The sequence below is a fragment of the Salarias fasciatus genome, chromosome 10 (assembly GCF_902148845.1).
Source record: "Salarias fasciatus chromosome 10, fSalaFa1.1, whole genome shotgun sequence".
Classification (NCBI taxonomy): domain Eukaryota; kingdom Metazoa; phylum Chordata; class Actinopteri; order Blenniiformes; family Blenniidae; genus Salarias; species Salarias fasciatus.
The window spans coordinates 4725364-4854399 of NC_043754.1; the positions used below are offsets into that span (position 1 = coordinate 4725364).

General features: G+C 41.3%; 4 protein-coding genes and 1 long non-coding RNA gene across 5 annotated transcripts; 2 read left to right on the forward strand and 3 right to left on the reverse strand.

Moving 5' to 3' along the window:
• Window positions 1-30279: 30279 nt before the first annotated feature.
• On the reverse strand, window positions 30280-32542 carry LOC115395660 (galactosylgalactosylxylosylprotein 3-beta-glucuronosyltransferase 1-like). Its single transcript, XM_030101289.1, has 3 exons — window positions 32111-32542; window positions 30795-31091; window positions 30280-30354 (listed from the first exon to the last, which is right to left on the reverse strand). The coding sequence occupies exons 1-3, from the start codon at window positions 32540-32542 to the stop codon at window positions 30280-30282; spliced, it is 804 nt and encodes a 267-aa protein (XP_029957149.1).
• Window positions 32543-44293: 11751 nt separating this feature from the next.
• Window positions 44294-45385, forward strand: LOC115395661 (alpha-(1,3)-fucosyltransferase 4-like). Its single transcript, XM_030101290.1, has one exon. The coding sequence runs from the start codon at window positions 44294-44296 to the stop codon at window positions 45383-45385; it is 1092 nt and encodes a 363-aa protein (XP_029957150.1).
• Window positions 45386-57021: 11636 nt separating this feature from the next.
• LOC115395662 (galactosylgalactosylxylosylprotein 3-beta-glucuronosyltransferase 1-like) lies at window positions 57022-59283 on the reverse strand. The gene is made up of 3 exons (XM_030101291.1): window positions 58852-59283; window positions 57537-57833; window positions 57022-57096 (listed from the first exon to the last, which is right to left on the reverse strand). The coding sequence occupies exons 1-3, from the start codon at window positions 59281-59283 to the stop codon at window positions 57022-57024; spliced, it is 804 nt and encodes a 267-aa protein (XP_029957151.1).
• Window positions 59284-62526: 3243 nt separating this feature from the next.
• LOC115395663 (protein ALP1-like) lies at window positions 62527-100870 on the forward strand. Its single transcript, XM_030101292.1, has 5 exons — window positions 62527-62668; window positions 76877-77103; window positions 77754-77780; window positions 99269-99426; window positions 99973-100870. The coding sequence occupies exons 1-5, from the start codon at window positions 62527-62529 to the stop codon at window positions 100868-100870; spliced, it is 1452 nt and encodes a 483-aa protein (XP_029957152.1).
• Window positions 100871-101390: 520 nt separating this feature from the next.
• Window positions 101391-102871, reverse strand: LOC115395954 (uncharacterized). The gene is made up of 3 exons (XR_003932336.1): window positions 102538-102871; window positions 102194-102319; window positions 101391-101722 (listed from the first exon to the last, which is right to left on the reverse strand). It is a non-coding gene; the product is annotated as an uncharacterized LOC115395954 (long non-coding RNA).
• Window positions 102872-129036: the final 26165 nt, after the last annotated feature.

Consider the following 129036-nt stretch of genomic DNA (forward strand, 5'->3'; position numbering starts at 1 on the left):
TTAGGCGGGCGCACTGTGTCCTTCCATCCAATGAACGCGAATAGTTCTACAGCAAGTCCCTCCTTCCCCGAACGGATTTGCAGAGTGAAATCTCCGATTGACATGTGAAGCAATTTGTTGCTGCACATGTGAATATGGCTTTTGCCAGGTTATACACAGGGTAATTCTTAGATATTAACATGGTCAAGCAAAAGCTAAATCTGTGCTAACCAATGTGATGATGGATGGAAAAAAATCTTTCACAGATGAACGTATTAAGGGACTAAATTCCATCTCCTGAGCAACACATTTGAGAATGCAGTTTCGTCATCTCTGAACATACTTTTGAGGAGACAGGGCTGCTTTGGGATGCTTATCAGTGGAACTTTGATGTAACTGATCAAATTCAGGGTCACATTAACTCTGAGGGTCCTTGATTTAAAATCCAGACAATGTCCAGAATATATGGATAGCAACAAATATTTCTTTTTTTCATGATATCGTAATGCTTGGACCGAGCATTATTATGCTTTCAGGAGGTGAATGCTTCTGGTACAATCATGCCCAGACAGAAAGGAATGGAGATAAGAGCCAGAATAACATCATCCTGAACCCTTCATGGAAGAATCACGGGCTCTGTAGAAGTGGTGAACTACTGGCACACCTCAATGAGGCTTTACAATGTAGCTGAAGGTTTGGTCCAAAACACATCTTGTCTTCTTCAGACAACTGGTAACAAGAAGTTAATCTGAATCTTCATAAGTGTCTCTCTGTGAGACAGAGACCGTTCTTTATTTTCGATAAAGCTTGTGGAAACCAGAAGAACTGAGACACCAAGATGTTTTATGAATCAAACTACTCTGATGCCCTGAGAGTCAATAGCTTTCCGAAATATACTTTTATCTGCATCACAGTTCTCTGTAGTTTAACCACACAAACCAGTCTAACTCAAACCCTCTTCATAGACACCCAGCATGAAATACCCTGTGCATGATCAATAAAGTCAGTTCTGTTTGTCAATGAGCATAGACAAAGAAAATAAGAAAGAATTCAGACCTTAGCCGTAAAAACCGAAGCTCCTCAGCATCCACCTGTCTCCAAGTCGTCCTCTGCCTCGGTTTCCCCTCAGGTCACACTGAGAAACAATGAATGATGGCAGCTGTGATAATCTGAGTCAGGGTGTGGTGTGATTTTTATATGTTGCCAAACCTGATTCACGGCCTCATTAAAAACCATAAATGTCAATAGATTCTTCAAACCTGTGATGGCTGAAAAACAAGAAAAAACAAACAAACTGAACTGTTTGATTACCAGGTGACAGGAGTTACTTTTAAAAATTAAATGGTATGGTAAATTAATTCCACTGCAAGGCACTCAATCCATCCACTGTTGCAGTTGGGGGTTATCGTTTGTCTTAAGCACACCACACTAATTCCGAGGCAAAGACCTCGAGACCACATGTATGCAAATTCTTTCAACGCAAGGCTTTTTTTCCCATTAAACTGGAGGATTATAGACTTCAGGCTAACACCATGTGACTTATTAAAAAATTACACAGAGTATTTGTTGAGCCACTTCTCCTCTGTCATGAAATGGTATTTTGAAGGCTCTGCAACATGTGCCCTTGGAGAAGATATTTATTTTTTCCCGAAGGACTGAATTTGGGGAATTTTTTTTTCTTTTTAAAAATTAAGTCAGGAATATTAGCGCATGACTTTTAGGTCTTGACAAGACGAACGAGTGAGTGTTGAGTTGACCTCTCTGCGACATTGCTACATTCATACCACTTTAGTGTATGTAGGTGGCACGAGAGATCACATTTTGGCAGTTCAGGTGTAAATTTTTCAATTTTCTGAATTTTTTTTGCCAGTCATGATGTACTTGTCAAATTTGGTGAGTTTTGAAGCATGTTTAGGAGTCAAATTTTGTTTTATTTCTGTGTTGGAATAATAATAATAATAACCAGAACTGCCAGCAGTGCTGATAGGGGGCCAAGCCTCCCGCGCAACTCGGACCCCAGACTCAGCCGAGCACGCAGAAGCTTTCCACAAGGGACTCCAGGCTCAGGGCGGGCGTCAGGACACAAGCCGACGTCTAACCCTCACCAACAAGGCCCCCGTCACGCTCACCAAACGTACTGCAGATCTGATCAACTTTCATGTCACTTGATGTCTCTGTTTACTGCGCCCCCTCTGGCCAATTTTGACCAAAGTTAACACAGCCTCTGGCTGACTTCAGACAGAAGTGAAATAAGTTCTATGGTGATAACCCTGACGTTTTAACCATACATAAACTACTATGAAAAGAGTAAATTACTTAGAGTTCATGTTATTTGATCAGTGATGCTGCCGTGACACCTCAGTTTCCCAGTTTGAGATTAAGAAAATGACTAACTAACTGTAACTCTGTTAAGAGACTGATACTATATGATGTACTCGATTTGTATGTACAGTATTCCTGCTATGTTTTATGTGCAGTGCTATGTTTTCACCACCATGGGGCGCGTGTGAGTTGTGCTGTGGTTGCAAGCAGTCCTGTTCCAGAAGAAGAAGAAGAATGTACTAAATGAGGGAAAAAAGCTTTTCTGGAATAAATACGCTGTTCAGGCTGAAAGTTCATTCCACTGCCTCCATCAAGTCTTCTTTTCCCTGTGTTCAACGCAGAAGATGCTGCGAACCTCAACAAACTCTTGTTTTCCATACCTCTTTCAGACACCAGGTTCCTACCATGACTTGCTCCTTGGTTTTAATCATGTCAGGTCACTGAACAGACATACAGATTGTTTTTGATATTTTCAGTGAAAAAGACAGTATGACATTATAAACACAATACAGTGGTGGTCAAAGGTTTACATACACTTGTAAAGAATATAATGTCATGGCTCTCTTGAGTTTCCAGTCATTTCTATGACTCTGATTTTTCTCTGATAGAGTGATTGGAACATATACTTCTTTGTCACAAAAAGATTCATGAAGTTTGGTTCTTTAATGACTTTATTATGGGTTAACAGAAAAAGTTTCCAAATCTTGCTGGATCAAAAAAATCAAAAAATACATTGGCGAAGTTTTATACAGTTAGTTCTTTAACTATAGGATTAGTAAGAAAGAAAAGCCTTCCAAAAGTTCAAAAGCATATGTAGCATACTTGAATCAGCCACTCATTCATGGGCTTTGCTAATCTGCAGTCTGTCAATTCACACAGACAAACCCAGCTTGCACCACAGATACTGCTCACAAACAGTCAATTCCACCGTGTGGCGACTTTTGGTTACTGTACCTTTATTGGTTACTACACCTAACATGAACTATGCCTGTTTATTCCCCTGTTTTGGAGTGATTTAGTAACAGAAGTGGGCGTGGCTGATGTCACTTGATGCCACTGTATGAAAGGAACACGTTGATATAAATTTTAAGAAGATGTGATATAAAAGGTGAAAGTTACAGGTCAAAATTAGCTTTTATGAGTTATAGTGCGACCGAGTGGCCAATTTTTGCCAAATTTGGCTCATACACCTAGAGTCACATAGGATCTCAAGTTTGGTGGCATTATTATTTACTATGCCCGATATATGCAAGGTTTGTCTTTAGCTAGCTAGCTAGCAAAGTTTAGTGAAGAACTGTTTGCGTATATTTTGAGAGAGAAAAATTCTTTTGATAATTTGATCAGACCCTACTAAAGACTGTATCTGCCAATTTTCATGTGGATTGGACAAAACCCCTAGGACAAGTTCGAAAAAGTATGTTTTTCAGTTTTTGCAATCTAACAAAGCGAAGCAAAAAATATATATTTAAAGGTGCATTAAGGAGTTTGCATGTTTCATTCGAAACAGCGGCCCCTGCAGGCCTTGGACGGAACTGCAGCTTAGTGAAACACTGTGCCTGTGGCTTGCGTCCATGTACGAGGGGGGACCCAAAAGTTACTGGACTGTTATAAAAAAAAAAAAAAAAAAACAAGAATGATTTCAGACTTTTGGCCATTATATGTCGCTGTAGCAAAGCCTTAAGCATAACTGTGAAAAATTTCACCTCCCAAAGACACACAGGCAGCTCACACGCAGTGTTTATGTTATTACAGTCCCGCCCCCTTCTTCGAAAAATCCCAAAATGGTCCCGTGCCTCTTAACCACGGAGCAGAAACAGGCTCGCGTGGACATGTGCCAGGAGCTGAAAAGGCAGCTGGAGGACGAAGGAGGGCTGTTTGGGAAGATCATTCCTGCTGCGGCGCTCCGGGAGGCGGTCAGGCTGAAGCGGCCGGCGCTGTGGGAGAGCGGGGACTGTTTTACGCACAGGGCTCTGCGCGTAAAACAGTTCCTGATGAAAAACGGCATGGCCCTGCTGCCCCATCCGCCGTATTCCCTCACTTTAGCCCCGTGTGACTTCTGTCTCTTCCCAAGAATGAACATGGAACTGAAGGGGCGGAGATTTGATGACGTGGAAGAGGTGTAAAAAAAATCGAAGAACACTCTTAAAGGGACCATTACGCAGGAGCATGGTGACTGTATTGAGCAATGGAAATCCCGGCTGCAGCGCTGTATTCAAGCCGAAGGAGAGTACTTTGAAGGTGACATTTTGATTAAATGTGAAAATAAAAAAATAAAAAGTTATAACCACAGTCCGGTTTCTTTTGGGTCCCCCCCGTACGTGCACGGAAGAGAGAAACACCTTCCTCGCTCTTTAAGTAGCGCTCGAGTAAGATTTAAGTTTCTTTTGCCTGCATGGGGTCTGTGCTGGAGTTGTGGCAGTGCTAGACGCCGGTCTTTTCTTACTTTCTGGAAGATCCATCCTCAACAGTGCTCAGTTGTTGCTGCTAAGTGTCTGGCGGAGTAATGGCGGACAAAACGAAACTTAAGGATATCAGGCCAGCGGGAGCGTGCATTACGTCACATCATCTCAAATTCTCCCCAAAAAAATTCTGGTGCCGGACCGGCACTGCAACTTTTAAGTGACAATTTAGTGCTGTTAGAGATACTTGCAATGAATATGTCAGGGCATATGGTACACATCATTGAATATTTGTGACACATTTATGGTGGAAAATAAGTATTTTTAAAGTTGAAAAACTCCTTAATGCACCTTTAACCACTTGAGCTCATAAATCTCAGTCTCTGGTACATTCCAGGTCCAACCACTTAAGGTTTTACAGGACTGATCCAGAACCATATAGGCTGACAATGTTTAAATCCACAGTTTTAATTCTGTATATTCTCTACAAATTAACCCCTCTCACAGTTGACATTATTGACATTATTTCTGTTACATAAGCATCTCTCACAGTACACCTGCAATTAGAATTCCCACTTCAGTTCTAAAAATAATTACTTTTATTGAGAGTGTTTTGCTCACAAATAATGCACATTTACCATCATTAACTAAAACCCTTCATTGTAATGCAACTAAAACCATATGAGAATATTAAAATGAACTATGACTCAACACTACACGTCAAGCCTTCAGTCAAATAACTTTCATAAGATATCAAACTCCAAATGTTTAAAGGAGTCATATAATGTCATAAAATTCACTTTAAAAAGGTGTCTTTACAGTCATATTACCTCCCAGAGCCTCTGTATGATCCCCCAGAAGTGAAAAATTCAGTCACCTCCCTCAATTGCGCAATCCACTTTTAAGGAAATATACACTCAAACACGCAATTCTGAAATCTTACTTTTGTCTACATCAACAAGAGGAACACCACTCTCCCCCCGGAAGAGGATCCAGCCTTTGGGGGGCCCTCGGATAGGTGGTTATAGTAGTATGTGTTGCCGTAGCCTCATTAAGACGTTCAAATTTGAAAATTATCTTTTTCCTCCTTGTCTTGCTACACCACATTTTTGAAAATGAAACTGAAACTTTAGCTGAAACGGTCAAGGGAATGTGCCTCTGACTGTGCCCCCATCCTGTGTGAGAGAGTGGTAGTGGCCAGATGCGTTCAAGTGCATCCCGGAAAGTAGGCTGTGAAAATCAGGCTGTTCGGAGGAGGGCTCCTCAGAGCCACTTTTTAGACTGTTCAAACTCCGAACATAGGATGAATTTGGGGTAAACAAACTTATATATTATGTTTTTGGGCTTCTGTGACCTATATGACGTGATTGAAAAATAGCGTAGGTACGCTTTAAGCTCACATGTTAACAGGGCCAATGGAAGGAAAGCAGCTGGTATTTGTCACAAAAGTCGAGTGAAACTGTCATTGAGACAGGTAGGAGGGTGTGGAGAGGTATCGAGACAGGTTATACAGTCATGCCATCAAGAAGGGAGGAGGACATGAAGGTTAATCAAGGTCGGTGAAGAATAAAACAAACATAATAAACTACTTGATGATATTAAATGCATTTTTTGGCTTCGTAAACTTAACAGGTACCTGAATTGGCAGGTGTTCAAGGACATGCCATCACTTACAATCGTTCCAAAAAACACATCAGAAGTTTGAGGAGTGGCAGCCGTCACTGTCAGTATTAGAATGTGTTTTTAATGTAAAAGTATGCGGAAGAGTATAAAAGTTGTGGCTGCTTTCTGAGCCTTGTGTTTATGGAGGCTGTATCCGGTTGCATACAGTCTGGATTCAGACAACATCCAACAGATATGAAAAACTGATGTTGGGGTTTTCCGCCATTAATGTTCTTTTGGCTCACAGGAACCGCACCATTAACATTAGAATTTCAACTTAATAAATTTGGCTATCAGTAATAATTAATGATTATCAAAGATAACTATTAATTAAAGAATTTGGGATCTGATTTTCAACAGGTAACCTCAGGGCACCACCTACAGTGTTAATTTTGTCAACGAAAACTTAAACGAAAACTATTCGTTGACGACCCTTTATTCCGTGACTAATTTGTGACGAGAACGTAAATTTAATAGGTACTGACAACAAAAACTAAAACAAAATCTTGAACATCATGAACTGACGAGTAAAAATGTGATGAAAAAGCTGCCGCTGGCCGCCGGACAAGCTGGGTTATTACAACCATCCTCACGCCGGGCTCACTGGCTCCGGTCCGGCTCCGTTCTGTCTCCAATACGGAGACGCAGCGGCACCGTTTTTTGTTATGCTTCTCTTCTTCTTCTTCTGTGACGTTTTATGGCAGCTTGCATCCCGTTGGTTGCATTACCGCCACCTGCTGGTCATTATGATTGGAACTTTTTTTCTTGCAGGCTGTCATTTGTTGTAAGAATTTACAGAAAGAATCTGAAGTTCATATATGTAATTTTTTTCCAACAAGCCATAGATATTCATATTTATGATACTGTGGAGGATGAAAGCCCAGAGGCCAGGATCGCTGGAGTCTCAGTGGCGTTTATTGAGCTCCAAATCAGCCAAACAGCCATGACATCACCCGGAACCAACACCTTATATCCCCACCAACGCCCGGAAAGACAACCCACATTTTCTGTCTTTTCAAAATAAATTCCTTTTTGTGTGACACTTAAAACATAATGTGCACCACACAGGCCCCACCAGAACACACAAAGGCAAACACAAAAACCAAAACATATTAAACACAAGCCATCAAACATATCTTGCCGGCACATGAACTGCTCTACCACCGCGAATGTGGGTCATGACACCGCTCCCCAAGCCAGCATCTAACAGAGGATCATTGTTCCGAGTGGAATTAGGTGGACGGCCATGGCGAGCAGGACGAGCCAGCTCCACGTCATCCCACGAAAGCACGTGAGAGGGCTTCAGACGATCCATGGAAACTCGGTCCCGACCCGTCCCCATCTCCACCAGAAAAGATTTGTGTCCCGCTTCGAGCACGCGAAAGGGACCGTCATAGGGGGCCTGCAGGGGAGAGCGGTGTGCATCATGCCGGATGAAAACATACTTGGCAGACATGAGGTCCTTCGGGACATAAGACCGAGGGAGGCAATGGTGCGCAGCCACAGGCAAAAAAACTCCAACCCCCGCTTTGTCCCCAAACCTCCTAACCACTTCAGGACCCAAACCTGGAACATCCGTGAGGAACTCTCCCGGGACTCTCAACGACTGACCAAGGACCAACTGCGCAGAAGAGGCCTGCAGGTCCTCCTTGGGGGCAGAACGCAGACCTAATAAAACCCAACGCAGCCTGTCCACCCAACCACTGTCCACCAGAGATGCGCGGAGAGCGGCCTTCAGTGAACGATGAAACCGTTCGCACAGTCCGTTGGCCTGCGGGTTGTAAGCAGTGGTCCAGTGCAGTTTCACCCCCAGACTCCCAGCCACAGCGTTCCAGAGCTCCGAGGTGAACTGAGGGCCCCTGTCAGAAGTCATGTCCAAGGGCACCCCAAAACGCGCCACCCAGGAATAAATGAATGCCCGGGCTACATCGGCTGTAGTAGTGGATGACAGGGGAACCGCCTCGGGCCACCGTGTGGTCCTGTCCACCATAGTCAGGAGGTGAGTAAACCCATGGGACGGGGGAAAAGGGCCGACCAGATCCACATGTACATGCTCAAACCGTCTCTCGGGGATAGTAAATAGTACCAAAGGTGCCTTAACATGACGCTGCACTTTAGCACGCTGACACGCCATGCACGTAGAAGTCCACACCTTGACGTCCTTCCTGAGACCGGGCCACACAAACCTGGCTCCCACCAGTTTGACCGATGCTTTAACCCCAGGGTGCGACAGCGAGTGGACAGCATCAAAGACCCGGCGACGCCAAACAGCGGGGACCAAAGGGCGGGGCTTACCCATGGAGACGTCACACAGGAGGGATGTCCCACTGTGATGAAATTTCACATCCTGCAACTCCAAACTATACTCGCCTGTGCACAATGCCTGCACCTCGGAGTCCCTCAGCTGGTCTGCAGCCATCTCAGTATAATCCAGACCGAGCTGTACAGTGGCGACACAGGCACGAGACAGGCAATCTGCCACCAGGTTGTTCTTCCCAGCCACATGTCGGACATCTGTTGTAAACTCTGAAACTGCAGAAAGATGCCGCTGCTGCCACGCCGACCAGGGTTCGGACGTCTTAGCCATAGCAAACGCGAGAGGCTTGTGATCCACAAAAGCCATGAAACTTCGGCCCTCCAACAGGAACCTGAAGTGGCATGTGGCGAGGAAAAGGGCTAAGAGTTCCCTGTCAAACGTGCTGTACTTCCTCTCAGACTCGCGCAACCTCCTGCTAAAAAAGGCCAGCGGCTGCCAGGCTCCCTTAGACCATTGCTCACAAACTGCACCAACGGCATAATCGGATGCATCAGAAGTCAAGGCAAGGGGTGCAGCTGGGTCGGGGTGAGCCAACAGAGTGGCACTGGCCAGTGCAGCCTTAGCTTCCTTGAAAGCGCGCAACCTCTGCAGCGTCCACTCGATGTCCCGGTTACCCTTTTTCCCTTTTAACGCATCGTACAAGGGGTACATAATATGAGCGGCCCGGGGAATGAAGCGATAGTAAAAATTGACCATTCCCAAAAACTCCTGAAGGGACTTCACTGAGTCAGGACGAGAAAAAACGGCGACTGCTTCAACTGTGGCCGGGAGCGGTACAGCGCCCTGTGGCGACACGTGGTGTCCCAGGAACTCGATCTCCGACCGACGAAACTGACATTTAGCAGGGTTCACAATCAATCCATGCTCGCTGAGACGCTCGAACAGCTGACGAAGGTGTAAGGTATGCTCCTCCTTGGAAGCACTCGCCACCAAAATGTCATCCAGATAGACAAACAGAAACGGCATCCCGCACAACATCGAGTCCATAAGCCACTGAAATGTCTGAGCCGCTCCCTTAAGGCCAAAAGGCATCCTCAAAAACTCAAACAGCCCGAAAGGCGTGATAACAGCAGTTTTGGGGATGTCCTCCGAGCGGACAGGTACCTGGTGATAACCTCTCACTAAATCGATCTTAGAGAAGATAACCGCCCCTGCTAAGTGCACAGAAAATTCCTGAATATGAGCGATCGGGTACCTGCCATCGGTAGTAGCATTGTTGAGGCGCCGGAAATCACCGCAAGGCTGCCAGCTGCCATCAGACTTTGGGACCATGTGCAGCGGCAAAGCCCACGGACTGTCCGATCTGCGCACAATGCCCAGCCGCTCCATGTTGGTGAACTCCTCCTTAGCTGTAGCCAACCTAGCTGCATCTAAACGGCGCGCGTGTGCAAAAACCGGCGGCCCGACTGTGGGGATATAATGCTCCACGCCATGTTTCGCCACCGTAGTAGAAAAAGCAGGAACCGTAAGGGCAGGAAATTCAGACAGCAGCCGCTGATAAGCATTCCCTGTAGCGAGCATGTTGGTAAGTACCGGCCCCACGACCCCCAGAGTGCATGGATAAGAGTCAAAAGACACAGCATCAATCAAACACCTGTTAGCTACATCCATCAACAGCCTGAACGCACACAGAAAATCCGCACCTATAATGGGGACTGCAACTGAAGCTATAACAAAGTCCCAGCCAAATTCATGTCCATTCAAAAAACAGAAACAAACCTGGTACCATAAGTGTGGATGGGTGTGCCATTTGCTGCGTCCAGCGAGGGTCCATGTCCGTGGACATGGTACCTCCTTCTCAGGCGAGGTTCAAGCATCAGGGTCACCAATGTGGAGGATGAAAGCCCAGGGGCCAGGATCGCTGGAGTCTCAGTGGCATTTATTGAACTCCAAATCATCCAAACAGCCATGACATCACCCGGAACCAACACCTTATATCCCCATCAACACCCGGAAGGACAACCCACATTTTCTGTCCTTACAAAATAAACTCCTTTGTATGTGACACTTAAAACATAATGTGCACCACAATACAAGAGTTATATGATACATTCTAAATTTAAATATCTAGACATAATTAAAGATATGCTTACAGTGGAGTTTTTACAACCGTGACACGTATCCTTTTTCACTTCTGCTGCTGTGGTTTTATGTTTTGTTGTTTTTATGTGTATATGTATGTTGATGTAGCACTTTGCACTTTGCCCAAGACAAATTTCCTACTGGGACAATAAAGTTATCTATCTATCTATCTATCTATCTATCTATCTATCTATCTATCTATCTATCTATCCATCTATCTATCTATCTATCTATCTATCTATCTATCTATCTATCTATCTAATTTACTGCAGTACAACAAAACTGTCAAATTTCATCAAGACTAAAATTAAGACTAAAACTAAAACTAATTTCCACAGACTAAATTTTAATTAAAACAAAACTAAACTAAAAAACTAAAATGTGACTTTAACTAAATCAAGTCTTTGGTGAGTGACTAAAAATAAAATGAAATGAAAAATTCATGTCAAAATTAACACCTACGTTTAGTAGGAAAAGAGAGCATTGTAATGAGTTTTATAAACTTGGTCAAACGATTACCGGTAATTGGTGATTTGGATTAATAATTAGATTATTAACAATTACCAAATTTTAACAGTGAAAGCTGAAGGATTCTGAAGTTCTTGGACAGAAGAGCTCAACATTCCATTCTTAATTGTGAAACATTAATGACACAAATGATTTCAAAAGCAATGTTTATTAACAATAAAGCAAAACCAAACACACAATTCTATCTAGATGTCTATACACGTCGCGTTTGTAAGAATGTGCATGTGTGTGGGGGAGAGAGATGGTTTGTGAGATGGGATGGAGACAGGGCCGTTTCTAGCTTCATGGGGGCCCTCGTCAAGATGTTGGTTGGGGCCCCCTATTTTGTCAGACTGTAATGAAGAAATTTCTAACCCTTTAGATGGTCTCCTAAGCCTAGGCTACAGTTAAAATCAAAAAATCTAATGTCTTAAGAGTTGAGCCACTCAGGCAAGTTAAACCAATAAAACTATAATACAAGGGAAACCATCCTCTATGTGTCAAATAAAACAGATTGAGAATTTAGTCCAAAAAGGTTCATTGGTCTTCCAAATTATAATCCAAAACAAAGGTTCTTTTCCAAAGACCAGGGAGGCATTTTGTTATTTACCTGACGGTTTCGGCAGCTGTCAGCTGTCTTCTTCAGAGTGTCACGCGATGTTGTTGTGACGTATCTTGTATTTTCACACACCTGGGATGCTATACTCAAGAAGTCGGACTGCAGATGGCGCTGTTCTCCCGCTTCCACTAGTGGGAGAATAGCGCCAAAACCTGTAGAAATCAGCTGACAAGATACGTCACAACAACATCACGTGACACTCTGAAGAAGACAGCTGACAGCTGCCGAAACCGTCAGGTAAATAACAAAATACCTCCCTGGTCTTTGGAAAAGAACCTTTGTTTTGGAGATTGAGAATTTATTTAAAAAAAAAGTTTACTTTAAATAAGAAAACATTACAAATCAACATGTATTTTAAAGTGCAACAATCAAAACAAACCACCGCTTAAAATAATACTTAACACTACAGTCTCACACTCAGCACAACAGCTAATAACACACTATTCACAGTAACAGTCACAGTGTATTGCGTTCAAAATGTCTGCTTCCTAGCTTTCTGCCATCTTCTTTTCTGGGGAACGTATAAACAAAACTGATCTGAAATAGCCCTCTGCCTACTATATCAGTTCTGAATGAATCAGAGAAAACTGACAGCCACTGGCCAGTGTTGAATAATTTTATAATATTCTTTACATCATGCTTATTATATTATGTTATTTACTATTGTTCATGTAATGCATGTCTCTGTTAGTTATAGTAGGCTAGTAGACACAGGCGTAGAAAAGACATGTATCCTTTTTCTGTTCGCCAGCCTGCCATTTTTCATTTTTACGGCAGCCTCTTGGCAGCTGGACAGTTTGTTTTTTCTAAAGTTAAGATTACAGGTCAATTCTCTCTCTGTCTCCCTCTGGTGTAAATGAGGCTCATTGGACAAGAAATGTAACACTATGATTTGTTGCACAACACCTGGCATTTGGAAAGACTTGATGGAGACTTGATGGAGGCTGAGAGGGCCTCCCAAGGGGTCACGAACATTGACCTTTGTGGGGAGGGGGGAAGAATCAATTGAGAAGCAACGAATGGTTTTGAGTGATTGTGTCTTGACGAAGACTCAACTAAGAAGCAACGAATGGTTTTGAGCAATTGTGTTTTGACGAAGAATCAATTGAGAAGCAACAAACTCTCAAGAAATAGTATAAATAGATGGAGCGGAGAGCGATCGACGCGTCAGTTCTTTGGTTGACTGCCAGGAGGTTTTTTGGGAATAAAGTCCTCCTTTTGCATTCTGACTCTGACTCTGCCTGATTTTTCTGAGGAGAACTACGATGGAAGACTTCAAGAACCAAGAATGGATATACTTGAGGATTTTACGTTTTTTCTGGAATATATGTTTGTGGGGTTTTTTGCACCGTGACTGGCCTAGGATACTTTTTAAATAAAATTCCACGACATATTATTGGCGAGCTCCAGCCAGGAGGAGTAACCGGAGATTGATTTTTATCTGTGGAGGAGGACTGATTCAGCACACTGTGGCCACAACAATTGGAGGTAAGCAGATTAATTTATTCTGCGTCTAAATTTTTTGTGTGCTTATGTCTGGTCTCTGCCCAGGTGAAATCTAAAACCGGATTAAATTAATCCAAAAGAACCTAGATAAAGTTAAAAAGTGATTTTTAAAGATAAAAAAGAAAATTTGATTTAAAAGAAATTCAGAGGGGGAGTTCGGAGTCAGAATGCAAAAAATGACCAAACCGCATAAGAGTAACGACCATGGTGCAGAAAGAGTCTGCTTGCTAAGGGTAAAAAGGGGCTGCCTGCATGCGCGGACTGTCTTCAGGCTGCTATGTGTCTTAACTTCTGAGGGGGAAGTGACACCGCGGCTAGAGAAGGGTCGGCTAAGTATAAGAGTGGGAGCCGCTTGAGGATAATTCTCCGAAGAGGGGAGTAGGCGCCAGTGTGGAGATGCGGATACCGCTAAGGGTTTATTAGACAGGAACAACTGTAAATCAATACTTTAGATAATGTTCTAAATTTTACATGGAGTAAAATGCATGCAAATTTGCTTGGTTGAAGAACACACATTATTTACTTAACTAAATTAAAGAAAAGTTTAGATAAGTCTGAAATTTAAGTAGTTTAAATTCCAAGTGATCTGTATTAAAAGAGAATTTTGCAGTTAAGTGATGTTTATTTGGAAATAATTAAGGTAACGATTACTCATAATTTTTATGTCTAAATGGTTGCCAAGGTTGTTCTAAGTAAATAGCACTCGTCACTTTCTGGATGTGAGTGTGTTGTTTCTGTGTAATTTAACCTTAGGGCTGAATGGGTAATCTCTGCCATAAATAACCTCCCAGGAGAGGAGAGAAAGTGTACATAAGAGACTTCAGGAGAGGGTCGAGCACGGACGGATCTGTCCCAACTGCGGTTACCGCCAAAGGTCAATTTGTCGGCTCAGCTGTGAGCTGGACCGCCAAAGCGAATTTTGGGGCTGAAAGGGTGGTTGTAAAACAAAAAACCTTCTGACGCGGAGGAGGTAATTGTGTCTATGTCTGAGAGTGTGTGTAAAAAGAGCAAGTGAGTGTTAGAAAGATGTGAGGAAAGGAGAAGGGGTGACTGTGCGTATGAGACTGTCTGTGAGAGTTTGAAGGAGAGCAGATTGTAAAATGAGCAGAAACTTTGGCCAAAAAAAGTACATATGTAAATAAAATGCGCATGTGATCATAGGGTATTTTAGTAAAATGATATAAATAGTGTAAATAGACAGAAAAGGAAGACTGACTAATTGCGAAGGTGGAAAATTTACAGTAGGTTTGCCTTCAAACGAAACGACTTAAGAGTATTTTAAATGCTGCAGCTTTTGTGACGTTAAAGTTTTTATTATGAGACAGGTATGGATAATTATAGATAGGAAATTGTATTTGGGATGATGGCAGAAACTAATGGACAAAATTTAGAACCCTATAGTACAGGGCTGCGTGAAAGAGTACGCTGAGAATAGAGTCAACCTGGGGGAGTGACTGCTAGTGAGTAGAGGCAGCAGTGATAAGGAGTATTTATTACTCTCCTGAGAACATAGGAGAGATATTGAGATGCATGAAATAACTTATTGTTGGATAGAATGTAAATATAAAAAGGAAACCTGAAGTTGAATTGTGGCAAAATCGGCAGGAAATCATTCAGAAAACTGTGGCATTTGACCAGATGTGTTATTCTAACAAGTACAGGGGGAATTCCCCGACGTGCTCTGGACACGGGGATCAGGAGCTGCTGGAATGCAGTGGGGTTGGACGCGTTATCAGTGCAGCTGAAGTGAAGCACCATCAAGGGGGGCCACTTTGCTGCTAAGTAATCTATTACGGCACGGAATGGCAGTAAAATCCATGGTTGGATATCAGTCATTCCATGAAAGGGTAACAGGTTTCTCACGGATTGGTTCGTATCTCAGTTTAGGCTTACGGTTTTATTTCAGTATGTATTTTTGCATCCTGAAAAAAAAAAAAAAAAAAAAAAAGAGAGAGAAAAGACTTTAAACGAAAGATATTTTCTTTTTTCTTTTTTTTTTTGGAAGTTTTGAATGTAACTACATGAAGAAAAATACACAACTTTAAAATTAAAATTGCCTTGACAAACTTTTCCTTCTCGTTCTCCTCCACTCCTCCACTCGCCATGGCTTTCTGAAACGGGTGGTTTGCGATCTGTAGGTGAGAGCTCCTCTTGCTCCTCTGGCTCAGATTTCACACAAAGGCAGAAGGGGGGTGTGGAAGAGCCAGAGATTGGATAGCTACTCGCAGGGTGGGGATTTCCTTAGCAGAGTGCTTATTTATGCAGGTAGACAGACATAGAGATCTGTTCTGCAAGTAGGTGGCCAGTTGTAAGAAATTAATTAATTAAGCAACGACAGACCGTGGTTTATAGGCGAATTGATCTATGTATGTCGTACAGAAGGGTTTGGTACACAACCGAGAACCGCAGCATGCCTAATGATTATATTAGAGAACTAGTATTGAGAACAGCAGTTCTAAAAAAAAAAAAAAAATAAGTAAATAAATAATTTATTGTTCTAATATAAACTACCCCCACAGACACAGAAGGGGAGATGCAAAGAGAGCCAGCTGTGTGGAAAGAGTCAAGGGATTTAAAATGGATCAAGAGACAACGGGAGGCACAGGTACTAATATGACAGCACCCAAAATTTGAAAAAGAAATTCTAAAATGTATAAGAAAATAGAACAACAGAACTCCCAAAGGGGCAAAGTGGCCTCTAGGAGTCTTTGATGAGAAATGTTGTGATGGAATGGCATCAAAGATCAAGTATTATGAAGATGAAGATTTCAGCAACAGAAGAGAAGAGGATCTGAGTAAAGAACTGACAAACAAATGGACAGCACTGCAACTTGGAGAACAGAGCAAGCAAGTTGTGACAGTAAATCAAGAGCAAGGAATGCTGCAATGGATTTGGCTGGACGGGAGGCGGAGACAGCTGACACCCGCCAGGCCCACAGCTCCTAATAACTCCACCCACCTATCAAATTCCAAGAAGAGGGATGAGAAGGGGGGCTACACAGCCAACTGCCAGGCAGAGGAGAGACGCCTGCTAGGGAAGAAGAGACTCTGCAGACAGTGGAGACAGATGACATTCCAACCACACTGCAATGAGTTCATCTGCGGTGGCTGCGGTAGGATCTATGGATCTTGTGTAGGCCTCTACTATGCCTGATGCTGTAGACCTGACTGAAGACCCATGGCATAAAACCCCATGATCTTTCAAGATGGATGGAGCCAACAATTTTATGCCAACTACAAGCCAACATAATGTGCATACCAGACGGGGTATGTGGATTTCCCTGACAAGGAAATGGAAGAATCAAGCACTATGATGTGCCAACAACCAGATGATGGAAACAAACCAACAACCCTGATCTACTGGATCTGACAGATGGAGAACTTCAGTCAACTCTCGAAAAAGACGAAGAGCTAATTCTCCAACAAGTGTCACTGGAAATATGGTCAAGACATAAGACTGATGGGGACAGAGTCAAATCAGTAAAACCCATCCACTGCCAAACTGAAATTGGTACCCATTGAAGCAACATGCAATCAAAGGCATTGAACCAACCATAAATGGATTACTAGAAATGGGAGTGTTAGTTAAAACAAAAAGTTAATGTAACACACCAATCTTCCAATCAAAAATACAGTTCAACAGATGATAGGTTGGTTCATGATTTAAGAGCTGTCAATGCCATTGTCGATGCTGAGACTACTGTCGTCCCTGATCCACATATGTTGTCCCTGATCCACATATGTTGTTGTCAAATGTTCCACCAGATACTAAATGGTATACGGTAATAGACCTTTGTTCTGCATTTTTCAGAGTGCCGATAGATATAGTCATAGTATCTTTTAGCTTTTACATATCAGAAACAACAATATACGTATACTAGACTTCCACAAGGTTATGTAGAAAGTCCATCAGTATTTGATAGCATACTAGCCTAAGACTTACAGCAAATAGATGTTGCGAGCATAGTAATGCAGTATGTAGATGACATAGGAAAGAGGAACATAGTTCCATCAGATAGAGGCTGTAACTCGAGCTCCGCAGCCACAAACAGTAGGACAAATGCTTTCCTTTCTGGGGATGACTGGATATGACCATCCATGGATAACTGACTATGCTGGAAAAAGGAAAAAAAGAAAGGAAGAAAAAAATGCTCCATTACGTGCACTGAAAAAGCTGCAGACCAATTAAACGTAAAAAAGGACCTGCAGTCGGCACCAGTTCTAGGTAATGAAGTTATTCTTGATGCTCCTGAGCTCACAATCCAGTGGTGCGCCGCGGTGAATCCTGCCACTAAAATGGTAACTCCTGATGAGGGTATCCAATATGACTGTGAACAAGAAATAGACAACTTTATGCGGGTATATGATGATTTACACAACCAACCAATAACGGCTGATGTGACTTTAATTATGGATGGATCTTGTTTTAAGGATGCCATGGACAACCATGTGGGTTTTGCCATAATTGAACTAAAGCCAGATGGCACCTTTTTGGAATTATAAAGTACTAAATTGAGAAAACCATGCTCTGCCCAATTGGCAGAAATAAAGGCTTTTAGGACACCCATGCAGATGAAATTGCCAAACTCTTACAAGTAATGTTACTTTCAATGGCAGTTATAGCGATTGAATGCCCTGCCAATCAAAAGCCAAACAACTTAATAGCTAAAGGTAATCGTTTAGCTGACGATGAAGAGGAAAAAAGGCGGCAGGGGTAAGTATGTGCCCCATACTATTTGCAGTTGACTGTAAACCTTAACTATTCTATCTTTTCTTATAGCAGCACAGGACAAGGCAGTCCTGCAAGGAAAAACGGTGTGGCTTGAGGGGTATGACCATGAACACCCTGGATGGGCCACAGCGGGATGGGAGGAAGTAGTACCAACCTATGCACCAGACAGTGGATCTGTAGCAAAGTTTTGTGTAGAGAGGTTTTCCCAAGGTTTAGTTTCCTGACACATGTAGTTCAGACAATGGATCCCACTTTGTGGTGGAGGTAATAAAACATATTATAAAAATACTTGGGATCCAGCAGAAATTTGGATGTGTATAACCAACAGTCGCAGGGAACAGCTGAATGAGCAAATAGAATTTTGAAATCTAAAGGGAATTAAGTTCATAGCGAACAGAGAGAACAAACTAAGATGTCTAAGAATGTTTTGCTAAGTGTTGTCAAACTAACTAAACTAACACACTAACCCATCTAACAGTGCATGAAATATGTATAGGGAGACCCATGCATGTACCTTTTTTGAAGGGACTTTAGGAAGGTCTATCTGTGAACAGCTGAGAAGTTATGTTCAACAATTGTCCTGTATTTGTAAGGTGATTTTTCAACAGGTAAAAAGGGGCCAAAGAAGATGGAGAGGCTGAAATCACACCATCTCTAGAATGAGTGTGATCTGGAGAGGGGGTATACATAAAAGGTTTCAGAAGGAATGGAACCAACTGAGACGAGGAGGTCCATTCAAAGTTGTCCTGAACAAGTTGCACTGCACTGGACATCGAGGGTAAGACTGTTTGTTTCTATTGAAACTGCTGCTGCAGGGCTGGCAGACCGCCCTCAAAGCATCAGCAGACACCACCTGAGCTGGAAGGGGAAGGTAATACCTCCACGCAGGGAAGAGGCGGCTACAGGAAGGGAAAAGATGACGCCTCCCCTGCAGATTAGGCGCAGCTAGACAGAAATAAGATCATAAAGACTGATCTCCAAACAAAGCAGCAAAGAAACTAGGAGTAGAGGTTTGTTACCAAGTAGGCAAAGGAGTGATTCAGTTAGGATTCAACTAAGTTAGAAACAAGTAGGCTCTGGAGATTTAGAGTCAGGAGAAGGACCATTAAGATATAGATTATGAGAAAGTTTAACACAACCAATAGGTTGTTGCGACCGTAAGGTTGCTGAGTTACCTCACCCCACAGTAGGTGGAGTGCTAGCTACTTCTGGAGAACTCCAGATAGGGGTAGTATGGAAAACAATGAAGAAAATGTTTCTGAAAAAAAAAAAAAGATGAAAAAGGTAACAATATGCCTATGGTGGATACCATAGAAGAATGCTTAATGGGTTATTTGTCTTTATAGGGAAAATCATGGTGGAGAGCAATATTGATGGGAATACATTCCTGTTGGACAACATACCATCGATGACTCGAGACCAAACAGGGGAGAGGACGTCGGACAGTGTCTTCCAGCTGGAGCCTGCCCCATGGCATCTGACGATTGGGGATCTACAACCAGAACCCAGCAGACTTCGCCCACAGGAGTCCACCAGCGTGTATTGGGCTCCACCTCCATGCCGCTATCAGCCTCCGAGGACCTACCACCAACCCCCTCCCAACCTATGTCACCAGTACACAGGAGACCCTCTCCTCATCTCCCCTCCCTTCATGCCAATGCAGGGATGTGCTCCAGCGCAGGAGCAAAGGGCGCCGATCACACACACGGGTCCTCGAACACCTGAGAAGCCAGGGAGACACCTCTCTCCCTAACCTATGACCCAATATCATCTGACGGCAGCGACGTCAGCGACAGCGACACCAGTGCTCGTGTAGGATCCTGGTTTTTGAAAGTTTGTGTTTATACTTGGAAGGACCTTGCCACCATGCCTTTGAATGATGTACGAGAGATGATAAAACATGTTCAGGTGTTGGAAGATACACCACATAGCTGTGTGCGTCAATACTTGCCACTCGCAAAAGATGATTTGCTCTTCGGCATTTTCGCTGGCAGCAGGAAGCGGTTCCCGCTGCACCCAATAATACCCCAAGCTTCACTAAGTAGTGTACTGCTGCTTGTATCCCTCTGTGGGGAAGGGTTCAGTCAGGAGATTGATTGGTAGTGGATGGTTAACCGTTAGTAGTATAATCTCTGTATTAAGTTAGTCATATAATCTTAGTATTGATCATTTATGGGAGTGTGCATCATGTTATTAATCATTTTATGTAGATGATTTAGTATATTCATACGTGTGTGCTGAAACTACATAACCTTTTTGAAAAGGTGCAAGATGTGCCGCAGTCAAATACTGCCGTTACACGCTTACAGACAAATGCTTATGTTTGCTATGAATAAATAGTTGTTGATTAGTTATAGTGGTGTAGTATGAGACTTGTTAGTCTCAAAGGGGGGAAATGTTGAATAATTTTATAATATTCTTTACATCATGCTTATTATATTATGTTATTTACTATTGTTCATGTAATGCATGTCTCTGTTAGTTATAGTAGGCTAGTAGACACAGGCGTAGAAAAGACATGTATCCTTTTTCTGTTCGCCAGCCTGCCATTTTTCATTTTTACGGCAGCCTCTTGGCAGCTGGACAGTTTGTTTTTTCTAAAGTTAAGACTACAGGTCAATTCTCTCTCTGTCTCCCTCTGGTGTAAATGAGGCTCATTGGACAAGAAATGTAACACTATGATTTGTTGCACAACACCTGGCATTTGGAAAGACTTGATGGAGACTTGATGGAGGCTGAGAGGGCCTCCCAAGGGGTCACGAACATTGACCTTTGTGGGGAGGGGGGAAGAATCAATTGAGAAGCAACGAATGGTTTTGAGTGATTGTGTCTTGACGAAGACTCAACTAAGAAGCAACGAATGGTTTTGAGCAATTGTGTTTTGACGAAGAATCAATTGAGAAGCAACAAACTCTCAAGAAATAGTATAAATAGATGGAGCGGAGAGCGATCGACGCGTCAGTTCTTTGGTCGGCTTGACTGCCAGGAGGTTTTTTTGGGAATAAAGTCCTCCTTTTGCATTCTGACTCTGACTCTGCCTGATTTTTCTGAGGAGAACTACGATGGAAGACTTCAAGAACCAAGAATGGATATACTTGAGGATTTTACGTTTTTTCTGGAATATATGTTTGTGGGGTTTTTTGCACCGTGACTGGCCTAGGATACTTTTTAAATAAAATTCCACGACACCAGTCAGCTAGATCAAAAACAGGCAGCTGACCATGTCAATGTGCAGCTGATGCTTCCTGGGCAGAAAGAGGTTCTAAGGTAAGTGATTGTTCTGGAGCTTTCTGGACAGAAGGAGGTTCGGAGGCACGTGATGGCCCTGGGGCTTCCTGGTCTGGATGTTTAGACGATCTCTCAGGCTCAATGTCTGGAGCTCCAAAATATTTTAGAATTGCTCCTGCAAAGACAAAGCTCATTAGGTTATCAAGCAAAAAATAGATCCTGAGTACATATTCTATTTTATTATTACAGTGTTGTTGCAGTAATACAAAAAAATAAAATTGATCAGTTTTTATATTAAACATTGTGATGTACAGTGTCCCTTAAAAGTTTGTAGGGGAGGGTGGGGTAAGTAGTGCCAATTTTTACTTAAAGTGCATTTTACACAAGGAGATAACAGGAATGCCTGCAACTAAAATATGTTCATATAGTTTAGGATGTTGTGCATCCCTGGGAGCAATCACTTTGGATCTTAAATAAACTGTGTGAGAAATATAGCTTTGGAAAAAAAAACTGGTTTTGTGGCAGAACTTACCCCAAGTGCGGGGTAAATTGTGCCATTAGTCAGAATACACTGGGGTAAATTGTGCCACTGATAACTGACGTAAAAAAGATGATTTTAACATAAATAAAAATTTAGTGTTTTGTAATGTTTTTGTATTTTTCATATGGACCAACTTTGTATGAAATAAAGTTTATATAAAAATGATAATGCTAGATAAAAACAAGACAAATTCCATACAAAAGTACTTGTTTAGTGCTTATTTAAAGTTTTAACATAATCAAAGGCCAATTTGCTTCAACAAGGTCTAGTGCCACATGAACCCATGCTAAGAACAAAATCAAAAATCAAAACTGAGCACCTGACTACATCTGCATCTGAATATCTTCACAGATCCGACCTACTACTGGCCATTCCACTTGTCAATGCTGCAGTGGAATATGAACTTGCGCTCCCTTCTGGCTCTGTCACCACGCTTTTATGGTGTGGGAAATTTTTTAAGCACATCACCTCGAGGGATGACTCCTTCATCATTCTGTCTAAATGTGAAGATGGACTTTCCATCAACAGGCCTCATAACTTTGCTTCAGAAACTTTGAAAAGTTGGAGCCCTGTCTGTCTTCCTTTTGTGTCTGTGTGACATGATGGATTTTGATCTGAAATTAAGAATGACACATAGTTTTAGTGATCAAATGGAAGAATAAGAAGTACAATAACAGTAAAATACAAAAAAGTAATATATAGTAAATAATCATAAGTTTGGGGAAGTTGTGCCAGTGGCGCAACTTAACCCAGGTCCTTTGGCACAAATTACCCCAGGCCCACCATTTTGAAAAAAATCCACCCCCCAGCTGTTGTGAGCTAGCATCATGTTAACTGTATAGACTAATGATGTAGCTTACTAAAGCAATAAAACATGTGTGAAATGTTTTCAAAGTTTTCTATAATTGTTCAAACACAGCAATCAAAAAAACCTTGACCATGGAAATTTTACTTTGGAGGGCAAAAAAAAATGTTTTTTGAACTTAAATGTGCTTACCTCTCAAGCCATGTGTCTCCCTTTTTTGCAAGATGAGCGGAATGGACACCTCTTCAAAAATATGTGGTCACATGACCAAAACCTACTATGGTTTTCTAAATAATAGGGGTGGCACTACTTGCCCCTTGGCACAAATTACCCCGCTCTCTCCTACCCAGTTACAAAGTTACCGCTTTTAAGTTTTCTGCATTAGTTTAGTTCACCAATTGTACTAAATTAATAAAACTAAGACAAATGAACCACTGCCATAACAGTCTAAAATAAGAATAAAACACCATGCCTAATATTTATACATCACTTAACACACACATTACTTGTATTTGTTTTTATTGGTTTAATATTGTTTTATTTATTTTTTTTTGTTTTAAATTATGTAGTTATTTTTATTCATATACTTGAAGTTTTTTTGGAGCGCACTTTGGTCACTGTATGTAAAGGGCTCTATTAAATAAATGCCGTTTGATTAAGCGATTAAAAAACAAACCTTTGAAATAATTCTTTAAATTAAACACAAAAAAGTGGCACCGTTTTAATTAGAGCCCAATACAATACACACTAAACTTAGTAAATTAATTCTAACTAATCATAAAATAAAGTGTAAAATATGTGAGAGACAACTTCCACTGAACAATGACAGAGCAGACGTCTACAACAACATGTCCTTGCTCCTTATAATCTGAATAAACGGCTCTACGGTCTGGATGACTTACCTTTATCCTTTGAACTTTTTTCTTCCTCAGTCTTCTTTTTCTTCCGTTTTTCCGCGCCGCTGGGATAATTTCTTTTTGATGCCATTATGGTTTGTTTTGTTAATGACGGGTCATCGCACCTGCAGGTGGGCCGCTACATGACGTCACTTGCTGTGTGACAGAGCGGTCCAGCAAACAAATGCCACAAAAGCACCAGCCACAGCTTATCATTGCAGTTTGTTTCATTTATATCCAATCCAACGTGTATGTTTAAGCATGTAAGAGGTGTAATAAACACAAGAGCTAGCTACAGATAAAAACAGGACATTTCAATTAGCCTCAGAAGAGGTTGAACATGCAGCTTTGGGGCCCCCTGGTGGCTTGGGGGCCCTAGGCATTCGCCTAGTTGGCCTATAGGAAGAAACGGCCCTGGATGGAGAACTAAAGGATGGAATACGGATCAAAATGGCGGCCAGCTGAAGACTACGGTTACAATGGCGGATCAGAGGGATTTGCTCTCCAAGTGCTCGACAACAAAGGAGCGCCTGAGAGGGAGCGAGGCCTGCTTCCTCTCTCAAGTGTCTGTTTACTTGTTTGTTTTTTTTTCACTTTCTGTCCCTCTGTCAGGTCCAGCAATATATCAGAAAGACACGCGCTGCCACCGCGCCGCTCCCCGCCGCTCCCTGCCCGACGATCACCGCCGCCACCCGCCGCTTCATCGCTCAACGCTTGTCGCTCGAGTTGAAATAATTGAACTTTTCAAGCAAATTCGCGCCAGGACAGCCTATCAGCGTGGAGGTCCTCACGGACGTGCTGACGTAGGGCATGCAGTGCTCCGACCATGCAAAACAATGCAAAACAGTTGGCGTGATGCCACAGCGAGCAGCGTGCGGCATGCGGTGTGTGCGATTTCATTTGTTCACCGCTTCTGGTGGAAGCACAGTGTCCGCCTGAAGTAGCACTGGAACTGGCCGTCGTCTGAGCACAGCTCCTGCAGAAGACGGTGGAACTCACCGAGTTCATACCCATAGCCGAAGGAACTTATTTTCAACAGGGGGTGCTGAGAAGAGTTGAGTTGAGAGTTTGGAGTTGAGGTCAGTAGCTCCCCACCTCCACTATAAACAGTGTTAGTAGAGACGTCCTTTCAAGATTGATTCAAGATTGAGCGACAAATCACGTAATTGCATTGGCCATATATGTAATCTCATCGCGTGAAAAATTCGCTTTGCGTCCGGTGGAAGCACAGGGTAAGAGGAGACTGCCTCCAAAGCAACCATCATCCAAGTGTTTTCACACACACAACACAACGCAGAGTCGAAAGCTACCAGTTACATGGGTCCATTTTAGTTTGTGTCAGAGTAAATCTGCTCAGCTGAAGGAAAAGTTCACCTTTAAAGCTGTTAAACTGACTTTGATGTTTAATAGGAGAGGTGAATGCTACGATTGACCAAAAATTTTGTCTCAGTGGTGTAAATGTCCTCTACTTGTTATTCTGGTGAATGTTGTGCATTCAAAGTAACACCATGCACTATTCCAATCAAGCCACTACTGTGGAAGCAGAAACTGATTCAGTGGTGATCTGCATTCAGATATGAATGGAGTGAGTATTGTTTATTAATGCTTGAAATATTGTACATATGAATAAGTTATTGACATAGTTGTGTGTGATTCTTTTTGCTTTTTATGTCCTCAGAGATTTTGTGATCTCTTCAGGATTGAATGTGATGGCCAAACAAGCTAAAAAGACTGAAGGCCTTATCCAAGGTATCGGACCTGTTTCTTTAATTTGAATGACACCACAGATGCTTCCTTTGACTTATATATTGTGATATTATCATGCTAAGAATTCACTGTCTACCCCTTGTGTTTATGTTTGTGATTATTGACCTAAAGCGTCCTTACTTTGCAACAGCTTGTAAGTACAATGACATGAAGGCCACTGGGTGCTGTAAAGCAATGTTGGGGTAGTCACTCAAAAAAGTAATTTGTTTGTAGTGACTCATTACTTCTGTAAATAGTAATGAAATTGCTTTGCTCGTTGCTGCACTTGAAAAGTAACTTCACTACTAATTACTTCATAACTCCTTAATTCACATGTAGATTCTTGGACAAACATCATGGTCACTTTTGTCGAGGACAGAGTTTAAAACTGTCCCCTGCAGGGGTGCCCACGGCCCTGGAAACGGCCGCCCTGTGTGCTGTTCAAACGGTGTCAAACCTGTGGACTGACACACTGCAGTTCTCATGTTAAGCAATGCAACTGGTAAAGCTGTCACCCAAGTGCATCCCGTTTGTTGTTGAACTTTGGCAATCTTCTGCTTAATGTTACCGTTCATTCTTTCAACTTTTCCCTGTGACTGTGGATGGTAAACTGAGCCGAATTTATGTTTTAGTCCCAATGCCTTCTCAACCAGGTCTAAGTGTTTGTTTTGGAAATGTGAACCATTATCACTTTTGATCATCTTTGGGAACCCATGTGTTGGTACGTAATGATTTACCAACGCTTTGACAACTGATTGTGCATCTTCTTTTGCACACGGATATGCTTCAAGCCATCTGGTGTATGCATCCACCATGACCAGAAGTCATCTCTTACCTCCCACCCTTTCTCCCATATCAGTGAAATCAGTCAATATCTCTTCTCCAGGTCCCTGAAGAGGTTCGTACTTACCAGGTTCACATGTCATTGCTTTTCCCTGGTTCCATTTGTTGCAAATTTCACATCCTCTGAGCTCCTGTTCCAAGATTTGACATTTCCGCGGGTGCCAGTACCCTCTCAGTCTGTGTAGCATTTCTTTTTTGTTTACATGTGCCAGCGAGTGTGCTTCTTGGACCCGTGTCCTCATTTCTTCTTCATTCACCTCCTTCATCGTCTTCTGTTTCTTCTTCTTCTTCTTTCACACGTTGTCTCCTCCTTTTCTCCACCTCCTCGTGTCTTGCTGCTCTCTTCGTCATTTCCTCTTCTGCTCGTAACGCCCTTCTGAGTTCCATGCGCGCTCCCGCGTAGCAGTCATCATGTGTTTCAGCTTTCCCGGTTTGTTCATATTCCCCTGTTCCTGAAAAATTTCCCCTTTATTTTCACCACTGGCGCCATCACGTGGCCCTCAGCGGTATCATCAGGAGGCGAGTAAGATGGAGGTCTCGCTAGACCCTCCTGCTTCTCCTTCCTCCCTTTTGAGCTCTCAGCTGTCTCTCCATCACTCCACAGGGGCCCCTTATACAGCTCTTCCTTCTTCTTCTTCTGCTCCTGTATGCGTCTTGCCCCCTCCGCAGCAGTGTGCGCTTGCAGCAACGCATTCATAAACGACAACACTTCTTCACATCTTTCCCTCTTTTTTCGAATCTTTCCCTTTTTCAGCAGTCCAGCAGCCTGTTCTTCTCTCATCAGCTCGCCTTTCTTTTCCTTCAGCTTTTTTATCATTTCTCTACACCACAGTGACAGACTCACAGCATCTTTGTTCGGCAGGCAACAATTAGTTTCCTGCCACACTTTGATCCTTTCTTTCGCCTGTTTCCCATACTTCAACTGTTGCTCCCTTGTGCCCCCTGCGGCACTTTCCTGAAATCTCCACACATTTTTACAGTATTTTCCAAATGGTTGTGACGTTGGTGCCTTCTCTGCCTCCTTATGCCGCCTCCGGGATCTTGTTCATGACGTCAATTGTCGAGGATGGAGTTTTCTTCCCTCCGGTGCCGGGCGGGGCTCCCCTCCGATTGCTCCTCGTACCCTACAGATTCTTTCTTGGATCCCAAATAGAGTGCAGAAATAAAGAATCCCAATGCAGATTTCCAACGCTGATTACAATTTATTTGTGCGAAACCTCCAGACAGAATTCTGGTCCCCTGTGTCCCTGGTCTGTCCGCGAGCAGCCCTCACTGACAGAGTCAGAGCAAAAGGCAATGTCTTATCTCATGTGTTTGTATTTATGAAGACTTCCGCTCACAGGCGGGGTGATATTTTCATTCTTCTGGGTCACACATCCCTGGAGCTGGTCTGGGCTGGTTGGGCCTCTGCTTCTCTCGCACTGATGTGGATACGGTGTTCCTCCTGTTGTCCCAGCACAGCCGCTTCGTGCTTGATAAGGAGTTGTCTTTCTGCACAGAGATACTCAAAGATTCCTTGCATGAACATTAGCGTATGTCTGATTAGGCGAGCAAGATTATGATTAACAAGCTGCATTTCTCCATGATATTAAATAGGTCAGAAGACAGTAGAATAGTAATAGAAGTTGTAATTTTCCACACTTTTCGTGTCTACATAGTGTTTATTTTATAATGTAACACTATTGGAAGATAGTTTCATAACACATGCTTTTGGAAACATGAAGTAAAAAAAACTCCTACAAAAAAGTTTTTCATGATATTCGTGGAAAAAAAAAAAAAAAAAAAAAAAGAAATTAAATGGTCGATGCCCAGAGGTGTTCGAGGCTTATCCCACCAGGAGGAGAACCCGGGGAAGACCCAGGACACACTGGAGACACTATGTCTCTCGGTTGGCCTGGGAACGCCTTGACATCCTCCAGTAAGAGCTGGAGGAAGTGTCTGGGGACAGGGAAGTCTGGGCATCCCCACTGCCCCCGCGACCCGGTCCTGGATAACTGGTAGAAAATGGACGGATGGATGGATAAGTGGTCGATAAAAAATACAAAAATAAAGATCTGATGATTTTATCCTATGAAATTAAAACACAAATGCACTTGAACTAGTAGAGGGAAACAAATGCAACTAATTTAAAAGACAGAAAATTCTCTCCACCTGTTAATGAATTATTAAACTATGAAGATGATCGATGGATGGTATTACAGAAGAAAAGGACTCTAAGCAGTATCTGATTGATGAGTGGGTGCAGGTGATCAATGGGGAGCAATGGGAACCTCATTGTTCTTTGTAGAAGCTGCAAAGTTTCAGCTCATTTCTACTCAGTCAGAACATTTTCCTCCTCTGTACTCCAGCTGTCACAGCAAAGGGGTGGAGCATCAACAAAGGGGCGGGGCATCAAGTTGGTGCTCGGAAAAGTGGGAACCGTCACATGACGACCTTATCATGACTTTTTAACCACATGTGACTCTGCTCAGAATGTAATAGTGCAGATTTACAGACGCGATCACAGGTGTTGATTAGGATTTCACTTGAAGAACTCAGAACATGTTTAGGTGAGTGAAGAGAGATCTTTTTGATGAGCGAAAGGTTGTGTGGTAAACAAAGGTCTGAGTGAGGTGAAAGGACAATCATTATCTTCCTGCCATGCCATAAAATTTGATGCAAATTGAATGCAGTCTTTTGTTTAAGGACACTTTGATATATGGACAGATGGGGGGATTGAACTAGTCACCTTCAAATTGAAAGTTGACTTTCTGTACCAACTGAGCCACAATTGATCGAGCCCACAGTGTTGCCAGTGACACTGTGCTGGTGATTTGGACATCAAACAGAGTGACGGAGCAGCCAGTCCAGCTTGTATTGGCTCAACTTTTGGGAAGTTTATGCTGATGCACCAGGAGCAGGCATCACAAATTCAAGTCCTTGATGGTGCAGACTGAACAATGGTCTGTCTCTTTCATCCTGTAGACTGACGGATCAAACTGTGCTGAGGGCTTATGCTTACATAATGTTTATTGTACCTTTTGTTGTGTTGTCCTATTAATGCCCTGTTGAGCAATAAAAGATTGATTACAAAAAAAATCCTTGTGTCATTTGTTTCATTGCAAAAATTTCATAATATTGCAGCAAAAAACTTAGTTGTTTTGCAGCTTTTAAAAGAAATGTTGCCAATTAAAGACAACACACCATGTCGTGGGGGATGGAACGTCCACTCAGTCTGTCACTGCACAAACACAGAGAGACACAAATTCAATCAAACGCAAATGTTCCACAGTGTTTGGATTGAATTAGATGGATCACTTAAGGCAAAAGCTATGCAGCTACAGGTACATGCAGACACCGCAAAGAAACATAACTGAAGCATTGATTTTTTTTATTATGCAAGTGACATGAATTGCAACCTAGTTTAAGTTTAAATTACATGTTTGTCACACTGATACCCACCAAAACCATCCCCAACAAAAATAATATCTTCATGACAGTTAAAAGAGTGAAACTGAAGCACTTCATAATGTTCCCCCACAAACTTACATTTTAACTGGTACATTAATTTTCCTTGATTGCTTGTTCATACAAAACGAAACACCATCACACCTTCAATTCATCCATTTTCGAAACCCCTTCTCCTTCTCAGGGTCGCAGGTGGCTGGATCCAATCCCAGCTGCTGCGTGTGAGGGAGGGTTACACCCTGGACAGATCGCCAGTCTGTCACAGGGCCAGCACGTACAGACAACCATTCACACCTAGGGGCAATTTAGGGTGACCAATTAATCTGACATGCATGTTTTTGGACCGTGGGAGGAAGCCGGAGTACCCGGAGGGAACCCACGCACCCACGGGGAAAACATGCAAACTCCACACAGAAAGGCCCCCAGCCAGCAATTGAACCCAGGACATTCGTGCTGTGAGGCAAGAGCGCTAACCACTGTGCCACCATGCGGCCATACCTTCAATTCAAGTGAGCTTTATCTTTGTAGAACAGATGAGCTCAGGAAGTTTGTAATTGTGCCGCTGATGGAAGAAATCAACGTGTCCAACTGCAGTCATGCTCCAAAGATGTTTGTGAATCTGCAGTTACCTGAGTCAGGTAATGTGTGTCATGACTCAATGTTGGGGTCTCCCAAAGATTGAATATTAGGTGGCTCTGAAGTGCGAGTGTGCCAGACTAAAACCTATGGGTAAAGAGAAAAGCATATAAAAGTAGAAAAATGGTTAATGCAGGTCAAGTGTAAGACACCAATTCTGTTCGAAAATACCACACTGTACGTGTATTAGAGCATTTGAAATAATTGAAAATGGAACTTAAGAGGCACTTTCAAGGTTCAGTGTGGAGTATTGTTTTCGTGAAAACTAGTCTAAAATGATCCAAACCTTTGAATAAAGAATGAAAAAAAAAATCACCAGTGATGGTATCTGAAAACCTGCTATGAACATGATATTTACTTAAATTGGTTTGCTAATCTATCAACTGTCACTGGATTAATTGACTCTCGGGTAATTTTCCACCTCACCAGAGTGGGGTGTCAGTAACCACTTCCACACACTGCACGCGCCAAGAACTAATATTGTCATTTATGAGACATAAATCAGGTTGAAACCATCTTTTTCTTACCTTGGTGCAGTTCGCGGCTTTCGGCTCCAGGTCGCTGAGAGTGACCAGACGCTGTAAAAACGTGGTCTCCTGTTTTCCCCGTGATACATTAAACAGTCTGAAGTTAACGTCTGATTTGGACAAAATCAGCTTCAGGTTTATTGCAAATCCTGCCATGTCGATGGCAAAGCGTCGATTTGGGGCAAACACAACAACCCAGCCGGACACTTTCCCCAATTCATTGACTTTGCAGGACGCGAAGCGCATTTCACCTGTGAAGCCCACCGGCCACACGGAGACTTTTTTAGTGTAGCGCATCTGAAAGATAAAACAGATATAGAAACACAAGTCAATCATCAAGGCAAAAGAGAGAGGAAAGGATGAGGAGGCAGGATGCACTGAATCCAATGAAGAAAAGGACTTAACCGGATCAACTAAGTTTCCTGAGTCAGTACAGCTGAAAAGCTGGACACAGTAGAAAAGTCAAGTTTGATCACAATGTCAAGATGAGCTGTCTACTCAGCAACATATTTAGTTTGGACAACTTTCACTGTCATGTGTGGTGGTGGGGCGTGGTCAGGCTCAGCTGTGGGGGAGAGTTAGTAAAGGTGGCTCAGGGAAAGTGCTGCAGAACACCACTGACTAACCACTATTGATCATCTCTCTTCCTCTCTCTCACAGTAGCGTCTCGGACTCAAACGGAGCGGCAACAGTGAAGTACGGGGGTTGTTTGTGCTGTTTGGAGAGAGGCCTGGAAAGGCACTTCAGTGCTGCTTGTGACCAGGAAACCAATAAAAACATCTGAACTCTGATGATCTTCTTCCAACCTGTTCCTGGAGAACTCACAACCTGAGACAGAGACGATATGTTTGCCCACGATTGTAACAATTAAAAAACGTCCCAGGTGACCCTGCAGACTGACAGATCAAACCGCTGAGGGCTGTTTTGTCTCAGCAGATGTAGGGTGTTCATCATCTAGTGTTGCAGATGCTCTACAAGCTGTTGGAAATAGAGACGAGGTATAGCATGGGGGTAGGACGGCTCTGAACACTGATTGTAAACTCTTGCTATGAAGTAACTGATTTCTTCTTCCTGCATATAAGCAGCAGCTGGCTGAGACAGACAGGGGAGATTCCCGAGACAAAGTCAGAGCAGTAACTGTTTGAGTCTGACCCGTGAAACAGAGAACTGGCCTCAAACAAAGCACCCAACAACAGGCTGTAATCAGTTTGTGAAAGTCGACTGAAGTGACAGTAAAGATCATGAAAGTGCTGTGGTTGTGAGATGTTGTGCTGAGAACCCACAGATTGTTCTGCTCCCTCTTAAAGTCACCTCACCTCGTCGAACAGCTCCAGACTGTATGTGTTGTCATCATCTGCAAAGTAGACCACGCCTTCATTGCTGTCATTTACGCTGAAATTGTCCCGTAGCCACTTCAAAGCCAGGTTTCTCTGCCTGCTGCCTCTGGAAGTAATGTTCTCAGTTTCATGCACGTTGAGGTGGGTATACTTCAGCCCTGTTTTTCTGAGGAGGTCTCCAACTAAACTGGTCTTGTTTTCAGAGTCTTCGACCACGATCCAGTGCAGGTTGGCCACATGGAGCAGAGTATTGGACATGCGTGTCAGGTCCGCTTTCTGCACTAATCTTTTGTATGTAGGCGTGATGGCGTAGATGGTGGGCAGACTGTCGGACCAGGGCGGAGGCCGAACGTAGACCTGTTTAGTGCAGTCCTTGTTCCAGCTTGGGATGATATTCCTGAAAGTCGACATCCCTCTGCTACTATCTGCTCAGGACGCAAAATAAAGATGATGAGCTCATGCATGACGGCACATATAGATTTACCATTGTGCCTCTTTCAGCTCCTGAACTTAGTTGTCAGATCAAAGCATTGCCCAGAGAGAATTTTCTGAGAGATGCTGTCAAGGCTGAAGTAATGTGTATCCCCCCCTCTATGATCTTCAGCTGATGTACTAACATCGAGTGTTTCATTCTGTCGATATTTGTGATCATGTGTCACAAAACTTGTTAAAGCTAGGGTCGGTGATCTTGGAAAACTAGCATGTATTCGAATGTAGCATCTCCCCAAGGCTCCGCCAAGCTCCGCCCAGCTCCCACCCCATTGGAGGAGCTCCCGCTGTTATGGGGGGAACGCACTGGACGCGGAAGCGCCGCACACGTAGTTTCTGATTGTCTCCCATGTTAACCTATCTGACTGCCCGCACACAACGCGTATGGCATACCATTAGAGACAATAATCATCATTCACTTATGCGTCAGTAAAGACAAAACCCCCGCAAAAAACGGCCGCGCGTGCCGAGCCTTGCGCTCTGCAGCGCGCCGGCTCTACTTCGTTCTATTTTTCATGCGAGGGGCGGGGGAGGAGGGGTGGGGTGGGGTGGGGTGTGGTTCCTGAAGAGCGGTCCGCGCCTTACGATTGGTCGGAGTTTTTACTGTCTTGTGGCCGCTGCAGTTGTCAGATTTTTTCCACACCTTTTTCCATACACATAATGTATTGACTTCTCCCAGTGGGCAAGGAGCATTCACTCATTATGACAAAAAGTGCTTTTGGACAACATCGCCTGCCCTATCTTTAAGTAGTTCAGCCAGGATCACTTTGTCAAAAAATTATTACAATTCAGAAAGCATAAAAATTCGAGTTACAATTATTGCATGACAACAAAAATTACGACTGCTTGCATTAGGATAACATGACGATTACATGCCTGTGTAACGATACCAATGGAATTACAAGCTTAACGAAGCAATTGAACTTTGGCAGTGTGGCTCTGTTCTGGGATCTCCCTCCTCTTCCCAACGCCTGTGGGGAAAACCTGAGGCAGCGAGAGCACTCCTCCCTGATTTCCAAATGCCGACTTGGAGGTGCATGAGAGAGGGAGAGCAGCAGCAAGAACCCCCAGAACAGAGCAAGCATAATGATAATGTGACATAGGAAGTCAGGACACAAAGGAGGAGCTGGGGAGGAGGTGGGTTATGAGCAGTGTGCAGATGACAGCCAGACTCTCAGGTGGACTGGGGCGGCCTAAATAACACGCCAAATAGATCAGCTGACCTGGCTGGGAGGGGGAACCAATCACCTGACGTGAGACTGCGTGATAGGCCACCCATAAGCATATGAGTGAGAGCTCGGCCAAGCAGCTTGACTCCGTGCCTGTCTGAACAACGCTTTGCTCCATAACTGCCATCATCAGTCACAGCGAAAGTTATGGTGGGATACACATTATCCCTGCTGCAGCATGGCTGCAGGATTGCCTGCCCTCAGCACCAGTGTACTCAACATGAGTGCATCCTGAATGAAGTGCACATCTTGAAGACCCTGTTTTGTGCTTTAGCAAAGTTTATAAATGAGGCCTCTGCTGGTCTGGACGGTCTAACACTGGGATGTCAGACCATACTGTCGGTTGCTTCTCTGTCCAGTCATAAGCAGTGTGTTCTGTCAAATGGTCTTTATTCTGCTTTCCTAAACATCTTAATTGGTGTACCAGAGGTTCTGTTTTAGGGCCCACCCTTTTTACTATTTATATAAATGACGTGGGCCATAATGTTAATGCTTCCATGCATCCTTATGCTGATGATACAGTCATCTATTGTCATGCAACATCAGTTGTTCGTGTGTTTGCAGACCTGCAGTCTGTTTTTAACACTATTCAGGTGCAAGTCTGCTTAGGACACCCTGGCTGAGTTTGTGATCAGTTATAAATACTTAAGAATGGCAGTCGATGACAGTCTTTCTTTTAAAAGTGACATTGACCTGTTACTGAGGAAGCTAAAACTGAAGCTCGGAGTATTCTTCAGAAATAGAGCCTGGGTCTCAATAAACCTGTAAAAATCAAGGTTAAATAAAATAAAACAACAGCTGTGATGAAGCTTACCTTTTGCTGCAGCAAGAAGAGCTGCGATGGTGATGGGGTAAAATATTTGAAGGAAGAGTATTAAAAGCACCGCGATCAACAGACTTGTAAAGATGCCTTTTATGTTCACCACCTGCGGCATCCTGAGTTGTGCTACGTTCTGTAAGACAGATAAGTGATACAGCACAGTCAGAAAAATCAGCCTGATCCTTCCAGTCACAAAGCATAGACCTCTCTCAACAAATAAGAAACCCTTGGAAATCTTCTTTGACTGTGCCCGGAGTTATTTTTCTGTGCATCCATGAAGTTGTTGTTTTCACAACCAGTGTTTTTGACTAGAGATATGCTGTCAGGAGAGGGTCTGCCTCCCCTGTCATCATGGACAGAAATAATGTAAATACTTACATTTATCCAGTGATTCCAGTCAGGAAGATGACATTAGGCTGCTTTGACACCAGGCTTGTCCAAGACTCGGCTCACCCTGGTGGTGGTGGTGGTGGGGTGGGTGGTGGTGGTGGTGTTGGGGGGGGGGGGACTAGGGGGGCCAGGATGGACTGCTCCCTTGCTCCAGGGAGGGGTGTGGAGAGAGATAACTGGTAATTGAATAAACCTGTGGATGATTATTGATTGTCTCTCCCCCTCCTGCTCCCAGGGCTCCGCAGAAGCTCAAAAGGAGCTGGTAAGGCAGACTTTGGGGAGACATTGGAAAAAGCACAGATGAGAAACTGCTGGTTTTGGGCTGCTCGGCAGACAGGCCGGTTTCTGTGAGTTTTTTGTGTTGCCTGGAGGGAAGCTGGGGAGGCTCTGCAGGTGTTTTGTGTTTTGTTGAACCCACGATTGGAATGAGACTCCGAAAAACCAACCAGGCTGGTGTTGATGCTTCCGCACCCACAGACAGATGGAGATTTCACAATGACACACAGAATTACAAAGATTTCATAATGTAAAAGTACTCCATAGTATCACGGGAGCTAAAAGAGCATAACTGCCTGCAGCTGAATTTGGTAGGCTTGGAAAGGCATGATACGACTCCTTTAAGACACACCTCTTTTCAGTAGCTTTTAATGGTTGTCATAATTTATTTTGACATTGTCATGAAAAATACAGAATTTTACCTCATCAGCCAATCAGGAGATTCAGTGTTGAACTTTTCTTTTGGAGTTCATGAATGACATGACGTCAAATGGAAACATGATGAGAAAACATCTATGATCTCGGTGTCACGGGGTGATTCTGTGTGGGAGTGTCGAAGCTGGGCTGAAGAATGTGTGTGTGTGTGTGTGTGTGTGTGTGTGTGTGTGTGTGTGTGTGTGTGTGAGCGTTCTTGTATTTCTATCCTTGTCGGGGCCAAATGTCCCCACAAGGATAGCAAAACGTGGAACGACGTGCCTTGTGGGGACCTTTTTCCGGTCCTAAGTAGGAGAAACAGTGTTTTCTTGACCATGTTGTTGTTACTGAAAAAAGTAAAAGTGCAAAAACATTTCTTTAGGGTTAGGCTTTGTTGTGGTGTGGGTTAGGGTTAGGGTAAAGGTCAGGGTTAGGGGCTAGACATGAATGGGAGTCAATGGACGGTCCCCACAAGGATAGAAATACGAGACTGCGCGTGTGCGTGTGTGTATGTGTGTGTGTGTGTGTGTGTGTGTGTGTGTGTGTGTGTGTGTGTGTGTGTGGGTGTGTGATTGAGCCCCGCCTCCCTCCTGGAATTAGTAAATGGGGCACAGGTGAGTGTGTGGGGAGAGGAACACACCGTTGGCACAAGACATGAACAGAGACCCGAAGGGCAGCGACCAGAGGGACCTCGAGACGGACACCGAGGGACGGCTGGCCGCTGAGAAAGGGGGAAGAGCGAGAGCTTCCCGAGCAGCGGCAGGAAGTGTTGTGGGGAGCACGGGGGGCGGGGGGGGAGTGCGAACCCCCTTCTTCCAGCTAAGTGTTCAGTTTATGGCTTGCGTTGATGGTTTGGAGCTTGCTGTTTTCTGTTTGCTGTGCTGCGATTTGTATTAACAGTGGCTCTGGCCTAACCAACCCCTAGCAAAGCACTGTTTGCTCGACACTTGCCGTGACGGCTGTCCCCCCGCCCCCCCTTTTAATAGGCATCAGTCGTCACCGAGGGAAGCGCACTCCACCTGTTCAGTGGACCGACAAGTGTGAGACAGCCTTTCAGCAGCTAAAGACAAAATTGTGGCCCCCATTTTAGCTTGTGCTGATTACACCCTGCCCTTCACTCTTTACACCGACGCTGGTAACACAGGACTGGGGGCTGTGCTAGCGCAAGATCAGGGTGGGGTCGAACTTGTCATTTCGTATAGGAGAAGTTTCCATCTGGCTGAGTGTCAACTTGAGCTTCTTACCATGAAATGGGCGTTGGTAGAGAAATGTAAGGACTACCTTTGGTGCGCTACATTCACTGTTGTAATGGATAACAACCCACTCGTACATTTGCAAATTGCAAAGCTAGGGACTGTGGAACAAAGGTGGGACGCACAGCTGGCAAACTTTAATTACACGATCAAAGACCGGCCCGGAAAAGATAACACTAATGTCGATGTCCTCTCCAGGTTTCCTATGGCTCCCTCCAACGGGCCTCAGAGGAGCGGGAACCACAGGTGGGAGTGGTTGAGACTGCTGCATCCCCACAGAACCAGATCAACAGCTGGGGATGGGATAAGGAGCGATGGAGGAGTCTATAAGGGAGGATGTGCATTACTACAGAACACATTGAGAGAGGTGTGCTGCCAAATGCCACAGAGAGGCAATCTATGACTAAGCCTGTTTGGATTCTGTTAAAACTCTGGAGGAAGGGGTTAAGAGGTCATAGATACATGAACACTATCACTATTACATTTGCATGGTCACACAGATCTTTAATCACTCTTCATTCTACCTGTGGACTCAGTTTTCCTGTGGTGGGTTAGACTAATGGTGATCTGTAGTAAGCCTCTCCTGGTGCTCCAAATGTAATTTCATGCTCAATTTCTTGGTTTGCACGCCACCAATTTACTACTATATCCTCAAAAAAAAAAAAAAGTCTGTAAGATGCCCTCTGTCATGTCTTTTTGTAGGTGCAGTAGCCGATTTTCTGTTCTGATTTTAGCCTTGTCAGTCACTCTGTTAGATCGGTGCTGTGGTTTCGGATTGTTCTCTGTTTTGTTACATGTGATTTGTCGTATTGTGAATTTATATATGATATATGTTATGCTACCCTAGGCAATGTTTATCAATGTCCATCAAAATACAGTACTCAGTTGAATATGCAAAACTTTCTCTAACTTGAAACTTTGATTTTTCACTTGAGTCACTGTTTGATCACTTCATACAAATAAATGCTGTGAATTTACATTTTTGCTTTTCACATATATGAAGAAAAAAGCTGGTCATATGGAGTTATCTTATGATCAGTGTGCAATTGCAGTCAAATTATGGCAAATAACCGCATTTGGTGGCCACTTTGGATGCCATCTTGAATTCAATTTTGAATGAAGTCGAATGAAGAAACCTCTAATCAATGATTTGTTTATTCATCAATAAAACTGAATCTTCATCAGGTTTCTATTGAATTATATCCAAAAATTTGAATCTCAGTCAGGAGCAGTTTTACACAAAACATAGCACTACATTTCCAGATGTAGATAAAAATAAGTGTTCCACGGAACGGCATCTTAATTTTGAAAGTGGAGGAGTCATATTACAAGAATGCAGTGTAAATCTTCTCCATCGACCCTGCACTGCGAGAACAGGAGGTTTAAAAAAATACCTCAATTTAACATGTAATGCTTTATATTGAAAGAGCCATTTCATCCCCTAAAATAATTATTTTACACCATATTTTCAATCTGTATAAAGAGTCATTGAACCCAGTATCATCAAACTTTGAGAAGGCCATGTTAGGCCCACGTGGAGTTTCTACCTGATTTTCTCAGAGATGATTAAAACTCTTTACGGGTCAGTCTCAGGAACTTGCAGCCTATTGGATTTCTTGTTTTCTGTTATATTTGCAGTGGTCAGAAGGTTTAGATGTGAAAAAAGCTGCTATTTGGGAATGTTACTTGATAAACTGGGGGGCAGCTGTGATTCAGTGGGGAGAGCAGTCGTCTCGCAATCGGGAGGTTGTGATTTCGATTCCCATCCCCCCTATCTGCATGTCGAAGTGTCCTTGGGGAAGACACTGCACCCTGAAATGCCCCCACTGTTGTACGTCGCTTTGGACAAAAGCGTCTGCTAAATAAAATTGTAATAATAAATTGTAATTGTAATAAACTGAATAAGTCATTGTTGCATTTTATGTGATTTGATTTAATTGAATTCTTCATGGTTTTATTACATCCTGGGAAATTTAATGGATTGTGCTTTATTTTGATAGTAGCTACAAACTGCATCACTCAAAAAATAGATTGTATTAAGTTTTATGTCCATATATTCTCTGAGTTTTTGCAACTCTGTGACTTCCAGTGAAAATATAATTTTACTCCCGAGCATCATTAGACCTCATCTGCCTTCTTCATGTTTTCATGTACAATTCAATAAATCGTTCATAAATGTTAACCCAGCAGAAGCCAGATTGACATGAGCAGCAACGAATTGCTTCACATGTCAATCTGGGATTTCAGTCGGCAAATCCGTTCGGGGAAGGAGGGACTTGCTGTAGAACTCTTTGTGTTCATTGGATGGAAGGATACAGTGCACCGGCCTAACCATGTAAGAAAAATCATTTTTCAAAGACGCAATAGAGGATTCATCCAAAACAGATTTAATCGCTGTCGGGATATCCATTGTTTTCGCTAGCCATGCTAATATTATTAGCAGTCCGCCACTTCCTGTTTTCGTTTAAGCTTCATGTCCCGCCCTAAATGATGCGCGATTGGTCCGACCGAAAAAAATCAGAGCGTGATTGGTCCGACCGAAAAAAATCAGAGCGTGATTGGTCCGACCGAAAAAAGTCTGATCCCGAGCACATAAGACTGGAGCGATACAAGATGGATTCTCGTGGTGTGTGAGAACAAATACCGCGAGAATTCAGCTTGCTAGCAAGGTTACACAAATGTTATATCATGAGCCCATTTATGAGCAACAATCCATGATTTAATAGTTATTTATTTTACATTCATAAGAGGAAAATTGGCATGTTTGGAATGCCCTAAAATCTCCCCTGCATTTTTCCAGTCATTTGAACAGGGTAATCAAGGTGGAACTGCAGGTTCTGGGAAATCCTTGACAATAAGCATGAGAACCGGTATTACTAGTTGTCACTGGTTTCTTTGTGTGTTTAACGAGGTTTATATTCAGTTGCACCCAATCAAATGATTAATATTGCAACAACACATCATCAGTAGGGTAAAGCTAACCTGTGTCACGACGGTCTAAGCCCAGCTCACGTTCCCAATTAGTGGGTGAACAAGTGTTCCTTTGTACACAAAAAGGAAGGCAGCCATTGATGTTTAGGCAGCCCTGTCTCTGCAAAGTTACGCAAAATAAAAAAAAAAAAAAAGTATTTGAGAAGAATATACAGGGTGATTCTTAGATATTAACATGGTCAAGCAAAAGCTAAATCTGTGCTAACCGATGTGATGATGGATGGAACAAAATCTTTCACAGATGAACGTATTAAGGGACTAAATTCCTTCTCCTGAGCAACACATTTGAGAATGCAGTTTCGTCGTCTCTGAACATACTTCTGTGGAGACAGGGCTGCTTTGGGATGCTTATCAGTGGAACTCTGGATTTTAAATCAAGGGCCTTCAGAGTTAATGTGACCCTGAATTTGATCAGTTACATCAGACAATGTCCAGAATATATGGATAGCAACAAATATTTCTTTTTTTCACGATGTTATAATGCTTGGACCGAGCATCTATTATGCTTTCAGGAGGTGAATGCTTCTGGTACAATCATGCCCAGACAGAAAGGAATGGAGATAAGAGCCAGAATAACATCATCCTGAACCCTTCATGGAAGAATCACGGGCTCTGTAGAAGTGGTGAACTACTGGCACACCTCAATGAGGCTTTACAACGTAGCTGAAGGTTTGGTCCAAAACACATCTTGTCTTCTTCAGACAACTGGTAACAAGAAGTTAATCTGAATCTTCATAAGTGTCTCTCTGTGAGACAGAGACCGTTCTTTATTTTCGATAAAGCTTGTGGAAACCAGAAGAACTGAGACACCAGGATGTTCATAAATCAAACTAATCTGATGCCCTGAGAGTCAATAGCTTTCCGAAAAATACTTTTATCTGCATCACAGTTCTCTGTAGTTTAGCCACACAAACCAATCTAACTCAAAGCCTCTTCATAGACACCCAGCATGAAATACCCTGTGCATGATCAATAAAGACAGTTCTGTTTGTCAATCCTACAAAGACAAAGAAAAAAAAGAATTCAGACCTTAACTGTAAAAACCGAAGCTCCTCAGCATCCACCTGTCTCCAAGTTGTCCTCTGCCTCGGTTTCCCCTCAGGTCACACTGAGAAACAATGAATGATGGCAACTGTTCTATTCTGTGTTGGGTGTGGTGTGATTTTGTTGCCTGATTCACGACATAATTAAACGCCATCAATGCCAATAGGTTCTTCAAACCTGCGATGGATGAAAAACAAGAAGAAGAAAAAAAAAAACTTAACTGTTTGATTACCAGGTGCCAGGAGTTACTTTTAAAAAGTAAATGGTATGGTAAAATGAATACCACTTACATAGCACTGCAAGGCACTCAATCCATCCACTGCTGCAGTTGGGGGTTGAATTTGGGACTGAATTGAGACAATTTTTTTTTTTTTTTTTTTGGAAAGATTAGGTCAGGGATGTCAGCGCGTGATTTGCAGGTCTTGACAAGACAAACGAGTGAGTGTTGGGTTGATCTCTTTGTGACATTGCTACATTCATACCACTTTAGTGTATCTAGGTGGCACTGGAGAGCACATTTTGGCAGTTATTTTCTGAATTATTTTTTTGCCAGTCATGATATACTTGCCAAATTTGGTGAGTCTAGAAGCTTGTTTTGGGGTCAAATTTATTTTTATTTGCGTGTTGGAATAGTAATAATAATAATAGGAGAGACGAAGAAGAAATGCTACAAATACAAAAAGGTCTTACCCTCCGGGTCTCAGTCCCTAAATATAGATTTATTGACCACATACATTTGAATTAGGTCAACTGGAGTGTCTCACATAATTGGGTCTAATTTTGTGGTGAAACTCAGGGTGGTGCAGACTGGCGGAATGTGGTGCAACCAGCTATTGGGGTTTACTCTGGTAATTAGTCTTAAGTCACAAGTGGTATGGATTACCAAAGGAAACTCATCACTTTAAGTAATTTCATTGAATTATTAATTTGATTAAATTGTCATTTAGTAATTAATAGTTACAGATCATTATCGCTGAATCAAATAGCAATCTATTACGGTGTAAAAACTCTTTAAAGTGAAGCACGAAAGTTATTTATCTATTAATAAGGTCAGCCAATCTGTTATTTGGGAATGACTGAATCACAGAACAATTTAACCATTAAGTCATTGATTGATAAGGTGTTATTCATCAATCAACAATAGCTCAAATAACCAACTTACTGAAAAGTGGGTAGATTACAGTAAATGAACTGACTGAAATTTTGAATTATGAATTGAATAAATTAGCGATTCATTAGTTAATAATTCTGGGGCACCACCTTGAAGAGGACAATTACCAAAGTTCAGTCTCAAAAAGGGAAATAATTTAAACTGGTTGTTAATCTTTAGAAAAAACAGCTGTTTAAATGATCACAGAAGTGCAAGAACAGCACTAAGCTGATACAACGAGGAACTTGTCACAAATCCACCAAAAATGACCAGGAATCGACCAGTTCAGTTAATGAGCATTTATTAAAAATGTCTTATTTTTAATCAACACATCGAAGAACAGATCTGAACAGATTCATGGGTATACGACCAATCAGAGAGAGAGAGAAAGAGTGTGAGTGTGAGTGAGTGAGTGAGTGTGTGTGTGTGTGTGTGTGTGTGTGTGTGTGTGTGTGCGTGTGGGGGGGGGGGGGGGGGGGGGGGGCTCCTCCTGGGACCTGCAGCATTCCATCTGCGTCACTCTCTGCAGAGGGAGAGAGGAGGAGGAGAATGTCAGAGGAGGAGGAGAAAGAAGGATGATGGGAGAGGAGGAGTTTAATCTTTGTCTCGACCCTTGGGTGGATGCTGTGTGGCTGTGGGCGGCATGTACGTGTGCGCTTGCGGGTGGACGCACGCACGCTCCTTTAAAAACTCAAAAGTTAGTCGGAATTACACAGGAGGAGGGACAAGAGAGAAAACTAACACAGAAGCTGCTGTCCCAAGCAGAGGAGGTGAGCGTAAAGCTTCTCCTCAGCGACACGGCGTTAAGAGTGTGTGCTCGTGAACAAGCATTCACTGCACTCAGACAGTAATGATCAATCAGCAATGTGCAGCGGAACAAGCGTTTTAGTTTCTTACTTCAGCAATCACAAACAATATTCAGACAACTAAGTAAAGCCTTGCCGCACCTCCTATGTTGGATTAATCCTGTCGGTGATCACTGCTCCTTGAGGATGGAGGGAGTCTGAAGGCACAGCAGTGTGCGTCTGCAGACGGTCCAACTTGTCCGTTGGATGGTAGATAAAACTCAGTGTGTCCAGCATGCAGAGGTGGAAAGAGTACAAAAATATTATACTTAAGTACAAGTACTGTTACTCTGATGTGATTTTACTTGAGTACAAACAAAGTTACCAGTCAAAAAATCTACTCAAGTAAAATTAAATGATTTAAAACGTACTTTGAGTAAAAGTAAAAGGTTACTTTTTAACAACAGGTGTTGAAGGCACCTGGAATTAATCAGTGACTTAAGGTGTCATCTGCAGCGCCTTCATTGATATCTGCAATATAATGCCAGCGTGCATGAAGACGCACGGCTCTGTGGAGAGCTCCACTCTGGCTGCAGCTTAAAAAAAAAAAAAAAAAAAAAAAAAAAAAGACCGATAGTATTAACCGGTCAAAGTTCCTGTTATCGGTTAACGGTTAAACGGTTATCCATGTGCATCCCTAATATGTGGTATGAAACCAATAAAAGACAGGCCAAAAGGTGTGTTTGATTGACAAACGTAATTTGCGCACACACAACAATTCGTTGAATATCTTTTGTGATACCTCATTAAAAATATTGATCGAGTTCTTCATTGTGTTTCTGGATTCTCGTTTGGATCTCTGCTCGTGTTTCAAAGTACTCATTTGGATTATCCCTCCAGATCCCATCCCCTTGTTAAATTTAACTTTGAACTCCACAAGACTATTCACATGCAGATTTTAAAAGCAAATATTGAAACTGTGCAAATGATTTTTTTAATTAATTGATTCACATTCAGGAATAAATACGGTAATTCAAATTCACTTTGAACTGGAACAGGATTTTCCCCATACAATAAACTTTTTGACTTTTTATCATTGTGTATGAGTCAGCTGTTGGGTTTGCCACTGATTAATGACAGCAGCACAAGAATTCTTTTAGGCACACACCCTAGTGAAACAGGTTTCACCGGAGAATAATTGAATTCTTCACTACTCTGAAACCAAATTGCTTGACGTGAGGTTGTGAGAGAACCAACATTAAAGACTGGAGCTTGCTTGGTACCGGCTGGCTGCTCTGTAATCGCAGGCGACAGGGCAAACATGCATTCAGATTTGTCCCTCACCAAGAACTCTGCTTTAAAAGGGATTTATTCTCTGGTTGGATTGGCAGCAGTGAATTTTCTGTTGCTTCCAGGAATCTGCCTCCTCAACCTGTCGGATGCGTCTAATGCTGAACCATCTGTCCCTGTTTCAAAGGACAACAACCCAAAAACACTACTCCTGGTCTGGGGTTTGAAGGGAAGAAAACCTCCTGATTGCTGGGAATACTTTCGAATCAGTGGGTGTACAATCACTGGAGACAGGAGAAGGTACAACGAGGCTGATGGTGTGCTCATGCGGCACTGGGATGTAGTCCGTGATAAAGAAGCTCCGCTCCCTCTGGAGCCACGACTACCTGCGCAAAAGTGGATATGGCTCAACTTTGAGTCTCCCACATTTTCTCTGCGACTGTGGGAATATGAAGGTATTTACAACCTCACACTGACCTTCCGAGAAGACTCTGATATCCTTGCGCCTTATGGGTCTTTAATCCCAAATGTGTTATCAGATACATTTCCTCAAGCTCGTTTTGCACATCGACTCAAATCCTCCTCGGATCCTCGTCCTGGCTTTGTGGCCTGGGTGGTCAGCCACTGGACAGATGATTTGGAGCGTGTGCACTTCTACAACCATCTTAAAGAGTACATAAAAATTGACATTTTTGGAGGTGCAGGGACCATCTTACCAGAAGGCAAAGGCAGTGTGGTTAAAATGATCAGACAGTACCGCTTTTACCTGGCCTTCGAGAACTCTCAGCACACCGACTACATCACAGAGAAGCTGTGGAACGCAGTGCGCGGCGGCGCCATCCCGGTGGTCCTGGGTCCGTCCAGGAAGAACTACGAGCGCTTCCTGCCCCCCGAGGCCTTCATCCACGTTGATGACTTCAACACAGTGCAGGAGCTGGCCCAATACCTGCTGAAAGTGAAGGACAGTCCATCTCTGATCACCATGCACCTCAGCTGGAGGAAAGACTACAGTCTGTACTTTGCCACGTGGGATGAACACTATTGCACAGTCTGCAAGGTGGTGCGGATGAGGAAAGGCAAGATTGATGTGGTCAAAAATCTTACAGCATGGTTTTATTCATGATATGATATCTCATGAAAAACTATGGAGTATTTAGGATTCCCATGTAACATGATGTGCTTTTAATAAGATTTGGTTGTTTGACAGGTTACATTACTAAACTAACAAACAAAGATAAATATTTTTCCTCCATTTTTCTAAATTTCTAAAATACTGATCTACTTTAGATTTCACAGCTTTGTGTAGTATTTTGTGCTTTTGCATGATCATAAATAATTGATGATTGTTTTCTCTGAAATTTCCATTCATTCATTGTAATTTATCCTCTCGATACTTTGATCATGCACAGTTTTGCTTGTGTGTTTGTGTGTGTGTGTGTATAAATGAGTGGCTGTATTGAAGGTAACCTTTCTGACATATGGGTTCTCGTTGAACACAACCTTCAACCATGTGTGGTATGAAACTAATAAAAGAACAGATGAAAAATGAAGTTTGTTTTGAGAGCGCACTTCCTCAAACCAAGGGTGACCATATGTCCTCTTTTCCCCGGACATGTCCTCTTTTAACGTCCTGTCCGGGGCGTCCGGGCGGGTTTTTTAAATTCAAGGAAATGTCCGGGGTTCACTGTTTCTCATAGCACGTGAACGTAAATTGACCAGCGCTTTGCACACAATACTATGATACTTTGTTGCGCGACGTAATTACTGAGAGGCGGTCTTGTGAGCCGACACACACACACACACACACACACACACACACACACACACACACACACACACACACACACACACAGATGGGACTTCAGACAGCGGAGCGCTTCTTCTTCTTCTGTGTTGTTTAACGGCGGATGGCATCATTTCAACAGGCGCATTACCGCCTCGTATCGCTATAGAGTGGGATCAGAGAACAATGTAAATTCTATTTATTAACCCCATTAATACAAGGTATGAGATCAATGCATTCCGACTGTTTACAACACTATTTATGGAGAACTGATAAATTCCTTCTCTACTTATTTCGACAGCGGAGCACGGAAAATGCCAAAGCCCAAGAGCACCTTCTCAGATGAACTGCAAAAAAAAGTTCCAACATACCGAGATGAAAAATACAATGTAGAAGAGAAGCAGGATGAAGAAAACAATTAAAGATTAAAAGTATATCTTTTTTGTTTTTTAAGTTAGTATTTTGGTGAGGCTCTTATATTCTTCTATCTTATTACAGTTATTAAGAAATATATTGTTGAACCTGGATTTTCTAACAGTTCATATTTAGAACATTATTTAATATTTGTAAAGAGTCTAAGAGAGCTATTATTTTGTTACAAGTTTTTACATTTCTTATTGTCTCATGCTAGCTGTTGCCAAAGCTGTCCGTCCCTGGGAGAGGGATCCCTCCATACTGTGGTTCTCCCCAAGATTTCTTCTTTTCCCACTGGGTTTTTGGAGTTTTTTCTTGCCGGATGTGAGGGTCGAAGGCGGTGGTTGCTTCGTTCTGTCTCGTTACTGTAAATATTGACATATTACCATTATGCTTATTCACTGTTTTTACTTTTACCGACAAATGTAACATCTTGAAGCCCTCTGAGGCAACTGTTGTTGTGATACTGGGCTATACAAAAATAAATTGATTGATTGATTGATTGATTTCATTTTATTTTGTTAAAGAAGTTAGTTTCGCATCATTGAAGCGTAATAAAGCGTGTGAATCAACCTCCGAGAAGCCTATCTGAATTTGTGCCTGGAGTACCCCTTCCTCTTTTTTGAAATTCAAAATATGGTCACCCTACTCAAAACTCATGCCCCTCAGATATACAAGACAGGATAAATTCAGTCATGCCGAATTGTGCCTCATTAAGCCAGACTGTGTGTTGAAGGGAAATTTACTTTATTTTGCGTGTTTTCAGTGCCTGAAGAATGCCGAGCGGGCCGAAACGTGCCGGCAAAAGACGCGATTTAAGTTTCACTTTCGTTTTTGTCATATTTGCGCTCCTCATTTTAGTTTGTGCCTTATACCATCTTTTTCCGCGTGATTTTTCTGATAATTCGGCCGAGTTCATTAATAATGAGGAATGGACCGTGTTTCGCCGCAGAAAGCGCTGCAGCTGTGTGTGCTTTGTTGATGCTCAGCTGGAGCACAATGTGTGTGTGTGGGGAGATGGGCGGGGGAGGGGGGGGGGGGGGCGGTTAACGCCTGATGAAAATATTTGTCGGCGTTAAGGAAGCAGTGCGTTAACGCGTTAACGTTTTCACTAACCCGACTGTAAAAAGTCGTCGAAGTAGAGAAATGACTGTGTTTTAGGTTCACCCTGGAGCACAGTGAAGAGGCTTTGACCAGCCTGACGGAGTACATAGATCGTTGCTTCAACCAGATCGTCATGGGGAAGCCGAATCAAACATCCACCCCTCTACTTCCTCATCTAAAGCCAAGAGACAGCGGGAGGAATCGTCTGGAGCTATTTCTCCACCTGCGAACGACTCAACGGACGTTCTTATCTCCATAGATAAGACAGGATCCACCGCCTGGGAGGGAGAAGACTCGGCGAGTCCAGACACAGACCCATCGTGGCCGTTCGTCAACTTCAAACAGAAGGAGCAGGTGAAGAGCCAGGGCCGGCAGCTGAAGGGAACCCACTAGGTTTTACAGGACTGATCCAAAAACTTACCAGACAGCCATATAGCCCAACGTTTAAATCCACAGTTTTAATTCTTTATATTCACTATAAATTAACATCTCTCACATTACACCTGCCATTAGAAATCCCACTTCAGTTGTAAATGGAATTACTGTACTTTTATTGAGGGTATTTTGTTGCACATGCACATCTACCATCATTAACTAAAATTCTTTAATGCATTGTGACTAAAACCACATGAGAATATTAAAATGAAGTACGACTCAATACTTTGCACATCAGAGTCACGTTGCCACGTCAAGCCTTCAGTCAAATGACTCTCATCAGACACCAGATCATCTCCAAATATTTAAGCTCACATGTTGAAGTTATTCATTCTCATCATCATTCCTGGGCTGTTCTTGATACGAGTGTTGTTGTTGTTGTTGTTGTTTTTTAAACTAAAGTGGCGAAACCGTTGAACACTTTAGATTTTTGGAGCGTTGCTTCTTGCTGAGGACTCGGCAAACGGAGGAAGGAGGATTAAAACCTGCTGAATACCAGCACCACCCTCCTGTGTTCTGACATGCAAAGTACAGGATGAACCTGATTATTTCCAAAATGCAAAAACAATGCAGTTCCCAGTCCATTGTCGTTGCGTGAACAGAGCCAGTGGAAGGAAAGCAGCTGGTATTTGTTTCAAAAGATGTGTGGGTGTGGAGAGGTATCGAGACAGGTGACAAGAGTCAATCCATCAAGAAGGGAGGAGGACATGAAGATGATGACAGTACAGGCTCGTCAAGGTGGGTGATGACTACAGCAAACGTAATGAACAATAGGCTTGATGATATCCGATGCATTTGCATTTTTTGGCTTCTTAAACTTAACCGGTACCTGAATTGGCAGGTGTTCAAGGACATGCCGTCAGTTACAATCATTCCAAAAAGCACGTCAGAAACTTGAGCAATGGCAGCCGTCACTGTCAGTCTTAAATCTTGTTCTAAATGTAAAAGTCTGTGGAAGAGAATTACAGTTGTGGCTGCTTTCTGAGCCTTGTGTTTATGGAGGCTTGTATCCAGTTGCATACAGTCTGTATTCAGACAATATCCGAAAGATGTGAAAAACTGACTAACAATCAATCAAGTAATGAGGCTTTACAAAGTATTTGAAGGTTTGGTCCAAAAGACGAACATCTTCAGAAAACTACAAAACCTTCACAAGAAATTATTCTGAATCTTCTGAATCTTCATAAGTGTCTCTCTGTGAGACGGAGATAGTTTTATTTTAGATAAAACTTGTGGAAACCAGAAGAACTGAGACACTAGGATGTTCATAAATCAAACTAATCTGATGCCCTGAGAGTCAATAGTTTCCAGGAAAACACTTTCATCTGCATCACAGTTCTCTGTAGTTTAGCCACACAGACCAATCTAACTCAAACCCTCTTCATAGACACCCAGCATGAAAAACCCTCTGCATGATCAATAAGTCAGTTCTGTTTGTCAATGCTTCAACGACAAAGCAAATAAAAAAGAATTCAGACCTCAACTGTAAAAACCGAAGCTCCTCAGCATCCACCTGTAAACAAGCCGTCCTCTGCCTCGGTTTCCCCTCAGATCACACTGAGAATCAGTGAATGATGGCAACTGTTCTATTCTGTGTTGGGTGTGGTGTGAATCGAACAATATGACAGTGCTTTTGATTATGTTACCAAACCTGATTCATCACCTCACTAAGTATCAAGTAGATGGCTTCTTCAATCAAATCAATCAATCAAATTTTATTTGTATAGCCCTTTACACACAAAAAGTGACCAAAGTGCTTTACAGTGAGATAAAAGCAATAAAATCATAACAACTAAAACAAATAAAACGGATGGTACAAATTGAAATTTTGTCCATGATCAATTAAAAGGAGCTATGAAAATAAAGACAGATAAAATACAATTAAACCAAGGTGCCACTGTGCTACTGAGAATTAAATGCCAGCCTGAATAGATGGGTTTTAAGCCTGGATTTGAAAAGGCCCAGGTCAGTGATGGTTTGCATGTCGGGGGGCAGTTTGTTCCAGAGTCTGGGCCCAGCAACAGCAAACGCCCGATCTCCCCAATGTTCATATCGGGCTCTAGGGACTTCCAACAAGAGCTGGTTTGATGACCTCAAAGTCCTGTTTGAACTGCGAACTTTGAGAAGCTCTGTAAGGTATGGGGGAGCAAGGCCATTAAGTGCTTTAAAAACAAAAAGTAAGAGTTTAAAATCAACTCTGAAAGAAACTGGAAGCCAATGCAGTGATAGAAGAACCGGGGTAATGTGCTCACGGCGAGGCGTGTTTGTTAGGAAGCGAGCTGCAGCGTTTTGCACCAGTTGGAGGCGATTCAGGCGAGACTGGGACACTCCGATGTAAAGGGCGTTACAATAGTCTGTTCTTGAGCTGATAAAAGCATGGATTGTCTTTTCCAGATCAGAGCGGTTTAAAAATGGCTTCACCTTGGCTAGGAGGCGCAACTGATAAAAACTCGCTCGGAACACACTGTCAATCTGTTTATCAAATCTAAAATCACTGTCAAGAAGAACACCAAGATTTCTTACAGTAGGTTTAAAATGATCAGACATCACACCAAAGTCTCCAGGCAAGGAGTCGCCAAATAAGATGCAGTCTGTTTTTGCTTCATTAAGATGAAGGAAATTCTGACATAACCACTGTTTAATGTCAGATATGCAGCCCATTACTTCTTTGACAGCATCACTCGTATGTGATGACACAGGCAAATAGATTTGCAGGTCATCTGCATAACAGTGAAATGATAATTTGTGATGGGCAATTATTGATCCCAAAGGCAGCATGTAGACAGAGAACAAAATAGGACCCAAAATGGAGCCCTGAGGCACTCCACATGTTAACGGGGCAACAGAAGAGGACAGATTGCCGATCCTAACAGAGAAACTTCTGTTTGATAAGTAGGATTTAAACCATTTCAACACAGTACCACGAATGCCGACCATCTGTAGGCGCGACAAAAGAATACTGTGATCAATAGTGTCAAATGCTGCTGTTAGATCTAGTAGTACCAGAACAACAGGACATTTAGCATCAACAGCAAGGGCGATATCATTGTGAACCTTCAACAGGGCAGACTCTGTGCTGTGTCTTGACCTAAAACCAGACTGAAATTTCTCGAGAATAGAGTTATGATCTAGGAACACATGGAGCTGTGTGAAAACAACTTTCTCAAGAACCTTTGAAATAAAAGACAGATTAGATACTGGTCTAAAATTAGATAAGATACTAGAATCAAGCTGAGGCTTTTTTAGCAGAGGTCTGACAACAGCGTGCTTAAAAGCATCAGGGACACATCCAGAGTTGAGAGAAGTATTGATTAGAATCAAGAGGGAGGGCCCCACAATGTTAAAAACCTCCTTCAGCAGTTTGGTTGGAAAGATATCTAAAGAGCAGTTGGTAGTCCTCATACCGTTTACAATGTCTGTGGGGGACGGAAGTGAGGCAGGCTCAAACTGATTGAACACTGCTGGGTATGAGCTCGTCAAATCAGACTGGTCTGGACAGTTACCACTGCTGCACAGGGCTCTCACAGACTTCACTTTGTCCATGAAGAAGTGCAGAAAGTCCTCGCAGGTAGAAACAGTGGCGTCTCTTAAAGATGATATATGAGGGCTCACCACAGAGCTGATGGTACTGAACAACACTCGAGGACAGTGAGCACTTGCAGAAATAATATTAGACAGGAATTGGGACTTTGCCTCTGTCACTGCCCTCTGGTACTGGGTGAGACTATCCCTCAGCATCTCCAGTGATACGTGTAGTTTGTCCTTTTTCCATCGTCGTTCGGCCTGACGGCAGCGCTGTCTCAGGCCACGTGTAGAGTCATTCAACCAAGGGTCAGCTCTTGGTCTGGAGGACCTACACTTGAAGGGAGCTATTAAATCCAAGATGCTGGTGCAAGTGGAATAGAAAGAAGACAACAGGCTATCCGGATTAATATTATCAGAAACAGGAAGCTCCATGTCTATGAAAGCAGCAGCAAATTCCCCTGCCGTGGAAGAGGTGATTATCCGACGGGAAGAGACGGGGACAGGGGCCTTACAGACAGGTGGAGGGGCGAGAACATCAAAAATGACAATCGAATGATCAGAGATGGGCATGTCTGATATTTCCACTATAGACACAGGCAAACCATGGGAAATTATCAAATCCAACGTGTGCCCGCCCTTGTGTGTGGGCCCATTCACAGACTGAGTTAGATCAAAAGATGATAGCAGGCTTTTGAAATCATCTACCTGCTGATTGGATGGGCAACAGACGTGTATGTTAAAATCTCCACAAATCAGGATATATTCATATTTGGGTGCAACTTCTGCTAAAAATTCAGAGAATTCCTGGATAAAAACCCTGTTGTATTTCGGAGGTCGATATACAACAGCACAAAAGATTGGATAAACAAGGTTCAATATAAACAACTGCACTTCAAATGAGGAATAATTATTTGCATGTAAATACTTGCATGCATAGTTATCCCTAAAAACCGTGGCCACGCCCCCTCCAGTAGACGCCCGCGGGGTGCTAAAAAAAGAGCAGCAAGGTGGGAGAAGCTCCGTAAAAAGACTGTCATCATCATGTTTTATCCAGGTTTCAGTCAACAAAAGGAAATCCAACCTGTGGCTCTTGAAGAAGTCTTTTAGGATGTAGGTCTTCTTTGAGAGAGGCCTCGTGTTGAAGAGAGCAAAGCGCAGCGTAGAACGGCCTTTCTCCTCAGAACCAAGAGCAACGGTATGAAGGTTTTTCTGCACGGAGCCTCGCCGACAGACGCTGATGCGCCGCGGGCAGCTGAGTTGTCCATAATCCACGGCGGGGACAGTTGACTGGAGCCACCGGACCTCCGAGGAGCGCCGCACGGTGAGACCGAGGTATCTGGGAGGGATCCGCGTGACAGGGTTGCACGCTGAAGACCGCGCCAGGTAAGTCCTTAAGCGAACAAGCACACCACCTCTTTTGCCCCGCTTTCTGCTGCGGCGTTTGTGTGGCAGCGGTGCGGGTAGGCGCTGCAGATAGTGAGGCAGAGACGCGAAGAATGGCGGTAGCGTCTTTGAGTGATCGCTACAGCCAGAGATTGCGGATTTTGTCACGGAATCACGAATATCCAGAAGGGTCTGGCAATCATACAACAGTAGTGGTGACACACGTTCAATAAAAACAGTTAGAAACAGCAGTAAAGTTAAAATACTGCGCAGAGGTAGACGGCCAGCCGGATACAGTGGCGCCATCTTGCCTCAGCCATCTTCAGACCCTTGATGGATGAAAAACAACAAAAAACTAACCTGAAGTGTTTGAGGAGCAGGGGCTGATTAAAGGAAGCAAAGTCAAAAGTTTATTTTTCAATGTCTAATCAACTATGTAACAGCTGACATGTTTTTATTGGAGCAAAATGAATCAACACAGTGGCAAGTCGTTTTTATCATAATTATAGTTATAGTCATCACATGCATGCAAAAGAAACACAGTTCAAAGCATTTGCATCAGACCAACTGGAGTTGATCATGTGTCTTATATAATGATTTGGCCCTGATCCAACTGGCTTCATCAATTTGTGCTGTTCATCTGACAAGCTGACTCATCTCATTTAACTCTGGGTAGCTCAGGGATTAAAAATATTTGGATGTTTTAGTCATTGTCATCTAATTTGGCCCTGGGGGCCATAGGTGTGAACACTAACTGGGGTTTTCCACATTCTTGTGTTGGTACTGAAACTTTTGGGCACGTCACTCAAGGCTGTTATTTTCCAAGGGCATTTTACTGCCGATCACCACAAAACACAGAAATGGCAGAAACACAGAAAATGATGAATTTGTCAAGCCAGGACATGAGTGAATGCTGTGTGTTCTTGTCATGAAGCAACACACACACACACATGCGTGCACAGAACACTATGCAAGACGATGTTAGTGATCTTGTCTGGGTCATGGCTGATGCTTCCTTCTCGGTCTTTAACAGCCGACATTGTATTTTTGTCTTTATTTGTTTATCTCCACTTTTTATTTATTTACTTATTTTATTTTTTTCAATCATTTTTTGGTAATACTTTACTCGAATCACCCCTGTATAACACATTATAAGTACATTTATAAAGCATTATAATGCCATTACAGCACGTGCGACTGTATTTATAAACACTCATAAATGATCACAATGCCAGGACCTAACCTTAACCCTAACCCTATGCTGTATAGTGGGTTATAAAGCATTGTGATCATTTATGAGTGTTTATAACTACTTATAATGTGTGATACTGGGTGCTTCAAGTAAAGTGTTACCCAATTTTGTTTTTATTACATTTTTTTTTTCTTCCCTTTATGTGCGTGAGTGTGTTGTGTGTATGTTTGTCGGTTTGGCCTTATGGTTAGGGTGGGATGGTTAGTGACATGCAACGCAGTTTTTCCAAATTGCACCACTGTGTATATCTTATTTTGTAAGTCAGGTTTTTGTTGCAAAAGTTCAATAAATAAAGTTGAAAAAAAAAAAGAGATTACTTTGCTAGTTTCTGCACTTAAAAAGTAACTTCACTACTTATTACTTCACAATTCCTTAATTCACGTGTAGATTCTTGGACAAACATCATGGTCACTTATTGTGTCGACATAGTGTTTATTGAAAATGTAAAACTATTGGAAAATAGTCTCTTAACAGGTTCTTGGAAACATGAGGAAAAAAAACTCCCCCCAAAAAAAGATAAAAAAAAAAAAAGAAATAAAAAAAAAAAGAAAATGAAATGCTTGATGCCCGGAGGTGTTCTGGGCATGTCCCATTGAGAGGAGACCCCGGGGAGAACCCAGGACACGCTGGAGACACTATGTCTCTCGGTTGGCCTGGGAACACCTTGACATCCTCCAGTAAGAGCTGGAGGAAGTGTCTGGGGACAGGGAAGTCTGGGCATCCCCACTGCCCGAGCGACCCGGTCCTGGATAACCGGTAGAAAATGGACGGATGGATGGATAAGTGGTCGATAAAAAATACAAAAATAAAGATCTGATGATTTTATCCTATGAAATTAAAACACAAATGCACTTAAACTAGTAGAGGGAAACAAATGTAACTAATTTAAAAGGCAGAAAATTCTCTCCACCTGTTAATGAATTATTAAACTATGAAGATGGTCGATGGATGGTATTACAGAAGAAAAGGACTCTCAGCAGTATCTGATTGATGAGTGGGTGCAGGTGATCAATGGGGAGCAATGGGAACCTCATTGTTCTTTGCAGAAGCTGCAAAGTTTCAGCTCATTTCTACTCAGTCTTGAACACTTTCCTCCTCTGTACTCCAGCTGTCACAGCAAAGGGGTGGAGCAGCAACAAAGGGGCGGGGCATCAAGTTGGTGTTCGGAAAAGCGGGAACCGTCACATGACGACCTTATCATGACTTTTGAACCAAATGTGACTCTGCTCAGAATGTAATAGTGCAGATTTACAGACGCGATCACAGGTGTTGATTAGGATTTCACTTGGAGAACTTAGAACATGTTTAGGTGAGTGAAGAGAGATCTTTTTGATGAGCGAAAGGTTGTGTGGTAAACAAAGGTCTGAGTGAGGTGAAAGGACAATCATTATCTTCCTGCCATGCCATAAAATTTGATGCAAATTGAATGCAGTCTTTTGTGTAAGGACACTTTGATATATGGACAGATGGGGGGATTGAACTAGTAACCTTGAAATTGAAAGTTGACTTTCTGTACCAACTGAGCCACAATTGATTGAGCCCACAATGTCGCCAGTGACACTGTGCTGGTGATTTGGACATCAAACAGAGTGACGGAGCAGCCAGTCCAGCTTGTATTGGCTCAACTTTTGGGAAGTTTATGCTGATGCACCAGGAGCAGGCAGAGGGACACATCACAAATTCAAGTCCTTGATGGTGCAGACTGAACAATGGTCTGTCTCTTTCATCCTGTAGACTGACGGATCAAACAGTGCTGAGGGCTTATGCTTACATAATGTTTATTGTACTATGTGTTGTGTTCTCCTATTAATGCCCTGTTGAGCAATAAAAGATTGATTACAAAAAAAATCCTTGTGTCATTTGTTTCATTGCAACAATTTCAGAATATTGCAGCAAAAAACTTAGTTGTTTTGCAGCTTTTAAAAGAAATGTTGCCAATTAAAGACAACACACCATGTCGTGGGGGATGGAACGTCCAGTCGGTCTGTCACTGCACAAACAAGAGAGACACAAATTCAATCAAACGCAAATGTTCCACAGTGTCTGGATTGAATAAGATGGATCACTTAAGGCAAAAGCTATGCAGCCACAGGTACATGCAGACACCACAAAGAAACATAACTGAAGCATTGATTTTTTTATTATGCAAGTGACATGAATTGCAACCTAGTTTAAGTTTAAATTACATGTTTGTCACACTGATACCCACCAAAACCATCCCCAACAAAAATAATATCTTCATGACAGTTAAAAGAGTGAAACTGAAGCACTTCATAATGTTCCCCCACAAACTTACATTTTAACTGGTACATTAATTTTCCTTGATTTCTTGTTCATACAAAACAAAACCCCATCACACCTTCAATTCATCCATTTTCGAAACCCCTTCTCCTTCTCAGGGTCGCAGGTGGCTGGATCCAATCCCAGCTGCTGCGTGTGAGGGCGGGTTACACCCTGGACAGATCTCCAGTCTATCACAGGGCCAGCACATATAGACAACCATTCACACCCAGGGGCAATTTAGGGTGACCAATTAATCTGACATGCATGCTTTTGGACCGTGGGAGGAAGCCGGAGTACCCGGAGGGAACCCACGCACCCACGGGGAAAACATGCAAACTCCACACAGAAAGGCCCCCAGCCAGCAATTGAACCCAGGACATTCGTGCTGTGAGGCAAGAGCGCTAACCACTGTGCCACCATGCAGCCATACCTTCAATTCAAGTGAGCTTTATCTTTGCAGAACAGATGAGCTCAGGAAGTTTGTAATTGTGCCGCTGATGGAAGAAATCAACGTGTCCAACTGCAGTCATGCTCCAAAGATGTTTGTGAATCTGCAGTTACCTGAGTCAGGTAATGTGTGTCATGACTCAATGTTGGGGTCTCCCAAAGATTGAATGTTAGGTGGCTCTGAAGTGCGAGTGTGCCAGACTAAAACCTATGGGTAAAGAGAAAAGCATATAAAAGTAGAAAAATGGTTAATGCAGGTCAAGTGTAAGACACCAATTCTATTCGAAAATACCACACTGTACGTGTATTAGAGCATTTGAAATAATTGAAAATGGAACTTAAGAGGCACTTTCAAGGTTCAGTGTGGAGTATTGTTTTCGTGAAAACTAGTCTAAAATGATCCAAACCTTTGAATAAAGAATGAAAAAAAAAATCACCAGTGATGGTATCTGAAAAACGGCTATTAACATGATATTTACTTAAATTGGTTTGCTAATCTATCAACTGTCACTGGATTAATTGACTCTCGGGTAATTTTCCACCTCAAAAGAGTGGGGTGTCAGTAACCACTTCCACACACTGCACGCGCCAAGAACTAATATTGTCATTTATGAGACATAAATCAGGTTGAAACCATCTTTTTCTTACCTTGGTACAGTTCGCGGCTTTCGGCTCCAGGTCGCTGAGAGTGACCAGACGCTGTAAAAACGTGGTCTCCTGTTTTCCCCGTGATACATTAAACAGTCTGAAGTTTACGTCTGATTTGGACAAAATCAGCTTCAGGTTTATTGCAAATCCTGCCATGTCGATGGCAAAGCGTCGATTTGGGGCAAACACAACAACCCAGCCGGACACTTTCCCCAATTCATTGACTTTGCAGGACGCGAAGCGCATTTCACCTGTGAAGCCCACCGGCCACACGGAGACTTTTTTAGTGTAGCGCATCTGAAAGATAAAACAGATATAGAAATACAAGTCAATCGTCAAGGCAAAAGAGAGAGGAAAGGATGAGGAGGCAGGATGCACTGAATCCAATGAAGAAAAGGACTTAACCGGATCAACTAAGTTTCCTGAGTCAGTACAGCTGAAAAGCTGGACACAGTAGAAAAGTCAAGTGTGATCACAATGTCAAGATGAGCTGTCTACTCAGCAACATATTTAGTTTGGACAGCTTTCACTGTCATGTGTGGTGGTGGGGCGTGGTCAGGCTCAGCTGTGGGGGAGAGTTAGTAAAGGTGGCTCAGGGAAAGTGCTGCAGAACACCACTGACTAACCACTATTGATCATCTCTCTTCCTCTCTCTCACAGTAGCGTCTCGGACTCAAAAGGAGCGGCGACAGTGAAGTACGGGGGTTGTTTGTGCTGTTTGGAGAGAGGCCTGGAAAGGCACTTTAGTGCTGCTTGTGACCAGGAAACCAATAAAAACATCTGAACTCTGATGATCTTCTTCCAACCTGTTCCTGGAGAACTCACAACCTGAGACAGAGACGATATGTTTGCCCACGATTGTAAGAATTAAAAAACGTCCCAGGTGACCCTGCAGACTGACAGATCAAACCGCTGAGGGCTGTTTTATCTCAGCAGGTGTAGGGTGTTCATCATCTAGTGTTGCAGATGCTCTACAAGCTGTTGGAAATAGAGACGGGGTATAGCATGGGGGTAGGACAGCTCTGAACACTGATTGTAAACTCTTGCTATGAAGTAACTGATTTCTTCTTCCTGCATATAAGCAGCAGCTGGCTGAGACAGACAGGGGAGATTCCCGAGACAAAGTCAGAGCAGTAACTGTTTGAGTCTGACCCGTGAAACAGAGAACTGGCCTCAAACAAAGCACCCAACAACAGGCTGTAATCAGTTTGTGAAGTCGACTGAAGTGACAGAAAAGATCATGAAAGTGCTGTGGTTGTGAGATGTTGTGCTGAGAACCCACAGATTGTTCTGCTCCCTCTTAAAGTCACCTCACCTCGTCGAACAGCTCCAGACTGTATGTGTTGTCATCGTCTGCAAAGTAGACCACGCCTTCATTGCTGTCATTTACGCTGAAATTGTCCCGTAGCCACTTCAAAGCCAAGTTTCTCTGCCTGCTGCCCCTGGAAGTAATGTTCTCAGTTTCATGCACGTTGAGGTGGGTATACTTCAGCCCTGTTTTTCTGAGGAGGTCTCCAACCAAACTGGTCTTGCTTTCAGAGTCTTCGACCACGATCCAGTGCAGGTTGGCCACATGGAGCAGAGTATTGGACATGCGTGTCAGGTCCGCTTTCTGCACTAATCTTTTGTATGTAGGCGTGATGGCGTAGATGGTGGGCAGACTGTCGGACCAGGGCGGAGGCCGAACGTAGACCTGTTTATTGCAGTCCTTGTTCCAGCTTGGGATGATATTCCTGAAAGTCGACATCCCTCTGCTACAATCTGCTCAGGACGCAAAATAAAGATGATGAGCTCATGCATGACAGCACATATAGATTTACCATTGTGCCTCTTTCAGCTCCTGAACTTAGTTGTCGTTAGATCAAAGCATTGCCCAGAGAGAATTTTCTGACAGATGCAGTCAAGGCTGAAGTAATGTGTATCCCCTCCTCTATGATCTTCAGCTGATGTACTAACATCGAGTGTTTCATTCTGTCGATATTTGTGATCATGTGTCACAAAACTTGTTAAAGCTAGGGTCAGCGATCTTGGAAAACTAGCATGTATTCGAATGTAGCATCTCCCCAAGGCTCCGCCAAGCTCCGCCCAGCTCCCACCCCATTGGAGGAGCTCCCGCTGTTATGGGGGGAACGCACTGGACGCGGAAGCGCTGCACACGTAGTTTCTGATCGTCTCCCATGTTAACTTATCTGACTGTCCGCACACAACGCGTATGACAGGCCATTAGAGACAATAATCGTCATTCACTTATGCGTCAGTAAAGACAAAACCCCCGCAAAAAACGGCTGCGCGTGCCGAGCCTTGCGCTCTGCAGCGCGCCGGCTCTACTTCGTTCTATTTTTCATGCGAGGGGCAGGGGAGGAGGGGTGGGGTGGGGTGGGGTGTGGTGGGGGTGGGGCATCTGATTGGTTCCTGAAGAGCGGTCCGCGCCTTACGATTGGTCGGAGTTTTTACTGTCCTGTGGCCGCTGCAGTTGTCAGATTTTTTCCGCACCTTTTTCCATACACATAATGTATTGACTTCTCCCAGGGGGCAAGGAGCATTTCACTCATTATGACAAAAAGTGCTTTTGGACAACATCGCCTGCCCTATCTTTAAGTAGTTCAGCCAGGATCACTTTGTCAAAAAATTATTACAATTCAGAAAGCATAAAAATTCGAGTTACAATTATTGCATGACAACAAAAATTACGACTGCTTGCATTAGGATAACATGACGATTACATGCCTGTGTAACGATACCAATGGAATTACAAGCTTAACGAAGCAATTGAACTTTGGCAGTGTGGCTCTGTTCTGGGATCTCCCTCCTCTTCCCAACGCCTGTGGGGAAAACCTGAGGCAGCGAGAGCACTCCTCCCTGATTTCCAAGTGCCGACTTGGAGGTGCATGAGAGAGGGAGAGCAGCAGCAAGAACCCCCAGAACAGAGCAAGCATAATGATAATGTGACATAGGAAGTCAGGACACAAAGGAGGAGCTGGGGAGGAGGTGGGTTATGAGCAGTGTGCAGATGACAGCCAGACTCTCAGGTGGACTGGGGCGGCCTAAATAACACGCCAAATAGATCAGCTGACCTGGCTGGGAGGGGGAACCAATCACCTGACGTGAGACTGCGTGATAGGCCACCCATAAGCATATGAGTGAGAGCTCGGCCAAGCAGCTTGACTCCGTGCCTGTCTGAACAACGCTTTGCTCCATAACTGCCATCATCAGTCACAGCGAAAGTTATGGTGGGATACACATTATCCCTGCTGCAGCACGGCTGCAGGATTGCCTGCCCTCAGCACCAGTGTACTCAACATGAGTGCATCCTGAATGAAGTGCACATCTTGAAGACCCTGTTTTGTGCTTTAGCAAAGTTTATAAATGAGGCCTCTGCTGGTCTGGACTGTCTAACACTGGGATGTCAGACCATACTGTCGGTTGCTTCTCTGTCCAGTCATAAGCAGTGTGTTCTGTCAAATGGTCTTTATTCTGCTTTCCTAAACATCTTAATTGGTGTATCAGAGGTTCTGTTTTAGGGCCCACCCTTTTTACTATTTATATGAATGACGTGGGCCATAATGTTAATGCTTCCATGCATCCTTATGCTGATGATACAGTCATCTATTGTCATGCAACATCAGTTGTTTGCAGACCTGCAGTCTGTTTTTAACACTATTCAGGTGCAAGTCTGCTTCGGACACCCTGGCTGAGTTTGTAATCAGCTTTCAATACTTAAACATGGCAGTCGATGACAGTCTTTCTTTTAAAACTGACATTGACCTGTTACTGAGGAAGCTAAAACTGAAGCTCGGAGTATTCTTCAGAAATAGAGCCTGGATCTCAATAAACCTGTAAAAATCAAGGTTAAATAAAATGAAACAACAGCTGTGATGAAGCTTACCTTTTGCTTCAGCAACAAGAGGCGCGATGGTGATGGGGTAAAATATTTGAAGGAAGAGTATTAAAGGCACCACGATCAACAAACCTGTAAAGATGCCTTTTATGTTCACCACCTGCGGCATCCTGAGTTGTGCTACGTTCTGTAAGACAGATAAGTGATACAGCACAGTCAGAAAAATCAGCCTGATCCTTCCAGTCACAAAGCATAGACCTCTCTCAACAAATAAGAAACCCTTGGAAATCTTCTTTGACTGTGCCTCGAGTTATTTTTCTGTGCATCCATGAAGTTGTTGTTTTCACAACCAGTGTTTTTGACTATGGATATGCTGTCAGGAGAGGGTCTGCCTCCCCTGTCATCATGGACAGAAATAATGTAAATAGTTACATTTATCCAATGATTCCAGTCAGGAAGATGACATTAGGCTGCTTTGACACCAGGCTTGTCCAAGACTCGGCTCACCCTGGTGGTGGTGGTGGTGGTGGTGGGGTGGGTGGTGGTGGTGGTGGTGGTGGGGGGGGGGGTGGGGGGGGGGGGGACTAGGGGGGCCAGGATGGACTGCTCCCTTGCTCCAGTCTGAATGTCTGGCTGGTCGGTGCTGATCAGCTGTTCCTGGTTCCCCCCCTCCAGAACATGGACTCGGTCCAGCCGGAGCTCTTCCACACGTCCGCCTCTTTCCAGCTCCTTTAGTTTCTCCTCAGAAAACTTGAAAACCCGTCGACGTGGAACCGTTTGCACAGACTCCAGAAACGCTGCGAGGCTCCAGGAAGGCGGAGCTCCGACCGCCCTGCTGGAAACACCAGCGTCAGACCGAAGCCCGGCGGAGCTGCTGACCGTTTTGTCTTAAATCAGACTAAAGCATCAAACTCCGTGTGTCTCCAGAATCCTGCACCAGGCCGATGTGCTCCAGATGTGCACGACATTCAAATCTGTCGATGCTTGTTTTCTACTTTTGAATGTGAAGCAGCTTCTCAAGGCCGTTCGGACTCATCGACCGCATGGATCTGGTCAGATTGAGGTCTGAAGAACAGCAGCTCAGCCAATCAGAAGCTTTCTGTCTTTCCCTTTAAGAGCCGGGTGTCGTCACGCACAGCGCTAGCACCTAGCATGACGGCGGATTCACCAACGAGCCATGAAGACGGTCCGACAAACAAGATCTCACAAGAGACAAGAGACAGACACCTGAAGGCACCGCGCTTCGTCCTCCCATCACAACACTGGACCGCGGCCCTTCAGAGTCCCTGCAGAGGTAGAACATGAAGCCTGGAGCTGAAACAGGAAGAGGAAACCATGAAGTGAAAACCACAACAACAACAACAGCAGTGCAGACGGTCTAACGAAAAGCTGCAGGAAGAACAGAAGAACCCGGTTCCTCGTCTTTTGGGTTGTTTCTGCCACTTTGTGACGTTTTGAGAAGACTTTCCAGAGAGCGGCGGATTCTGAACCCGTCGCCATGGAAACGGAACTCGCTGGACCTGCAGCAATAACAGAGGGAAACAGCAGCGTTCTCCTCCAGCCACGAGCACACTGATCCGGTTTACAGCAGCGTCCTGCAGAGCACAGCGCCACCTGCTGGCCTGGAGGCACACCACACCGTTCCTGACTTTCTTTTTGTCTTTATGGAAATGTGGCGGTCTGACCCTTCAAAATAAGAGCGGCAGACTTCAGGATCAAATGAAATGTTAGTTTTCTAAACATGTACTGAAAGTACTCTTTATTTTCAGCCTCTGCGGCTCGTGTGTCGTTTAGAGCAAGGCGCCAGAGAACCTTTCACTCGTCTCCAGCATGACTTTCTCAAACACTCTTTATTTTTTCTTCTCATCCGACGAGCAAAAAACAGAAACCCCCCTGCAGTTAACCAGCGTTCGCTGACGGCACAGATAGTGTGTATATTGGATTTTTCATATGTTTGAAGGTTTGCATATTTATTGGCATTTGGTTTGTGTGTGAGTGTGTGAATGTGTGTGTGTGTGAGTGTGAGAGCGACTGGAGGACGAACACAACACTTTCTGAAGAAGGCTGATGAAGCAGCCGTCAGAGACGCACATCCAGACTCCAGCCAGGGGAGAAAACAACAACAAACAAACAGACAAACAAACAGAGGAGTGCTTGCTTGTGTGTGTTTGGTGGGTTCAGCGATTCGGTGGCCGGAGGAGGAAAACTCCACAGAGACTGGGACGAACCTTTCTGAGGACAGAGGACGACCTCGGCGCTCCTTCCTTTTTACGTGACGGCTTTTGAAGAAACTGTGAATCAATTTCAGCTCCGTTTTGTACTAAAACACACAGATGGAATCACTTGTTTCTAATGTGAAGATGTCTACAAAAAAAAAAACAAACCAACCCCATGTTATATTGAATGTTCTGATTGTTCGCTGTGACGTTTGTTGCTCATTAATATTTGGTTCTTGGGTTTTTTTTTTTTAAATGGATCTTCCAGAGCAAGTGACACAGATTAGGGGAATATTTTTATTTCATTTGTACACTTTGTTGTCATAATCTATTGTGTTTCAATAGACCAATTTTAATAATTAAAACATGTAAAGGTACCAGTTGTTTCTTCATTCAAACCTGTTTATCGTTTTGACCTGATCTGAGTTTCCATGGAAACGAGATGTACATTTTCCATTAGGAATCAGCTAAAGATGGAAACGCCGATGAACTACGACCACAGAAAGAACTGATCCAGGTTGGTTCCAAACGTCAGAAATAAAGGCTGAACTGCTGGAACAGGAGAAAGGAGAGTCCTAAAAGGCCGGCGGCTCGCTTCACGTGTTCTGCTTCGTTCTCCTTCCCGCCACAAGAGAGACAGATACGATATTATATGTCAAACGAAAGATTTATGGCCCCCAATAAACCCCTCCCCTCGCCATATGTCCACCATTTGTCCAGCGTATGTCCACTGCGCATTTGTTCCCCCCCCCCCCAAACTTCCTTCCGTCTGAGGTCTTTTGAAGTTTTTACGACGGGTTAGGTGTTGACACATCTGAAGGGATGAGTAGGAGCCAGACAGACGGTTAGAGGGGGGTGAATTTATATCGTATTTCGAGATGGCGGAGAAACGTGTCATGAAGAGGTTATATTACAAGCCGAGTCATCCTGGTAGTTTCGGCGGGGTAGAGCGACTTCATAAAGCGGTTTAAGATGAGACGGGAAAGAAAGTTAGGGTGGAAGATGTGAAAGACTTTTTTATCATCTCAAGACACCTATACTCTGCATAAACCGGCTAGGGTACATTTTCCAAGGAACAGAGTTTTTGTTACAAGACCTCTCAAACAATTTCAGGCAGACCTTTGTGATATGCGCGCGTTAGCGGATGAAAATGATGGGTATAGTTATTTACTCACGGTCATAGATGTGTTTTCCAAATTAGCGTACGTGCGAGCTTTGAGAAAGAAGACCGCGGCTGAGGTGGTGTCTGCCTTTGAATCCGTCTTTTGCGAGAGCCAGACGCCTGAAAAACTACAGACTGATGCAGGAAGAGAATTTTTCAACAAAAGTTTCAAGATTCTGATGAGGAAACACAACATCGTACATTTTGCCACAGCCAGTGATCTAAAAGCCTGCGTGGTTGAAAGATTTAACCGAACGTTATAAAGACCAGAATGTGGAGATATTTCACTGCTAAGAACACTAGACGGTACGTGGAAGTCCTGCCAGACTTAGTAAAAAGCTATAATAACACTTACCACAGCAGTATAAAAATGCGCCCGGTTGATGTGACGAAGGGCCTTCAAGTGTTTCACAATCTGTATGGTACGCCTACACCACCAGACAAGAGAAAACAAAAATAAAGGCAGGATTTAAGGAGGGCGATGTTGTCAGAATATCCATGTTGCGAGAGGCCTTCGATAAAAAATACGAACAGAGTTTCACGGATGAAGTATTTACGGTGTCAGAATGCATTCCGCGTACTCCACCGGTATACGAACTCAAAGATTATGACAGCGAAGCGATCGAAGGTTCATTCTATGAGCCGGAGCTGCAGAAAGGGAAAAAAAAATAGACTCATTAACATTTAACTCATTAACATTTCTCAATCATACAATTTTCAAACAGTCTGTTAGATATTACATTTTACTACAAACAGATATGTCCGGGTGTCTGTAGCACTTTAGGTGGTTATATGACCTTTTTAAAGCTCTCCAGAGGTGAACCTAAAAATTATGATCTAAACAAGAAACTCAGGTTTCATCTTAACATGTAAAGCAAATAATCAAAAGTGTTACTATTTGTGACCTGAAGATAACCAAATCTGCTCCTAACTTGAAATTTTAAGTTACTGCTCTCAAAACTCTGAAACATGTCGTGTCCTTTGTGATAAGCATCGTGAAATTCTCTGATATTTCCCAGTTAACGTGATCACTGGAAAACCTTCACATCCACCCAAGTTCTAATATATAGATCTGAAAATACAACTCAAAAGGAGGTAAGGTTTTTAAAAAAGTGTATAAAATACAAGAAAAGGTATAAATGAATAGTAAAATCATTCAAAGACAGAGTCTCATTCTAAATATTCAAAATAAAGCCACACAAACTTAATCAGGAAGCGTAGACACGCGCTTGAATAAAAACAGAATAACTGGTTGATCATTTTCACAAACTCAAATTCAATTTTCTGTATAAGAGACAATAATGATGTTGTCGATGTACGCCAAACAAAACCGAGTCAGCAGGTAATGTCAGCTTTGAAAGCTGCTGTCTCACAGCTGCAGCGTCGACGGTTGGACTGTCTGAAAAAAACACAAACAACGTTAATCTTGTAAAGCGATATTGTTGGTCACAGAAGGTGAAACTAAACAAATCCTATGTATTCCTGTGTACAGCAGAACACAAATACACAACTGTGTACCATTTCACTCTGGCTGCTACTGATACTAAGATAGCATTAACATCTGGTACAACCGGAGTTAAATGAATGACGCTGAAATTTATTTATTTTTCCTGTGCAAATCTGTACTTCTTTGTTCCTGGTTTCAAAAATGGGGTTTATTGGGGTGTTGTTTGGAGACAGACATGACACTCTTCGGTTCAGCAATGATTGAACCACTGGTCTGATCCCCAGTTCTTTTTCCTTTGATAAGAGATACTGTTTAACTCAAACAGGATATTTCACATAGTTAATTCTTGCTTGATAAGGTTCCACAGCCTACATGATTTGCAAATACAGATTTTCTTCTCCTTTCTAACAAATCCACAGAAACATTACCAAAGAACCAAATATGACAAGCCCATGTAAGGGCAGCATTTCTATCAGAACAAAGAAAGAACAAAATAAAGTGCTTAGTTTAAGAAACAAATATAAACATCAGCTTTACATACCTTTTCCTGTAGCAATTTCTTTTCTGATCAGTCTCAACCAGCTGCACAAGAAAACAGAATATCAGCTCAATTTACATTTTGTCACTCTTTTTCTACTCTGACAGACAGTAATGCGCGCAGCTTTACACACTCCGTGCTGCAGTTTGCACCACTGTTTTACATGATTTGCGATGGCAGATTTTCTTCCCCTTTCTAACAAATCCACAGAAACATTACAAAAGAACAAAATATGACAACCCCTTGTAAGAGCAGCATTTATATCAGAACAAAGAAAGAACAAAATAAAGTGCTTAGTTTAAGAAACAAATACAACCATTTACATACCTTCTCCTGTAGCAATTTCTTTTCTGAACAGTCTCAACCAGCTGCACAAGAAACAGAATTTCAACTCAATATACATTTTCTCACTCTTTTTCTACTCTGACAGACAGTAATCACTCCGTACTGCAGTTTGCGCCGCTGTTTTAGGTGGCGTAAAGATTAGTTGTGCGTCAACTCTTGCCTGTATCTTGTTTATAGCACTCCCTACATATAACGTGACTCTGTTGCTCGTCTGATACTTTAAAACTGAACCATCTCTGAATTACTGAGCCACTGTTTTTTTTTTTTTTTTTCTTTTACTGAATGGGGTTTTTATTGGGGGTGTTGTTTGGAGACACACAATGACTCCCTGTTTCAGCAGTGATTCAACCACTGGTCTGACCCCATTTCTTTTTCCTCTGATCAGGGATACTGTTTTAACAAACAGGATATTCTGCATAGTTAATTGTTGCTTGATAAGGTTCCATACCCAGCAGTCCTACATGATCTGCGTGCTGCGTCCATAATTTAGATGGAACAGACGCTCAAACTGACAGAGGTTGTAACAACACATCCAACTGAATGAACTTCTGCTTTCATTGTATTTTGCAGGATTTTAATGAACAAAAATGCAAAGTGTCCTCGTCATACGACCAAACAACATTTTAGTTGCTATCTTCATCATCTGGTTGTCTATGGAGAAACTGGTAACAAATGCCAAGCATTTTAGTCCCAGTGATCATTTGCAACTGCACTTTGAAGTTTTTACGATGGGCTAGGTGTTGAGGAGATGAGTAGGAGCAAGACAGACGGATAGAGGGGGTGAATTTATATTGTACTGAGAAAAGCGTGCCATGAAGAAAGTCAGCGTGGAAGATGTGAAAGATTTTTTTATCATCTCAAGACACCTGTACTCTGCATAAACCGGCCAGGGTACATTTTCCAAGGAACAGAGTTTTTGTTACAAGACCTCTCAAACAGTTTCAGGCAGACCTTTGCGATAGGAAGACGGGCTCACCTTTCCTCCTCTCCTCTCTTTCATCCTCTGGTTGTCTATGAAGAAACTGGTAACAAATGTCAAGCATTTTAGTCGCAGACCCAGTGATCATTTGTAACTGCACCGATGAATGGTTCAATGTTTCCGTGCACATCTTTTAATAATAACATCAGTCCCTCTGGAGAGAGACAAACAGTATTTGTGGACTTTCTACTCTGTCCGAGAATGGTTTATCTACTGGTCTGCTTGACAGAACGCTAATGTTCTGATTCCCTCTATTGTGAACAGTCAAGTCACCACATCAACATTTAGAAAAACAGAGGCTGCTTTCTGCCAAACAGTGAAATACTGTCCTACCGTCTGATGTATGTTTGGAATGTTTTACTGTTACTCACTCTGGAGCACAAATTCTATATAATCTTAATTTTGATAGCATATCTTTTTCCTAAAAATGAAAACATTTCTAAATCACAAACACATGTTGAAATTTCCAGCCATCTCTCTCAACCGGTAACAGTTTTGACAGCGGTTCTCTTTGTGGGACACCAGAAATGCTGACAGTTTGAACAGTGTCATTACTTCATGGACAGTATATCTCCTGCTGACGAATACAAGAGAGAAATGCACCTACATTTCCGAGAAACATTTTTGGTTTCCCTTTAATGTTTAAACAAATCTTTGGTATTTTCTACCGGTGTATTTGAAACTTGTGCCTGAATAACCATCATTATTATTATTATTTGATCACCCTCAGCGTACCAATTCTGTCGGCCGCTTCATTGTGTAGAAGTTTTTCTCCACAGAAAGAAAACTGCTCTCTGTTCTGGTGTAATGTTTGTCTTTGGTACTTGTTGAGTTTTGGCCTTGATTCAACACTTGTGGCACTCCGGTGGGTCTAGCTACTTTAGCTTCATCTCTTTTTCTTTTCCTTTGCTCACAGTCTCTGGTAATGGCATGTATCATTGAGGTTTCTTCACCCTTGCCAGTTTTTGATCATTAGTATTATTATAATAACGTCGGCCCCTAAATCGTCGTTGATTTGGTCTCATCCTGTCTCGTCCTCATCCTCTGAAGCCTGGTTGTGTTGATACAAACGGTCTATACTCTCCCAGAGTTGTGTACAGCATGAATCTTAGCTTTTTCTTTTTTTTTTTTTTTGGATTTGCAAACAATCCAGTTGCATCTAATTCTCTATTCCTTTTCCGTAATCCCACAGGACTCATTGAAAACACGTCTGGGGCTGCTAATTCTTTAAAGTATCAGCATCCTGTGTTCACAGTCCATTAATGATCATTGACACAAAGAAAGGTTCAGCTTTACGCGACACTTTTAATTTTACCATTTCTTTCCAACATTTAAGAAATCTTTCTGCATATTCAGACACCTGTTCATCAGTCCGTTCTTACAGTGAAGTACCCGTGTTATCACATCTGCTAAAGTAAGAAGCTTTTCCATAACTTTGTCATGTATCGTTCACCATAAAGTCCACTCATTTGAGAACAGGAATTCCAGAGTAGTTTTTCAGCATGATCTATTTGCACAGGGGGGTTAGTGACTCCATCGTAAGAATAAAGATTGCTTCACTAAGGAGCAGGAATTGGTTGTAGTACAGGCCTGCAAGAATGCCCCGGAATACAACTGGCCCCAAAAAACAGCAAAACGGGTCGATACTCAGATGCTTTAAAGAACATTCTGTGAGAAGACACGGAACGAGGGAATCTAATCTAACTTATTTCTTTCATCCGTTTGTCAACTTCTCTGATTGACCTGACCAGACTAAATACACATTGGGAAAAAACTCTGTGGAAAACCACAAAAGCGTCAACTGACGCAAACAAATGGCTTTAGCACCTCTGCATGGTGAGGCTGTAAGGCCGTATTTGTACTCACTTCCAGAATCAGCACCTGTAGCGAGCTTCAAACACTCACAGCCAGACCGAGCGTCTCTACAGGCCTGATGTGCTTCTCACCTCCAGAGAATCATCGTCAGCGTCCAAGTTCCTTCAACTTCCTCAAATCAGACACAAAATATGCGTCTCTCTGCTTTTCTTCACCTAGACAGGACGCCACACTGTCAAATGACTTCCTCAGATCAGAACACACACACACACACACACACACACACACACACACACACCCTTACGGTTGGGTCGTAAACGGTTCGTCAGATGAGGGCAGGTCGATGAAGGGGGGTAGAATGCTTTTTTCAACCACCGTTTTGTCAGTCATGTTTTTTCAGAAACACTGAAAGAAAACCAGATTCTTTTGTTGTTGTTTTATTTAAAAAACACACACGCACAAAGCAATTTTTCTACCAAGCAGGAGGGAAGAAGGAATGGTCGGACATGAAACTGAAAAGGTACAAGAACACACAACTTAAAGTTTCTTTAAAATTAAGAATAGTATGCCCAGCTACAAAGAAATGATGACATGCAAAACTAAAAATAAGATTAGATGGAAAAAACAATACTGAACACATCAGGACAGCTCCAGGCCTGCCTCAGTTCTCATTCCAGCATTCTTTCACAATTCCAAGCTCACCAATTTTCACAACATCCAGCCCGATCAGATTGTCGTACACATCTGCAAAAGTTTCTACAAACTTTTCTTTGGATCTCATCTCTCTCAGCAAAGTCTCTGCCACAGTTTTGACTCGCATATCGTCGATTTTAATGTTGCGCATGAATAACAAACATTGAATAGCAGGAATGAAACGGTCGGTACACAGTTTTTCCATCAGACGGCGAAAGTGAGTTTGATAGAAATATTCGTCCACCTGCTGTAAACAAGGATGCTGTTTCTCATTCGGATGTCTGATCTGACACCCGTAGCAAAGCTCTTCCCGGTACTTGTGAGTCACAATGTCCAGCAGATGGATGACCGCTGTTTTGTTTGCGTCAGTTGACGCTTTTGTGGTTTTCCACAGAGTTTTTTCCCAATGTGTATTTAGTCTGGTCAGGTCAATCAGAGAAGTTGACAAACGGATGAAAGAAATAAGTTAGATTAGATTCCCTCGTTCCGTGTCTTCTCACAGAATGTTCTTTAAAGCATCTGAGTATCGACCCGTTTTGCTGTTTTTTGGGGCCAGTTGTATTCCGGGGCATTCTTGCAGGCCTGTACTACAACCAATTCCTGCTCCTTAGTGAAGCAATCTTTATTCTTACGATGGAGTCACTAACCCCCCTGTGCAAATAGATCATGCTGAAAAACTACTCTGGAATTCCTGTTCTCAAATGAGTGGACTTTATGGTGAACGATACATGACAAAGTTATGGAAAAGCTTCTTACTTTAGCAGATGTGATAACACGGGTACTTCACTGTAAGAACGGACTGATGAACAGGTGTCTGAATATGCAGAAAGATTTCTTAAATGTTGGAAAGAAATGGTAAAATTAAAAGTGTCGCGTAAAGCTGAACCTTTCTTTGTGTCAATGATCATTAATGGACTGTGAACACAGGATGCTGATACTTTAAAGAATTAGCAGCCCCAGACGTGTTTTCAATGAGTCCTGTGGGATTACGGAAAAGGAATAGAGAATTAGATGCAACTGGATTGTTTGCAAATCCAAAAAAAAAAAAAAAAGAAAAAGCTAAGATTCATGCTGTACACAACTCTGGGAGAGTATAGACCGTTTGTATCAACACAACCAGGCTTCAGAGGATGAGGACGAGACAGGATGAGACCAAATCAACGACGATTTAGGGGCCGACGTTATTATAATAATACTAATGATCAAAAACTGGCAAGGGTGAAGAAACCTCAATGATACATGCCATTACCAGAGACTGTGAGCAAAGGAAAAGAAAAAGAGATGAAGCTAAAGTAGCTAGACCCACCGGAGTGCCACAAGTGTTGAATCAAGGCCAAAACTCAACAAGTACCAAAGACAAACATTACACCAGAACAGAGAGCAGTTTTCTTTCTGTGGAGAAAAACTTCTACACAATGAAGCGGCCGACAGAATTGGTACGCTGAGGGTGATCAAATAATAATAATAATGATGGTTATTCAGGCACAAGTTTCAAATACACCGGTAGAAAATACCAAAGATTTGTTTAAACATTAAAGGGAAACCAAAAATGTTTCTCGGAAATGTAGGTGCATTTCTCTCTTGTATTCGTCAGCAGGAGATATACTGTCCATGAAGTAATGACACTGTTCAAACTGTCAGCATTTCTGGTGTCCCACAAAGAGAACCGCTGTCAAAACTGTTACCGGTTGAGAGAGATGGCTGGAAATTTCAACATGTGTTTGTGATTTAGAAATGTTTTCATTTTTAGGAAAAAGATATGCTATCAAAATTAAGATTATATAGAATTTGTGCTCCAGAGTGAGTAACAGTAAAACATTCCAAACATACATCAGACGGTAGGACAGTATTTCACTGTTTGGCAGAAAGCAGCCTCTGTTTTTCTAAATGTTGATGTGGTGACTTGACTGTTCACAATAGAGGGAATCAGAACATTAGCGTTCTGTCAAGCAGACCAGTAGATAAACCATTCTCGGACAGAGTAGAAAGTCCACAAATACTGTTTGTCTCTCTCCAGAGGGACTGATGTTATTATTAAAAGATGTGCACGGAAACATTGAACCATTCATCGGTGCAGTTACAAATGATCACTGGGTCTGCGACTAAAATGCTTGACATTTGTTACCAGTTTCTTCATAGACAACCAGAGGATGAAAGAGAGGAGAGGAGGAAAGGTGAGCCCGTCTTCCTATCGCAAAGGTCTGCCTGAAACTGTTTGAGAGGTCTTGTAACAAAAACTCTGTTCCTTGGAAAATGTACCCTGGCCGGTTTATGCAGAGTACAGGTGTCTTGAGATGATAAAAAAATCTTTCACATCTTCCACGCTGACTTTCTTCATGGCACGCTTTTCTCAGTACAATATAAATTCACCCCCTCTATCCGTCTGTCTTGCTCCTACTCATCTCCTCAACACCTAGCCCATCGTAAAAACTTCAAAGTGCAGTTGCAAATGATCACTGGGACTAAAATGCTTGGCATTTGTTACCAGTTTCTCCATAGACAACCAGATGATGAAGATAGCAACTAAAATGTTGTTTGGTCGTATGACGAGGACACTTTGCATTTTTGTTCATTAAAATCCTGCAAAATACAATGAAAGCAGAAGTTCATTCAGTTGGATGTGTTGTTACAACCTCTGTCAGTTTGAGCGTCTGTTCCATCTAAATTATGGACGCAGCACGCAGATCATGTAGGACTGCTGGGTATGGAACCTTATCAAGCAACAATTAACTATGCAGAATATCCTATTTGTTAAAACAGTATCCCTGATCAGAGGAAAAAGAAATGGGGTCAGACCAGTGGTTGAATCACTGCTGAAACAGGGAGTCATTGTGTGTCTCCAAACAACACCCCAATAAAAACCCCATTCAGTAAAAGAAAAAAAAAAAAAAAAACAGTGGCTCAGTAATTCAGAGATGGTTCAGTTTTAAAGTATCAGACGAGCAACAGAGTCACGTTATATGTAGGGAGTGCTATAAACAAGATACAGGCAAGAGTTGACGCACAACTAATCTTTACGCCACCTAAAACAGCGGCGCAAACTGCAGTACGGAGTGATTACTGTCTGTCAGAGTAGAAAAAGAGTGAGAAAATGTATATTGAGTTGAAATTCTGTTTCTTGTGCAGCTGGTTGAGACTGTTCAGAAAAGAAATTGCTACAGGAGAAGGTATGTAAATGGTTGTATTTGTTTCTTAAACTAAGCACTTTATTTTGTTCTTTCTTTGTTCTGATATAAATGCTGCTCTTACAAGGGGTTGTCATATTTTGTTCTTTTGTAATGTTTCTGTGGATTTGTTAGAAAGGGGAAGAAAATCTGTCATCGCAAATCATGTAAAACAGCGGCGCAAACTGCAGCACAGAGTGTGTAAAGCTGCGCGCATTACTGTCTGTCAGAGTAGAAAAAGAGTGACAAAATGTAAATTGAGCTGATATTCTGTTTTCTTGTGCAGCTGGTTGAGACTGATCAGAAAAGAAATTGCTCCAGGAAAAGGTATGTAAAGCTGATGTTTATATTTGTTTCTTAAACTAAGCACTTTATTTTGTTCTTTCTTTGTTCTGATATAAATGCTGCCCTTACATGGGCTTGTCATATTTGGTTCTTTGGTAATGTTTCTGTGGATTTGTTAGAAAGGAGAAGAAAATCTGTATTTGCAAATCATGTAGGCTGTGGAACCTTATCAAGCAACAATTAACGATGTGAAATATCCTGTTTGTGTTAAACAGTAGCCCTTATCAAAGGAAAAAGAACTGGGGATCAGACCAGTGGTTCAATCATTGCTGAACCTAAGAGTGTCATGTCTGTCTCCAAACAACACACCGATAAACCCCATTTTTGAAACCAGGAACAAAGAAGTACAGATTTGCACAGGAAAAATAAATAAATTTCAGCGTCATTCATTTAACTCCGGTTGTACCAGATGTTAATGCTATCTTAGTATCAGTAGCAGCCAGAGTGAAATGGTACACAGTTGTGTATTTGTATTCTGCTGTACACAGGAATACATAGGATTTGTTTAGTTTCACCTTCTGTGACCAACAATATCGCTTTACAAGATTAACGTTGTTTGTTTTTTTTCAGACAGTCCAACCGTCTACGCTGCAGCTGTGAGACAGCAGCTTTCAAAGCTGACATGACCTGCTGACTCGGTTTTGTTTGGCGTACATCGACAACATCATTATTGTCTCTTATACAGAAAATTGAATTTGAGTTTGTGAAAATTATCAACCAGTTATTCTGTTTTTATTCAAGCGCGTGTCTACGCTTCCTGATTAAGTTTGTATGGCTTTATTTTGAATATTTAGAATGAGACTCTGTCTTTGAATGATTTTACTATTCATTTATACCTTTTCTTGTATTTTATACACTTTTTTAAAAACCTTACCTCCTTTTGAGTTGTATTTTCAGATCTATATATTAGAACTTGGGTGGATGTGAAGGTTTTACAGTGATCACGTTAACTGGGAAATATCAGAGAATTTCACGATGCTTATCACAAAGGACACGACATGTTTCGAAGTTTTGAGAGCAGTAACTTAAAATTTCAAGTTAGGAGCAGATTTGGTTATCTTCAGGTCACAAATAGTAACACTTTTGATTATTTGCTTTACATGTTAAGATGAAACCTGAGTTTCTTGTTTAGATCATAATTTTTAGGTTCACCTCTGGAGAGCTTTAAAAAGGTCATATAACCATCTAAAGTGCTACAGACACCCGGACATATCTGTTTGTAGTAAAATGTAATATCTAACAGACTGTTTGAAAATTGTATGATTGAGAAATGTTAATGAGTTAAATGTTAATGAGTCTATTTTTTTTTCCCTTTCTGCAGCTCCTGCTCATAGAATGAACCTTCGATCGCTTCGCTGTCATAATCTTTGAGTTCGTATACCGGTGGAGTACGCGGAATGCATTCTGACACCGTAAATACTTCATCCGTGAAACTCTGTTCGTATTTTTTATCGAAGGCCTCTCGCAACATGGATATTCTGACAACATCGCCCTCCTTAAATCCTGCCTTTATTTTTGTTTTCTCTTGTCTCGTGGTGTAGGCGTACCATACAGATTGTGAAACACTTGAAGGCCCTTCGTCACATCAACCGGGCGCATTTTTATACTGCTGTGGTAAGTGTTATTATAGCTTTTTACTAAGTCTGGCAGGACTTCCACGTACCGTCTAGTGTTCTTAGCAGTGAAATATCTCCACATTCTGGTCTTTAACGTTCGGTTAAATCTTTCAACCACGCAGGCTTTTAGATCACTGGCTGTGGCAAAATGTACGATGTTGTGTTTCCTCATCAGAATCTTGAAACTTTTGTTGAAAAATTCTCTTCCTGCATCAGTCTGTAGTTTTTCAGGCGTCTGGCTCTCGCAAAAGACGGATTCAAAGGCAGACACCACCTCAGCCGCGGTCTTCTTTCTCAAAGCTCGCACGTACGCTAATTTGGAAAACACATCTATGACCGTGAGTAAATAACTATACCCATCATTTTCATCCGCTAACGCGCGCATATCACAAAGGTCTGCCTGAAATTGTTTGAGAGGTCTTGTAACAAAAACTCTGTTCCTTGGAAAATGTACCCTAGCCGGTTTATGCAGAGTATAGGTGTCTTGAGATGATAAAAAGTCTTTCACATCTTCCACCCTAACTTTCTTTCCCGTCTCATCTTAAACCGCTTTATGAAGTCGCTCTACCCCGCCGAAACTACCAGGATGACTCGGCTTGTAATATAACCTCTTCATGACACGTTTCTCCGCCATCTCGAAATACGATATAAATTCACCCCCCTCTAACCGTCTGTCTGGCTCCTACTCATCCCTTCAGATGTGTCAACACCTAACCCGTCGTAAAAACTTCAAAAGACCTCAGACGGAAGGAAGTTTGGGGGGGGGGGGGGAACAAATGCGCAGTGGACATACGCTGGACAAATGGTGGACATATGGCGAGGGGAGGGGTTTATTGGGGGCCATAAATCTTTCGTTTGACATATAATATCGTATCTGTCTCTCTGCCACATGTGGAACCTCCCACTCGCCGTTTAACTGCTGAAGGCTGTGATGCAGCAGGAAGACGGCGTCCCGGCGGCCCGCCCACCATCAGCGAGGCCGGCAGGTCTTCTGTCTTCTTCCTCACGTTCCGTGTAATTACAGCCCGGTATTGTTTTCTGCCCTCCTTCTTCGAGAGGTCGAGCTATAATTGCGGCGCTCGGCGATCTGTTAGCGCTCGCCTCTCGGCGCCGCCCTCGCCCTTCCGCCATGCTGTCGTTCTGAGTCTTCTCGGCGGAAGCAGCTTGTGCTCGGCTGACCAGGAGCGGCGGCGTTCCGGCACGTGGGAGTGATTCCAGCCGAGTTTACCGGACGGCGAGGAGCCTTGGCCGTCAGAGGAGCAGAGGAGGCGAGAACCCGGCCGCCTCGTGGCGGCGGTGGGCGTTTCTTCGGCTCCAGGAGAGGCTCGGGCCGCAAAACACCCACTTCAGATTCAGAGTCAAACTGTGGCTGCACACCCGGGTCGGCTGGGGTCAACCAGGGCGAAAGAGTTCAAGAGCTGCTGTCTCTCTGTGGGTGACTGTGAGGATTATGAGCATTAGCGTTAGCATGTGCTGAAGTTGGTGTCTGCGATGAACAGCAGCTCTGGAACTCGCTCAGCAAACTCCTGTTTACAGGAGAAGAAGCTAATAGCATTAGCCTGGATCAATAGCATCTGGAAAGATCCAGAGAAAACCAGATTATAGAACATCTTCCTCCTCTAACATCCAGATAATAGAGCACGTTCCTCCTAACATCCAGATAATAGAGCATGTTCCTCCTAACATCCAGATAATAGAACATGTTCCTCCTAACATCCAGATTATAGAGCATGTTCCATCCATTGTCACACCATGAAGACATCTTGAACTTTTAAAAAGAATAAATAATAACTAAGAACAAATAAAACTATTAAAAAGTAAAACGAGTTAATTTTACTCATAACTAGTTCCTCTAGCTTCTAGCAACTCATAAAGCAACTTCGTCTCATTTTATAGAAATAACTATTAATGGCGTCCTGAGTTTCCCACTGGGCCGTCAGTAGAAGACAGCAGACTGTTTTCCAGCCCCTTGCTCCAGGGAGGGGTGTGGAGAGAGATAACTGGTAATTGAATAAACCTGTGGATGATTATTGATTGTCTCTCCCCCTCCTGCTCCCAGGGCTCCGCAGAAGCTCAAAAGGAGCTGGTAAGGCAGACTTTGGGGAGACATTGGAAAAAGCACAGATGAGAAACTGCTGGTTTTGGGCTGCTCGGCAGACAGGCCGGTTTCTGTGAGTTTTTTGTGTTGCCTGGAGGGAAGCTGGGGAGGCTCTGCAGATGTTTTGTGTTTTGTTGAACCCACGATTGGAATGAGACTCCGAAAAACCAACCAGGCTGGTGTTGATGCTTCCGCACCCACAGACAGATGGAGATTTCACAATGACACACAGAATTACAAAGATTTCATAATGTAAAAGTACTCCATAGTATCACGGGAGCTAAAAGAGCATAACTGCCTGCAGCTGAATTTGGTAGGCTTGGAAAGGCATGATACGACTCCTTTAAGACACGCCTCTTTTCAGTAGCTTTTAATGGTTGTCATAATTTATTTTGACATTGTCATGAAAAATACAGAATTTTACCTCATCAGCCAATCAGGAGATTCAGTGTTGAACTTTTCTTTTGGAGTTCATGAATGACATGACGTCAAATGGAAACATGATGAGAAAACATCTATGATCTCGGTGTCACAGGGTGATTCTGTGTGGGAGTGTCGAAGCTGGGCTGAAGAGTGTGTGTGTGTGTGTGTGTGTGTGTGTGTGTGTGTGTGTGTGTGTGTGTGTGTGTGTGTGTGTGTGTGTTCTTGTATTTCTATCCTTCTCGGGGCCAAATATTTCTATCCTTCTCGGGGCCAAATGTCCCCACAAGGATAGCAAAACGTGGAACGACGTGCCTTGTGGGGACCTTTTTCCGGTCCTAAGTAGGAGAAACAGTGTTTTCTTGACCATGTTGTTGTTACTGAAAAAAGTAAAAGTGCAAAAACATTTCTTTAGGGTTAGGCTTTGTTGTGGTGTGGGTTAGGGTTAGGGTAAAGGTCAGGGTTAGGGGCTAGACATGAATGGGAGTCAATGGACGGTCCCCACAAGGATAGAAATACGAGACTGCGCGTGTGCGTGTGTGTGTGTGTATGTGTGTGTGTGTGTGTGTGTGTGTGTGTGTGTGTGTGTGTGTGTGTGTGTGTGGGTGTGTGATTGAGCCCCGCCTCCCTCCTGGAATTAGTAAATGGGGCACAGGTGAGTGTGTGGGGAGAGGAACACACCGTTGGCACAAGACATGAACAGAGACCCGAAGGGCCTCTGACACCGAGGGACGGCTGGCCGCTGAGAAAGGGGGAAGAGCGAGAGCTTCCCGGGCAGCGGCAGGAAGTGTTGTGGGGAGCATGGGGGGCGGGGGGGGAGTGCGAACCCCCTTCTTCCGGCTCAGTGTTCAGTTTATGGTTTATGGCGTTGATGGTTTGGAGTCAGGGTCATAGCTTGCTGTTTTCTGTTTGCTGTGCTGCGATTTGTATTAACAGTGGCTCTGGCCTAACCAACCCCTAGCAAAGCACTGTTTGCTCGACACTTGCCGTGACGGCTGCCCCCCCGCCCCCCCTTTTAATAGGCATCAGTCGTCACCGAGGGAAGCGCACTCCACCTGTTCAGTGGACCGACAAGTGTGAGACAGCCTTTCAGCAGCTAAAGACAAAATTGTTGCAGGCCCCCATTTTAGCTTGTGCTGATTACACCCTGCCCTTCACTCTTTACACCGACGCTGGCAACACAGGACTGGGGGCTGTGCTAGCGCAAGATCAGGGTGGGGTCGAACTTGTCATTTCGTATAGGAGAAGTTTCCATCTGGCTGAGTGTCAACTTGAGCTTCTTACCATGAAATGGGCGTTGGTAGAGAAATGTAAGGACTACCTTTGGTGCGCTACATTCACTGTTGTAATGGATAACAACCCACTCGTACATTTGCAAATTGCAAAGCTAGGGACTGTGGAACAAAGGTGGGACGCACAGCTGGCAAACTTTAATTACACGATCAAAGACCGGCCCGGAAAAGATAACACTAATGTCGATGTCCTCTCCAGGTTTCCTATGGCTCCCTCCAACGGGTCTCAAAGGAGCGGGAACCACAGGTGGGAGTGGTTGAGACTGCTGCATCCCCACAGAACCAGATCAACAGCTGGGGATGGGATAAGGAGCGATGGAGGAGTCTATAAGGGAGGATGCGCATTACTACAGAACACATTGAGAGAGGTGTGCTGCCAAATGCCACAGAGAGGCAATCTATGACTAAGCCTGTTTGGATTCTGTTAAAACTCTGGAGGAAGGGGTTAAGAGGTCATAGATACATGAACACTATCACTATTACATTTGCATGGTCACACAGATCTTTAATCACTCTTCATTCTACCTGTGGACTCAGTTTTCCTGTGGTGGGTTAGACTAATGGTGATCTGTAGTAAGCCTCTCCTGGTGCTCCAAATGTAATTTCATGCTCGATTTCTTGGTTTGCACGCCACCAATTTACTACTATATCCTCAAAAAAAAAAAAAAGTCTGTAAGATGCCCTCTGTCATGTCTTTTTGTAGGTGCAGTAGCCGATTTTCTGTTCTGATTTTAGCCTTGTCAGTCACTCTGTTAGATCGGTGCTGTGGTTTCGGATTGTTCTCTGTTCTGTTACATGTGATTTGTCGTATTGTGAATTTATATATGATATATGTTATGCTACCCTAGGCAATGTTTATCAATGTCAATCAAAATACAGTACTCAGTTGAATATGCAAAACTTTCTCTAACTTGAAACTTTGATTTTTCACTTGAGTCACTGTTTGATCACTTCATACAAATAAATGCTGTGAATTTACATTTTTGCTTTTCACATATATGAAGAAAAAAACTGGTCATATGGAGTTATCTTATGATCAATGTGCAATTGCAGTCAAATTATGGCAAATAACCGCATTTGGTGGCCACTTTGGATGCCATCTTGAATTCAATTTTGAATGAAGTCGAATGAAGAAACCTCTAATCAATGATTTCTTTATTCATCAATAAAACTGAATCTTCATCAGGTTTCTATTGAATTATATCCAAAAATTTGAATCTCAGTCAGGAGCAGTTTTACACAAAACATAGCACTACATTTCCAGATGTAGATAAAAATAAGTGTTCCACGGAACGGCATCTTAATTTTGAAAGTTGAGGAGTCATATTACAAGAATGCAGTGTAAATCTTCTCCATCGACCCTGCACTGCGAGAACAGGAGGTTTAAAAAAATACCTCAATTTAACATGTAATGCTTTATATTGAAAGAGCCATTTCATCCCCTAAAATAATTATTTTACACCATATTTTCAATCTGTATAAAGAGTCATTGAACCCAGTATCATCAAACTTTGAGAAGGCCATGTTAGGCCCACGTGGAGTTTCTACCTGATTTTCTCAGAGATGATTAAAACTCTTTACGGGTCAGTCTCAGGAACTTGCAGCCTATTGGATTTCTTGTTTTCTGTTATATTTGCAGTGGTCAGAAGGTTTAGATGTGAAAAAAGCTGCTATTTGGGAATGTTACTTGATAAACTGGGGGGCGGCTGTGATTCAGTGGGGAGAGCAGTCGTCTCGCAATCGGGAGGTTGTGATTTCGATTCCCATCCCCCTATCTGCATGTCGAAGTGTCCTTGGGGAAGACACTGCACCCTGAAATGCCCCCACTGTTGTACGTCGCTTTGGACAAAAGCGTCTGCTAAATAAAATTGTAATAATAAATTGTAATTGTAATAAACTGAATAAGTCATTGTTGCATTTTATGTGATTTGATTTAATTGAATTCTTCAAGATTTTATTACATCCTGGGAAATTTAATGGATTGTGCTTTATTTTGATAGTAGCTACAAACTGCATCACTCAAAAAATAGATTGTATTAAGTTTTATGTCCATATATTCTCTGAGTTTTTGCAACTCTGTGACTTCCAGTGAAAATATAATTTTACTCCCGAGCATCATTAGACCTCATCTGCCTTCTTCATGTTTTCATGTACAATTCAATAAATCGTTCATAAATGTTAACCCAGCAGAAGCCAGATTGACATGAGCAGCAACGAATTGCTTCTCATGTCAATCTGGGATTTCAGTCGGCAAATCCGTTCGGGGAAGGAGGGACTTGCTGTAGAACTCTTTGTGTTCATTGGATGGAAGGATACAGTGCACCGGCCTAACCATGTTTAGTTTCAGCCAATCACTGCAAAGAAAAAACCTCTTGCTGATCGTTTTTCAAAGACGCAATAGAGGATTCATCCAAAACAGATTTAATCGCTGTCGGGATATCCTTTGTTTTCGCTAGCCATGCTAATATTATTAGCAGTCCGCCACTTCCTGTTTTCGTTTAAGCTTCATGTCCCGCCCTAAATGACGCGCGATTGGTCCGACCGAAAAAAATCCGAGCGTGATTGGTCCGTCCGAAAAAAGTCTGATCCCGAGCACATAAGACTGGAGCGGTACAAGATGGATTCTCGTGGTGTGTGAGAACAAATACCGCGAGAATTCAGCTTGCTAGCAAGGTTACACAAATGTTATATCATGAGCCCATTTATGAGCAACAATCCATGATTTAATAGTTATTTATTTTACATTCATAAGAGGAAAATTGGCATGTTTGGAATGCCCTAAAATCTCGTCTGCATTTTTCCAGTCATTTGAACAGGGTGATCAAGGTGGAACTGCAGGTTCTGGGAAATCCTTGACAATAAGCATGAGAACCGGTATTACTAGTTGTCACTGGTTTCTTTGTGTGTTTAACGAGGTTTATATTCAGTTGCACCCAATCAAATGATTAATATTGCAACAACACATCATCAGTAGGGTAAAGCTAACCTGTGTCACGACGGTCTAAGCCCAGCTCACGTTCCCAATTAGTGGGTGAACAAGTGTTCCTTTGTACTCAAAAAGGAAGGCAGCCATTGATGTTTAGGCAGCCCTGTCTCTGCAAAGTTACGCAAAATAAAAAAAAAAAAAAGTATTTGAGAAGAATATACAGGGTGATTCTTAGATATTAACATGGTCAAGCAAAAGCTAAATCTGTGTGATGATGTGATGATGTGATGATGGATGGAACAAAATCTTTTGCAGATGAACGTATTAAGGGACTAAATTCCTTCTCCTGAGCAACACATTTGAGAATGCAGTTTCGTCGTCTCTGAACATACTTCTGTGGAGACAGGGCTGCTTTGGGATGCTTATCAGTGAAACTTTGATGTAACTGATCAAATTCAGGGTCACATTAACTCTGAGGGTCCTTGATTTAAAATCTAGACAATGTCCAGAATATATGGATAGCAACAAATATTTCTTTTTTTCATGATGTTATAATGCTTGGACCGAGCATCTATTATGCTTTCAGGAGGTGAATGCTTCTGGTACAATCATGCCCAGACAGAAAGGAATGGAGATAAGAGCCAGAATAACATCATCCTGAACCCTTCATGGAAGAATCACGGGCTCTGTAGAAGTGGTGAACTACTGGCACACCTCAATGAGGCTTTACAACGTAGCTGAAGGTTTGGTCCAAAACACATCTTGTCTTCTTCAGACAACTGGTAACAAGAAGTTAATTTGAATCTTCATAAGTGTCTCTCTGTGAGACGGAGACTGTTCTTTATTTTCGATAAAGCTTGTGGAAACCAGAAGAACTGAGACACCAAGATGTTTTATGAATCAAACTCCTCTGATGCCCTGAGAGTCAATAGCTTTCCGAAATATACTTTTATCTGCATCACAGTTCTCTGTAGTTTAACCACACAAACCAGTCTAACTCAAAGCCTCTTCATAGACACCCAGCATGAAATACCCTGTGCATGATCAATAAAGTCAGTTCTGTTTGTCAATGAGCATAGACAAAGAAAATAAGAAAGAATTCAGACCTTAGCCGTAAAAACCGAAGCTCCTCAGCATCCACCTGTATACAAGTCGTCCTCTACCTCGATTGTGTGAGTGAGTGAGTGAGTGTGTGTGTGTGTGTGTGTGTGTGTGTGTGTGTGTGTGTGTGGGGAGGGGGGGAGGGGGGGGGGGGGGGCTCCTCCTGGGACCTGCAGCATTCCATCTGCGTCACTCTCTGCAGAGGGAGAGAGGAGGAGCAGAATGTAAGAGGAGGATTGATTGATTGATTGATTGATTTTATTTGTTTCATTCAAGAAATGAAAAGGAACAGAAAGAAGTGAGACTTATGATGTCTGACCCTATCAACATAAAATAAATGACAATTTGTCAAGATTTGTTAACATATCACAAAAAAAAAAATGCAAAATTCAATACAACCATTTCACTAAATCAAAATACAAATACGACCATTTCACAAATAATTACAGATCAAATACAACCATTTCCCAAAATGTAAATACAAAAAAAAAAAAAACCTTAATGAAATATTTTCAAAAGAAACAATCAATTCTAAGTTTGACCATTCTTTAAAACAGAGTCGTACCCTCCCAATAACTGTGCTTTTAAACATTTCTTGAAGATGTGAATGGACTGAGACCTCTTCATTTCACTGTCAAGTTTATTCCATAAATTGATTCCTTTTGTTGTGATGCATCTTTCTTTCAATTTGGTTCTTGATTCCGGTCGTTTGAAAACTTCAGTGCCTCTTAATCTATATTGACTGTCTCGCTTTGCAAATCTACTCTGTAAATTAAATGGTAATTTTTTCCGGTGAGCTTTATACATTGTTTTAAGAAGGTTGAGTTCTACCAATTCTTTAATTTTTAAGGATTTCAATTTTATAAATATTGGGTTAGTGTGGTCTCTGTAACCACTTCCATTCACCACACGAATCGCTCGTTTCTGTAAAAGGAAGAGTGGTTCAATGTAGGTCTTACAAGCATTTCCCCAGACTTCAACGCAGTAGGTCAGCTATGGTATAATCAATGAATTGTACAACAGAAACAAAGAATTATTGTGAAGTGACTCTTTCAATTTGTACAGAACAGCAATGGTTTGAGAAATCTTAGTTTTAACGTACTCTATATGGGATTTCCATGTTAGTTGTTCATCCAGCAATACACCTAAGAACTTAATTTCATTTGTTCTTTCGATCTCTATACCTTCCACTGTCAGTGTTGTGTCAACGTCTTTCCTTCTGTAACTGAAAATCATATATTTGGTCTTACTGATGTTCAAAGATAGTTTGTTAGCGTTGAACCATTTTATAACATTCTGAAGCTCTTTTTCTACAATTTCTAATACTTCATTTATATTGTCTCCAGCATAATACAAAGTAGTATCATCCGCAAACAAGATGCATTTCAATAAGCTGGAAGCAGTGTCAATGTCATTGATATAAAGAAGAAAGAGTACTGGTCCAAGGACGGATCCTTGAGGAACCCCACAAGTTACGTTTCCATTTTTAGATTTTATATCGTTGATTTGAACAAATTGTTTTCTGTCTTTTAAATAGCTTTTGACCCATTCGTGAGCAACACCTCTTATACCGTACTTATATAATTTATACAGCAATATGTCATGATCTAGAGTATCAAACACTTTTTGAAGATCTACGAAGACACTTACTAAGAAACGTTTCTTGTCCATTGCATTTGTAATTTCTTCTGCCAGTTCCATAATTGCTGTGGCAGTTGAGTGATTAGTCCGAATTGATTGTTACTTAAAATGTTGTGTTTAACAATAAATTTATTTAATCTGATCACAAATAATTTTTCTAAAATTTTTGAGAGCTGAGGAAGTAACGATATAGGCCTGTAATTGGAGACATCATTTTTATTTCCTTTTTTGAAAAGTGGAATTACTTTGGCTATTTTCATACTCTCTGGAAATGTTCCTGTGGTAAATGACAAGTTACAGATGTATTTAAAGGGTTCAATCACGACATCTATTATTTGTTTTATCAGTGACATGTTCATGTCTGTATAGTCATTGTGTGAATGCTGAAGGCATTCACACCTTTACATTCCAAATCTTTAATATTATTGTGTGAATGCTGAAGGCATTCACACCTTTATTTTCCTGTTTCTTTATTATTGTGTGAATGCTGAAGGCATTCACACCTTTATTTTCCTGTTTTTCTTTAATATTATTCTGACTTCTTCCCCCGTTTTTTGACGCTTAACTCCTCCTACAGTTTTTGTCCGATTTGAACCATTCAAGTATCAAAATGTTCAGCTTTTTAAGGACATGGGTGCTATGTTCTAGCTTTTTAAAACCTTTTAAACTTTTTGAAATATTTCAACTTTTGTGCAACTTTTTGCCCCATGTTAACGGATGGAGGTTTTTTCAAACTTTGGAACCTTATAACTTCTTCAAATCTTAACCGATTTTAACCATTAAACTTTTAAAATATTCAACTTTTTAAACCTTTTCTTCAACCTTTTTAAACTTTTTCAACTTTCTTCAACTTTTTTAAATATTTCAACTTTTTAAAATTATTTTTAACATTGAAGTGGATGGGAAAACCCTTCAACTGACCTTTCAACTCCTTCAACTTTGAACCCTTACTCCTTTGTCATACTTTGACGTAGACACGTCATTTTACTTTTAAAACGTAGGCATTTTTGTCCTCTATTCAGGTATGTAATATCATTGCAAGATCTTTTACCAAATTTAAACTGTGAGCCTTCAAGTACGGAGAGAATTTCAGCCGTTTTTGGAGTTTACAATGGGTGTGTATTGGAAAAGCTAGAGTGGGAGATTCGAATTTAGAGTGCGGGAGGCTCTGAATTTTAACCTAAAAAAAATTATTTTCTCGTCCTTACGGCCACACTTCTGGCTCAATCTGCACAATAACCCCTGAAAACGTAGGAATTTTTCTTGTGACCCGTACAATTGAGTCACTTTGTCTCTATCTCAAACGGTTCTCTCTCCAGAGGCATTTGTTTGAGGAGAGTGCAGAATTTTCTCCCATCCGCTTCAATGCATTTTTGAGACACCTGAATCCAAAACTTCACTCGTGTTCGCACAATCGGTATGGCTGAATGGATGATCCTACAGACATGATTCCTGCACCATTACATTCATGAAAGGCTTCTGAATCTGACTGTGTGAAAATCTTTTTCAATTTCACCTTTCGGTCCCTGAGAAATGCCATTTCTTCAACCATGCGCACTCCATTAAAAAGTGCTGATTCACTGTCATGGCTGCCGTGCAGCTGGTCTCCATTGAAACAGACACACCTGTTGTGCTGCTGCTGCTTGATTAGTCTGGATGTTTCCATTAAGACTGGAGCTCTATTGATACTCTGTTACTCTGACACTGACTCCACTGCTTCTTCAAGGTATTTCAACGTTTTTAAATTTTTTGCAGTGTTTTTAACCTTTTTCAACTTTTTTCAACCCTTTTCAACTTTTTGCAGTGTTTTTAACCCTTTTCAACCTTTTTCGACCCTTTTCAACTTTTTACAGTGTTTTCAACATTTTTCAACCTTTTTCAACTTTTTGCAGTGTTTTCAACCTTTTTCAACTTTTTGCAGCGCTTTCAAACTTTTTCAACATTTTTCAACCTTTTGCAGTGTTTTCAAACTTTTTCAAACTTTTTCAACTTTTTTCAACCCTTTTCAACTTTTTGTAGTGTTTTCAACCTTTTTTAACCCTTTTCAACTTTTTGCAGTGTTTTGAACCTTTTTCAAACTTTTTCAGCTTTTTGCAGTGTTTTTAACCTTTTTCAAACTTTTTAAACTTTTTGCAGTGTTTTCAACCTTTTTCAAACTTTTACAACTTTTTGCAGTGTTTTCAACCTTTTTCAACCATTTTCAACTTTTTGCAGTGTTTTCAACCTTCTTCAACATTTTCAAGTTTTGTTGCAGTGTTTTCAACCTTTTTCAAACTTTTACAACTTTTTGCAGTGTTTTCAACCTTTTTCAACCATTTTCAACTTTTTGCAGTGTTTTCAACCTTTTTCAACTTTTTTCTACCATTTTCAACTTTTTGCAGTGTTTTCAAACTTTTTCAACCTTTTCAACTTTTTTCTACCTTTTTCAAAATTTTTCAACCTTTTTCAACTTTTTTCAACCCTTTTCAACTTTTTGCAGTGTTTTCAACATTTTTCAACCTTTTTCAACTTTTTGCAGTGTTTTTAACATTTTCAAGTTTTTTTAAGTGTTTTCAACCTTTTTTAAACTTTTTCAACTTTTTGCAGTGTTTTCAACCTTTTTCAACATTTTTCAACTTTTTGCAGTTTTTTCAACCTTTTTCAAACTTTTTCAACTTTTTGCGGTGTTTTCAAACTTTTTCAATATTTTTCAACTTTTTGCAGTATTTTCAACCTTTTTCAAAATTTTTCAACCTTTTTCAACTTTTTTCATCCCTTTTCAACTTTTTGCAGTGTTTTCAACATTTTTCAACCTTTTTCAACTTTTTGCAGTGTTTTCAACCTTTTTCAACATTTTCAAGTTTTTTTTTCAGTGTTTTCAACCTTTTTTAAACTTTTTAAACTTTCTGCAGTGTTTTCAACCTTTTTCAACATTTTTCAACTTTTTGCAGTGTTTTCAACCTTTTTCAAACTTTTTCAACTTTTTGCAGTGTTTTCAAACTTTTTCAACCTTTTTCAACTTTTTTCAACCCTTTTTAACTTTTTGCAGTGTTTTCATCCTTTTTCAAGTTTTTGCAGTGTTTTTCTACCTTTTTCAACTTTATTTCAGGGTTTTTCACCTTTTCTTATTCAGTTTTTCTGCATTACAGTTTAACATTTTCAGCTCAGCATTCACACTTGCAGTTTCTTCAGGAACTGCAAATTTTTTCTAGTTTGTTCTAGTATTATTATTCTGACTTCTTCCGCCGTTTTTTGACACTTAACTCCTCTTACAGTTTTTGTCCGATTTGAACCATTCAAGTATCAAAATGTTCAGCTTTTAAAGGACATTCCTGCTATGTTCTAGCTTTTTAAAACCTTTTAAACTTTTTGAAATATTTCAACTTTTGTGCAACTTTTTGCCCCATGTTAACGGATGGAGATTTTTTCAAACTTTGAAACCCTTCAACTCCTTCAAATCTTAACCGATTTTAACCATTCAACTTTTAAAATATTCAACTTTTTAAACCCTTTCTTAAACCTTTTTAAACTTTTTCAAGTTTGTTCAACTTTTTGAAATATTTCAACTTTTTAAAATTATTTTTAACATTGAAGTGGATGGAAAACCCCTTCAACTGACCTTTCAACTCCTTCAACTTTGAACCCTTAAAACTTTGTCATACTTTCACATAGAAAAGTCATTTAACTTTTAAAACGTAGGCATTTTTGTCCTCTATTCAGGTATGTAATATCATTGCAAGATCTTCTACCAAATTTAAACTGTGAGCCTTCAAGTACGGAGAGAATTTCAGCCGTTTTTGGAGTTTACAATGGGTGTGTATTGGAAAAGCTAGAGTGGGAGAATCAAATTTAGAGTGCGGGAGGCTCTGAATTTTAACCAAAAAAAAAATTCTTTTCTCGTCCGTACGGCCACATTTCTGGCTCAATCTGCACAATAACCCCTCAAAATGTAGGAATTTTTCTTGTGACCCGTAAAATTGAGTCACTTTGTCTCTATCTCAAACCGTTCTCTCTCCAGAGGCATTTGTTTGAGGAGAGTGCAGAATTTTCTCCCATCCGCTCCAATGCATTTTTGAGACGCCTGAATCCAAAACTTCACTTGTGTTCGCACAATCGGTATTGCTGAATGGATGATCCTACAGACATGATTCCTGCACCATTACATTCATGAAAGGCTTCTGAATCTGAGTGTGTGAAAATCTTTTTCAATTTCACCTTTCGGTCCCTGAGAAACGCCTTTTCTTCAACCATGCGCACTCCATTAAAAAGTGCTGATTCACTGTCATGGCTGCTGTGCAGCTGGTCTCCATAGCAACAGACACATCTGTTGTGCTGCTGCTGCTTGATTAGTCTGGATTTTCCCATTAAGCCTGGAGCTCTATTGATCCTCTGTTACTCTGACACTGACTCTACTGCTCCTTCTCCCTCGATCAACTTTTTTAAGTTTTTGCAGTGTTTTCAACCTTTTTTAACCTTTTTCAACTTTTTGCAGTGTTTTGAACCTTTTTCAACCGTTTTCAACTTTTTTAAACCCTTTTCAACTTTTTGCAGTGTTTTGAACCTTTTTCAAACTTTTTCAACTTTTTGCAGTGTTTTCAACCTTTTTCAACTTTTTTCAACTTTTTTAAAACTTTTTCAACTTTTTGCAGTGTTTTCAAACTTTTTCAAAATTTTTTAACATTTTTCACCTTTTTTCAACCTTTTTCAACTTTTTGCAGTGTTTTCAAACTTTTTCAACATTTTTCAACTTTTTGCAGTGTTTTCAACCTTTTGCAAACTTTTTCAACTTTTTTCAACCCTTTTCAAGTTTTTGCAGTGTTTTGAACCTTTTTCAACATTTTTCAACTTTTTGCAGTGTTTTCAACCTTTTGCAAGTGTTTGCAGTGTTTTTCAACCTTTTTCAACCATTTTCAACTTTATTTCAGGGTTTTTCACCTTTTCTTATTCAGTTTTTCTGCATTACAGTTTAACATTTTCAGCTCAGCATTCACACTTGCAGTTTCTTCAGGAACTGCAAATTTTTTCTAGTTATTCTTCTGACTTCTTCCGCCGTTTTTTGACCCTTAACTCCTCTTACAGTTTTTGTCCGATTTGAACCATTCAAGTATCAAAATGTTCAGCTTTTTAAGGACATCGGTGCTATGTTCTAGCTTTTTAAAACCTTTTAAACTTTTTAAAATATTTCAACTTTTGTGCAACTTTTTGCCCCATGTTAACGGATGGAGAAAATTTCAAACTTTGAAACCCTTTAACTCCTTCAAATCTTAACCGATTTTAACCATTCAACTTTTAAACTATTCAACTTTTTAAACCCTTTCTTCAACCTTTTTAAACTTTTTAAACTTTTTTAAACTTTTTGAAATATTTCAACTTTTTAAAATTATTTTTAACATTGAAGTGGATGGAAAACCCCTTCAACTGACCTTTCAACTCCTTCAACTTTGAACCCTTAAAACTTTGTCATACTTTCACATTGAACAGTCATTTAACTTTTAAAACGTAGGCATTTTTGTCCTCTATTCAGGTATGTAATGTCATTGCACGATCTTTCACCAAATTTAAACTGTGAGCCTTCAAGTACGGAGAGAATTTCAGCCGTTTTTGGAGTTTACAATGGGTGTGTATTGGAAAAGCTAGAGTGGGAGAAAGGAATTTAGAGTGCGGGAGGCTCTGAATTTTAACCCCAAAAAAAATTCTTTTCTCGTCCGTACGGCCACATTTCTGGATCAATCTGCACAATAACCCCTCAAAACGTAGGATTTTTTCTTGTGACCCGTAAAATTGAGTCACTTTGTCTCTATCTCAAACGGTTCTCTCTCCAGAGGCATTTGTTTGAGGAGAGTGCAGAATTTTCTCCCATCCGCTCCAATACATTTTGGAGACGCCTGAATCCAAAACTTCACTCGTGTTCGCACAATCACTGTGGCTGAATGGATGATCCTACAGACATGATTCCTGCACCATTTAAGTCATGAAAGGCTTCTGAATCTGTCTGTGTGGAAATGTTTTTCAATTTCACATCTCGGTCCCCGAGAAATGCCATTTCTTCAACCATGCGCACTCCATTAAAAAGTGCTGATTCACTGTCATGGCTGCTGTGCAGCTGGTCTCCATTGCAACAGACACACCTGTTGTGCTGACTGCTGCTTGATTAGTCTGGATTTTCCCATTAAGACTGGAGCTCTATTGATCCTCTGTTACTCTGACACTGACTCCACTGCTCCTTCTGCCTCTATCAACTTTTTTAAGTTTTTGCAGTGTTTTCAAAATTTTTCAACCTTTTCAACATTTTTCAACCTTTTTCTACTTTTTTCAACCCCTTTCAACTTTTTGCAGTGTTTTCAACCTTTTTCAACATTTTTCAACTTTTTGCAGTGTTTTTAACCTTTTTCAAACTTTTTCAACTTTTTGCAGTGTTTTCAACCTTTTTCAACTTTTTTCGACCCTTTTCAACTTTTTACAGTGTTTGCAACCTTTTCCAACCTTTTTAACCCTTTTCAACTTTTTGCAGTGTTTTCAACCTTTTTCAACATTTTCAATTTTTTTTCAGTGTTTTCAACCTTTTTTAAACTTTTTCAACTTTTTGCAGTGTTTTCAACCTTTTTCAAACTTTTCAACTTTTTGCAGTGTTTTCAACCTTTTTCAACTTTTTTCAACCCTTTTCAACCCTTTTCAACTTTTTGAAGTGTATTCAACATCTTTCAACCTTTTTCAACTTTTTGCAGTGTTTTCAACCTTTTCAACATTTTTCAACTTTTTACAGTGTTTTCAACCTTTTTCAACATTTTTCAACTTTTTGCAGTGTTTTCAACCTTTTTCAACATTTTTCAACTTTTTACAGTGTTTTCAACCTTTTTCAACATTTTTCAACTTTTTGCAGTGTTTTCAACCTTTTTCAAACTTTTTCAACTGTTTGCAGTGTTTTCAAACTTTTTCAAACTTTTTTAACTTTTTGCAGTGTTTTCAACCTTTTTCAACTTTTTTCAAGTTTTTGCAGTGTTTTTCTACCTTTTTCAACCATTTTCAACTTTTTCAGTCTTTTTCAACTCTTTGCAGTGTTTTCAACCTTTTTCAACTTTTTACAGTGTCTTCAACCTTTTTTTAACCCTTTTCAACTTTTTTCAGTTTTTCAACCTTTTTCAAACTTTTTCAACTTTTTTGAAACTTTTTCAACTTTTTGCAGTGTTTTCAACCTCTTTCAACCCTTTATAACTTTTTGCAGTGTTTTCAAACTTCTTCAGTCTTTTTCAACTCTTTGCAGTGTTTTCAACCTTTTTCAACCTTTTTCAACTTTTTACAGTGTCTTCAACCTTTTTTTAATCCTTTTCAACTTTTTTCAGTTTTTTCAACCTTTTTCAAACTTTTTCAACTTTTTTGAAACTTTTTCAACTTTTTGCAGTGTTTTCAACCTTTTTCAAACTTTTTCAACCTTTTTCAACTTTTTTCAACCCTTTTCAACTTTTTCAAACTTTTTCAACTTTTTTCAAACTTTTTCAACTTTTTGCAGTGTTTTCAACAGTTTTCAACCTCATTCAACCTTTTTTAACCTTTTGCTGTGTTTTAACCTTTTTCAACTTTTTGCAGTATTTTCAACATTTTTCAACTTTTTTCAACTTTTTGCAGTGTTTTGAACCTTTTCCAACTTTTTGCAGTGTTTTCAAACTTTTTCAAACTTTTTCAACCTTTTCTGACTTTTTGCAGTGTTTTCAAACTTTTTCATCCTTTTTCAACTTTATTTCAGGGTTTTTCACCTTTTCTTATTCAGTTTTTCTGCATTACAGTTTAACATTTTCAGCTCAGCATTCACACTTGCAGTTTCTTCAGGAACTGCAAATTTTTTCTAGTTGTGTGAATGCTGAAGGCATTCACACCTTTGTTTTTCAATTCTTTAATATTATTATTCTGACTTCTTCCCCCGTTTTTTGACGCTTTACTCCTCCTACAGTTTTTGTCCGATTTGAACAATTCAAGTATCAAAATGTTCAGCTTTTTAAGGACATTAGTGCTATGTTCTAGCTTTTTAAAACCTTTTAAACTTTTTAAAATATTTCAACTTTTGTGCAACTTTTTGCCCCATGTTAACGGATGGAGATTTTTTCAAACTTTGGAACCTTATAACTTCTTCAAATCTTAACCGATTTTAACCATTCAACTTTTAAACTATTCACCTTTTTAAACCCTTTCTTAAACCTTTTTAAACTTTTTAAACTTTTTTAAACTTTTTGAAATATTTCAACTTTTTAAAATTATTTTTAACATTGAAGTGGATGGGAAAACCCTTCAACTGACCTTTCAACTCCTTCAACTTTGAACCCTTAAAACTTTGTCATACTTTCACATTGAAAAGTCATTTAACTTTTAAAACGTAGGCATTTTTGTCCTCTATTCACGTATGTAATATCATTGCAAGATCTTTTACCAAATTTAAACTGTGAGCCTTCAAGTACGGAGAGAATTTCAGCCGTTTTTGGAGTTTACAATGGGTGTGTATTGGAAAAGCTAGAGTGGGAGATTCGAATTTAGAGTGCGGGAGGCTCTGAATTTTAACCAAAAAAAACATTATTTTCTCGTCCCCCCGGCCACATTTCTGGCTCAATCTGCACAATAACCCCTCAAAACGTAGGAATTTTTCTTGTGACCCGTACAATTGAGTCACTTTGTCTCTATCTCAAACGGTTCTCTCTCCAGAGGCATTTGTTTGAGGAGAGCGCAGAATTTTCTCCCATCCGCTCCAATGCATTTTTGAGACGCCTGAATCCAAAACTTCACTCGTGTTCGCACAATCGGTGTGGCTGAATGGATGATCCTACCGACATGATTCCTGCACCATTAAATTCATGAAAGGCTTCTGAATCTGACTGTGTGAAAATCTTTTTCAATTTTGCCTTTCGGGCCCCGAGAAATGCCATTTCTTCAACCATGCGCACTCCATTAAAAAGTGCTGATTCACTGTCATGGCTGCTGTGCAGCTGGTCTCCATAGCAACAGACACACCTGTTGTGCTGCTGCGGCTTGATGAGTCTGGATTTTTCCATTAAGACTGGAGCTCTATTGATCCTCTGTTACTCTGACACTGACTCCACTGCTCCTTCTACCTTTTTCAACCTTTTTCAACTTTTTGCAGTGTTTTCGACCTTTTTCAACTTTTTTCAACTTTTTGCAGTGTTTTCAAGCTTTTTCAACCTTTTCAACTTTTTACAGTATTTTTAACCTTTTTCAACTTTTTTCAACTTTTTGCAGTGTTTTCAACCTTTTTCAACCCTTTTCAACTTTTTACAGTGTTTTCAAACGTTTTCAACCTTTTTCAACTTTTTTACAGTGTTTTCAAACTTTTTCAACCTTTTTCAACTTTTTTACAGTGTTTTCAAACTTTTTCAACCAATTTCAACTTTTTGCAGTGTTTTCACACTTTTTGAAACTTTTTCAACTTTTTTACAGTGTTTTCAACCTTCTTCAACCTTTTTCAAATTTTTGCAGTGTTTTCAACCTTTTTTAACCTTTTTCAACTTTTTGCAGTGTTTTCAAACTTTTTAACCTTTTTCAAGTTGTTGCAGTGTTTTCAAACTTTTTGAAAATTTTTCAATCTTTTTCAGCTTTTTGCAGTGTTTTCAACCTCTTTCAAATGTTTTCAACTTTTTTCAAGTTTTTGCAGTGTTTTCGAACTTTTTAACCTTTATCAACATTTTTCAAATTTTTGCAGTGTTTTCAAGCTTTTTCAACTTTTTGCAGTGTTTTCAACCTTTTTCAACCTTTTTCAACCTTTTTCAACTTTTTACAGTGTTTTCAAACGTTTTCAACCTTTTTACAGTGTTTTCAAACTTTTTCAACCAATTTCAACTTTTTGCAGTGTTTTCACACTTTTTGAAACTTTTTCAACTTTTTTACAGTGTTTTCAATCTTCTTCAACCTTTTTCAACTTTTTGCAGTGGTTTCAGACTTTTTTAACCTTTTTCAACTTCTTGCAGTGTTTTCAGACTTTTTCAACCTTTTTCAACTTTTGCAGCATTTTCAAACGTCAACCTTTTTCAACCTTTTTCAACTTGTTGCAGCGTTTTCAAACTTTTTCAACCTTTTTCAACTTTATTTCAGGGTTTTTCAACTTTGCTAATTGAGCTTTTTCTGCATTACAGTTTAGCATTTTCAGCTCAGCATTCACACTTGCAGTTTCTTCAGGAACTGCAAATTTTTTCTAGTTATTATTCTGACTTCTTCCGCCGTTTTTTAACGCTTAACTACTCCTCCAAATTTGGTCCGATTTGAACCATTCATATATCAAATTGTGCAGCTTTTTAAGGACTTGGGTGCTATGTTCTAACTTTTTTATATCTTTTAAACTTTTTGAAATATTTCAACTTTTGTGCAACTTTTTGCCCCATGTTAACGGATGGAGATTTTTTCAAACTTTGGAACCTTATAACTTCTTCAAATCTTAACCGATTTTAACCATTCAACTTTTAAAATATTCAACTTTTTAAACCCTTTCTTCAACCTTTTTCAACTTTTTCAACTTTGTTCAACTTTTTGAAATATTTCAACTTTTTAAAATTATTTTTAACATTGAAGTGGATGGGAAAACCCTTCAACTGACCTTTCAACTCCTTCAACTTTGAACCCTTACTACTTTGTCATACTTTCACATAGACAAGTCATTTTACTTTTAAAACGTAGGCATTTTTGTCCTCTATTCAGGTATGTAACATCATTTCAAGATCTTTTACCAAATTTAAACTGTGAGCCTTCAAGTACGGAGAGCATTTCAGCCGTTTTTGGAGTTTACAATGGGTGTGTATTGGAAAAGCTAGAGCGGGAGATTCGAATTTAGAGTGGGGGAAGCTCTGAATTTTAACCAAAAAAAAAATTATTTTCTCGTCCGTACGGCCACATTTCTGGCTCAATCTGCACAATAACCCCTCAAAACGTAGGAATTTTTCTTGTGACCCGTACAATTGAGTCACTTTGTCTCTATCTCAAACGGTTCTCTCTCCAGAGGCATTTGTTTGAGGAGAGCGCAGAATTTTCTCCCATCCGCTCCAATGCATTTCGAGACGCCTGAATCCAAAACTTCACTCGTGTTCGCACAATCGCCATGGCTGAATGGAAGATCCTACAGACATGATTCCTGCACCATTACATTCATGAAAGGCTTCTGAATCTGACTGTGTGAAAATCTTTTTCAATTTCTCCTTTCGGTCCCCGAGAAATGCCATTTCTTCAACCATGCGCACTCCATTAAAAAGTGCTGATTCACTGTCATGGCTGCTGTGCAGCTGGTCTCCATTGCAGCAGACACACCTGTTGTGCTGACTGCTGCTTGATTAGTCTGGATTTTTCCATTAAGACTGGAGCTCTATTGATCCTCTGTTACTCTGACACTGACTCCACTGCTCCTTCTATCTCTATCAACTTGTTTCAACTTTTTTCAGTGTTTTCAACTTTTTTCAACCCTTTTCAACTTTTTGCAGTGTTTTCAACCTTTTTCAAACTTTTTCAACTTTTTGCAGTGTTTTCAACCTTTTTCAAACTTTTTCAACTTTTTGCAGTGTTTTTAACCTTTTTCAAACTTTTTCAACTTTTTGCAGTGTTTTCAACCTTTCTCAACTTTTTTCAACCCTTTTCAACTTTTTGCAGTGTTTTCAACCTTTTTCAAACTTTTTCAACTTTTTTCAACTTTTTCAACTTTTTGCAGTGTTTTCAACCTTTTTCAACTTTTTCAACTTTTTGCAGTGTTTTTAACCTTTTTCAAACTTTTTCAACTTTTTGCAGTGTTTTCAACCTTTTTCAAACTTTTTCAACTTTTTCAACTTTTTGCAGTGTTTTCAACCTTTTTCAACTTTTTTTCAACCCTTTTCAACTTTTTGCAGTGTTTTCAAACTTTTTCAACTTTTTTCAGTGTTTTCAACCTTTTTCAACCTTTTTCAACTTTTTGCAGAGTTTTCAACCTTTTTCAAAATTTTTCAACTATTTTCAACCCTTTTCAACTTTTTGCAGTGTTTTCAACCTTTTTCAACATTTTCAAGTATTTTTGCAGTGTTTTCAACCTTTTTTAAACTATTTCAACTTTTTTTCAACTTTTTCAACTTTTTGCAGTGTTTTAAGCCTTTTTCAACATTTTTCAACTTTGTGCAGCGCTTTCAACCTTTTTTAACATTTTTCAACTTTTTGCAGTGTTTTCAACCTTTTTAAACCTTTTTCAACTTTTTGCAGTGTTTTCAACCTTTTTCAACATTTTCAAGTTTTTTGTTGCAGTGTTTTCAACCTTTTTTAAACTTTTTGCAGTATTTTCAGCGTTTTTCAACATTTTTCAACTTTTTGCAGTGTTTTCAACCTTTTTCAACCCTTTTCAACTTTTTGCAGTGTTTTGAACCTTTTTCAACATTTTTCAACTTTTTTCAGTGTTTTCAACCTTTTTCAACTTTTTGCAGTGTTTTTCCAACCTTTTTCAACCTTTTTCGACTTTTTGCCGTGTTTTCAAAGTTTTTCAACCTTTTTCAACTTTATTTCAGGGTTTTTCACCTTTTCTTATTCGGTTTTTCTGCATTACAGTTTAACATTTTCAGCTCAGCATTCACACTTGCAGTTTCTTCAGGAACTGCAAATTTTTTCTAGTTCTTCTTCTTCTGACTTCTTCCGCCGATTTTTGACGCTTAACTACTCCTCCAAATTTTGTCCGATTTGGACCATTCAGATATCAAATTGTGCAGCTTTTTAAGGACTTGGGTGCTATGTTCTAACTTTTTAAAATCTTTTAAACTTTTTGAAATATTTCAACTTTTGTGCAATTTTTTGTCCCATGTTAACGGATGGAGATTTTTTCAAACTTTGGAACCTTATAACTTCTTCAAATCTTAACCGATTTTAACCATTCAACTTTTAAAATATTCAACTTTTTAAACCCTTTCTTCAACCTTTTTCAACTTTTTCAACTTTGTTCAACTTTTTGAAATATTTCAACTTTTTAAAATTATTTTTAACATTGAAGTGGATGGGAAAACCCTTCAACTGAGCTTTCAACTCCTTCAACTTTGAACCCTTACTACTTTGTCATACTTTCACATAGACAAGTCATTTTACTTTTAAAACGTAGGCATTTTTGTCCTCTATTCAGGTATGTAGTATCATCTCAAGATCTTTTACCAAATTTAAACTGTGAGGCTTCAAGTATGGAGGGAATATCAGCCGTTTTTGGAGTTTACAATGGGTGTGTATTGGAAAAGCTAGAGTGGGAGAAAGGAATTTAGAGTGCGGGAGGCTCTGAATTTTAACCAAAAAAAAAATTCTTTTCTCGTCCGTACGGCCACATTTTTGGCTCAATCTGCACAATAACCCCTCAAAACGTAGGATTTTTTCTTGTGACCCGTAAAATTGATTCACTCTGTCTCTATCTCAAACGGTTCTCTCTCCAGAGGCATTTGTTTGAGGAGAGTGCAGAATTTTCTCCCATCCGCTCCAATGCATTTTGGAGATGCCTCAATCCAAAACTTCACTCGTGTTCGCACAATCACCGTGGCTGAATGGATGATCCTACAGACATGATTCCTGCACCATTAAATTCATGAAAGGCTTCTGAATATGACTGTGTGAAAATCTTTTTCAATTTCGTCTTTCGGTCCCCGAGAAATGCCATTTCTTCAACCATGCGCACTCCATTAAAAAGTGCTGATTCACTGTCATGGCTGCTGTGCAGCTGGTCTCCATTGCAACAGACACACCTGTTGTGCTGACTGCTGCTTGATTAGTCTGGATTTTCCCATTAAGACTGGAGCTCTATTGATCCTCTGTTACTCTGATGCTGCATTCACACCGAAAGCGTCGCGGGCGTCGTCGACGCTTGCGACGCCTCGAAGCTGACGCTTGTGACGGTTCAAGCACGACGCTGACACCAAGTGGTCACAAAGCTCACGACGCTTGCGACGCTCTTGACGCGAGTCAGTTTGTTGGCGCGCGGGAGGCTGTGATTTCTGTTTCCAGCAATGGCGGATCGCATCAGGAGAGTGGCTTGGCTTTATTTGTTAAATAAAGCCAGACAGCGTCGTCGGCGGGCACATTGGCGTCGTCTCTGGGTTCATCCCATTATTCAGAGGCGTTCTGAATTTGGGGAGTTTCACCATTTGCTCCAGGAGCTGCGGGAGGATGAGGGTCGCTTCCAGGGCTACTTTCGTCTCTCCCGGGCCCAGTTTGACGACCTGCTGGCCCGCATCGGTGCTCGGATCACTCTCCAGGACACCAACTACAGACGCTCAATTCCTCCTGAAGAGCGCCTGTCCATCTGTCTCCGGTTAGTCAGTGACATTGTATTATGATGTTATCTTACAAAATGCACTTTTTATCACTATAAGCACATATAGTGCTGGATAAATTAGCATACAGACTTGGGAGACAACAGGGTCAGCCTATCCCTACGTTTTCTTTTACTTAACGTTATTTATATAAAGTGCAAATATGCTAAGCTGGTGTAGATTTGTTCATATGTAGCCCGCTGTAATGTATGCTAAACTTATTAGCAGCACTAAATGTGTTCTGAACAGGCGTCATTACAGAGAGCTAATGTGACAACTATGACACCTAGTGACAGGTGACAGACACGCAGTATGGACTAAATTATTTGTGACAATATCTACAGATGGAGTTATTTATGTTTTATGCTCCCCACGTGCTATGCATGTTACTAAATTTACAGTAAAAAAACACAATGTCTGCTAGTTAAATGTCATTTGCAATAGGTTTTATTTTATTCCATAGACAAGAAAAAAATATTTTCCATTTTATGAGTAAAGTAATATGATTATGTGGTCAAAAATATGCAATTTATTATTGCTTGCAGGTTTCTGGCCACTGGGGACTCCTACAGGACCATCGCCAGCAGCTTCAGGGTGGGCATTTCAACTGTCTCCCAGATAATCCCACAGGTGGTGACAGTCATCTGGGAGAGCCTGGTGGAGGAGTTTATGCCTGTTCCTGGAGCAGAGGAGTGGAGGTCCATTGCGGAGGAGTTTGAGGAGCGATGGAACTTTCCTCTGTGCTGTGGTGCTGTGGATGGGAAGCACATTCAAATGAAGGCACCCCCCAACTCTGGCTCCCTGTATTTCAACTACAAGTTGCACCATTCCCTGGTCCTGCTTGCAGTTGTAGATGCGAGATACAGGTTCAGGGTGATAGATGTTGGAGGTTATGGCAGAACCAGCGATGGAGGGATCTTTGCCAACTCCGCCTTTGGCCAGGCTCTGCGTGCAGGTACACTGGATCTGCCTCCAAACCAGCACTTACCCGGAGCTGACCACCGAGGATCCCAGCCTCATGTATTTGTGGCAGACGAGGCGTTTCCTCTTCGCCCCTACCTGATGCGCCCCTTTCCTGGACGTGGTGGCCTAACCCTGGAGCAGCGCATCTTTAACTACCGCCTCTCCCGGGCCCGGCTGGTGGTGGAGGATGCGTTCGGGATTTGGTCGTCCCAGTGGAGAATGTTCCGCACTCTGCTGGAAATCCACCCTGAAGTTGTTGAGAAATGTGTGAAAGCGACGTGTGTTCTCCACAACTTCATGAGGATGTCTGCAGATGGGCGAGCGCCTGCATGCAGAGGAGCGGTGGAGCAAGAGGAGCCACTTCCAGGTGTGCGGCGGATGGGGGCCAACAATGCGACCCGAGACGCACTCAACACTCGAGATGTGTTCATGGCCCACTTCTGTGAGGAGGGAGCAGTACCGTGGCAGCCAGCAGAATAGTCATGTCCTCACAGGACTGACCCACAACGGCTCTTTTAAGAGCCACCCACAAATACCTAAAGAGCACTCCTTCTATTATAACATTTAAGCAGCTACATTTAACAATGTACAAATAAAATGTGTATATTAATGTTTTTCTTGTGTACATGTTTCTATATTCAATACTCTTTGGAGCTTTTTTTCCATCCTGTTTGCAGGTAATGGCTGCCAGACTCTACTCCTTCCCCAGACTTCTGTATCATCACAACGTGCACGTTCAGACCAGTCTAAACAACACAAGGTGAAATAAATAAAACAAATTTCCAACAGAAAACTGTTTTTTTCCTTCTAAGATTATATGAAACTAAATATCTACAATTGGGGAAATCAACATTTTCAATCAATCAGGATTATAAAATGATAAAGGTGTGCTTAAAGTCACAGTCAAAAACAGGAGTTGCAGAGAGCATAATTTTTTTTTATTTAACAAAACATAAAACTATATACATAAAATATAGAGACAAGAATAGAAAGGATCTTAATTGGAGGAGGTGCGGTGGAAGAGGAGGGACACACCGGAGTCTGGTTCCTCTCCTGCAAAAAGTGTCACCTCATTCAGGTCAAATTACTGAGTTGGCTCCAATTGTTCCAAATTTAGCATAAAAGTGCTGCTTTCATATAATAGTTTGTGTATTTGAAATTTGACAAAATCTTTTGATTGAGGCGGCACTTTTTGCAGGAGAGGAAGCAGAGAGAGGAGGAAGTGCTCATCTTCTGAGTAGGGTTTCCTCAGTTCTGCCAGCAACTCCCGCTCAAACGCTGATGGCTCTGAGCGGTCCTGGAGCCTTCTTCTTTGCCTCTTACGAGGTGGCCCTTTAAAGAAACACAGGACAATGAGAATCCTGACAGCTGAAATATGTTTCACCCACAATTCAACCAATTATTACAAAGAAAATAACATAAGCAACAACTAAATTCTGTGTTAAAAGAAGAATATGTGTAATTTAACAATATCTAAACAACTTTTATGTTAAATTATGTCAAAGTAAATGAGCATTCATAGTACAATTGTTATTTAAACTGACCATGATTATTTCACATCTGAACAAATTCAGTAAAATTCCTAGATTCACAGTTCATCATTCAAAGACACACACAAATGAATGACTATTGGACCCAAAAGTATGATAAAAGTTTCAAAAGAAATATTTTCTTGACACAAGCACGTAGCTCTCCAAAAATATACATCTATAGTATTTTTTGGAATCTACTTGATTGTGTGGATCTTTTTCAAAGCTTTTAAAATATTCCTACATTCTCAACCTTAGCAAAATTCCTGCACACCTGAAGGTGTAGGAGCAGATGAAGGGCCAGCCTGCGCAGAAGAGGCAGAAGAAGCAGCAGCAGCAGGCACAGGTGACTCTGGGTTAGAAGAGGATGGTTCTGTCCCAGGTCCTATGTCAGCAAGTTCTGTATGAAAAAATAAATGATTAAATAAATGCACCGTTTCTGTTTTTGGTTCTATTTTTCCAAAAAAATAAATATTATTTATATTATTTCCACTGCTTGTACTCCTGCTACTAAATATCAAGGCAGCACACCGATCAGACAGAAATCAATGTATTTTGTTTAGCTATCATAAAATGTTTGTGTGAGTGTTTTTTTCAACAAAATCAGACATAAAGCACCTGACATCCCTGCTCCTGCTTCTTCCTGTGGCTCTTCTGGGTGGTCATACCCTGCTTCCTCCTCTTCCTCGACCCTTGGCAACAGCATGTTGCCTGACGTCTCCCGTGGGGCGATGTGGGGGTCGAGGAAGGATAAAACAGCTCGGTATTTCCACCCCTTGGCTGACCCTGCCTCTGAACCACTCTTCTTCCTCCTCTCTTGCTCCTTCCTGAACTCCTTGGTGTACTTGTCCCTCAGGCTCTTCCACCGATTTTTGCACAGTTCCTCTGGATAAACATTGGTTTTAGCGGGAAAGATAGCAGCGGCTGTACAATGTTCTGACTGAATGTAGCACACAATACAGCGCGATGAAAAGTTTAGATAACTTACTTGGGACCCCGATCTCCTCGCTGATCCTCCCCCAAGCAAGATCCTTTCTATTCTTGTCTCTGTAGTGAAAAGACGACGTGTCGTACAGCTCCGGACGAGCGCACACAGCCACAATCAACTTGTCCTCCATCGTTGTCTTTCTTTTCCGGACTCCTGGTCCTGACGTAAACGACGTGAAACGTAGTGACGTAGCAGCGGAGGGATCGTCTCTGATTGGTTGACGCTCAGCGGCAGCGCGTCGAAAGTTCAGTTTTCCCAACTCTCAAAAAGCGACGCTCACGACGCTCCTGACGCCGGAGACGAGCGTCGTGGGCGTCGACGCTCGAAACGCTGGAAAAGCGACGCTCATGACGGTCCTGATGCGCCGCCCCGCCGCCCGCCGCTCCACGACGCTCGTCCACCATCGACTTTGCATAGAAAAGCGACGCTCACGACGCCCGCGACGCTTTCGGTGTGAACGTAGCATGACACTGACTCCACTGCTCCTTCTACCTCTACCAATTGTTTTAAGTTTTTGCAGTGTTTTCAACCTTTTTCAACCCTTGATAACTTTTTGCAGTGTTTCCAAACTTTTTCAACCCTTTTCAACTTTTTGCAGTGTTTTTAACCTTTTTCAAACTTTTTCAACTTTTTGCAGTGTTTTCAACCTTATTCAACTGTTTTTTTAACCTTTTTCAACTCTTTGCATTGTTTTCAAACTTTTTCAACTTTTTTAAAACTTTTTCAACTTTTTGCAGTGTTTTCAACCTTTTTCAACCCTTTATAACTTTTTGCAGTGTTTCCAAACTTTTTTAACCCTTTTCAACTTTTTGCAGTGTTTTTAACCTTTTTCAAACTTTTTCAACTTTTTGCAGTGTTTTCAACCTTTTTCAAACCTTTTCAACTTTTTGCAGTGTTTTCAACCTTTTTCAAACTTGTTCAAGTTTTTGCAGTGATTTCAACCTTTTTCAACTTTTTTCAACCCTTTTCAACTTTTTGCAGTGTTTTCAACCTTTTTCAACTTTTTTCAACCGTTTTCCACTTTTTGCAGTGTTTTCAAACTTTTTCAACCTTTTCAACTTTTTTTTAACCTTTTTCAACTTTTTGCAGTGTTTTCAAACTTTTTCAACTTTTTTTTAAACTTTTTCAACGTTTTGCAGTGTTTTCAACATTTTTCAACCTTTTTCAACTTTTTGCAGTGTTTTCAACCTTTTTCAACTTTTTCAAGTTTTTTTTTAGTGTTTTCAACCTTTTTTAAACTTTTTGCAGTGTTTTCAACCTTTTTCAACATTTTTCAACTTTTTGAAGTGTTTTTGTACCTTTTTCAACCTTTTTCAACTTTATTTCAGGGTTTTTCACCTTTTCTTATTTAGTTTTTCTGCATTACAGTTTAACATTTTCAGCTCAGCATTCACACTTGCAGTTTCTTCAGGAACTGCAAATTTTTTCTAGTTGGAATTTTTATTTGGAAATTTACGAACAATACTGAATATTTAATTTGCTTGTACAGGCTCAAGAAAGATGCTACGTTCATTATTTTGTATTATTCCACTATTTATGTTTTCGTCTGGGATATTTTGAGATAGATTTTTTCCTATATTCACAAAGTAATTATTAAATTCCTCTACAATGTCCTGTTTTTCAAAAATGTCTATTTTGTTTTTGGTTATATGGTTTGGAATTATGGGTTTAACCTTGCCTTTGTGTAAGACTGTGTTAATTACACTCCATGTGTTTTTTGTACTATTTTTGCTTTTCTCTATTAATTGTGTGAATGCTGAAGGCATTCACACGATTACATTCCTCTTCTGACTTCTTCCGCCGTTTTTTGGCACGCTTCTCCTCCTACAAATTTTGTCCGATTTGAACCATTCATATATCAAATTGTGCAGCTTTTTGAGGACATGGGTGCTATGTTCTAGCTTTTTAAAATCTTTTAAACTTTTTGAAATATTTCAACTTTTGTGCAACTTTTTTCCCCATGTTAACGGATGGAGATTTTTTCAAACTTTGGAACCTTATAACTTCTTCAAATCTTAACCGATTTTAACCATTCAACTTTTAAAATATTCAACTTTTTAAACCCTTTCTTCAACCTTTTTAAACTTTTTCAACTTTCTTGAACTTTTTGAAATATTTCAACTTTTTAAATTATTTTTAACATTGAAGTGGATGGGAAAACCCTTCAACTGACCCGTCAACTCCTTCAACTTTGAACCATTATAACTTTGTCATACTTTCACGTGGACAAGTCATTTTACTTTTAAAACGTAGGCATTTTTGTCCTTTATTCAGGAGTGTAATATCATTTCAAGATCTTTTACCAGATTTAAACTGTGAGCCTTCAAGTACAGAGAGAATTCCAGCTTTTTTTGGAGTTTACAATGGGTGTGTATTGGAGAGGCTAGAGTGGGAGAGTGGCAGTTAGAGTGCGGGAGGCTCTGAATTTTAACCGAAAAAAAAATTATTTTCTCGTCCGTATGGCCACATTTCTGGCTCAATCTCCACAATAACCCCTCAAAACGTAGGAATTTTTCTTGTGACCCGTACAATTGAGTCACATTGTCTCTATCTCAAACGGTTCTCTCTGCAGAGTCATTTGTTTGAGGAGAGTGCAGGATTTTCTCCCATCCGCTCCAATGCATTTTGGAGATGCCTGAATCCAAAACTTCACTCATGTTCGCACCCTCGGTGTGGCTGAATGGATGATCCTACAGACATGATTCCTGCACCATTAAATTCATGAAAGGCTTCTGAATCTGGCTGTTTGAAAATCTTTTTCAATTTAGAATCTCGGTCACCGAGAAAAGCCATTTCTTCAACCATGCGCACTGCATTAAAAAGTGCTGATTCACTGTCATGGCTGCTGTGCAGCTGGTCTCCATTGCAACAGATACACCTGTTGTGCTGACTGCTGCTTGATTAGTCTGGATTTTTCCATTAAGACTGGAGCTCTATTGATCCTCTGTTACTCTGACACTGACTCCACTGCTTCTTCAAGGTATTTCAACGTTTTTAAATTTTTTGCAGTGTTTTTAACCTTTTTCAACTTTTTTCAACCCTTTTCAACTTTTTGCAGTGTTTTTAACCTTTTTCAACTTTTTTCAACATTTTTCAACTTTTTGCAGTGTTTTCAACCTTTTTCAAAATTGTTCAACCTTTCTCAACTTTTTTCAACCCTTTTCAACTTTTTGCAGTGTTTTCAAACTTTTTCAACCTTTTTCAAACTTTTTCAACTTTTTTCAACGCTTTTCAACTTTTTGCAGTGTTTTCAAACTTTTTCAACCTTTTCAACTTTTTTTTTAACCTTTAACTTCTTGCAGTGTTTTCAACATTTTTCAACCTCATTCAACATTTTTCAACTTTTTGCAGCGCTTTCAACCTTTTTCAACATTTTTCAACTTTTTTGCAGTGTTTTCAACCTTTTTCAAAATTTTTCAACCTTTCTCAACTTTTTTCAATCCTTTTCAACTTTTTGCAGTGTTTTCAAACTTTTTCAAACTTTTTCAACTTTTTTCCACGCTTTTCAACTTTTTGCAGTGTTTTCAAACTTTTTCAACCTTTTCAACTTTTTTTTTAACCTTTTTCAACTTTTTGCAGTGTTTTCAACATTTTTCAACCTCATTCAACCTTTTTCAACTTTTTACAGTGTTTTCAGCCTTTTTCAACGTTTTTCAACTTTTTTGCAGTTTTCAACCTTTTTCAAAATTTTTCAACCTTTTTCAACTTTTTTTCAACCCTTTTCAACTTTTTGCAGTGTTTTCAACATTTTTCAACATTTTTCAACTTTTTGCAGTTTTTTCAACCCTTTTCAAACTTTTTCATCTTTTTGCAGTGTTTTCAAACTTTTTCAACATTTTTCAGCTTTTTGCAGTGTTTTCAGCCTTTTTCAACTTTTTGCAGTGTTTTTCAACCTTTTTTGACTTTTTGCCGTGATTTAACATTTTTTCAACCTTTTTCAACTTTATTTCAGGTTTTTTCACCTTTTCTTATTCAGTTTTTCTGCATTACAGTTTAACATTTTCAGCTCAGCATTCACACTTGCAGTTTCTTCAGGAACTGCAAATTTGTTCTAGTTTTGTGTAGTAATCCTTTTTCTGTTGTCTTAGAATTGATATCAGTTTATTTTTATATTTTTTATACCGAACCTCGGCTTCTTTTGTTCTTAGTTTGAGAAACATTCTGTAGAGATAATTTTTTTTCTTACAGGCGTTTTTCAGACCACTTGTCATCCATGGGTTATTAATAGTATTTTTTTCGACACAAGCAATTTTGGTTATTTTGCAATTTTTGTTGTATAAATTAATAAGTGTCTCCATGAAAGTGTTGTAGGCATTATTTAAATCTCCTGTATAAACTTGATCCCAATTTTGTTTCTTTAAATCCTCTCTGAATGCCTCAATGGCTTTATTGGATTTGTCTCGTATAAAAATGGAAGTTTTTTCTCGTTCAGGGGTAATGCACAATTTTTTAAAAATAGTAAATACAGGTAGGTGATCACTCACATCGGTCATAAGAATGCCACTAATTATGTCTCCATGTAAAGTTGTGTATATGTTACCAATGATGGTTGCGCTATGGGTAGTAATTCTAGTTGGCTTTGTAATCATAGGACATAGTCCTGCCATCTGCAGATAATTCTTAAAGTCATTTGACGCTGCATTGTTACCTAGATCAATGTTGAAGTCACCACAGACTATAATTGTTAGGAGGAGAAAGAAGGATGATGGGAGAGGAGGAGTTTAATCTTTGTCTCGACCCTTGGGGTGGATGCTGTGTGGCTGTGGGCAGCATGTCTGTGTGCGCATGCGGGTGGACGCATGCACGCTCCTTTAAAAACTCAAAAGTTAGTCGGAATTACACAGGAGGAGGGACAAGAGAGAAAACTAACACTGAAGCTGCTGTCCCAAGCAGAGGAGGTGAGCGTAAAGCTTCTCCTCAGCGACACGGCGTTAGAGTGTGCGCTCGTGAACAAGCATTCACTGCACACAGACAGTAATGATCAATCAGCAATGTGCACCGGAACAAGCGTTTTAGTTTCTTACTTCAGCAATCACAAACAATATTCAGACAACTAAGTAAAGCCTTGCCACACCTCCTATGTTGGATTAATCCTGTCGGTGATCACTGCTCCATGAGGATGGAGGGAGTCTGAAGGCACAGCAGTGTGCGTCTGCAGACGGTCCAACTTGTCCGTTGGATGGTAGATAAAACTCAGTGTGTCCAGCGTGCAGAGGTGGAAAGAGTACAAAAATATTATACTTAAGTACAAGTACTGTTACTCTGATGTGATTTTACTTGAGTACAAACAAAGTTACCAGTCAAAAAATCTACTCAAGTAAAATTAAATGATTTAAAATGTACTTTGAGTAAAAGTAAAAAGTTACTTTTTAACAACAGGTGTTTTCTGCCTCTATTGTGTTGTGCAAAAAGGAACCGAGGACATGCATACGTACATATTAGAGATGTTCCGATACCATTTTTTGCCTCCCGATACCGATTCCGATACTTTTACTGTGGGTATCGGCCAATACCGAGTACTGATCCGATACCAGTATATTACAAAATAAAAAAATAAATAAATAAATACCATGCCTCGCCTGCATGACTGTCGCATGATTATCACTGTGGTGAGGCCTGGCTCAGGTTAAACCCTCTAAAACATGAATCAATACAGCAAATTCAAGCCATTTATTTTTAAATAGAACGCTATAAAAAACAGCAGTGCAAATACAATTGAACTAAATCAGTCTGGGAATAATTATTTTCAATAACAAAGTGCAGCCCCAATATTTTTAAAGTAAAGGAAATTTAAATAGAACAATATAAAACAGTAGTGCAACAACAACTTAAATAAGTCTAGAAATATATGTTTTTGCATTTTTAAATTGAAGTGCAGACATAATATTGTAAAATGAAGTTTTTTAGATAAAACAGTATAAATAACAGCAGTGCAACAGTAACTTAATAAACAAATCTAGGTTGTTTTTTTAAATTACGGTGCAAACATAGTCAAATGAACAAGGCATTTAAATAGAACAGTAAAAAAATAGTTCAACAGCAACTTTAAAGATTACTTTCCAAAATGTTATAGTCCAAAACCAACCAATGAAGTTACATTCAAAAAATAAGAATCCAAAGAGTAGAAGCTGCACTCTAAACAAAAAAATAGGCTTCTTTAACGGGCGCTGTATGTCTGCCACGTGATCCATTCTTCTTCTCAAGAACAGCAGCTGCAGCAGTGGCACGGCAAAGAACTGTGTCAGAGCTAACGACCAGCAGATGGCGGTAGTGCAACCAATGGGATGTAAGCTGCCGTAAAACATTGCAGAAGAAGAAGTGTCAGTGCTAACGGAGCTAAAGGAGCTAACAGAGCTAACGGAGCTGACCAGTAAATACATTACTAATTTAATTAATGACGTGGTATCAGATCAGTGCCTGGAGTCCAGTACTCGCCGATACCGATGCCAGCATTTTCGGGAGTATCGGCGCAATTTCCGATACTGGTATCGGAATCGGAACATCTCTAGTAGGGATGTCCCGATCAGGTTTTTTTGCCACCGAGTCCGAGTCCGATCCCTATCATTTTGAGTATCTGCCGATTCAGAGAACCAATCCGATTCTTTTCTAATATAGTAAAATATGTACATCATCTATAAAAAAAACCAACTAAAAAGCTTATGAAAAGTTCTCCTTTTTTATTTTCTTATCGTCAATTCAAAACAACACAGTAGTATGTTGCACATATTGCTGTCTCTCTATAATTACATCTTTTTGTAGCACGGAAAACCTAAATACATCTCATTTAACCCATTAAAGCCGGGCACGCATTACTGCTGAAGCATGCTTCAGTGTGCAGCAGTGGTCAGAAACGTTCAATACAAAATTATGAGGCAGTGCAGCAACACGATCTGTACCCGGAAACAGGATCAGTTATGCATATGCACGAGTTTGATGCATTTCATTGCCCAAGAAACAGCTGATTAGCGCAAAGAAGAAAAAAAGACCCGATGTCAATGGTAGAACTGCGCTACAGCGCTTCCAGGTTTAATGATAGAATTGCGCAACAACGCCACTACCGTAAATGCGTCCCGGCTTCAATGGGTTACAAAGGAAATTAAAGAAAAAATAAACATATGTATCCAACCGAGTCCAAATCGGGAGGAAACTTCTGATCCCGATCGAGTCCGTAATCACGTGATCGGGGCCGATTTCGATCATGTGATCGGATCGGGACATCCCTAATCTCTAGTACATATCAATTAAACTGTTTTATTCAAAGCAATTCAATTATATACATGAACTGTCTGAATATATACTTGCTCTACCACTGAAGATGGATGGAGCCCATCACAAATGAAGCTCATGACATGTGGCGGCGATTCTTTCGTCCCAAGGTCCAGTGTCCCAATCAAACAATGAATCACCTTTTGAGGAGGAGGTCTCGACTCGCAGATTCCAATAAGCACTCGCGGAGATATTTCTTAAACTCAAAGTTCCAGATTTATTAAACAAACCAAAATAATCTCCGTGGTTGACTCAAATCAAAATATAACAAAACAAATCTTTCTACGTTGTCTACTGTCTGCGCTTTCTGCGGTTGAAAACTGTTTCTCTCCTTCCTCCTTCCACAATTCCACACCTCCCCAGAACCCCTCACACCTGCGCTTTTATCCTGATTGCAGGGAGGAGGGCCTGACTGGGAGGAGGAGAGACACAGACTAAATTATCTACAAAACAAACAATTCTTAATTTCTTTGACCATAACTTAAATATATATCAAATACAGAAATTAAATTTACTTTCTTAATTGGCTCCAACATTCCGGCCCCTAATTGTGGCGCTTTAGCAAAACAATTACACAAATACAAATACAAAGGAGCCAAAATAAAGCAAACAAATCATTTCATTTTCTTATTGTCCATTAAATCTATAGTTGCTTGATGATCTTCTTTTCTTATTACAGTCCATGATCATTCAGAGTCTTAGTCTTTGGTAGAAGCCGGAACTTCTCAGTCTCTTAGTTCATTCATCTGCTTCCATAAGAAGACAGAGCTTGTCTATTGGTTGATGAATGGTGGATGTTTTGGTTTGAACCAAAACACTTCTCACATGGCCATTCCTGTCTGGAAAAGTCTTTACAACACGTCCCATAATCCATGAGTTCCTTGGTGCTGTGTTGTCGACGACGATAACAAGATCCCCAGAAGCCAAGTTTCTCTTTACGCTGATCCACTTGTTTCTCTCCTGCATGATTGGAAGGTATTCTTTTGCCCATCTTTTCCAAAACAGATCCGCTAGGTATTGTACCTGTCTCCATCTCTTTCGTGAATAAATATCTTCCTTTTCAAAGAGTCCTGGTGGCATTGTTGCTTTAGTCTTCAGCTGGAGCAGATGGTTTGGGGTTAAAGGTTCCAGGTCATTGGGATCGTTTGATACTCTGGTTAGAGGCCGGTCGTTTAGGATAGCTTCAACCTCGCACAGTGCAGTTGATAGAGTCTCGTCAGTCAGTGTTTGTTGTGATAGGACTGATATAAGGATCTTTTTGACTAATCTAATTAGTCTCTCCCAGACTCCACCATGGTGAGCTCCAAAAGGAGGGTTGAATGTCCATTTCACTCCATCTGCCAGAAATGCATCATGAATCCTCTGGTGATTAAGTTTTTTCAAAGCGTCACCAAGCTCCCTTTGGGCTCCAACAAAATTTGTCCCACAGTCTGTCCTGACACTTTGGATTGGTCCTCTTCTGCAGATGAACCTGCGTATGGCATTTATACACGAGTCTGTGTTCAGAAAGTATGCCATCTCCAGGTGAATTGCCCGACTCACTAGACAGGTAAAGATGACTCCCCATCGTTTCACTTGAGCTCGGCCTCTTTTCACTTCAATAGGACCAAAGTAGTCAATACCAACATGACTAAAGGGTGGTAGGTCTGGTTGCAAACGATCTTCAGGAAGATCTGACATTTTTTGTTCTCCAGGTTTTGATTGCATGCGTCTGCAAAACACACATCTCTTGATGATCTTTCTGGACAGGGAATTAGCATGGGGAAGCCAAAATTTTTGTCCCAGTCTTGAGAGCATGTGGTTTCTTCCTGAATGTCCAACTTGATAATGGATATGTTGTAGGATAAGGTTTGATATATGGGAAGTTTTTGGAAGAATAACTGGATTCTTCTGGCACTCTGGCATTGCACATTTGTTAATTCGACCTCCCACTCTCAAGATGCCTTGGTCAATCTTTGGATCCAGCCTGTAGATGGTGCTTCTTGAACTGAGTTTTTTTCCTTCTTCCAAACAGGTAAATTCATGACGAAAGTAGCGTCTTTGCTCAAAACAAATGACAGCCTTCTCTGCTTCTTGCATATCTTCCACTGAAATATTTTGAAGTCCAGTCTCCTCTTTGATCAGTTTTTTCTTCATCTCTGGTGATACTTGTGGTGATACTTGAGAGGTTTTGCAGGTTTTTCTAAACTGACAGAGAAATTGTAGCAGCTTTTTCACTTTAAGTATCCAGGATACAGCACGCAGAAGTCGGTTCCATGATGAGTGATACTCAATTAGTGTACAGATTGGGTCTTGGTTTTCCACCCTGACACTATTGACTGTGATGTCCTTTTTTATTTCAGGATCATTTTGTGTTATGTCTCCCAGAACCTGTGGAGTCTTCGGCCATTCTTTTTTCTCTTTTCCAAGGAATTCAGGACCTTTGAGCCATCGTGATCTTAAGAGTGACTCTAGATGCAGCCCACGCGATGCATCATCTGCTGGATTGTCCTTTGAACTTACATATCTCCACTGACTTGTACGAGAAAGGTCGTGGATCACTGCAACTCTGTTGGATACAAAAGTATGAAATCTTTTTGTCTGATTGCAGATGTATTTCAATACAGATGTACTGTCTGTCCAGAAAGTTGACTCTTCAAGTTGTATGTTTAACTCCTTCTTCAGCATCCGATCTATTTTGACAGCCAATGTTGCTGCTGTCAGTTCAAGTCTTGGGACAGTGATTTGCTTGAGCAGTGAGACTCTGGCTTTTCCAAAAACGAAGGCAACGTGAGTGTTTCCTTGTTGATCCATGAATCTGAGGTAACTGGCTGTGCCGTAACCTGATTCACTAGCATCACAAAAGTGATGGAGCTCAGCTTTCACTGCTGAGTCGATGACTTTAGGCTTCATACATCGTGCTATTTGTAATCCACTCAGTTGAGTTACCTCTCCAACCCATCTCTGCCAGGACCTCACATATTCCTGAGGAATGATTTGATCCCATCCCAGATTCAACTTGCACAGTTCTTGAAGGGTTTGTTTTGCTTTCAGGATGAAAGGGGACAGAAAACCCAGTGGGTCATAAATGGAGCTGACTGTAGAGAGAATGCCTCGTCTTGTAGCAGGTCGGGTCTTGACGTTTATCTTAAAGGTGAAGGTGTCACAGTGGGTGTCCCATTGGATTCCCAGTGCAGGTTCAATTACATGTTCTTTAGTTTTGTCTTTATCAAGATTCAGTTCCTTGATGGTATTTGCTCTGAGATGCTCAGGAATACTTTTCATTACCTGACTGCTATTGCTGATCCATTTGGTCAATCTGAAGCCTCCCTGATTGCAGGCTTCCATCAGATCTTTGACAAGCCCAATGGCCTGGTCTTCTGTAGCAACAGATTTGAGACAATCATCGACATAGAAGTTGGATTTGATCGTCTTCATAACCTCATCCGGATATCTGTCCTTGTTGTCTTCAGTAATGCGACGGAGAGCAAAATTAGCGATGCTCGGTGATGACACAGCACCAAAAAGATGTACTTTCATCCTGTAAACCTCAAGTGGCTTGCTGATATCACCGTCTGGCCACCACAAAAACCTTAAAAGGTCTCGGTCATTTTCATCAACGTGTACTTGATAGAACATTGCCTCGATGTCAGCCATTAGAGCAATTGGTTCTTGACGAAATCTTAGCAGCACCCCGATTAGGGTGTTCGTTAGGTCTGGTCCTTGAAGTAGATCTTTGTTCAGGGATTTTCCTTTGTATGATGATGTGCAATCGAAAACCACCCTCAACTTGTGCTTTCGCTTGTGGTAAACACCATGATGTGGGATATACCACACTCGTCCATCTTGTCTTTGAAGCTGCTGAGGTGAAAGCTTTTCTGCATAACCTTTTTTCAGAATATCTCTCATGAAGTCTTTGTATTCTTCAGCGTATTCTTGGTCCTTCTTGAACTTCCTGATCAGGTGCAGTGTGCGTTCTTTCACCAACGAATAGTTGTCTGGCATAACCGAGTCTTTATCTCTGAAAGGCAGTGGTAGATGATAATGTCCATCTTTGAGCGATGCTGAGCTTGAAGCAATCTCCATAAACCGTTTATCCTCAACTGACATCTCCTTTTTCTCTTCATACATGCTTTCAGAGAAATCCTGGTTGTATTGTCTGATGAGGAGTTCTTTGAGCTCAACTACAGAGATTCGGTTGGCCGACACTGTGACAGATCCAGAATCTTCTGCCACACTGCATCCATTGAGTGGTCCAGTCACCACCCATCCTAGTAAGGTCTGCATCGCATATGGTCCATTTCCTTGACTGTTAATTATATTCCAAGGCTCCATTGCCTGAGGAACATCAGTCCCAATCAGAAGATCAACATCGGCTTTAATATTCCTGAGCTTGATGTTGTTGAGGTAGGGCCAGTTCATCAGATCAGCTTCTGTAATTATGTTTTCTTTTGGTACAGGAATTTTGTCTTGAGTGTAAACTTTGGGTAATTGAAGGTAAACATGTCCCTCTATGTCTCCTACTTCCAGTCCCCGCACCTCGTAGGTCTTTGCAGGCGCCTCCTGTCCCATGGTCCGCAAAAGAATTTCTGTTTTGCGTCCTCTTATATTCAGTTGATCCATAAGTTTCTCGGTGCAGAATGTTGCTGTACTTCCAGGATCCAGGAATGCATAAGTTTGAACGTACTCACTTCCTTTTGCAACCCTGACTCTGACTGGAACAATTGACAGTGCACAGTCTCTTCCGGCCCCAGTTGCATCACCTGCCGAAACCAGAGTGCTGCTAACCAAAGTTTCTTCTTTTGTAGGAGTGGCTTTTGATTGAAGTTCCTGCTTCGAGGGTTTTGCATTTTGGATATGAAGCAGAGTAGGATGTTTTCTTTGACAAATTTGACATATTGATCTTCTTTTGCAGTCTTTGCTTAAATGACCTTTTATTAAACAACCAAAACAATATCCATGATTTCTCAAGAACTCAACCTTGGTATCTTGTAGCTGTGATTTGAACCGTGAGCAGTCAGTAACAGCATGTTTCCCAGAGCAGAACTCACATGTAGAGATGATAGAACTTGATGTATTTAGAGATTCTGGTTTAGGAACTGTTAATTGCTTGACTGTGTGCTCGGTTGTTGTTTCTGTATTCACTCCCACAGATGTCGCAAAGCTGCTGTTTCTGTTTCTGATGGACTTTGGTTCAAGTTTGTGTTTTGTGATCGATCTTTGGTGCGTTACTTGTTCTTGTATGTCTCCGAACAAAGGGTCCAAAAGCATTTTAGCTTGTTTTTCAATGTATTCCACAAGATGTTGAAACTTGACTCTTCTGCCAGTATTCTGCTGTGTTTCATAAGCTGTGGTTCGCCATTTTTCCCGAAGTTTGTATGGTAGTTTGGATGCGATCAGCCTTAGATTTGATGGAATATCCAGTTCTTCCATGTACTGTAAGTCTTGCATTACGTTACAGCATCCTCTCAAGTACATCGCATATGCATGCAGCGTTTTTCCATCTTCAGCTCTTATAGCTGTCCAGTTTAAGGCTTTGTCCAGGTAGGCATCACAAATCTTCATTTCATTACCAAAGTGTTCCTTCAAGAGGCGTTTTGCTTCAACATAACCTTGGTTTCCATCCATGTGAACACAGCTGCGGACCAAGTCCCTTGGTAAACCAGAGGTGAATTGTTCCAAATAATAAAGTCTGTCTCGATTATTTTTGGTTTTGTCTTCAATTAAATGTTCAAAAGCATGGGTGAAGGATTGATAAGTCAGCGGGTTACCATCGAATACTGGCATCTGTCTTGCAGGTAAGAGAGAGAGTTTCTGCTGTGAAACAATCAGCTCAGCAATGTCACTTTGTCTTTGCATCACCACGTTCAAGTCATCATTAGTCAGAGGATTGACTGTTTTATTTGATTCTTCAGTATGGATTTGGATAGTTCTCATTCCATTTTGAGTTTCAGATGTGTTCTCATCCTCATGCATGTTCCTCTGTATCAGTTGATGCTTGAGGGAACTCGACACTGCGTGGTGGAGTGGAGTTTTGGGGATTGCACCTAATTGAACAAATTCCACATCACATTCCACAGCTCCAGGTTTCTGCTGAGAGTCATAATACTCATTCATGCCATCACTTTGAACTTTGTCCTCCACATCACTGCGTTCAAGGACTTTTATTTTGGCAGTTGATGCTGCAAATTCTGCTTCCAGGTCCATTTGTTCCAGCTTGGTCTTCAGCTTTGTTTCTTCTAGTTGCAGTTCATGTTTCTTCTTTAAAGCTGCTGCTCTTGCCATCACTGCAGCCTGCTCAGCTTTGGCTCTTTTTAATTCTGAGGAGAGTGAGGAGGATCTGGAGGTTCTTGATCCAGCAGAAGAACGTTTTGATTTGTGTGATACATTTGAAATACTATCCAGTGGTCCCAGGTTTAATTGTGCAGTTTCTTTTTTCCACAGTTCAACTTCATTTAGGAAATAATTCAGGTTGGTTATTCTGGGTTCAAACCAGTCATTATGATCTTCTTCCTTTTCTTCTTCTGATAAGAACTCCTGCACAGATTTATGAGCATTTTTAAATTCACACACAGCTGATTTAAATCTTTCCAAAGCCTCATTGACTTCATCATGATTTCCAGCATCTTTCATCAAAGTCTTTATTTCATTGAGCTTCCTGGTACACGCTCCCAGCCTGCCTCTGCGTGAAGCGATGCATGCATTTAATTGATCCTCAGCTTCAGCTGCGTTCTCAGCACCCACTGACATTGTCACCAATTAATCACACAGGATCCAATATTTTCCACTTATTCCATCCAGGAACATCCGTCAGTCATTCATCCTTCATTTTGTGTGATGATGTAATCAGTTTGCGGTCAGTTTACAGTGCAGCCACGCCTCCATTCATAAAGTTGATCAGCTGCTTTCACTCACGGCCGCTGGCAGCTTCCTTCCTTGATAGACGGTGATCGGCTGATTTTGCAGACTTTCCCGTCTTCCTTTGAGCCTTCAGAGGAGTTTTCAACTTGTGGCGGCGATTCTTTCGTCCCAAGGTCCAGTGTCCCAATCAAACAATGAATCACCTTTTGAGGAGGAGGTCTCGACTCGCAGATTCCAATAAGCACTCGCGGAGATATTTCTTAAACTCAAAGTTCCAGATTTATTAAACAAACCAAAATAATCTCCGTGGTTGACTCAAATCAAAATATAACAAAACAAATCTTTCTACGTTGTCTACTGTCTGCGCTTTCTGTGGTTGAAAACTGTTTCTCTCCTTCCTCCTTCCACAATTCCACACCTCCCCAGAACCCCTCACACCTGCGCTTTTATCCTGATTGCAGGGAGGAGGGCCTGACTGGGAGGAGGAGAGACACAGACTAAATTATCTACAAAACAAACAATTCTTAATTTCTTTGACCATAACTTAAATATATATCAAATACAGAAATTAAATTTACTTTCTTAATTGGCTCCAACATGACAAGTTTGTCCACTTTTGCCTGTGGCACACGTCTGCCTACGCCTGCCATCATGTCATCCAGTTTAGGTTGTTTGGGCAGCATTTCTGGAGGCTACAGTGTTCGTTTCCATCTTGCCACACCGTCACCAAAGGCCTTCAACTTTGATGGATGTCTCCTCTGAAAACATATAAATATAAAAATATTTTAATTACTATGTAAATCACTACCTTTATTAAATAGTCAGCATTTTAATTAATTATACTCATAGATATGTTTTCTACACCCAAAGCATTTGTGCATCACAATGCAAAATTTGGTCACAAAAAACTTACAATAACGAACATATCCAGTAATAAACAAGAGAAAGTGTGATCTAAATGATAAATGTATTTATACAATGTGTCTTGGTTGGCTCACATAACGATCGAATAAAAGAACAGATATAACTTAAACATTTGTAATTTTCTAATTCATTTTGAGGATTTAGGGCTTCCACTCTGGCATTAAAAGTGGAGACTTAAAAAAAACAAAAAACTGCGGTTTGGTGTTTGCATGTAAGCAGAGACAAATGGAGACCGGCTTTCTGCCTCCATCGACACTGTCGTTCTGGTATGTGAGCTAAGTTATTTTCAAAAATGGAGGGAAGAAAGTGTCCGTTTATGAAAAGATTGCATCATGAACTGCAATGCTGTCTTGGATGCAGGATTACTTGGTTAAGACAGATGCTAAATAACTAGCTTGCAAATTTGCATTTCTCAGGAACATACCAAAGACGGTAAATAAGTTAAAAAGCTGCCGAATCATGCCTGGACTGCACAGACCACAGGCAGAGAAAGCAGCTGTTGGATATATGCTATGGTACTTGTAGTACTGATCACTGGGGTTCCCGGCCGGGGCTTTCCTCTGCCCCTTTTCTGGACCGGCGCGTGGGCGTCTGCCTGGGGGAGCGGCTCGGGTCTGGGCTCTGTGATGGCCGCCGGCTGTCTGGGCCCGGAGGGCCTCTCTGGCCTGCTTCTGGCCTTCTCAAGGGTCAGAGGTCATATATGCATGATCACTATCACCATCGCTATCCCCATCGCATTTGCATGATCACGTTGATATTGAATCACTCTTCACATTCTACCTGTGGACTCAGTTACCTTGTCTTCTTGGTGGTTTAGACTAATGGTGATCTGTAGTAGACCTCTCTTCATGCATGCTCCTAGTTTGCTACTAGCTATACTCTCCAAAAAAAAAAAAAAAAAAGTTTGTGGTGTCCTTGCACGTCCTTCCTTCCCTACACCTCCTTTTGTTGTTGTGGCTGTTGGGGTTTACGATTGGTAATTGGGAAAAAATGACTAAAGTATTGATTACCGGGAGTAATTGATTACTTTAAATAATTTAGTTACTTATTAATTGGAGTAAATTTTGATTTACCAATTAATAATTGCAGGTCATTAACAGTGGATCACCAATAACAATCAATTACTGCGTAATAAACTGTTTAAAGTGAAGCACCAAGTAATTTAACCCAACATCGATTATTATTAATCAGAATAAACTGTCATTTATTCGTTAATAATGTCAAATAATCAGCCTTTTAGGAAAGGAGTAGACCACAGAGTGATTTAACCACTAAATTATTGATTAACAAGGTGTTATTAATTAATCAATAATGCCACAAATTACCAATTACTGGAGATGAGTCAATTACAGAAAATGAGCTGAGAGAAGTTGTAAATTAAGCATTAAATTAACCTGTGGTTTATTACCTCTGCCAGGAGGTAATGTAATCATGTCAGTTTGTTGGTTGGTTGGTTGGTTGGTTGGTTTGTTAGCAAGATTATGGAAAAAGTAATGGACGGATTGCAATGAAACTTTGTGGAAAGGCGGGTCTTGGGCTAACTTAGAATCCATTAAATTTTGGTGATGATCCGGATCACAGACTGGATCCAGGAATTTTTTAAAAGATTCTTTATCATTGAGAGATAGGGCAGTCTTTGAAATAGTTGGACAGGCCCGCTGATGGGGGGATTGGAGGGAAAACAAACCCGGAGCAGCGTATTGTGTCCAGCATGTTTGACAGAGAAGTAGGCATCAAAGCGGTGAAAAAAATGGTTGTAAACTGTGTAGCGGTTGGGTCCATCAACTACAGAGGGAAGAAGGCAGGACTGTCGTTCCACAGGTTTCCGGCCGATGCTGAACGCAGAGAGAAGTGGATAGCTGCACTTCGGCGTGCTGGTTCAGAACACAGAAACACGGAGTGGCGACCATCAAGATACAGTCGTATATGCAACGAACATTTTGTTGGAGGTTTGTGTGCTTTTATATATTTGCTCTGTTCCCCTGTTTAACTGATGATCGATCCGATTACGTGCCTCTTCCTCTACGACTGCTTTGTAAACCTCGCTCAGGCGGCAGAACCAGTCACGGCTGCACTCTGAGGCTAAAAATAGATCCGCAAAAAATATGCAGTCTTGAAAGCTACGTTGTCTGTTTAACAATTCCCTTTAACGCATTCCGAACTGTTTCTGAATTGTCTGTCCAGTTTTTAATCCGTGATCATCGGAGCTTTAGCCAGGCATTTCCCTCTCCTGATTGCAGCTCTTGCTCGCTTCTCGCCCCCTCCTCTTGGGCAGCGCCTGGGTCTCCTGTGCGCCCAGACTTTGAAATGTGTACCTCATGTTAGTTGCAAAACGTCCCAGTTAAAAGCAGTTGTGTTTGTGTTATTTTGCTCAATTCGAACTGAGCGGAGAGTTCGCTCAGCAGAACGTGAGTCTGCATGCGCGTCTTGCTTCCAAAACACAGCAGTTGCCATGGAGATGGGAGCGTTTCATTTTAATGCATTTGGACGTTTCACACAACTGATCCACAGGCGTAGAGAAACGCCGCCTCCGCCGGGAGATGAGGAACAATAAATTAAACAAACTACAGCGAGAGAGATGGAGGTTTTGGCAGTAGTACCAGCAAGAATTTAAAACTACTTTCAGCCCTGATGACAAGCAACAGTTTAATTTTTTAAGTTATTCTATTATTTTTTTAAAAGTTGAATTAATTATTTTTGCAATATAGACTCAGTATATTAGCCTTTGCAGTGATCACAATGTTGTCTGCGCGGCATATGCACTGTTTAATGCTGATTTCTTTTTTTCTCCCATTTCTAAATAATTTCAGGAGCTGTCAGCAATGGTCCCGTCTCTCCAGTTTACTTGCCATCGATCTTCCAACACGTGCCATCCCCCCAAAAACGACAGCGCGAGCGAGCTCTTCAAAGCTACGTGCGCAGAGAGGATGCAAAAAGAAAAAGAAGGGCCGCTGCCAGGGTGTTGTCAACCCTGCATGCTAACTGCCAGGATGGTCAGCCGCCAGAAGGCATAGTCGCAGAGACAGTGGTCGACCCGGAAATGGGAGTTGAAGGTAAAAACTGTGTGGTGGATGACACTGAAGATCTGGGAGGATCAGGCGGAGGAGGTTATGCAACTGACAGAGCAGATGTCGGGGAAACCCATGGAGAAGGGGAATTACAAACTGAGATGCCATCGGGACCAGCTGTCGATTCGAGGCTGGAGCGAGCGGCTCAAACAGACTTGTCTTCATCTGACATATCTGCTATCAATGCAGACAATATTTCTCTTCGAGGTGAAGTGTCACAGCTCAAAGAAAGAGTGAACGGGCTGTCCATCAGTGAAGACAGCTTCGGTTGTGATAACAAAGCGCGATGCTACACAGGACTTCCATCCAGTCACATTCTGAAAGCACTGTTTAATGAGCGTTCCTCACACCTTCCAGAAAACTCAGCCCTCACTAAATTTCAGCAGTTTGTGGTGACATTAATGAAGATGCGCATGAATGTATCAATGCAGTGTATATCGTACATGTTTGACGTCAACATCTCCACTATTTCCAGGCTGTTCAACAATGTCACTGACGTGATGTATGTGAGACTGGTACCACTTCTGGTGTTGTGGCCCAGCAGGTCCGCCTTACGAAAAACACTGCCCCTCTCTTTTCGCAAGGATTTCCCCCCGTGTGTGCATCATCGACTGTTTTGAAGTGTTCATTGACAGACCTGCTGATTTGACTGCGAGAGCACAAACATATTCCAGTTACAAGCATCATAATACGATGAAGTACTTGATTGCTATAACACCCCAAGGCGCAGTGTCGTACATTACAAACGGTTGGGGGGGCAGAGTCAGTGACAAGTACATTACAGAACACTGTGGGTTTTTAAATAAATTACTGCCTGGAGATGTGATTTACACATTGAAACTACAGGCGTTTCAATGTGGAGAACTGTGTCAGTTTGCAGATGGCTCGGTTGCAGATTCCAGCTTTCACCAAGGATAAAAAACAACTGTCAGCGCTGGATGTTCAGACCACCCGTACTCTTGCATCAAGACGAATCCATGTTGAACGTGTGATTGGGCTGGTGCGACAGAAGTACACAATGCTGATGAGTACTGTTCCAATAACTCTACTCCAGAGGGATGGATCAGATGTGACCACTCTTGACAAAGTAGTCCACATTGCCTGTGCACTTTGCAACGCATGCGAGTCCATTGTGCCATTTGAGTAATGACACACTACATTTGGTGCAGAAAGTGTGGAGATTTACGTGGAAAAAATGTACGACCTTGTTCGTAAACAAAGCATGTAAACAGCTCTCTGTTGTAGTTTCTGTTAGTAGGGCTGAAAGTGTACATGTGGAATCCATACATAATGAGAACTTGATATAAATGCTGAGAAATGATTGAGAGACTGGAAGTGCAGATGTATTTTTAATGTGTGATCTTTAAACCCAAACAATGTACAGAATTACATGACAAAAATTCCAATAAATTGTCCTTGTTCAGAAACTGCACAAGATCAGTTTGTTTTTTTTTTCTGTTGTCACAAAATGTTCTTTTGGTACAAAACACAGCACCGTACATTTAAAAATTGGCTCATGGAAGACGTGAAAAGACCGATTTGAAATCTGTCACACCTAACCTGTAACTCCGCAATGGCAAATGTGACAAAAAATTTTATCACACACGTGCTTTGGAAGTCAGATTGTCATTATTTCCTCTTCTCCATCTGCCTGCAGTCAGGGCATTTCCAACCACACTTTGGTTTGTTCTTGAAACCCAAACAGGTCTGATGAAATGTAGTGACTCCACAAGTGTCAGAGGCACACAAGATAATCGTATCCTGCCTGTTCTCCTTGCAGTAGCATGGTAGCTCGTCTGTTGCTGTTCTATCTGCTACCCTTGGCCGTGTGAACCATCGGAAGCAGAGTTCTGGTAGCACACACTTGACAAAGAAATTTGCCACTTGAATGCCTTCAAGAAGAACTCACTGTCTGGGTGGATCACTCGCACAAACATATTGTTTGGTGTCCATACAGTGAAATGACAAAACTGACTTCGCGTCAGATGAAGCTGTGCCTGCACCTGATAGTAGTAGGCATGGTCCTTTTTAAGCTGAAGGCTCCCGTCATCGTTTTCTTTTAAGCAGAATGGCCTCTCAGTTGCAGATTGTGTTAGTCCTTCATCTTTTCTGGAGTAGGGACACTTGATTTCAACAAACCCTTGTCCGCAACAATGACATTTTACCATGGCATCTGGAGAGGCCCCTTTGGCCCCATCCACACGAAGACGAATCCAGGCCAAAACGCAAAAATATTTGATCAATTCACCCTGTCATCCACACGAATTCAGCATTCCGTGGATCTGAAACCGAACATTTTTGAAACCAGGTCCCAGGGTGAACAGATCCGAAAACTGTTGAATCCGCGTCTCCGTATTTACTCCTATTTTGGAGCGCTTCCTGATACGCTTGCGTCATCGCGCTACGTCGTGACAAACGCGCATGCGCAGAACACTGTAAACAACAATAATGGCGCTGTTTATTGTAGCAGATGTCCTGCTGAAGACTGTGAGCCTTTTGCTGCAAAATATTGCACTCCTTCAGTACCACCGGATACAACAAATCAACATGGAGAACGCCATGCTTCATATATACACACACACATATATATATATATATATATATTTTTTTTTTTTTTTTTTTTAAATTGTAAATATACACGTACATGGCTAACATTTTGCCAGGGAGTACACAATAAGCGAGTAGTTTCTTTCAAACGGTTTAAATTTCTCACAGATACTGATAGTTTTTACAGCCTTCATGTTTTCAGGGTCTTTTAACATTTTTATACAAGAGAGTACATTTCTGAAGTGGAGAAATGATGGCTTCTGCCTGCTGTATTTGCATTTATGATTAACGAATTTGATTTTAGGATTAGTAAATTGATGATAAAAAAAAAAAATCCGTCCTTCTTTTTCCTGTTTTCTGAAGAAACAAAAAAACACATTTTCCTACCTCAAAGTAAAGTCCTTGCATACATTATTAATTGCAAAGCGACAGAAATCCTTCCAAAAGATCTTGGAGTCATCACGTCCAAAAGAAGTGTTGAGTTGTTTCAGGGTGATTTCCGCAGGAAGAACAGTTCACATCAATGTCCCTTAATATATTTTGTCATGAAGTGGTCAGCAGGATGCTTCATGTGATGTTGGATAGACCATGAAAAAGATCACAAAGGCTACAAGGCGGAGGCGCTATGATATTGCCATGTATTTCCAGCGGTTGTCAATGAAGCGCCACCTAACCGTCTGGCATGTTATTGCAACGTTTCAGCTGTTTTGAAAACAGTCATGCGGACGGTCATAAATATTGAATCAGCTCCTTCTTTACGGGCAAAAGTTTTTGGAACTATGAGCGTTTTGTCTTCGTGTGGACGGGGCCTAAGTGTGGATATTCTGGTAAGATGTGCAGGCCGGCATCTTCAACCACCACAGTGTCAGCGTCCCGGTGGATATGCTGCACAGCATTCTTGTACTGTGTCAGCGCAGTTTTTTCGTGGTCACACCCCCACCTGACAGATCAAAAGAATGGCACCATTAACAAACACATTTGAGATATCATTTGGATGGACAAACAAGCTCCAATATGTTGTGCTCCCATGTAAGTTACCCCACATATGTTATTGTTATTACCAATTTTATGTTATATGTATCATGTACCATCCAAATATCTAGAGAGGCAATGTTATGAAAAAAAAAAAAGGTAACGCTTCCTTTTACAGTACGGTAATTACCATGTATTAACATGGTAATTGCAAGGTAAGTACCATGTAATAAGGAGAAGTTACTGTAAAATTACCATGTAATTACAGGGTAACTATGTTGCTAATTACCTAGTACTTTTAGAGTAATTACCAAGCCAATTCCAGGCAAATACCAAGTAACTACCTGGTAGTAAGTATTAATTACTGGGTAATTATAATGTATATAGCAACTATGTCGGTAATTGCCAAGTACTTACTAAGTAATTGCTAAGTAATTACCATGTCATCATTGGGAAATGTAGACTTTTTACTAGGTATTACTAGGTACTGCTAGGTGTGTACGCTATGTGTTTCCCGATTAGTCAAGTGTTTTTTACTACTTACCTGGTAACTTCTTAGTATTTCCCAGTAACTAACTACAGTTTCTGGGTTGGTCGTGGCTGCGTGCTTGAAGACAGATGCTGTCACTCTGCCGGCTCTGTGTTCAAACCACAGTGTTGCTCTGTTGTTTTGTTTTGGCTTCTATGAGGCTCGCCTGTAGGACAACAAAATGAAAAACACTTGTGATGTCTATCAAGGTCTTACAGAACACACAGTTACTAATATTTGGAGTTATTCTGTTTGTCAATGTTTAAATGTTAAACACTTGCATAGGTACTGGTAGGAAAAACAATGTTGATCTACCTGCTCCTCTGATATGCGCCGCGGATGTTTCCAAAGGTTTCTTGGCAAAACTTATCCAACTTGCTGGGATCAACCTCATGTTCTGCTGTGCAAAGAGCAGTCAGTGGTTGAGGCAAACTGAGTTTTGATGTCGCAGGGACGTGGTCGTCTGCATATTCAGGAACAAGTGCCAGAACTGCGCACTTCACATTGGACTGGTGCAGTGTTTTATAGAAGGCAGCAGCGTCTGCAGGGGTTGGTGGGGGAATAGTCTTGTCCTTGACTTTCTTCTGGGGCTTTGACTGATGTCCTCGCTTTCTTTTTGTTCCCAGGGTGGTAAAATTTATGTGGCGCCCTTCTTTATAATCCACATTCTTCAGAGAAGGTGCCAACCAACTGCATGGCAGTAAAGTGCAAGACACGTTCTTCTTCAATTTCACCACAGCTTCCAGGGCAAAAAGTGTTGCTCCAACATGTGAGCAGGTTTCACCTTAACCTGCCATATAGGTGCAGTACCATCCATGCGCACTACTACCCATGGTTGCAAGGGTGGCTCCGACAACTTCTGGGAATGCATCACCTGTGTGTGACAAAAAAACAACAAAAAAAAACAAAACAATGAAAACAATGACAAAGACACGTGCTCACAACTATGCACAAAACAATAATTGTCAGTAAGTCTTGCATATGTTCATTATGTTCAGCAGGGGTCAGCAAATTGAGTGACAATGTTTTTATTCCACTTTAAAAAAATACCCAATATGGAACGTCACAACAATGATGTCTGAAATTTGGTGGTGTAAAACAGTGGCGTGTATTTAGCACATACACTGCAGCTAATGACATCAGCATCTACTGCTCCACTCTGTAAAGCAAAACAAAACAAAAAAAAACCTATCAGCTGAATTATGAAACACCAGGAGTTACTGTAGCTGCCGTCTTCAGTCACCAACTCGTAAAATATACTGTCTTTTAAGACAAGAATGTGTGTGAAATGTGGGAAGTGCGTTATAACAAATAATTGTAGTTCTGTACTGCCAACAATGTAGGACTTCAATCACTCAGTTGCATGGGAGCACATGACGTGGAGGGGCACTCCCGCGAAAGAAAGAGAAAAAACAAAAAAGAAAAAGAGGGAGGAAAAAAAGTGCGAACGGGCCCTTAATGTATGGTTAACTAACGTTGATTTTATGTCACAACATAATATTTTAAATTTTCTGTGATCAATTATCCTGTGCTAATTTTATGGGAGGGGCGGTGGCTCAGCCTCATGCCGCCTGGACCCTGATAGACGAATTTGCTGAGAGAAAAGCCAGGAAGGTGCAACTGTAAGGTAAGCAGAGACAGGCAGAGCTGTTGTGTATTTAAATGATCAAAAGCTTTTAATCTGTTGTTCTGGTGCGCCGTCACCAGATTGTGATAGGAAGCTGAGCTGTAATGCTCATTCTCTTTTCTTTTTTCTTCTTTTTTTTCACACAAGAGCATTTCTAATGACTGACAGGTATTTACAGTCCATTTGGCCTGAAGTTTAACATTTATATGTAAGTTTGCCGATCTGCGCACCTTAGACTTTACAAGGACGTTGTCCGTGTTGCCGATCCAGTACTGTCCCAGCGCTCCCACAAAGCCGGAAACAAAATACTTGTACGAATCCAGGCTCTTGTACGCCTTCATCACTGCTTTGGTGTAAGCCGAAGAACTGTCTATTAAATAGCAGTAAATGTCCGCGTACTCCAGATCGGGCAGCTCTTGAGTCTCAGCCGTGCATGGCTGAAACAGGCCGGCTGGCATCAGGTACGGGTCGTGCTGCAAACCTGAAATCCGTACTTTCTCCCGGTATCAGTCTTTGTGTGTAGCGTCAAGTTTGTCCACCTGATCTGACAACACAACTGCAGCCCTACACTCCTTATAAGTCGACATTTTCAACATGAAAGAACGCCGAACGTGCACTGAGAACTGCCAACATGGCGGCAGTCCCCCGGTTGCCAACTTCCGGGTCACGTGACTGCAAATACTCTATATGGTGTTCCTATTGTTGTTGGTGACTGATTTGAGCTGTGGCGGAGGTATGCGCTCTCTGAGTGCCAATTTCTAGTTTAATTAATAATTTCTACAATACATAATCTGGAATCGATAATTATTTCTCTAGATGCCAAAAAGGCCTTTGATCGAGTTAACTGGAGATTTTTGTTTGTAACATTAACCAGATTTGGGTTTGGGACGCCTTTCATGGACTGGATCAAAATTCTGTATAACAACCCAGCTGCATGTGTGAGAACCAACGAGCAGACTTCTCCAAGCTTCTGTCTGCCGCGAGGAATGAGAGAAGGCTGTCCACTTTCTCCCTCATTGTTTGCCATCTTTATTGAACCTCTGGCAGCTGCTATAAGACAAAATAAAGACATCACAGGGATTCTGGCCAACATCAATATAGAACATAAAATAAGTCTTTATGTGGATGACGTGTTACTTTTCCTGCAGAACTCTCAAATTTCTATCTCCCAGACAATCACACTTATTGACAAATTCTCACTAATGTGTGATTATTCTATCAACTGGTCTAAAACTACAGTCATGCCTATAAACTATGAGGCGCAAAATATACCCAATGCTACAATCCAGTCTGGAAACATTAGATATTTAGGTATGAATATTTCTCCCAGGTTATCAGAATTATCAAAACTCAATTATGCTCTGTTACTGAAATCAATAGAAGATGATCTCCTACGGTGGAGACGCTTACCTGTATCTCTTGTGGGGAGGGTTGCCACCATTAAAATGATGACTTTACCTAAGGTTAACTATCTATTTCTAATAATACCAACCAAACCATCCTCTGGTTGGTTCAAATCACTGGACTCATACATATCTAAATTTCTCTTGGAAAAAAAAAATCCTTCACGTATCAGTTTGAAGACTTTACAACAGAACAAAGACAGAGGTGGACTAGACTTGCCCAACTTTAATAATTACTTCCTAGCCAGCAAGCTGCAATATGTCTCCAAATGGCTTAAACCTAATAATTTAGAAGAGACATGGCTGGATGTAGAGCAAGCATTATGTGAGGATCGAGTCATCTCTGATTTACCATTCATCAGTTCCACTATCAAATCCCATCTGTGTTTTAAAAGTATTAACATCATCTCCTCTTTAGTGGCTTGGTGGGACTTTCTAAAGCTAACCAAATCTTCTCTGATCCCGTGTAAACTCACACCCATCTGGAACAACCCTGACATCCTGCTAAACAAAAAGAGGATTAACTTCACTCAGTGGAGAAATAAAGGAATTAGACAGCTTGAACATATCATTGAAAACGGCAACTTTCTTTCATTTAATACTGTCACCTCAAAATATGGACTCAGCAGCACAACATTTTTAGAATATCATCAACTTAAAGGTATAGACTACTGGAGGATCCTTAGAACCAATCAGAATTGTATAGTTCCAAATCGTTATTGGGCAGTCATAATGCCAATCAATGTGGGAACGCGTTTGCGTGATGACATATCATGTCCAGTTGCCGCCTCTGTGCGCGCTCTGGTTTTGAGCCGCGCATGCGCAGACCTTTGTTTAGGAAGTGACATGCAGTGGGAGCGACCAAAGCACCTCATTCAGAAGCGGCGTGCTCTTCCTGCGAACACCTCCGAAGATGGCTAGCCACAAAAAAAGAACATTGTTTGAGATGGCAG

Coding starts and splice junctions, on each gene's coding strand:
- LOC115395660 (XM_030101289.1), bottom strand. CDS start 32,542: ATGTCGACTTTCAGGAATATCATCCCAAGCTGGAACAAGGACTGCACT. Junction 31,092..32,110: donor GTCTGGAGCTGTTCGACGAG/GTGAGGTGACTT, acceptor TTTATCTTTCAG/ATGCGCTACACTAAAAAAGT. Junction 30,355..30,794: donor AAGCCGCGAACTGCACCAAG/GTAAGAAAAAGA, acceptor CTTTACCCATAG/GTTTTAGTCTGGCACACTCG.
- LOC115395661 (XM_030101290.1), top strand. CDS start 44,294: ATGCATTCAGATTTGTCCCTCACCAAGAACTCTGCTTTAAAAGGGATT.
- LOC115395662 (XM_030101291.1), bottom strand. CDS start 59,283: ATGTCGACTTTCAGGAATATCATCCCAAGCTGGAACAAGGACTGCAAT. Junction 57,834..58,851: donor GTCTGGAGCTGTTCGACGAG/GTGAGGTGACTT, acceptor TTTATCTTTCAG/ATGCGCTACACTAAAAAAGT. Junction 57,097..57,536: donor AAGCCGCGAACTGTACCAAG/GTAAGAAAAAGA, acceptor CTTTACCCATAG/GTTTTAGTCTGGCACACTCG.
- LOC115395663 (XM_030101292.1), top strand. CDS start 62,527: ATGACGGCGGATTCACCAACGAGCCATGAAGACGGTCCGACAAACAAG. Junction 77,104..77,753: donor GGGTCAACCAGGGCGAAAGA/GTTCAAGAGCTG, acceptor TCCTGCTCCCAG/GGCTCCGCAGAAGCTCAAAA. Junction 77,781..99,268: donor CAGAAGCTCAAAAGGAGCTG/GTAAGGCAGACT, acceptor CATTTGCTCCAG/GAGCTGCGGGAGGATGAGGG.